Raw genomic sequence first — 141520 nt, forward strand, 5'->3', positions numbered from 1 at the left:
ACAGACTGAACAGAAGCATGAAATTTTCTTTGTCTTCACAAACTGAATGAAAAATAAGCAGATTATCTACAATACGGGATATGGTAACAGCATATGAAGTTAAAGTCTGTCAGCTCAACTCATAAAAAAAAAAAAAAAAAAAAAAAATTAACTGTCAGATGTTAGTAGTGCAGCTTCCAAAACTTGGCCGAGGCTGCATATTATTCAGCTGCAAGTTTGTTTAATAGCTCACTCCTGTCTGCAGACACAAAATAAACTGAAAAAAAAAAAAAAAAAAAAGTCAGCTCTGTTCTACCATTAGACTTGTACATGGCGATTTAAATCATGTGTCAGATACTTTAAACTAGCAGCACATTCACAATGGGAGTGAAAGTAGGCTCATTAGTTTAATATTAACAGGTAGTTGACATGCTCCAGTGAAGTGGACCCGTCCATTATTCAGCTTTGCCATGTGTCTTGTATGTGAGCTGTTCCCAAATATTTCCATGTTCTTTGTGACTGCTCCACTTCTCCTGCAGCGCAGTCGCACACACGTCTATAAACAAACTGAATATTGTCCTTCCCTTGTTAGTTGACACTGTATAATCTAATTGTCAGTATATTTACTTACTAAATGTTGGCATTGGTTGTAAGCCCAGCACTAAATATGACAAGAAATGGGTTTATTGTTATATAAAATTAACAAACCACACTAGGACTATATTTTAATTTATTACTGTGAGGAAAAGTGTAAAGTAAACATTCTGACAGGCTTCTTCTATTGGATTTAAATCTCATATTGTTCGTTTTTTTTAAAAACAGTTTTTAATGTCATATCATGGACTTACTTCTAGTTTCTTGAGATAACATTGTGGCTTTCAATCTGCAAACTTACAAAAACAACATCAATTCCGACTGCCTCATTCAAGAGTGAGAAGATTGAACATGAAAACATATATCAGCTCGCAAATGTCTGTTCTATCTCAAGACTCATTCCTGGTGTGTGATCATACATTCTGTACATGTGTGTGAGCGAGCCGGAGGATTTTGTTTACGTTAGAGGAAAGTGAAATGCCGGAGTCACCAATATTAAAACTGACAGGCCCATTTGGAAACAATCATCAAACTTGTCATGGAAAAACCGCTACGTCATGGTGTGAGGGACGTCAATACTCTGCCAGCATCAATATTTTCCTTCAAGGCTGGCAATGGACTTCGTTTTGACTGGGTTTAGGTACTTGTTCTAGCTCCTCTCAACAAGTCTACAGGTCATTCTTCTGAGAGTTTGAAAAAAGAAGAATAAATGTCTCTCTTTCCGTCCTCTGACACATGCCTACATGATCAGGGGACAAAAGAGAGGAAGAGTTTTATCAGTGTCACCTCCTCCAGATAGGAAGTTCAGGTAATTAGCCACACTCACCACAAGCAAGGGCCAATATCCTCTCTGACGAGAGCACTGTTCTGACTCAGTGATCCTGAGGGTGACACGCACAGGCCCTCTTAACTTTGGGAGACCACCTCGGGTGGTGTGATGGGCAGAGGATCTAATCTTCCTGCCTGAATAGTTTGCATCCTCCCACCTGAAACATTGTCTCACTGATCAATGATTTGAGCTGTAAACATTCCTCGGCATTTCGGTTTTTTCTCAAACTGTGTCTCCCACCGCAGGGACAAATCTAATCAAATACAGATTTGACTCTCCACAGCAGAGCAACTGTGCTGTGACACATTACGCACTCACACACAAATCACTTAATCACATGATCACAAGGGTCAGCTCAGCAGTATGAGACCTGGTATTGTTAGCCAGGTGGAAATGCTACGCTGGTGAGTAGTAGGCTACTAGCCTAAGAAGGGATAATCTGATTTGTTTCACTGACTGCAGCCCTATGGCCTCCCCTCCCTTCAGAGGATCAAACACCTCCCTGGCCATTAAGGATGTGCGAGGACACACAGAGACTGATGATCCATTCACAGCTTCACACGTGCGCTTGCTCGGAGCGCTGCTCCAGGCGTGTTATTATGATGCTGTTGATGTCAAAAGTACCCGTCTAAGTAGTTCCTCCCTGTAGTTCCTCAGTGTCACCGACATACACAGCAGCACTTTGGGAAGAAAAAAAAAATGAAAGCGAGATGACTAGAATAAACATGACATAAATGAGTCACCCACAGCATCACCACAGCAATTAAGCACAGTTTGAACCAATGAAAGTCAAAAACCATGCTCTCAACCGAACCCTCTATAATCCAATTTTTCCTGAACCTCCACATAGCAGCTGGACGCCCTGTGCACTAACCGCATTGAGGTACTTACCACATACACACTCAAACATCAAAATACCATCACCTCACAGAACAGGCGTTAGAATAAATGTTGAAAATAACAAAGCGGCCACCTTTAACGGTGGAAAATAATATTTATCTGAGTGACGGTTGCTGATACCATCTGTAACATGTTCTGTAAAAGCAGCTCCCATAAACACACCATGTAAACACTGTGATACTTTGAAATGGGCCAAACACTGAGCGACAGACAGATCGTCCCTTTCTGCTCTCTAGTTGTTTGAACACTCATCTCCTCCTCACATGTGCTTTTTCATCCCACATGTCTTTAGACTAGATAAACTAACTTTACCGTGTACTGTAGATTCGCAATCTCGCTATATTTCTTCATGCTTACACATCTCTGGCTTTCTGGCTATTTAGCTGTTCCGCTTCATAGCACCACCACAGCACCAGATAGATAGATAGATAGATAGATGAGTTGAACAGTACCTAGTACCTAGGCCATGTGCATTCGCTGTAAACCTGAATTGATCTTCTTTATATTCTTTCAGAGAGAGCCAAATGTGGCGAGTTTTCACTGGAAATGGCTTTACTAGATCACAAAATATACTGTACATCTACTAAGCATTACTGCAGTGGTGGAAGAAGCACTCAGACCCTTTACTACGGTAAATGTACCAATACTGCATTGTAAAAAAAAACAAAAACATATTCCATTACAAGTACAAATTTTGCAATTAAAATCCTTCTTAGGTAAAAGTACAGAAGTATCAAGTTTACTTAAAGTATTAAAAGTAAAAGTACTCATTTAGCAAAACATCTGCCCCTGATATGTTGTAATAAATTACATTACTAATACTGATGCATCAATGCATAAGCAGCATTTTACTGTTGTAACGGGTCGAGGTGGAGCTAGTTTTAACTATTGTATATACAGTTAGGTAGTTTAGTCCAGTGGTTCCGGACCTAGAGGTCTGGTTCCCTCCAATGGGTAACAAGAAATCTGAGGGGTCGTGAGATGATTAGATTAGGAGATGAAAGAGGAAAGAAAGAGGATCTGTTTGTTTTTTTGTTTTTGTTTTTTTTATTTCTCTAGCCTTAGCTTTTTCGTTGAAGAGTTTTACCTTTTGGGCCTCAAATAATTATTTGAATGAAACCATGTAGACTGAATTTAGAAGGGAAATATCTCTTTAGTATAACTGCTAACAACTCAGACAAAAAGCTTGAGAACTACTGGTTTAATTTTTAACAATGCATTGTATTGAGTCACATCAGTAATTATAGCAGTCAGTCCAGTATTTCCCTGTGAAATGTAAATGATCAAGTAAAGTACAAGTACCTCCAAACTGTCCTAAAGTAGTAGTTACATGTCACCACTGCATTAATACAAAAGACAGTAGATCACTAACTACATTTTGAAAATCCCTTCCAAACAAGTTTTCTGACATATATAAACGTGCTGCTTTGAATAATAATTTGTGTCATCTGTTTTTTTTTTCCAATTACCTTGTTAAAAATTCTTCAAATAGCACGTACTCCTTCCCCCTTATTGAAAAATCTAGAATCTACTTAATATATGAATATTTTTCACTTCAAAAGTTTGACTGCTGGACACAAGATGTTTACTTCACCAAAAAGTCCATCCTCAGTGTATGTGCATTTGAGACTCTAAGTTTTCACGTAAGGCACACTTGTCTCGATGTCACAAAATCATCTAATTCGTCCGCATTTTAAACACAGATTTAAGGTGAGCCCTTTGTCCCTTCAGCAGATTGATGTGAAAACAGCCTTCTGGTGTCAAACTCTGCACCCACATCAGTCTGCACAGTGACGGTCAAACATCCAACTGAAGCAACATTAAGCAAACCACATTTCTGAGCGGAGGCGGACTTATAACTGGCTCCACATCGTCCTCACAATCAACAATCTCTACTAGAAGCAGAAAAAAGTAGGATAATACTCAAGTAGCCCCAGCTGACCGATCACAGCTCTTGTGGTGTTCAAGCGGCCCCCGTTGCCCTGACGTGTTGGTAAATCCACCTTTTACTCTGTCACACGGTGCTTTCTTGTCTCTCACTGTTGACTGTCCACAATATAAGTCCTAGTTGAAGCAACACAGCATCGTTTGTCCATACAAGAATTCAGGGGGAAATTATTCTGTTCTCTGTCTTTGGGAACCAGAGCGTAATTTCATTAAAATAAATGGGATAAAATTTAAAATAGATGGCTGGTAGTTCTAAATCTTTTTAGGAGAGAGTGCACCACAGATTTTAGTAAAGGTAGGGGGGAGGGATGCTCACTAAGCACCTAATCCACCACATTCTTGTTAGGGGTCCGAGTCTGAATTCAGGCAGGCTTCAATGCCATGCACTGTGATAGCAGGGGTTGCAAAAGGCTGAGGTAATTGGATTGGAATACGGCATTGGGTGTCAGACAACAAAAGATATCCATCTCTCTCATGGCCGTTCAGCTCTTTTGTTGCCGGCTGGAATTTATTTGGTCATTCACTCCACTCTTCCAAGCCCAGCGAGGACAGAAGAACAGGAGCAGGCCACCAGGACTGGCTCAGTCTGGTGGTCTCGCATGCGGGCCAGTGGAGTCACAGCGCCTGTGCAGCCTGTGTGTGAGAATGTGTGAACCACAGATCCCCCAAAGCCCAGGGGTCATTTGTGTGATCATTACCATAATCACATTAAGGCTGCAGGAGATTAGCACCATGGCCTCAGAGGAGAAACCCTGTCTGTGCTCAATGACGACTATAGACCATGCTTATAGGGAAGAGCTAACACACTGCTTAGATACCTATTAGCTGTACGATAGACAGGGAAAGTGGAATCAAGTTTAAGAGCTGCATAAAACAAGGTGGCTTCCTTCCTTCCTAGATAACGTGTTATCTGCAAATTTAAAATAATGTTTTTCCATAGATATAGACATCAGACATCTTTCATAAAACACATTTTTAATACGTACACACATTTTGGACATCTTGTTTAAATGTATGACATGAACAAGATGAGTAAAACACATTTCGATGTTGTAACTAATGGCCATATCTGACTTTTTCCCTCAGAGAAAAACATGATGTCAAACTTATTTGTTCTCTTAATTACAGTGATCCAGTTGGATCATATATCTCATGGTTTCTCCTCAGTGAACTTCAGTACCAGGACTCCTCTCCCCCACCTCCGTCATCATCCCAACACAAGCATCACCTCTGGGCAGGTCATGGGGGCACAGTAGACAGGATCCTGTAACCCCCCAAATCAATCTACAATCTCTAGACTCAATTTTGACTTTAGCCATCAAGGCAAAAAAAAAAAAAAAAAAGAGGAAAAAAAAAGTTCGCTAGGGTTAAAAACTTCTCCAATTAACCCTAATTACCCAGAGAGGGCATTTCAGTGAGGCCTGTAACCTGAGATGTCTATCAGTTCAGGGACTGAGGCGGACGGGGAGGAAGCCGTACCTTTCATCTTGAAGTTCAACCACAGGAAACGTGACGTCTGAATAGTGAAAGTAGTGATTTAAGACTGTGGAAATAACATTCAGAAGTTTCCTTCTTTGAATATGAATTTATTTTTCCCCAAAACTACACCTACTACTGCAACTACTAAACGAGGTCCTTCAAGACAAATACCTGCAGAAGCTACCGTCCACATCTTTGTGTCCGAGGCACCTAAACTAAAGATAGGACAAGCCTTGCTTCTGCACTTGTGCGGTTTCTAACAAAAATAGTAAGAAAATGCCAGAGCCATGCTTATCAGGTACAAATGCACACAAGTGAGACATGTGACACCCTCATAAACAGCTATAAAGTGTGATGGTGAAACATTATATAGTTACTGATTGATAAACTCCTCTTTCTGCAATGCCGCAGTCCCTGACTGTGTTTCCTTGGTTGTGACCCATTGAATGACCTGTGTAATTGGTCCACACAAATCACTAACCGCAGGGGCAGAGGGGGTTCTCATCCTCTCACATGAATGTGTGTGTAGTCACCGATCCACTTCACAGACTAGCTTCTTGCAGAGATACACCTGGTCGCAATTGCCCTTCGACACCATAAGGATACCGGGGAAATAATATCTTTCAACAATCTGTCAGTGTATTTCTGTGGGCATATCAATGAATTAATCTGGGTCTCACTCACACTAATATCCATCCTGGTATTATGTTTAACCATAAACTAGAGGTTGATTGTTGGAAACAGCATTAGATTGCAAGTAATTTAAAATGCGTGACATTCCTCAAGCAGGCATAAAACCTGCGGGTCTGCCACTCTGGGGCACTGTTGTGTGCACTCCTGATACCATCATGTTGTTAGTTTTCACATTCAGAGTTGATCTAGATTTTAATAACTGAAATATACGTAATTTTTTTTTAAAATCAGAAAAACATGCAAAAAACGTGTAGATATTGAATATTTTCTGCTCTGGAATTTATTGCTCCTTCTCCAAGGCTTGCATTACATGAGGAAAGATGTCTAACATACCATGCATTTAACAAAATGCCCTTGACTCAGCTACTGGCCTTGATGCGAGCTCATTTTGTAATCCAGATGATTTAGTGCGTTATCCAATGGCAGACATGTAGAGGAAAGTAAAACCAGCTAAACTTCCAACCTTGTTAGATGACATAAATCTTTATGAGGTAAAATAATAGTATAAGTTGTGGTGAGAATAGTATGCAACTAACGCATGATGCAGGAAGATAAGGTCTCTTGAAGGAGGGGAGAGACATAAATTGATGCTTGTCTGAAAATATAATTCATTTATGTTTGGGTTTGTGGTTGTGATGACTTATGATTATCAATATGACTGCGGGCCATAGTTTATTTCCACTTTTATTTTCCAACACATCACTGCCAAAGAGTCCTTCGAAGCGATCTTGAGTGTATGATTGTCCTCACATTGTGAAAGGGGCGGGCTCACTGTGCTCGGCTCATGAATATGGAGGCCCCAGGGCTCCGCAGACACTCCCCTCGCGGGTGAACTTGTGGAGCCACCTCCAGCTCGGACCAGCAGTCAGTCAGTCAGTCAGTCAGTCAGCAGTGGGCTCGGCCGCCGCATGGCTACTGTGTAAACTTTCCTCAGCAACAAGTGGAAACTGTCGGATAAGGGAGAAGGGCAGACGCTCGGAGAGGTTGAGGGACACACTAGGAAGAGGTCTTCTATGAATCAGGAACCCGTGCCCCGCTGATCCAAGTGTTGTTTCCCCCACTCGTGCATGTTTAAACCCGAGGAGAGCTCTGGTGCCGTGTGTCGGCCAGACGACTAGTACAAACGAGTGGCAACAGCAGTCCGGAGGCATGATTTTGAGACGGGGCTCAGTCGTTGCTGCCTTTTTACTCTGCTTTCTTGCGAAGGTATGTGGATTTCTTCAGGGGGGGGGGGGGTCGCTCGCTTCAGCTGTTTGGATGCACTTTGATTACACGCGTGTCGCCTTATATCCGCGCGGCTATGCTAACGTTACGCGTAACCGCGCCTCACGCAGAATTGGGTCCACGGTTATCCTGCAAATAATGCAGGGTAACCGACTGCAAAACAGCCCGTTTGGCATTCAAAATTTATTTTTTTTTTTTAAACATAACGAGGCTGCAGTTTTCCATTGCATTCACTGTTCTGTCCTCAACAGGTGTCTGAGGGATCCGGACAGTTCGAGCTGCAAATCTTGTCGACGCACAATGTGAACGGAGAGCTGCTGAGCGGCATGTGTTGCGACGGCACACGGACCACGGCGGATAGAAAATGCACACGGGACGAGTGCGATACGTTTTTTAAAGTTTGCCTGAAGGAATACCAGTCGAGAGTTTCTGCTGCGGGGCCCTGCAGCTTCGGAATGGGATCTACGCCTGTCCTGGGAGGGAATACCTTTTCTTTCAAGAGCTCTGTGAGGAATGACAAATCCAGGATAGTTTTGCCCTTCAGCTTTGCCTGGCCGGTGAGTTGGAGTTAAAAAAAACAAAACAAAATACAAACAAACAAAACAAAATAAAAAAAAACAAAAAAAAAACCCCAGCTCTTCTCCAAGAGAAAGGGGGGGGGGTCTGTTTGCAGGGCAATTCTGTGCAATTACTGTCCGTCAGTCATTCTCACCCCCCAAAACGCTGATAGAAAGCACAACAAAGAATGAGTTTCTCCTTTGGTTGTTAGCGCTCTGTGAATGATCCTTTTGAGGAGGGGACCCCCTGGTCTCCTCATTATCTGCGCCAATTAACCAGCTGCAGGTATTTTTTTTTTTTTTTTTCCCGTCAGGCCTAGAGCCGTCTGCTCTGTCTTCCTGATTTTGGCGAGTGTTACACTATTGCATATTTGAGCATCACAGAACCTCAGTTTTCAGAAATAGCCTTGTGGGCACAACCATGTATTGGGAAATAAAAGTTAACCACAGTTAATTAAATTTAAATCACCAGTAGCCCATCAGTATGATTAGAAAATCAAATCTCTCAAGAGTAAGAGGCATTTAAAGTTAATTCCCCTCCTAAAAACTCCATTATCTGGTGTGAATCGGTTCGATAGTGCTTTCTACAATGCATTCTTGAATTGTCCTCCAAAAATATTCTCCCCTCGTTTGGCCGATTCAGCAGATAAAACGATGGATGAGCTGCATTCTCTCAGATTTCTCCTCCTCTTCCTCCCTGGCAGCTGCTTATGTTGCACAGCACAGTAACTCCAGAGTGAAAACCCACTTTCTGGTTTCCTCGAGTGTCAGCTCTTCTTCATAGAGTAAATAAATTGGCTCGGCAGGCCTGTGGGAGATTTGTAGCTCTGCAAGAGGTATGACTTGTCATGCTGGAGCGCATTTCGAAGTAGTGAAAAAAGTAGGACTGTGCACAGACTGACTGGCCCCACAGCTTGGCCCGCAAACTCCTCCACTGTGCCTGATGGGTGAAAGGCACAGTCCGCTGGTATGTGTGTGTCCAATTACATCAAGGCTATTTTTTGCCACAATCTTGAGGGAAGTTCTTGCGCAGCGATGGCCTCAAACAGCCAGAATAAGGGAAAGAACTGGAAGATCATGCGTGATTTCCTTTCATGTCGTACATTTCTGTGTGTGTTACCTGTGGGGCCGAGCAGATAATGTGGAGTTGTGTTTTCCCCTGTGATCTGATAGCCAGTAAAACAATGTTCTCAGCAGGGTAGCGAGCAATTTGATATGGTCTGTATTTTTTATTTGCTCTCCACTTAGACACTGGCGCCTCACACCTTTTTCAAAAGACAAAGGTTTCTGTTTATGTTCACACTATGGCAACGCTAAGTTGGCGTGAACGGCCAGGGACAGATTAGTTTCATTTTACTGGTAGAAAATCATTCCTACTTGAAAACAATTGGAATGAAAACTGGTGCTATTTCAAGTTTGAGGACTGTGCTAGCTTTACTCGTATTTCTGATCTTACACACTGATAATGTGGCTATTTCTCTCTCATGTCATGTTTTAAAACAGCAAATACTTGGAGATGCCAGAACTAGCCAGTGAAACTTGTAGAAAATGATGTAAGAGTTTTTGCAACATTACATTTTTTTCCTGTTTTTAAGTTCTGTACGGTCGGTGGATTCAAACTAAGATATCTCATCTTTAGATGAACTCATTTTAATACAAGTGTAGGACCCAGGCTGGGATTTGGGAAAGGACAGAGCTGCTCGTTAAATTCCCTCTTCCTTCACTTTAAGTGCTTTACTTCAGTGCACATTAACAATCATCAGGTTAGGTATGATATCACTCTTTGTCCTTTTCACAAGTTGATTGGTTGCTGTGGACAGATGGCAGTGTGGTGCAACTGGGTTGTTGGGTACTCCGAGTTCATGAAGCCCCCCTCCCTCATCCTCTCTTGTGAGCTGTATGAAGTTGGCCTCTTGTCCAGGCCAAGGGCTTTGTTTAAGTCACGCTCGGTTGGACCCCAGGCATTTCATCGCTTTAACCTTGCCACCCACAGTAACTGCTGCACTTAATGAGGATGCACACATGTGCTTAGATCAGGTAGGGCAAGAGCCAGCGCGTCCAGCCGAATGCCGTTGGCTGGGCATCTTTAACATGGGCACATCCGTGTTTTGGAGCCCTGCATGGATTCGACCAGTGTCTGCAACCTGCTTTTATTCCACAGAGAAGTGAGGGCCCAGCTAGCCGGGCCCTCACAGTGTATCAAGCAGGGACAATAGTGTGCCCTCAGTGACTACAGTGAGGATTACAGAGCATAATAGAGGCTGTGCAGCTGTAATGCCAGTGCAGGGCAAGCAACAGGAAGCAGTTGTAGTAGACTCAGCAGTGATGAAATTGGCTCTCAGGCGAACTGTGACCTTGCCTCTGTGGCCACCTCAGCATATTTGCCCGTGTTACACCTATACGAGAAAAGAGAAGGGCTTTTTTTAACTGGATTGGGTCAGTCCTTCAGGGGTGAGATTGAGATGTTACAAGCACTTCTCTGCTCAAATGCCAACTCGCTTCTTTCTTGAGCAACATTTCCCCTCTCTCTCTTCCCAAGCCTTAGTCGATCTGGTACCCTAGTTATTCTCGAATCACGTTTAATTATGCCTACATTTTATAGCATAATTTCCCTCCGTCTTTCACTTAACTCAATGCTGGCGCGTCCTGCCTGACCTGGGATGTGTCGGCATGATTGATTTGTTGACTAGTCAGAGCGGTCTGAGAACTGTGATCAGGTGAGTCGCAGAACAATAGTCAGCCTAGCCTTGATGCTAAGCGCTGCAGGCAGCAGCGGGAGTAATGACATGTTTGTTTTATATAGTATGCTCTGATGTGGCAGTTAAGTGCAAATTGCTCAAGTGAAAGAGGCAAAAGAAATGTGTTCTTTCTTTTTTTTCCCCCTTTCTCTCTCCACTTCATCTTGTCCTCTACTTTAACAAGGTCTTTCTCAGTGTAATCGCATTCATGTGTCGGTGGGATGTTGCATAATGGCTTCTGATGCTTTGCTGCTTATCAGAGATGTATCAGTCTGTACGGAAACGTGACATGCATTGAAAATTCCTTTTAATTGGGATCATCTGGGCCTTGTTTTTGTTTCCCTTAATGGCTAGTGACACTTGCAAAACACAGATGACTGGCTGCTTGTTTAGTTAAATGCTCGATATGATTTTCATCCCTGGTCCTGGGTTCATGTTTTGATCCTGTTTGCCTTGCGAGAAATCCAAAATGTGTTTGCTGTGTCTTTTGGCAAAAGGTGAGATTCTTTTGTGGGGGTGAGGTTTTGTTGTATCGTGGGCTGATGTATGTTTACAGGATATTTAATAAGCTGCTGATTGTACAACAGTCTTTCTCCAACTCTGTTGTGATGAAAATCTCTTGTTACACATTGCGTTCCTTCTTCCCAGTCAAACAGTACGCTCAGTGGCTTTGAAGGTAATTGTGTGAGTTGTCTTTTAGTGACTCAGCCTGGGCTCTATGATAAATAGGGTGTGTTACTTAGCTGTCCCAGTCATTGGATAGATCTCAGTTTGATACCATTGAAGTGATTGACTCAGGAAAACTGATACACAAGGTCAACATCCCTTTGACTAGACTGTTTACATTTCCTCTGTGCTGAGTGGAGGCCTAGACCAGTCTAATCTGTTGTGCCTTGCCTTTATTTAGACCTTTGGCTTTTGCCTGTTGTTCCATGAGCTATCTTTCTTTTTATTTAGTTAGATTTCCTTGTAATGATACATCAGATGGCTCAATTTTCAGCTGAGGTCAAGTTGAGGGGTGTGTGTGTGTGTGTGTGTGTGTGTGTGTGTGTGTGTGTGTGTGTGTGTGTGTGTGTGTGTGTGTGTGTGTGTGTGTTAGGAAAATTCCCCTACTGAGAGGATTCAGTAGTGTTCTTTGGCAAGTCATTGTGATTTGGACTGGAATGATCTTTATCACTTATGTTGCTTGTCTGTTGGACAGTGTCTACTTGGCCAGGAAAGATAAGAAGACATATGGCCACACTTACTGCACTTGGGGGTGTGTGTGTGTGTGTGTGTGTGTGTGTGTTAGAAAGAGAGAGAGAGTGAGTGTGTGCTCTGTAGTTCAAAGAGAAGTTGTGAGTCAGCTGGGAGCCTGGGAAAAGTGAACCTGGCAGTGGCAGACGGTTCCAAGCTGATAACTGCAGAGGAGTTATGGAGTGTTAGTGAATGAGGAGTCAGGCAGTATCTCCCTTTCTGGGAGAAGTTTTTTTGGTCTTGAACTAAATATCCCAATAATGGTGAGGCTACTTGTTAGATCGAGCCATTATGACATTTTACTCGGTGGGCTGTTAGTGATGCAAGAACATTATGAGTGTGCCTAAACTTTGACACTTTTTTGTTTGTTTTTTTTGGTGTGGGCGTTAATCATATTAATGAAGGACAAATGCATGATTAGTCAGTTGTGATGATAACCACAGTGCTTGCAATAGCTTCCATGTCGAGGCAAGTCGAAATCATGCAAGATATGGGTGTGTTGTTGAGTGTTTGTGGATATGCTTTTAAAGGAATTGGCCAATAACCCATTAAACTTTATTCCTCCTGAAAACAGTCCACCACAAAGTGATTTAATGATTGTTTTCTAACCACACAGAAGTTTTGTTGTGTAGCAGGTGGACCAGGTTTGTTGTTGTTTCTCCTTATGTAACCACCTGTTAAAAATGATGGGCCGTTCAAAAGTGTTCAGATTGTAAGACAGGTAAATGATGGGTGACTGAATTTGAGTAAAAATTCTAACGCTAGACAGTTAAAAAAAAAAAAAAAACAAACAAGCTCACCACTGGTACCAGCCTGTGTCGTGTATGTGGGGATTTGTTTTGGATGTCCCTCTCAAATTGACTCTCCCCAAACAAAAATGTTTCAGAAGCCTATACGGACATGCAGTTGGGAGTGCAGACACTGGAATGATTCATTCAAGTTGTACAGGCTGGAAAAAACATCAACGCGTTAACATGATACTGCTTAACGCTGGAAGAGAAGCCAGAGGACTCTTGTTCTTGGTGTATATAATAATATAACTAGCTGTAGGTTGGGTTGCAGCAATAGATGATCAGGTATTGAATTACCACTGACTCACTTACTCAAGTTCTGTGTCAAGTGATTGCAGCCAGTTGTGAGTCAGAATATATTGTGCTGATGAGCACTGCATTTCCGATAATAGCTGCCCTGATTGCAGTGAAATCTGGAGAAATCTGGCACAGGATGAGACAAATAGCTCCTGGAAAGATGGAAAGTCAAACGGCTGACAAAACAAGGTGAAGCCATGAAAAAAGCTTCAGGAGTGAGTCATACCCTTTTCTCTCTTTCTGCAGGAAGTGAACAGGGGTTTTCCTTTGAGCAGGTTTGTTTACCATGAAGTCATCGCAGCAAAGAGGGACATAGCAGCAATGCAGAATTTCTGAAATGCCTCCAGGCTGCGCTGCTAGGGGCGAGCGTGTGTGTGAATGTAACAAGTAGGTGTTTCTGCTGGATGCTCGAACACTGTAAGTGGATTACACTTTCTCACAATCGCATACTTTCTCTCTCTGCGGCTGTTGGGTGTGCTCGCAGACACAAGTGTTCGCTCCCTCATGACTGTTGCACAGGACAGTGAGAGTGTGTAAGCTGATATTGGTGTGAGCGCTACCGACCCCGAATCAGACAAAGCGTTTTCGAGAGTGCTGAAATCAAGACAGGCCCTCCAGAGTGTAGCACTCATTCAGTCTCTCTTTCTCTCCTTTCCTGCAAGGTTACACACCTTTTTTTTTTTTTTTTTAATTTGTCCCTTCAGTTTTCTTGCCATCTTGAGTTTGCCTAAGAAGCATTGTCCTTAAGAACTTCAGCCTGGACTGTTCACAGCATTCATAGCACTCTGTTAGAGAGCTATAAATTAGCATGAAATTGAAAATCCCATATACCTTGCAAAAAAAAAAACCAACTATGTGCTTTCTCAGAACATTGGAAATCATCCACTCACTTCACTCGCCACATTTTCTAAACATGTGGAAAAACTGCATTTGGGAAAATCTGTTTCTAAAGAACACAAGGTTACCATGGCTGAGATGAAGACATATTTTTGGCATTGCAGGGTGAAGTATTTTTTTCTAAGTGCTGTTCTTTATTTTGACTCATTCTAGGCTTTACTCGAGAGTCTATCCTTTTGCAGGCCAGCTCCGTTAGGCTCGTTTTTCCGCGCATCAGACACCCTCCTGCTGGGTGGGTGTCCAGCTAGACCACACCACTGCCCCAGTGTCTGTCATCCTAATCGCTGCGACGCAGAGACCTCTGCCCCACTACAGGCTTATCTTCTCCTAATCAGATCAACAGAACCATTGTTATGAGTTAACAGTTAGCAGCTCCTGTGCTAGGCCTCATTGTAAGCTAACTCAATGAGAGGGACATGAAGCCTCATTGGCAAGGCTGGTGAGGTCATGGGAAACCGGAAAGTCTTGGATCTGGATTCTTTTTTCTGAGGATTAAAGTATTGAAAACAAGGAAAATATGTTCTTCCCTTTGCATATTTAATGTCAAACCTGACTCTTTATAGTGTTGATGGGGTGATTTATGTTTGTTTATGTGTTAAAGGGGAAACATGTGCGGGAACCCCCTACAAGTTAGTTTGCATGGTTGCTAACAAACAAAGGGCTGTCAACCGGTTCACTGCACAGTCAATATGTTTCACAAAACATTTATCACCTGATCATGTAGTGGTAATGTTTACAGTTTTTATTTATGATACACCAAGTGCTCGATGATCCTGATCTTGGCTAACACTTCTTGTATCACTGTCTTGTCTTCCTCAGAGGTCCTACACTTTGATAGTAGAAGCCTTGGACTTCAACAATGAAACCAGTGGTGAGTATTGATTCTGGCATCTCCATCTTACCTTCCCCTTTCTTTTCTGTCTCTCCCCCCTCCCTCACGGCAACATCTGGGAGGATTTGTGTTGAGGGTCAGAAAAGGAAGTTGATTCTTCCTGAACCCCCTGCCCTCTTCCACATGGTCCACTGGGGGCGTGTGTCTGTGTTTAAGAAAGTGTGTTGACAGGTGCCTGTAAAGCGGGCAGGGATGGGAAGGGGAGGAAGAAGCAGAAGTAGGGACAGGGAAGACAGGAGTGGGGGGTGGGTGCGGGGGGGCAGACAGAGAGAAGGAAGTGTGTCAAAGTAGAGTACTATGAAAATGTTTTCATTTGGCCGATGACTGATGGCAGGTGCTGCCAGCCAGGGTCAGGGTCACACTGTCTCACTGTCACTGAGGCGTGAAACACAGAGTTCATCCGGCCGCCCAGCCTGGCGCTGCAACCAGCCTGCAGTCACAATGCGGGGGGGCTGAGGCCTCTCAGCTATGCTGTCCCATAGGTTACAATTACCTCTGGCACAGGTGGGCTGCATTCTGAGCTCGGAGCATTTGCAGTGGAAAACTTTTTGGTTCACTGCTTGAAGCGGTGGCTGTTCTTCCCATGAAGGTGGGAATAAACGTGGTAGTAACATGCTGAATCTAAATTCTGGTTGCCAGGTTTGGTTTCTACCGTTAACTATGCCGGGATTCCTGCTGATTGGCGACAGCAAGATGATTCCAGCTGAGGGAGGGTTTTATCCCATGCTTGTTTATGCGGGTCTGTTCGAGGTCAGCAAGGTTTCGGCCGTTTCTGCTGTATTTGCCGCTCCCCAGAGAGCTATTAGGGCATTGGTGTGAAAAGCCCCCTGAATGTACACAGTCAATGCTGGTTAAGCCCCTTTGAGCTCCACCAGGCTAGCTCACTGCTGTGCTAGCTTCATATGTTGTTGGTATCTAAAATCTTCCACCTGGGAGTCCTTAGTGATATTTGATTTACTTTGATTCCTTATGAAAGAGCTTGGTTTTAGTTTTATACTTAGGTAATTTTGAAAGCACTACTTTTTTCAAAGTTTTTTTTATCAGTGTATGTGAAGTCTTTGAGAAGAGTTGTCCCCCCTTTTTTTTTTTTTTTTTTTTTTTTTTTTAAACAGCTTAAAGGTTTGGATTTTCTCTGTATAAAACCATTTTGAAGATTTTGCATGACATCTCTAAGCTTTATAAAGCTTGTCTGATTTATGTTTAACTCCAAGCCAGGCAGCAGGTAGTAAGGACGTTCTACTCCTGACACTGCAGGCCAGCAGTCGGTAGAGAAATGCCACACAACTAAACTCTGGATTCCAGGCCAATGCGAAATGTTACCCGGCACTGTGATTTCAGTACGACCCGACCCCACCATACACACCACAGCACAGTAAATAAATGACAGCGGGCCCCCCCCCCCACTGCATTGCATTGCATCATACTACACAGAGGAGCGATTCGCCCAGCGTTCAGCTACCTCTGCTCGTGTGAGCGCAGTAAATAACCACTGTGACACATTTTTCATTCTCTCCCAGGTGGATAGATTTTAGATACCAAGTAGCCATGTAGTGCTACATGTGCGGGTGAATGTATGTGTACAGTGTAATGTCTGGAGATTGGGCTGAGTCCGAACTGTTTGCTCAGTTTGAGTGTGTTTGCTCTGTGTGAAGTTCATTACAGCCCTTGGCTCCCAGGTCAGTCCTTGCTCCCTTGATAGAGCTGCGACCTCTTCATGTTTGACATGAAAATAAGTCTGTTTTTGGGTCTAAGTCTGTGTTTGTAAGTCTGCACAATCACAACACAGCAGGGCCTTTGCCCCCCATCTAACAAAGAGATAGATACTTGTAAGAGTGTGAAAAAAGTTGACTTCAGATTTTTTTTTGACTGCTGTTAGTACAAGAATGTATGTGAGAAAAGCAGAGTGGGGAAAAAAGTGCTGATGGCACATTGGCACGCTTCCCAGCAATGACGGTGGCATTGGTGTCCTCACACTGTAATTTATGGTGGCTGCGGTTCTGTCCTTGCCTGAGCAGATGCAAAAGGCAGCATCTGAGACCAGTAATATCCTCAAGCTGTAAACCTGAGAATCAGAAACCATCCAGGGAAAGCTGGAAAGGGAATGTGAGAAAAAAAGCAGTTAAGAGTGCTCATTACAGGCAGTCTTTTCCTTTTCTCTGCATTTCCTCCTTGTACTTTCTTTCCTCTCCAGCACACATAGTTGCTTTTAATTATATATAATGTGCTATATCAGAGATCCTCTGCAATTTGTGTTCGAATTTTGAGGGCATTTTTGGGTTCCCACTGTGTGATCACAGAGAACATTTCATCTCCCAAATGCACAGTGTAGGATGCTACATTCCACTATTATCTCCATGGCTCAAATTTGATGAAGACTAACGTAGCGCAGGGAGAACAAATTAAATTTTTTAACAAGAATTTTACAGTCCATGTTGATGATGTCAAAACCGATGTTTTAGGTGCAGATGGGAAGTTGATAGAGAAAGCCTCTCATTCCGGCATGATCAACCCTAGTCCGCATTGGCAGAAGCTGACTCACAACGGCCCCGTGGCCCAGTTTGAGTACCAGATCCGGGTCAGCTGTGATGAGCATTATTACGGCTTCGGCTGCAACAAGTTTTGTCGCCCCAGGGATGAGTTCTTTGGACATTACACATGCGACTACAATGGAAACAAGACCTGTCTGGAAGGCTGGTCGGGACCTGACTGCAACACAGGTAAGACATGCTGAGATCACAGATCAGCTTGAGACAGTCTGATCTGAGAGTATGAATGTGTCTTTTAGAACTAGCAGCCAGATTGTAATCGGTGATTCATGCTGATGCACTGTCTGTTGTGTGGTTTGCATTGAATGGAAGACTTTGTTTCTGAACTCTCACAGCATTTTCCTCTTTCCTTTTTCCATTCAAATAAAGCTTCTCATTGCCTGTATGACCAGGAAGATACTTGTATCCACCGAAACTGAGCCTGGGCATTTTTTTATTAAAACATTTTACTGTGTTATTTTCTCACAGGTTAAAATGTCATAGAAGGTAGTAATTATAGCATTTACTGCTATAATTAAAATTTGCTAAAAAAAAAATGGAGCTAAGTTTGAATCTAGTTACCAGGCAGTAAAATTCTTCTTCTTCTTCCATTTCTAGCTATATGTCGACAAGGCTGCAGCACTGAACATGGATCGTGTAAGGAGCCAGGTGGATGCAAGTAAGTGACTGAGGTTGCTCTGTATGATATCTTAGTCTGTTATCAATGATTTTACTATGTCTTTATCATGTGAAATGTCAAACACTGTTTGTTCAAGTGCCTTCACTTACTATAGTGGCTGGTGCCAGAAGCCCGTGGATCATTCAGATATGTAGGGATTGTGTCCAAGCCCCAATTCTATCACGGATGATTCCCTGTACGTGCTTGGTTTTCTGGCCAAGAGACTATCAGTACCTGGGCCTTTAGCACAGATGCAGGCTGAGCTGCTCGTAAATCTCTCATGGAAGTTTTGAGCGGAGCTGCCAGTCTGGAGAAAGGAGAGGCTCGACTGCCAAGACTCCAGGTTTGAAATGTAGCCTATATGTTTCCCTCTAATGGGGCAAGTGTTATCAGTCAAATTGCGTGTAACGTTCGGATGAGCCTTAAAGTGTATTGTTTGTGTAGCTAATGGCTTACTAATGCTGTTTATGCACACAGCCAGAGGAAACGCCAGGCACAGATGGATATCGAGCTGGGGCATTGTGTGCAGTCACAGTTGTATCTCATCCTCATCCTGGAGCAGGCCCTGCACTGCCAGACTCTTCCCACAGCTCAGGCATTGGTTGCTTTCTTAGTTGTCTGATTTGGCCATGAATCAGGATGATTGGGTTTGTTCATTTGTGCAACGGCTTTGTTGTCGTTCTCAAGCTCTTGACATCATCGGGTTTCTTGTAAGTGCTTGTGTGGCCACTGGCAGAACAAGAGGTTGAATTGCTTTAGTCCCTGCACAGGTGTGGCTATATTTAAAGCTCTGGGTTTAACTCTGTTTATATGTGGTCTGCCAACAAACTATCCAAGCAGGCTCTACTACTGTTATAGTCGGTGAGTAGTTTCCCATCATTGGGCTGTTGTAGAGTGTTAAACAACAGCAGTACATAGCAACATTGGCTGCAGGCTAGGGCAGCCTCCTTGTCACTGATTTTATGTCAGCAGAACCTCAGCTAATGACACTGAATGGGACTTCCTTTTAGCCGGACTTTTTAATGATATCCACAGCTTTCATTGTTACTAATAGAGTAAGAACAGTGCACCTGTGGACCAAGACTGCCACAGCAGAAAACTGTTTTGAAAAGCATTAACTGCACAGCCACAACATAGATTCTTAAGAGGTCTGTTTTCATGTTGAGGGTTAAAATCTTTATGTGCATCACCAGTGCTGCACAATGTAATGTCACATTCCCCAGTAATTTGGCTAACTGTGTACTAACTGTAAATGATTTGGGATCCTGCTGGGGAATCCTGCTCTGCTTCTCATGGAGAGGATTAGCACACTTTTAAGAATAGCCTCTTTAATCACAGACTGAGGTTTACTTAACCACCGCGTTTATTTTTACAGTCCATCCGTTTCTTGGGGCTAATCAGCACGGTGCTCCCCCAGAGGGACACTTTGTTTCCTGTCTCTAGGCTCCACAGCAGCAACTGTATCGCCACTTCACCACCTTTTAAAGAGCAGACTTATCAGTCAGGCTGGATTGCCATCTTAATTATGGAGCCCAGGAAGAAAAGGGCAGCATTATCAGTGTAATTATGGACCTGGACATTTCAGTGGTCAGCAGGCTGTGTTCCCTTCCTCTGCCTTGGGGCACAATCCTGACTCTTGACTCATGGGAACCAGGATGAGTAGCAGTGTAACAGCCGAGAGGAGGGCTGAGCCTTCCTCTCTACAAAGATGACGCTACTGCCAAGCCACAGGCAGAGTGTTGTTAAAGGGAGCGTCTGGCCGCATGCTAATGTTAGCCGTGCAAAAGGTCCCATTGGAACTGTAATTTAGTGTTTTGTTTTTTTCTGTTTGGAAAAATGCTAAATACTCCTGTTTCCCCGTCCCCAAGTATTGTTTAAAAGCTGTTGCATAAACACCCTGCTACTTAAGATTCATTTGTGGTCTTTTAAGATGCAACCCAGTTGTGAGAGCAAGAATACTGCTTCTTTGTTTGTTTCATTTGTGCAGCACCATGCTGTATAGGCTGATGTGTACTTCATTAAATCCAGATTATCGCTGTACTGCTTGAGAAGGAATTTGGAAAAACAGTAGATTACAATATTAGCATTTTCAGATACCACGGGGATTATCTGACCTCGCTGTGATTGTTGTGAATTAGCCTGAATGTTCTGCATGTGTCATCATGGCATGTATGTATGTATGTATGTGTATATTTTGCCTCATTTTTATTGTGTGACTTGCTTCTCAGGCTGATGGCATGGCTCTCTGTGTGTCTTGCAGGTGTCTATATGGCTGGCAGGGCCAGTATTGTGACAAGTGCATCCCCCACCCAGGCTGTGTACATGGCACCTGTGTCGAGCCCTGGCAGTGTCTATGCGACACCAACTGGGGCGGCCACCTTTGCGATAAAGGTTAATTCCTTTCTCTCATTTCACTTTCAATCGCTGTAGGAGTTGCCCGTATTGTGTCAAAACAAACTAAAGCTGTGTGAAACACTCCTTTCCCAGATCTGAACTACTGTGGCACTCACCAGCCATGCCTGAATGGAGGGACATGTATCAACACAGGACCTGACAAGTACCAGTGTACCTGCGCTGAGGGTTACTCTGGTGCCACCTGTGAGAGAGGTTAGTGTCAGTGATCTTCAGTAAGATAACTTTTGGCTCCTTTGTTTTTTTTTTTTTTTTCCTCGCTAACTGATTGCTAGTGAGTTTTAAAGGACACGTGATTTTACAGATGAAGCTCTGTTGCCTCATCATAAGGAGGACTACTCAGCCTGTGAGAACTGTTGTGTAATGTCCTCTGTACTTCTGTAGGGAGATCATCAGGGTCATTGTCTCAGACTTTAGTTTGAAACACGTTGGCATTAACCAAGTGTGGAGGGACTAAAGTCCTGACTAAAAGTCAGGATATCTTGGCCACTGCTGCTTCGATTTTGACCATTCTTTGTTTAACCTATCAATCGCAAGTCCCCAAATTTGTGTAAGTGCAATACTAAATTGCATGACTATCCCTTTTTAAAGCTACTCAGTGACTGATGAAATTAATGTGGCTCTGGCTAAACTTTATTTTGAAGAATTTTTGTCAAACAAAATTAAGCAAAGCAGCTCCAAGATTCCCAGTGATCTTTTTGGTAAATTTAAGACAATCTGTTTTGCATAAAATATTTGATCTCGAGGGCTTACAAACCTGCTCGCAAACAAACTGCTCGCAGTTATGAGTGAAGGTTGTGGGCTCACTGAGCCTGCCGACCAAAGGTCAGAGGGCACAAACTGAAGGCACTTCAGTTTGTAATCAGAGGAGTTGGTAACTTGGCAATAATCGGTTTCCACTCCAGCATGAGTGGCCCCCAAGTCAGGTAATCCACCAGTTTGATCTTGAGGGGCGGGTCATCCCTTCACTCCTCGGGCACTCCAGAAATATGGGTGTGGTGCTAAGGTTCAGCTGCTGCAAACACTTACGATGGAGATGATGGTTTTTTCCTCATTAAATCTGAGTCTTGCAGGGTGCTGACAGCTTAACTGCAGAGATGTCAGGAAACCTTGCCCTTCGTAACAGGAGGTCTGAAGACCAGGGGATGCATCAGGCTATTGTAACAGAAGCCCCAGGGTGTGTTGCACCCCCCCCCCCCCAACGGCATACCAAGACCTGTCCGCTGATCACCTCCAACCGCCTACTTATTCCCAGAGTGAATCATTCATTTTTGATTCATTTGGGACCCACTCATCCTTAACTCATCCATAAAGGAGAAACTCCAGGGATGAGCTACCCCCACCATCCTCCCCCACCCCTCCCCTCCCGCTCTCCCTCCTGCCACTCTCTCATCTTGTGCCGCCTTTCAGAAGAAGAATGGCGGGGAGTCAAAGGGAAGTCACGGTGCGTTGGTCAGGTCAACTTAGCATGAAAGATGATTTCCTGGTGGTGTGGTCTGCTGGGCGGGTAATGCGAGTGAGATGGGGGGATTTTGAGCGGGCTTTTGGGGCAGAGGAGGGGGGGTGGGGGTGGGGCTAGGTGATGGGTGAGGGAAGGAGTCGACCCCTGGATGTGTTCTGCTGACAGATTGGTCCCGGGCAGAGGAGTGAGAGGTTTTCTAGAGATGAGAGTTGGAAGCTGAAATACATTTTTACGTCTGATTTTTTGCGAAGTATATGGCAAATGTTAGACCACATGATGTCACAGTGAAATATTCTCGTGTCAGCTACAATAGCAAAAGTACATCAATGTTAAAATCAGGTTAACTGCCATAAAGGGGTGAAGTTTGCCCAACACCAGATACATTTGGTGGTTAAGGTTTATTCACAAAATAAGTGTGATAAATGGATCAAAGGATGTTTTTTTTTTTTCCTTAAAATGACCCACAAGGGCGTGTGTGTATATATATGTGTGTGTGTGTGTGTGTGTGTGTCTGACCTGTTTGCAAAACTGTCTTTGTCTTCCTAGCGGAACATGCCTGTCTGTCCAATCCATGCTCAAATGGAGGGAGCTGCTCAGAAACCAGTCAAGGCTACGAATGTCAGTGTGCGCTCGGATGGAGCGGCCCCTCCTGCACTATCAGTAAGATTGCACTCAACCTGCACCCATTAAATGTCAGCGCTCTCAAAGCAAAAATCATGTATAACCAGAATTGAATTCTCTTGCTCAGATGTTGATGACTGCTCTCCAAACCCCTGTAACCACGGAGGTACCTGCCAGGATCTGGTCAACGGTTACAAGTGTCACTGTCCCTCACAGTGGACAGGGAAGACGTGTTTGATAGGTGAGCCTCCTGAGCTCCTTGCACCACTTCACGCCTGTCAGCTGCACATACAAATGTCCCTAACCCTTTCTCTTCCTCTCTAGATGCCAACGAATGCGATAGCAAGCCCTGTGTCAATGCCAACTCGTGCCGCAACCTGATTGGTGGATACTTCTGCGAGTGTGTCCCTGGTTGGATGGGGCAGAACTGCGACATCAGTGAGTTGAAAACTGTCAGCAGCAGCTGTGGAACGGGACACCTGTCTAGCTCCTGCCTCCTTTTATTTATTTCTCTCTGTCCTTTCAGTGCAGCCTAAATTAAAGCTGTAACATGAAGGCGGAAAGCAAACAGTTGGACGAGTACGGCCTTTTCCTGCAGTGTAAATGAATCTGCTGTATCATTATTATCCCTGTGTGTGGCCAAGGCTGTGGTGATTAGAGGTGGCTCAAAACAATCCCAGCACTAGTTTCACTTGGCAGCAGACAGGATTGCTCAATACTCTGTGTTGCACTGATTCTGCAGCTATGTTATCCAACTCTTGCAGAGCGCTCTCTAGCTCCGACAATGTTTTTAAAGGCCCCTAGCATGGGAAACATAAAGCACAGACTTGTTTTCAAAGACAGACTATTTAGTCAAGCTGTTCAGAGTTAATCCTCAGGTTTGTTTTCCTGTGCAGATATAAACGACTGCAAGGACCAGTGCCAGAATGGGGGAACTTGCAAGGTACGTGTTGGGTCAAAAATCATCTAGCTCTACTTGGTATCACTGCTTTGTTTGCCAGCTTGTTTGTTTGTTTTATTGTGTTTTTTTGCTGAAGCTCTAGACATTTACAGCGGTTATATAAATAGCTGCAGTAAACCGTTCTTTCCAAACTGACAGAGGAGTTGTTGTGGAATTCCTCTCTGAAATCAAATCTGAGGGGAGTGGGTTCAGAGGGGCTTCTAAGGGAGGGACACACAAGTTCTTTGACCACACTAGATTGAATTACCATAAACATTATTGTGTTGAGCCCATGCCAGGAAAATGTGTTGAAATAAATGCGGAGCTGTGATAATGCTCCTCCAAACTTGCCCCCCCCCCCCGTCTCTCTCTTCGTTCTGTTCTCCGGTTTGACAGTTATTGTTTGGACCCCATCCTGTCAAAACTGTTAATCAAATTTTTGGTCATATGAGGTTAACCCAGGTTTGTCTCTCTCAGGACTTGGTAAACGGCTATCGTTGCGTGTGCCCCCCGGGCTTTGCCGGTGAGCACTGTGAAAGAGACATAGATGAGTGTGCGAGCTCACCGTGTCTGAACGGCGGCCGCTGTCAGGACGAAGTGAACGGCTTCCAGTGCCTGTGTCTGGCTGGCTTCTCAGGAAATCTCTGCCAGGTGAGACACAACCATCCCACATACAGTTAAGCACACATGTATGCGTACTCCCTGCTATCGTTTAGCATTTAGCAGCCCCCTTTCTGCCAGCATTGCTGTATCTTTGGGTTCGTTGTAAAGTTTTCCTGCCCCACCCTCTTAAATGGCTGTTGTTCCACAGTCCTCCTTCTTAAAAGGGAGTGCTTTGTTGAAGCTTCTCCTGGCTACAGCGGGATACATTCCTCAGTGCTGAAGCCCAGACTCAGAGGACGGCTCCTATGTCTCTGCTTTGTTTTTCCCCTTCCTCCAAGCACTGTGCGTGTGTTATTTCCTGGCACAGCCTGTAGGGAGGATGCTGTGGGTTTCGCTCTGTTTAGTGTAGCAGAAACTATGTTAGCTATCAGGTTCACCATTCTCTATTCAATACCTTTCTGCCCTAGCTGGATATTGATTACTGCTCGCCCAACCCGTGTCAGAATGGAGCGCCTTGCTTCAACCTGGCAACCGACTACTACTGCGCTTGCCCAGAGGACTACGAGGGCAAAAACTGCTCCCACCTCAAAGACCACTGTCGCACCACCACATGTAAAGGTACGTCTTCTCCAGGCAACAACCACAAGCTTTTTCGCTCTTTTACTTTTTCCAGAACATATCTGAAAGGTGATCTGCATAGCGTGCTGTAGTCAAATGCTGAATATGGCCAGGTCGTCACCATTTGCCTTAGCACTTGCCCACATTTTTCCCAGGAGGGCAATACCTATATTTTAGTTTCATGCTCTTAAGTTTCTTGGCCAAGATGAGCTGTGGGGTTTTTTTTTTTTTTTTTTTGGAGTTTAGCTCCGTTGATGAATGCCCCCCTCCATCTCCTCAGCAAAGCTTTTCCAATGATTCTCCCCTCCTCTGAGTTCCCTGAAAATCTGGCAAAATGCTGATAGCACTGTGTGTGTTCTTGGTAATGACTTGGTGGGCTACCTCTTCTTTTTCCCCTTCAATGAATGTGTGTGTGTGTGTGTGTGTGTGTGTGTGTGTGTGTGTGTGTGTGTGTGTGTGTGTAATTGAGTGAGTGGACCAACCACGGAGTCAGATACCAGACGGTGAGATTCTCTCTGCTCTTGGCAAGAATTAAGTGATTATAGGAGAGCAAATTCACCCCGCGCTCCTAACTCGATCAGACAGGGGGAAAGGAAGGGATTTCAGTGCAGAGTGAAAAAGATCACTCTGAATTGCTTATGAAAGCATAACAGCTTATCGCTGTTTGTCTTATCATTCAGTGTGTTTTTCACATTCTTACACTGATACTGTTTTCCACAGGGGATGGGAACTCTTGACCAACTTGTTGGCATTATTATCTGTAAAGGCCGATTACCTTGTAGATCTTTCTTAATCTCGTCCTCTCTCTTTTGCTCGGTTTCTTTCTTTCACTTGTTAGCTATTTGAATACCATCGATAAGCTAAATCCATACTCCTCCTTATCACATGCAAGCAATGAACTGCTTTTTATGATTTGGAACAAGTGTTTGTTCAAACAGGCTTCGCCAGTTGTTTCACTGTCTTAACTGCCTCTCCTCTCCGCAGTGATCGACAGCTGCACAGTCGCCGTGGCGTCCAACAGCACACCAGGAGGAGAGCGCTACATTTCGTCGAATGTGTGTGGACCTCACGGACGCTGCCGAAGCCAGGCTGGAGGCCAGTTCAGCTGCGAATGCCAGGAGGGCTTCAGAGGCACCTACTGTCACGAGAGTAAGATTTCACACACAATACAGACTAGAAGGCAAAACTGATGGAGATATATCCAAAAAACATTCTCAATCTTACATGTTTCTTGTCTTCCCGCCCTCTTTTTAACATTTCAGACATCAACGACTGTGAGAGTAATCCATGCCGCAATGGAGGCACCTGTATCGACAAAGTCAGCGTGTACCAGTGCATCTGCGGCGACGGCTGGGAGGGCGACCACTGCGAGATCAGTGAGTAGGACTGCCTGTCCTGTGACGTCAAAACAAACCCATACCTCCCCTCATGGGACTGTTCAATCCATGTTTCATCATAAAAAGTTGACATGCCATTCTCAACCCCTCTCCCGTCTGATGTGTCCGACAGACATTGATGACTGCAGCACAAACCCCTGTCATAATGGAGGAACATGTCGAGACCTGGTGACTGATTTCTTCTGCGAGTGCAAGAATGGCTGGAAGGGAAAGACGTGCCACTCCCGTAAGAGTTTTTTTTTTTTTTTTTTCCTCCACACCCATGTAGTCTGTCTGTGCAGGCTGATGGTATGTGCTTATGGCTGTATATAATTACCCAATCTTGTAATAGTGTGTGTTTATTCAGACTAATGTGAGTGCACATTTTAAACGACCCTAAGATTTGAAATGCTCCTTTTTAGGTGAAAGTCAGTGCGATGAAGCCACATGCAACAATGGAGGCACCTGCCACGACGAGGGCGACACGTTCCAGTGCAAGTGTTCACCAGGGTGGGAGGGTACGACGTGCAACATAGGTGAGTCACACAGTCACAGGGGTTTGATTTTAATGTTTCTTACTCTCACACACCTACAGAAGATGATTGCTTTATGGGAGAGGTCCGTCAGCTCTTGGATATTAATCAGAGCTGTCAGATCCGCAAGGTCCACAAACAGTTTTTATCCCTTCACTCTGTCAACACTCCTTCCTTGACTATTTCTCCCTCTCCTGTGAGTGCTGACAGATATCCGCTTAAAATCCCTGATTGCACTGACAATACACTTCAAAGTTGTGGAATGCAGATTCCCTCAGAGAAAACGGAAACCCGACCAAAAAAAAGCCAAATCAGCAGCAGTCTCCTGTGACTGTTTTTTAAGGTTTATGATTGCACTGATAATCCTCTGTAATGTTGGGGAAAACTCAGCAACAAAATCTATTCTTTCCTTTCCTCTGTCTCTCAGCCAAAAACTCAAGTTGTCTACCAAACCCGTGTGAGAATGGAGGTACCTGTGTGGTTGCTGGGGAGTCGTTCACCTGCGTCTGCAAGGAAGGCTGGGAGGGTCCCACGTGCACCCAGAGTAAGTGCTCTTTAAGGGGGATTGGCGGAAGGGACAACAGAGGACAGTTATTGCTATTAAATGATGACAAACCTTTTGCTTCCTAGTGCAGATGTGAAATCCTGCATCTGATTAAATCTGACTCTCTCATCCTCTCTTGATCTGATTCATTATTTATTTTTTATCTCTTTCCTCTCTCACCGGCTGCTTCTGGCCATGAGAGGAGAAAAAGGAGGAGGAGGGAGAGCGGGGCTCAGGAAAGTGGAGACAGATGTGTCCCCCCCCCCCCAATCCAACACACTCCCCTCTCTCCCCTCTCCCCGTCATATTCCTGTCCAAACAGTGACATGTCGGCTTGTTCTACAGCCCTCCTCCATTTCCCTGGCTTCCCTGGGATCCTTGCCCTCTACGCATGTACTCCAAAACATAAATTCCGTGACTTTTGTAAGGGAGAAGTAAACCAAGGCGGGAATCTGGGTGTGGAGGAGGTGTGGGGGGGCAGACTCGTATTTTAAGAGTTTCAGAGTTAACTCGTTTGTTTGCTCTGTGTTGTTATAAGGCTGAGTAATCAGTCCAGGCCCAAGCAGCCCAACACACCTCTACACATGCAAGCTCAGACGTGCTCTTTGCTGTCATGTGCACTCAACACTCATACATGGGAGGGAGAGCAAAAAAACAACACACTCACTACTTTCTGTCTCTCTCCTTCCCTTTCTCTCTTTTTTTTCCTTTTCAGATACCAACGACTGCAGTCCCCACCCATGGTAAGTGGAAGCTAAACATTTCCTGTAGATTTAGTTAGACAGATGTAAACAGGCTTCTCCTCCTGTATTGTAGTTTCTCACCTGCAGCCTTTCACTGTCACAGTGACTCTGCTGCGAACCAGGCATACACCCTTCCCTGTCATTCCTGGGATGCAATCAGCTTAACCCTCTTTTGTGAAGTCCCAGGCATGACTCTTATTTAACCACACACCAGTGGAGCTCACTTCAGAACCCATGTATACTTGTCCAATAAAAAGAACAAGTGTGATTGCATTAATTGCCTATGAGAAATTCTATCACATGTTGACTGGTGGGAAAATTTAAGCCTGAAATGGTTTGATATAAAAGAAGCTGGGATAGACATCAGTCAGTAAACCTGGGGGGGGGGGTATCCTGAGATACAAACTGAAATCTCATGCTGCCTTTTTATTTATTTTATTGATAATTTTTTGCAGCTACAACAGCGGAACCTGCGTCGACGGGGATAACTGGTACCGCTGCGAGTGCGCCCCGGGCTTCGCGGGTCCAGACTGTCGGATCAGTGAGTATTAACCCTGCCTCCCACCCTTCCCTGATCCCTGTTTGAGCTGTCAGTTAGAGCAGGCCCAGGCAGTGGGACCATCCCAGCCGCTCCAAATGGAAGGTCTAGTTGGCCAATTATCTGTGCATTGGGCTGCAGGCCAGGCTGAGCCATTTCAGTGTCACCTCAACAGGCCCTGCTGCTGTCCCCAGGGGAAACTGGCTTAGCAGGCCAACAGCTAATCAGCCATGCTCTCTGACACTGATTACACAGATTGTTTTCCCTCTTAAAGGCTTTCAGATGGCCACATTCTTTCCCATTGCAAACCCTTTGTTCTGTTAAGTCTAGCCTTTAGCTCCTGCATACCTGCTAATGATGCTGCTTTTAATAAAGCTGCATGGGGCAAAAATGTCCAGGGCTGATTTAAAGCATGTTTGCTTGTTTTATTGTATTAACTGGTGTGTATGTGTATGTACTCTTCAAATGACACATGACCTCAGTCAATTTAGCCTAGGAATTAGATTTGTGTGCTGACTACTTAACCCAATATTTGTGTGCTGTCTGGCTGTGCTCTTTATTTCATAAAGGAGCCATTTCTTACCTCTTGCTCTCCCCCTGACAGATATTAATGAGTGCCAGTCCTCACCGTGTGCCTTTGGCTCCACCTGTGTGGATGAGATCAATGGATATCGCTGCTTGTGTCCACCCGACCGGACTGGGCCCCACTGTCAAGAAGGTATAAGTCCTCACAAGACGATAATAGACAAATCCACATAACAAACTCATCATTTCTGGTATATTTCTAACACTGTGGTTATATTTAATTCAGTGACAAGAAAACCTTGCTCTGTTAACGGACACATCACCCCTGATGGAGTCAAATGGGACGAAGATTGCAACACTTGCCACTGTTCCAATGGGAAAGTTGTGTGCACAAAGGTAAACAAACCAAATGAAGTATGCAAAAGTGAAGTATTGATGGCTCTGTACAGCTGTGAAGAACATCATGTCGATGTCATTGTTTATTAATAATTTATTATTAAGAGGTACTGTGGAGAATAACTAATAAGCATGTGCGGCTGCGTCTTTGACTGCATTATCTTCAGAGGTCCCAGGTAGGGCCATGTTGGGCCACAACAGCCTTTCGTTTCACAGGGTGGAGTTGGCTTGGGAGTGTCAAATTCTTTACAGAGTGATGCCATTTGTTTTGAAAAGAAACACAATGACACTGTTAGAAATAGGTGTCAGATGCCAGTTCAGAATCTCCCAAAGTCACACTGGGTGAAGTTTGGGTTATATGCGGTAGAGGCCTGAAGTAGGGCTATCATTTATCATGCTCGTTTAAACCAGAAGATGAACAATGGTGCCTCATTGATACGGCTCCCCCCAGGAAGAAAAAGCATCATGGGGTGAAAATGATCCAGGCCTGTAGGTATAGGCTGCCATGTTAAACATAGTTTGATATGGGAACACAATTATTTGTGGGTTTTACCATACTTTTTCTCACAGTAGCTTGTGTGTTTCATGCTGATATTAGAAGCATATCCCTTGACGTGCAATGGAGAAAAATGAATCTTTACAAAGCTGCTAATATCCATGACTGGGAAAAACTGGTGTCACTGATTCCATTCCAGTTTACAGTGCTTTTTAGGGCTAAGTATTGAATCTCTGGCGTTCAGTGCTACAGACACATTTCAGCCCAAATTTGGCTTCAAATGTCTGGACAAATTGGTGTCTTTGAGTGTCAAAGATTTTAAAGTATGCAGATCTTTATGGGTTTATCGACTCAGAAGCTACAGTTTTTATCCCCTAGATGATAGGACAGTTTTGACAATTAGTCATTTACATTAATAAATCAAGACACAACAGCTGCTAAATTAAACTTTTGGGGGAGACTGTTTTTGTAAACTTTTTTATTTTTCAAAATCTTTTATTGATCCATTCTTTGATCAGTTTTATGTAGGCTAAATTTTTGTGTTACAAAATATGAATCATTTAAGAACTTTGGCTTCTTTTTGTTAATAGAAAAAGGGTTTGATAGAAAAAAACCCGTTTTATATTTCTCAAAGCAAGACAAAAACTGCCCACAGCCATGCTAGCAGAACTGTGAGAATGTAATTAGGCACAGTGGTGGTTTGAGCTAACACTGTTTTTCCCCTGTCATGGTTTTCTCTCCAGATGTGGTGTGGTCCTACGTCATGCAAACTGGGTGCCAAAGGTCGAGGCGGGTGTCCTTCAGGTCAGAGCTGCGTCCCCATCAGGGAGGGCCACTGCTTTGTGAAGCCCTGCCCGGACTCTGGAGAGTGCTGGCGCTCCAACCCTCCCCCACCTTCCACCAAATGCCACCCCAGCTCCAGTTACCAGGACAACAGCTGCGCCAACATCACCTTCACCTTCAACAAGGAGATCATGCCTCGAGTGAGTTACCTAGGCACCAGGATGGGAGAGGTTGAATTAAAGAGTTTTGGGGTAATTTTTCATGCCTTTCCTCCTCTACCACTCTTCAGTGAATGGGAGCAGCAAACTGTGCAAGATCAGGTTTTCAAAAGTGCTCAACCATTCCTCCTGGGCAAACAGATGTCTTGTCCAAGTCTCCTAAAAAATTCAGTCATGTATTTAAATGTGCTCCAGGAAGAGAAAAACAGGGGGATATTCCTCTCTTTGCCTTGTTGTCTGCATCCATTCCTGAAAATCAGGCATTCATGACTTTGCAGCTCATGCCAATCCCCTCTTAACCCCACCACACTGCAAGATTAATTTGAGGATCATATGGATTTGAGCTAAACGGGACCACTGGCGACTCTGTCACCACACAGGATCATCACTTGCCAGTTGCCTAACAAGCATGACAGCAGACAGTGACAAGCATATGAGCCTGTGGTCTTTAACGTGAATGAGGTGGATCTAAACCAGATAGCATGTTGAACGTACTGCCAAAATGCAGGCCTAGCTCTTACTCTTCCTTCCTGACTGCCCTCTATTTTTACATGTGCACTAACATTTTCTTTATTTCTAATTCCTGTCTAGGGCTTGACTGTGGAGGAAGTGTGTAAGCAGCTGAGGCACTTGTACGTAGTGAAGAATTTCTCCTTGGAGCACTCTGTGTCCATAACCTGTGACCCCTCATTCTCAGCCAGCAACGAGATCCACGTCTGCATCGTAAGTACCTCCTCCCACCCTCAGTCTGCCATATGTTTGTCTGCCTCTATTAATGTACACTCAAAAAAAAAAAATCCTTGTACTGCCCAGCACTAAGACATGGTCTATTGGGATATGTGGTGGATTTAGGTTTGGTTGTTTTGTGGCAACAGTTTGAGAGCAAGTAAACTCAATCAATGGCAGACAAGATAGAACTTAAACCTAAGCCAACAGATTTCAAACTTCACTTTGTTTCTAGTCTACTGAAGACAATCGCTTGGACCGGAGCCCCATTAAAGAGATCACAGACAGGATCATCGACCTGGTTAGCAAACGCAACGCAAACAATACCATCATCTCCGCCATTGCAGAAGTGCGTGTGCCAAGCCCCAGCAAAACTGGTAAGAACCGCCTCCAATCTCTGTTTGTTGCCTATGAAGATTTCCAGACTTGCACACACCTGCATATGTAGAAATGGATGGGAGGATTTTTTTTTTTTTTTTTTTTTGAAAAGATCAGATGACATACAGCCAAGGCCTGTATAAGATGGCAATGCACCAAAAAATTGTGCATGTATGAAAAATAATTCCTGACCCTCCCACACAACTCGGGCCGTCCAGGTCTTCCATCTCATGGTAGTTGTAATGGAGCTTAAAAAGAACCTAGCCAGGATTTTGATGGAAAAGAGCAGAGCTGCTTGGCAACGTGGCTTCAGATTGGCTCACACTGTGACTGGCTGGACTTGTAGTAAGACTCCCACATGTGTCCACCATTCATCAACATAGTGACAGCAGACTGCGTCCATGGCCAAATAGAAGCAGCTTCCTCCCCTGTTCAGGGCTCAGAGGTCACGTTGCACTGGCAAAAAAATGCTAATGATTTAGAAAACTTAAGGTATTTCTATAATAAAACCTGTTGTGAATTGTTTAACTGGGGCTTAATTCTTATCCATTTGTGGCATCTCTTTGACCTGTGATTGTGGTCTTCTCTTCCGTCAGACTACCTTGTGCCCCTCCTCAGTTCCATCTTTATTGTCATCTGGGTCCTCGTGCTGGTCTCCATTTTGCTATGGTGCATGCGCCGCCGGCGGAAACAGAGCAACCACAACGGGACATCGGCTGCTGGCTCCGAGGACAACACGACCAACAACGTGCGGGAGCAGCTTAACCAGATTAAGAATCCTATAGAGAAGCACGTGGGCCTCACGGTGGCCATCAAAGACTACGAAAACAAGAACTCCATCATTGCCAAAATAAGGACAAATCATCCCGAGGGGGATGAGGATGACAAGGAGAGGCACTTGCAGAAGGGCCGCTTTGCCAAACAGCCAGCATACACACTGGTGGAGAGGGACGAGAAGGCGCCCATCTCCAATCCCAACTCTACATCCAAACATGCTAATTGGACTAATAAACAGGACAACAGAGACTTGGAGACAGCAAACAGCATAAACAGGATGGACTACATTGTATAGCAGACAGCTGTGTTGCTGTGCAACCAAGCCTTATGCCTTCACACCCCGGTGGTGGGTGAAACGGGGGAGCTTTGGCATGTATAGTTAGTAAACTGTCGTGTCAGTCGTGACCCCACAGTATTTTCAGATATTCCCCGTGTTAATTTAAGTTTTGACAAGCTGGCTTACACTGGCAGTGACAGTTGCTTTGGTTGGCTGGAAACACAAGGCACTGGTATGCATTTCACTGTAGAACTAGCTGCAAAGTGTCTTCCTATGCATTTCATTTCCCTTTTTTTTTCTTTTTTTTTTTCTTTTTTTAATTTAGTGGACACATGGAAGGGGCTGCTGGTGTAATTGTTGTACAATGACTAAAACTACTCGACGTGTTCAACACTAGAGCTAATTATTTTTAGTATGTGTTTGAATTCTTTCTAGTTCCGTTTGGAAAAAGTGCCTTTTCAGCTTTAGACTTCAGCAACTGTCAAATGAGAAAAAAAGATCAACTTTATTATTTATTTTTATTTTTTGGGTGGGGAGGGGAGGGGAGGGGAGGGGGAGGGAAGGGTTCAATGTCAGCAGTTGCTGCCAATATGAAGAATTTATGTGTCGATTTAGAACATGTAGATATGTACATTTTTTTTTTTTTTATTAATCATTGTGTATATTTGATTTATTAACTTAATAATCAAGAGCCTTAAGATATCATTCCTTTTTATTTATGTCTAGTTTGAAGGTTTTGATAGCTGTGGAAGCCTACCATTTCTTTCAGTGACTTAATTTTTTTTTTTTTTTTTCAACACATTCTATAAAAGCCAAATTTCAAAGAAGACAAAAGATAGGCACTTCGGGCCTGAAAGAAATACTTTTTTTTTTTTTTTGTCTGTTTTTCTACACATTTGACATTTCATTATTTGTTGCCAGGACCTTGACTGAAGGCAAGTGAGGCTAGGACAACAAAAGATCACGGCTGCTGCGAGGGATTGACATGGTGGCAGACATATTGCTTGCCACTAATGGATATATACTTAAGGGAACAAAAATCCTTCAGCAGCTTCAGTTTAACCCATTGACATATTTCAAAGGCTGTCAAAATCCACCAACTTGCAATGCAAGTCACATCATTAGAGACACGCCAGAATTCCCATCTGCTTTAGTCAGCGTTAATATCATAAGCTAGACCATGAGTACTTGAACAGTAGGGGGGCGATGGGAACACTGTAGAATCAGATAAAATACACTGCCTTGCTCTGCAAGAGTCTGCTTTGTTTCTGTGCACATTTTTCTTTTTAAAAATGAGGCTCTTAAAGACAAACGTTTTATCTCATTTGTTAACCCTTTGAGATCATGGCAACATTTTGTCCTATTTTTGACTTTGTGTTATGAACTTGAGAATTATGTGTTGATCTGGCAATATATTTTTGAAAGTCATATTTATTAAATATTTTGTATGAAAAGAGAATTAAAGTTGTCTTTGTTCTGGAGAGTGAGTGAAGAGTCTGTCTGTGACACATCAAACCAAACATGTCTTAGCATATGAAAGGTTTCTCATCCAGCTGGCATGGGAACTGTTGCTGGAGCGACATCATAGATTTGAACAAGGTCTGTGTCCAAATGTGTTACAGCCAATTATGTTGTAGCAAGCCGTCTTCGTATTAAGTCAATCCTGGAAACAAAAATACCCTCACTTGTCATGATCCTCAGACATTGTTGCCCTCGGTCCGGTTTAAGGAGCAGGCTTAACTAAAACCTTTCAAGCTAAAAGGCCTGAGATGTTTATGTTGTAGAGTTGAACTGATTGAGATGTACTCTTGTGGAGAATCTTTTTAAAAGGATTTGAGGCAAGGCGAGAGATTATCACACCTCTTGAGAATGACCTTAAACATATTGGGACTTAAAACATTAGGGTCAGTTTCACTAATCCACCATATAGTCTATGTCCTGATAAGAACAGAATGGCTTCTGCTAGTGACTCATCTCAGGTCACACCCGCTAATACTGACTGAATGGAAACAGAGAAGCACTAATTTATTGGTAACATCCCTGTTGTTGGACAGACTTTCACTGTCAAACTGCAACGATCATCAGCCAGTCCGGACCGTGTATGAGCAAAACAATGCTCCGAGCTCTAGATGTCATTTCATGCTGGGTGCTTTCAGCCTGTTCCACAAATATTCAGACAGTTTTTTTTCCCTGGGAAAAACACATTTATTTATATGACAAAATGTCTTTCCAGTTAAATAAAAATAAATCAGGACTCATGTATTTGGGCAACATTATGTTATCGTATGTCATCATATGAGTGACTATTGGCCCCTAGCTGCCCCAAGCTCTCTCCAGGCCTGGGCCAGTCGAGTGTTGGGGCGATGACAGCAGCTACATTTTAACCTTTGATACTGCAGACGTCCCAAATAAAACCACTAATACTTCCAAACTGCTCATATACCCACACATATTTGGTTTCAAGTTCAATATAAAAGCTGCATAATACCCTCAAATTTAAAGATACAATTCAGGTGCTTAGAAACTAAGTACTGAGCGAATTGCATATGAATGAAATCTAACTACAAAAAGACATTCTTGAGAACAGAGTGATGAAATTAATCTGGAAACAGCAATCAATCACACCAGAGCTTCAGCGGGGAAACGGGACAGTTTTCAGACACGTAGGAGCCAGTATTTCAGACTGCAAGCCATGACGTACTGCATGGCTCCTGCCTGTCTGAAATCCTCAATCTTTAACACAAAACCAAATCTAAACTCCAATTAAAGCTTTTTGACTTTCATTTGCGAGCCTTTCTTGACCACCACTACTTATGGGTGGAGGCAAAGTCTGTCTCAAGTATTTGAAAAAGTGTAACTCAAACGCTCGTGTATCAATTGCCATAATGTGTTCAGCATTTGATCTGTGTGTGTGTGCGCACTGTCTGTACAGTACACACATGGGAAAAGAACAGATATTGTAGTAATATTTGACACATGTACAAATGCAAGTCATCTGAGAGAGCCTGACACAATATCCTCTCTATCTCTGTGGCATCAGGCATCTTTACTGTAGCTTGTCTCTTCCCCTCGGGACCTCTTCAGTCGTCGTAATCTGGAGGTTCTGGGCACATTTTCACTCCCCTCCTCTCCGAGTGTGGATCTGGAACTAATAGAGGAGCCTGAGGATGCAGGCTTGACAGATAGGCCCCTCAGACTTGTGGCCAGCCTGTTTTGGTTTGTCTGTGCCGTGTTATTGCTTGTGAGGGGGAGCCTCTGGGCACGTTTCCCTGGAGTAAGCAGCTCTACTTCCAGTGTGGTTTTCTTGCACTTGGAGACTGGGAAAGCCTTGGACTCTGCCTTGGCTTCAACAGGAGGATGGGATGGCAGAGCAGGAAGGTCATGCTTGAATCTTTGTGTGGAGCACTCGGTGGAGTGAGTTTGCGTTGTGGCTGGAGGTCTTCCAAGGCACGTCCTCTTGGCCCTATGTGGGTGAGGGTCTTCCCCTGCATTGCTCAGCTCGTACCTCTGGTTCTTACTGCTCTCCTGACTGATTTCTTGTAGGCAGAAATCTACTGAGACCCCAGTTGGGTTGATGTTGTCTGGAGGACTATTCTCAGTCTGTTCCCCCCGGGTCAGGTCCTGCTTTCGAGTAGTCCCAATATGAGCCATGGCTTCAGTTAAGGCACTGGAGCAGGGCACCTTGTCGTCTGCCTCTGGGGTGGCCTTCTGGCCAGAGCTGGACACAGTCTCTTCTGGGCTTGATTCTGACTCTCCACCTCCAAGTTCCCCTCTTTGGTCTTTGGAATAGGCTTTTTTCTCAATTTGCAGCTCCCCCATGCTGGAACCACAAAGGTCTTGTTGGACACTAGTTTGTCTGGCTCTGAAAAAGTTAAAAGGATAAGAGGATATGAACAGATACTTGAGTGTCCACTCTGACTGATGGGGTTGGAAAGTTCTGCATTAGATCATACTTACATCTTTTGAAGCACAATCTTCTTTGTTTTTGTGGGGCTGTTTAAAGGCTCTTGGGTTTCTCCAATTCTGGAAAAATATTCTGATCTGCTCGGTTCGCCCAGCTCAGTCTAGAGAGGACAAACAGAATCGGTGTAAACAAAAAATATTATTCCCTGTTTCCGCTGGAAAGGTTTGGATCCACAGCTAACTGCTGTCATCATTTGGCATTGTTGGACAATGAAAAACAATCACTAGACTGGTGTAAAAATCATAATATAATGAATACAATTAAAATGAAAAATAATCAAATATGATCAACAGATAAAATTTATATCTGTTAAAAATGTATCCTCCTCTGACTATTCTGAATTCCAAATTGTGCTGTTGCCTTACTATTTGAACTATGATACAGTACAAGAAGAATGTTTTCTATAATGCCTTCACAGACACTTAATAACACCCCAACAGGCACGAAGAATTAGTTCCCCACTTAATACTGTCCAAGGCAACCACCTCAAAGTCTTCAGAAAATAATCACCGACTTGTCATAGTGTGTTTTGTGTTTCATAGTCTCCACTGTCTGAGGCTTAGAGTGATGCTTTCAGCCGGAGGCAGAACTACTAAACAGTGAAACCATGTTGACAAGTTACAACAGTCATTAAAGAAGGCTCATTAATAAAATGATGGAGAAAAGGACATGAAAAGAACAGTTGAGGTATGGGAATGGAAAATGCAGAAATAGGGTAAAAAGCACCTCAGAGGACGAAAGATAAGATATAAACAAGTTAGTGGAAGTAGTCTCCTGGTTCGTAGACTGCAGCAGCACTTTGAGTTGCAGGTTCACTGGTTTAAACACAAACAGACTGGAAAGATCTGGACAGGAAGAAACAGTTTCATAGCAATATATCCCATAGTTGTTAAGACATTTCACTCAAAAACAAATATCCACCTCATGGTGCTTCTGGAGGAAAAGTGAGGGGATCAACAAAGTTTGTAGGATTCATACTCTAGGTACTACGAGTTTCTGTACTAAAGTTTTCTCCAATCCATAATGGAGATGTTGAGATATTTCACTGATAACTGAAAACTTTGGCCTGCTGGTGGTGCAAGATGAAAAGTCAGGGGTTCACCAAAGTCATTAGGATTCATCCTCTGGCCACCATGAATGTGTGTACCAAATTCCATGGTAATCCCACGTGAACTTTTTTTCGGCTTCTTAAGAGGGGCATGGTAGAAAAAGTTTGAAAACCACTGCTATAGACTACTGCAGTGGGAAAATACAACCAGACAGAAGTTAAATCTTGGAAAATTCGAGGCTGTGGCCACTATGTTTATTTAATATCAGCCATTTTTCAGATCATTACTATTCTATAAACTGGTTGGTAAAATGATCAATGTGCACTCTAAAATGAGGAAAGCCAATGTGGTAAGCTCTGGCATCCACCAGTTGCTGTGAAACCAGAGAAAAAAATCATTAATGTCCTTTCCCACTTGTCATGATACCAGTGACAATGTATGACCCATTACACACATGGGGGAAGGAGTAATTGTCCCAAGCTGCAAGGGCAAGCTGGGGCATTGTGGCTTTGCACTGGGTGTTGAGACCTGGAAACTGCTCTCTGGTCTGTGGTGTGGTGGACGGAATAAAGAGGCCAGACTGAGGGAGGGGAGTGAATATGGAGGCTGAGAGGCTGGGTAGCAGGGAAGGAGACAGAGAAGACAAGAAACAGGGGACAAGATACTACAGAATGAATAAGAGAAAGTGAGAGGGGAGCACAACAAAGGAAGAGGTACCCCCCAGAGTCATATCGCCTGACCTCATGAGTCTCTCCAGCATGCCCACAAACGCAAGAATCCTCACACAGGAAGTTCTCCACAGGCTGCCCTTTGTGTAGAGATGGAGTCATGCTACAGTGTGGGCAGAGGTTCGGTCTTTACGCTCTGTTTACGCTATGTGTACCCAGAGCTACGGCTAGCCTTGGAGTTGGAGTTGGGACAGTGACACATACAAACTTGCATTTGCCTACGCACTCACACACCCACCCCTACAACAACAACAATTCTGTGAAAGATGTGGGTGCCATCATTTGCATTGTAATGCCTTGATATTTATTCTCATCTGTTTAATATGAATAAATGCTGTTTGAAAATGAACTTGAAAGAAAAATCAACAAGAAGCCAATGGGAGGTTCTCTGGGAAAGTTTAGTTCCTTTCTGTTCCTGTCAGCACGACTTCAAAAGAGTGAAAAAGAGAGAGTGAAAGAACAGAGGGATGGAAAGTTATAAGCATGAAGAGAGTAAGAGGCTGGATATGCACAGATACTAGAAGAAGAAAGATAGATAGAAAGTCAGACAGAGAGAGAGATGGTGCATGAATTATTATCACCAGGGGTCGGACATTCTGTATATAGCAACTATAGAGAAGAAAGTAGACGGATTAAAGATAGAGAGTGGAAGAAAGAGCGAGATGGTGCATGAACAACATCGTAATTATCACAAGCTATGTGGATAAAACAGTAAGTACTGTGTGGGAACCGAGGTGGCCTAATCTTGTTCGGAATGATACAAACACCCAATAGCTGGAGAAAGTCCCATGAAAAAGGAGGGAGGGATGGTGGTAAATAAGAACGTCTACCCACTGCTGCTACCACCTCTCCCTCAGCTACAAAGATTTAACCCCACCACCGCCAGCCAGTCTGCTCGCCCCCATACAAAAGTGCAAAACACTTCTCGTGATGCAACATGTAGAGTAGACTAACAGTGCCCTCCCTGGCTCCGGAGCCTCCAAAACAACATGGCTCAACCACGGGAGCTGCAACAAGACGGCACATCTGGATGTCAGATTATAGAGATAAGCCTGGCAAAAAAGGCAAAGAAAGTAGAGTGAATGAATCATTTGGTTTAAAAGGATAGCAGTACAGAATCTCATAGCTTGCCCCAACTCTGAATGACTCCTGGAAACAACTTCAAAAAGATAACCAACTACAGGCTCCATAAAATACAGGGAATGAACAATTTCTCCTCTGCCATCTAAGATAAGGTAGGAACATAGATACTGGAGGAAGATTATGTTGGTTATCTTTTAATGTAGCTGCAGTTGAAAGTAATGCACTGATGAAGCTAAACAGTCTCTGTGTGCTCTAAAATACTCCACTGCTGCATATGACGACAAAGACTCTATTGGTATTTGAAGACATTGCTTATTGTATTTAGTATCCTAAACTATATTGGCATAATCAGAGTTTTGCCCTATGTAATCTACAAAAATGCCCATGGTCATTTATCTGTCCAAAACAAATTCTGGTAAGTGAAAACATTCAGTTTTTTTTCTTAGGAACCAAGAAAAAAATATTTTTCCAGCTTGATGACCATGCATTTTTCAGTTTATTTGATGGGTTTTGCAAGGATTTTCAAAAGCCCAAGAGATCAGAGACCTTTCTCAACCCATCATGGAGACTGCAAACTTTTAGTTGAAGTTAAGTTAAAACATGAAAATTACGAGAAAGAAAACAAGATGACAAGTCAGAAAACATATCAGCGTGGAAAGCTCCAATCAACGATCAACTCATATTCGCTTCCAGATTGGAAACCAGATTGTTTCTTCTTGGATTAATCCTAATACTAATGACTTTGTATCTCACCTAACACACACAAAACAAGTGATATGCCATCCCATAAAGAAAGTTGTTCACTCATCATGACAAAATAATGATTTAAATGCTTGAATCCCTCAAACTACTCAAGCTTTAAAAAAATGGTATATACATTCAGTATATATATTATTTCCATTGGAAGCCTTTGAACAGCTTTATGATGGCATAACAAGTATAAAACCACTTTAACAGGCACCAAGAAAAAACACTATTTAACTTTCAGGGCAGAAATACCTCCTGCAGAGATGTTCATGAAACAAGTCCAGAAATTCCACCCCTCACCCTCCACCCGCCTTACTCCCACAGAGGAAACATGCCCTGTTTGTCTAAGCTTACCACATCTTCCCTGCAACAAAGTCAACAAACATGCATGGGCACATACTTGTCTAAAATATCCCTTGTTCTTATCCCTGAACAATGACAAATTTTTTGGATCCACCCATGTGTAAGGATTAAGATAAGCAATTAACAATTTTGTTTCAATTCATGCAAATCAATGAAAACACATTCAGACAGGTTTGAATGAAGGGACATGATCATGTACTGTAAGAGATTATAACTATGTATTTGGGCTAGGTGCAGAAGAGATCAGCAGACACTGGACACTTGGGAAAGCGCTGCTGCTAGCTGTTGCGAGCTGTGAAGAACAGAGGCGTGCTGAGGTCATGAGTAAACACACAGGCTTGTCCAGAGCTCAGAAGGGGGGGGGGGGGGGCTGGAAACACATCTGCTCTGCCTTTGATCCAAACTTCTGCAGCCCAGCACGCCACTCACCTCAGCTGCCCACTCTGTGCCTGACTAGAAAACAACAGCCGCAATCCTAAACACTAGCTCTTCCTTCCCATGCTGCCCTCCTCACGGTTGGTGCTGACTCACAGTAGGAGCAGCTTTTTATGAAGGACGTGAATCTTCAAATGTCAAGAAAAAAAATAACATTGCCTAAGAGATGCCTTTTGTGTGCTTCCCACTGTCACATACAAACCCAGTAATTTAAATGACCCTACCTCTGCAGAGGAGAGGTAGGGTCTAGGTTTCTAGTTCATAACAGACCAAGTACATCAGGCTGATATTCGTCTTTTAATAGATCCAATATCAGACAGTTAATAATGCCCCCACAAATGTGGTGGATGTCAGGATTAATTTTTCTCAACAACTCCAGACATTGCAGTCACTACTTTGTTGTGAGCGTCAGTATGGTCAAACAAAAGCAACCAACAGCACCTGAAACCCTCTCCACCAAGTCGTTTCTAGCATTTGAATTGGGGGAACCATGTCCGACAACTGCTGTAACTGTGTGAAACTGACAATCCGACAATCACATCCACTTCATGTAGTGATTAGCCAGGTGTCTGAAGGTGAGAAAGTATGTGGGTTCTGAAATTTTTTTTCTTAAGCTCTCTTTTTTGGCTGGACTACAGCAGCCGGGCTGTACACACCTCTCTATGCATCTCATTCAATTGAGCACATGGCAGCTGCATAGATGTCAACGGGCTTCTAACTTTCTCTCTGAGTGATCATTTTACAAGTAAATATAGCCAAAATCACAGCACAGCTGTGGTCTTTAACTCATGTATACAGTGATTTTTTCAGACGACGTTGCAGTTAAAAAAATGATTTTAGCAGTGTAGAGCAGCAGTTTGGAAATGGCTTAGAAATGGCACAGAAAATAGGAGAGAAGCAAACAGATAAAGGGTGGTCCAGTCATATACTAGGTTTACAAAACAATTTCTATGAGGTTTCTTGAATACAACTCTGTGTAACACTATGAATGCTTTCCAAGATAGACTGTCTGACAGAACGATCATCTCGTCTCGACCCTCTGTTTAAAGATTTTGAGTGTGGATGTTCAACAGCAAAAAAACACTTTTACCTCCCAATGTGGTTGGATGAAAGGCCATATAAACTGGTTCATTTTGAGCATAACCCCACCTTAAATCTGCATTCAGATTTGCTTCAACTTGCATAAAGGCGTAGCTAACAATTAAACTTGCATTAATAAATTTTTTGTTCACATGGGGACAGTAGAAACAACCAGTAAATTCAACATTGACATATTATAATCTTTAAGGTCGTATGGAAATCAGGTTAGTAAGTTAGCAGGAACAATATACCCTCTCCTTTTAGCTCTGTTTTGATTTCCTCAGCATCTGGAGGAATACAGTATGTGGCTTATTAGCTGCTAGATGCTCATCTATTTTCACCTACCAGTCACTAACTTTGTCTGTCTGCTATTTGGTGCTGGGCAGGTAGTGCACAGGGGGTTTATCAGAGCTTTGTGCTGAAAACAGCTACCTGCTGCTGCTGGAAATAGCACTGATGAGAGCTGTGTGACTGAATCAAAACATAGAAAGTTGTGGATGTAAAACCAAAACAATGTGCTGAAAGACACTTTGTAGACAAACATTTTGTAGAGTTGAAGGGAACTGTAGAGTTGTATGATAATTCTCGGTGGGGTCTATGAGCAACACATTACAGGTAGTCATTTGATCCATTCTTTAAATAAAATGATTCATTATCGCAACAAATTTGATTTATTTGCGTTAGCATTGAGAGTTTTATGCTCCTTTGATGGTCCTTAATGCTGTTTCAGATAAGATGTGGTAAATCTGCACAAAACATCTACTGTACAAACTGGTGTCTCAACACGAATATGGAAGGCTTGTGTTATACTTTCCACATCCGCGAGTACGGGAGAGTCCACTAGGTTTGGACGCTCTGTGTGGAGAAGTCTGCGCATCCACTACGCTACAAGGGCACCAACTGCGCATGGTCGACACCAAGCGGACTCCAAGTAGACTACAAAATAGTATAATAAGAACTACGTGTCCGTGGTGTCCGCAGCTGTCCATATAATCATTCGCAAGGGATTATAATTGAGGCTTAAGTTTCAGTATTGACTTTAAGTACGGAATATCAATAATAATGGTCACCCTAGTTTTATTCTACACTACCGGGAATGACTAAATCTTACCATCTCCTCTTCTAACTGAATCACAGCTGAAAATATGACTAATAGGAGCACACAAGAAACATACAGCACACTCAAGTGTGGGAATGAGACACTGGCTTTCACAGGACAAAAGGCCAACCATGATGTCACCTTAGTTCCCTCACAACATAACCCCTCGACCTTATGAGAAGTGCTAATTTGATGAGTCTACATTTCCACTGCGGTTAAGGAGTTTTGTTCAACAAGTCACACAAACTAATTCCTAAAAACAAAACCGATACCTCCCTAAATACAGGGAAACATGGCATTTTTTGGGACTAGTAGACTCATGCTGTCAAGAGTTGTGGAATAAAAGACCCCTTCTTTAACATATGACCAACTCTGACGAAGAACTCCAAAAACCCCATTATTTTTAGACAGCAACATTATTATGCCTTACATCAGCTGTGACTCATTGCATAAAGTTTTTTCATTTAGATTTTTGACTGTCTTGGCAACATTAAAATGGCAAAAACTCCCTATCTGACAAATTAGAACAGAGTGAGAGATGTAAACAAATAATTGTTTTTGTCATGTGAAAAACTTCAGCCTTGCTGTCTGGTATCTTTCCCTTACAAACCACGATCGAGGCTGGGCAATTGAGAGCTCCACCACAAGACTCCCACCCTCCAATTCCCAGTGCTTGTACTGTATGAGCCCAAAGAACCACATCCTGAGGACAGGAACGCAATCGACAGCAATGCCTCCTTGAACTGGAAAATTGGTTACACAATCTGAACTTTTCACTGACGACTGTGTTGCTCCACTAAAAATATTACAATCGCTGCTTTCATTGGAAGCCAATCTGTGGAGAGCGCAGGGACATTTCAAAGGGAAACAATAGCAAAAACCCAATAGAAAAACAGCAGGTCACTGATCATGGGATGTGATGGGAGAGATGTCTGTCCTTGATGTGAGTGCCAAGGTGAGAGGCTCCACCACTATTTCCCAGAATACTCTGGGGATGTTTGGGATCAAATGAGCACTGCCCAAATTATAGTTGCCTATAAAATGAATGGACAAAAAAGAACTACAGTAGTAGGTCTTATGAAATGGGCAAGAGTACAACATGATATACACAGCATGGACACCTACAGGGAAATACCCATTGACCCCAACTTTATCTGAGTCCAATGAATCAAGGCACATGACATCTGACTGCAGATAATCACATTAAAAAGCCAAACAATGTACGTGTAACAGAATGATGAAAAGAGGTTTTGTAGTTCTTTTAAACCATGAATGATATGCTGTATAATGGAAAATATGATATATTAATCATACATTATATTAAGTGTATATCAAGTGTTTAGAATTGATAGCAAGGTGATTAAAGGGTAGACAAAACCATGATTTTTATTTAGGATGAATATTATATTCTGATGGTGTCCACTCTAACTGCAGTGCCACAATGATCTTGGATAAAAGTAGGGGGGAAAAAAAAAAAATCAGCTTTTTGCTGTTCCCTCCCACATTTTTACAAAAAGAGAGTGTGTGAAACTTCTAAAAGTATCTACACTTTCTCAAGAGCTAAAGTTATCTGTCTACCCAATAGCATTGAGGTTTACAACAATCCCATGTTTGAGTTTGACAAAAAAGAACTAAAACTCTACAGTTAGGGTGAAGTGGCAGAATCTGGGAGCAGAGGATGACCTCATTCCACCCAACCCTCTGTCATCCTCTCTTTCCCTCTCACTAGGCAATCCCCCCCACATAAAGAGGATCAGCATATATACAGTGAGAGCACAATTTGGCAACACATCCCTATAATAACACACAGACCCATGCAGGACTTTTTGCCAGGCAACTGGAAGAGGAAATAGAGGAGTATAAACAGCACTCACCGCGGCCAGGCTCAGGTTTCCATGGTGTGCTGAGGCATCCTCTGGACAGCTCACACACACAACATATCTTTCAGGAAACACACGCAAATCTAAAGGCAGGCAAAGAAACAGCAGAGACCATGCTAGTTAATAATGTGGGCCCACCTCTAATTACGAATAGAAGTCCAACAGAGGGAGTTGTGGTGGAGGTGGAGTATTTACTATCCCTTAGACCAAGAAAGAATATGGCAGTTGCTAACCTTTATGAGCCGTGTAAACAGCATGGGATATTAGAAAATTTTATATTAACAATGGCTCCTGGGAGTAATGACTGCCTCGTCAGGTTCAAAAGCAAAAACCATTTACAACAACAAAACTATTACATTATTATAATAAATCTAATTGTCCGTAAACTCTCCAGATGAACTGAGCTCAACAGATCACCTCAACTCAACAGCTGAGTGGCCAATATCTAACCTATGGCCTGTTACATAGCCTCTTGTATGTAAAGAAAATGAATCAAAAAAATCCTAAACCAAAATCAAAATAAGATAAATCAAAATATAAACCTGCATTCTAATTATGATAAAAAGTTTTTAAAATTCCCATTGCGTTTTTTGCCTTGTAGTTTTAAAAAGTCTGAAAAATATAACTAGTCAATTAGAAGAGAGATCTGTTTTATTGCTATTAAAATTTTTCCATGACCTGACCAATATGTACAGCCACTCAGTGGACTTAGGAGGTAGAACGGGTCTTCCACTAATCGGAAGGTCGGTGGTTGGATCCCCAGCTCCTCCAGTCTGCATGTCGAAGTGTCTTGGGCAAGATACTGAACCCCAAATTGCCTCCGATGCATCATCAGTGTGTGAATATGTGTGTGTGTAGAAAGTGTTTTCTTTATAGAAAAGCGCTGTATGAATGTGTGTGTGAATGGGCGAATGTGGCAGTAGTGTAAAGCGCTTTGAGTGGTCAATAAGACTAGAAAAGCGCTATATAAGTGCAGTCCATTTACCATTTTACAACCTTCGACCTCAGGTGACTGGGTCTAATTTGATGTGTAACGGACCTGCTGAGTCTGAGTCATCTTAGTCTGCAGCAGGTCAGCGCTGCTTTAACATCCAGGCCCCTAGGGAGCAAATATTAACTTTACTGACAGGAAGAGAGCCATGTTGGTCCCATGAAAAGGTGGCCAAGGGTCACAGGCACTAGATGGGCCATGGCGATAGAATCTCACTGCCCTCCATAGACAGCCCTGCAATCTTTCTCTCTCCCACTCTCAGTAGCATCTCAAGGGAACCACTTAATGACTGCCTGTTCTCAACAACACCCTGGGCAGGTAGGTACAGGACATAAAAACAAATGAGGGGGAGAAAAATAAACATTTAGACCACAGATGACTAGCTTTTTCTGTGGGAAATTTGGCTGAGTACAAGCCATTGAGATGTCTATTTCTGATTCATTTAACTAGGAATTGATTCATTGAAAACATGTAGGTTACGTACCTCCATAAACCTGCTTGACAACACATCTGAGGTTGAAGTGCCGCTTCAGAAAATTGGCAACCACGTTGAACTTTTTCCCTATAAAAAACAAAACAAAAATACAACTGACAGTAAAAAAAAGAGCAGAAAGACATGTAAGCAAAAGTATAGTACACGTGACACCATTTCTTAAGCTAGAAAAGTGCAACGACAGACACTAGTGATTTAGTTGTTGATGCTGCATGTTGAACTGTTGTCATTCCCTGATAATCAGATAAGAATTTCTTCAATGTACCATCATTACACAAAAAAGCCGCTGTTGGCATTCATTTTTTGGTCATGCAAATGTTTTACAGATAATGAAATAAAGTGGTTCATCAAAGGACACACTATGCAAATATTTTGATCCAATATAAAGCCCTTCATGAGTTCCACTACTGGCACTCCATCACATACTGTAGAAGCAGGATAAACATACTGACTGCTGAATGTTCATTCTAAGGCCCAGCAAACTACAAAACCAGCTAACTGATTTATAGAGTGAGAAAGTGTTAGTTCTTTTTTAATTTGACTGACCTCCCAGTTTGGCACAAGCCGAGAAACCATTGCCCGAGCCTCTCCTCTGTTTGTCATGGAATGTTTGTCATGGTATGTAATATGTGCTGGGCAGAAAAAGTGGCCTGCTGCCTAATCTTGTAGGAATTTGTTGACTAAAAGCAGAGCTCTGGCTAACACGCTATCCAGTTGTTCTTTGTAAACAAGACAACAGTGCTGAGAAGCTGACAGAGCCTGCTCACCCTTTGGTACCTTGTTGGTACCCTTTTCCTCTTCTTGATACAGTGACTGTAAAACTATACTTGACTTTACCTCTACCCTTCCATTATTTCTTATTCGTATTTGGCATTCTCATATTGCTATTGCCGTGTGAAAAATTTATTAACTGCTAACTATGGGATTTTTAGTATTTTGACTTCAAATAAAGGATTACACATCTTCCATAGTTTGAGAACATCCTGACCTCTTGCACTCAAGCCTCTTTCAGAACTCCCTGGATGATGTCAAATATATACTGTCATCAAGCCAAAAACGAAGCTGTCTTGGTTTCTGAAAAACTGACAAATAAAGAAGGGAGGTTTTCACCCATCAACAACTATGCTGACAATTCATTATCAATAAAACTTGGAAAAACTTGTCTCCTCCAAAATCTGGCCTACAACTGGGGCAAATATATGGTGTGTTAGGGTGAACATAAAACACATAGAACAGACATTATGGTAACAGCACTGGCCAACACACAAATGTGAAAGGGCCTGTGTGAACATTTCCTCTTTCTCTTTTAGCTGACGTCATCTCAGGACCAACTCAAAGCACCTAATTATTGTCTTCAAAAAAGAACCCGTTTTGTGATTCCTTGGATAATGACATGCAATTATAGACACAAAACTGCCACAGGTATATGGTTAAGTCCACTGGCCAGGATTAATGGCACTACCTCTGCTTTCTTTTTCTCCCCCTTGCTTTTGACTGAGTTTGCTATCAGGGTCACTACTTCATTGAACAAAATGGCAAAACACTGCAAACATAGATGAATAAAGGAATGAATGAATTTATGAAAAGATCAAATCAGTCTGTCATCCCAGGATACATCCTAAACTCCATTAAAATGAAACTAAAGTGAGAAATATACACAAAGGGCTATTAAGGCTTTCTTAATATGGATACCTGTTTGTTACTATGATACTAAGTAATTACAATCGATATTTTTATGAAGATAATAGGGTATAATTGTTATCCAGGTGACAGGCTGTAACACCTGTCAGTTTAGCACCTATGGGAATGTGTCTGATCCACAAAAGCTATTAAGTAGAAATTTAGCCTACAGCAAAATTTTACATCTTACCAGTTTGTCTTAGGTCGGAGACTGTTAGTCTTGTTCTTCAGGTCCCATTATTTTTCATTCTGGGAGCTAATAACTATAGCTGGGGTACCAACTCAAAGCATTTAACTAGTTGTGAGGGCAGAAAATCAGTCTGGCCCCAGGATTAAGATCCCATACCTTGCAACAGAGGGGCGATGTGACAGTGTTTGATGGATGATAAATGGGGAAATAGGAATCATTTTACTAATCGTTTTTTCAAACAAGGCTCCAAATAACCCTGTAACTCAATGACTAACTCCTAACTTTCAGCTTTAGTTTGAGTTTATTTACATCCACGTTTGATTTATAGTGTAGTAATTGTTGCCTTTTTTTGTCCATAGTGCAACTGAACAAACAAACATAAACTTACAAAGAGTCAACTTATTAGTATTTTGATAGCAAATCCCTTTGAGTCAGTGGTGTCTGAAGGGTATTAGTCACTGACATCAGCTTGGTAACTTCCCTAGTGGTGCTCTTCCGGGCCTTTAATGCATCCTTCATCAATTTTTTGTTTGTTTGGTGGGCTTTGGGGGCTTAAATCTGTTCTTCTGTGAGTGAGACAAACGTTGGAATGAGGTGAGGTGATTGACGTGGCAGCTCAGAAACATTCCTCTGTTGAGCTCTAAAAACCTCAATGGTTGTTATGGCTGTAAGTTTAAGATCAATGTCCTGCTGCAGGATGACCAACACCACCAGATTCAAAATTAATAACTTTTCCTAGCTGTGTGCAAGAATTAACAAAAATGAAAATCTATTTCTCAAGAGACATTTGTGCAGCAAATTACTAAATTAGTCTGACCCTGTAAAACTGGGGGGCACTATGTGTAAAGCCGCTACAGTTACAACAAAGGTCATGTGAGGTGGATGTAAGAACCTTAAATTTAAAGCTACATTTTGGTACTTTAACATCGTGGTCATTCTTTCATTTCAAATAAAGTGTGCTGGAGTACAGAGCTAAAACAACAAAAATGTTTCACTGACTACACTATAATCGACTGTACAGGGTGGACATCTTGTTGAACCAGGAGACACATGTTAATGTTAATGAGTATATATGCGATTGGAGTACCTCCCTCACTGAACTGTCTTTAGAGCTGGGGTCTTTGGAAGTCTGTCCCTTTACTACTTTGTGTACATGTAGTATATAATAATATTGGAAAAGCCAACAAGCTTCAAATAGAATGCTTCATTAATCCCCAAGGGAAACTGAATAAACACACTCTATGGGTATATAGAGCGTGGTTATAGTTAACAATATCAGCATTCCTTTATTGGAAAAAAATTCTGATATTCTGTCATTCTTTTATAGCAAAGCAGTAGTCATCTATCGTCCATTCTGAATGTCTACCCAGAGAGGAATGCAGATCTGTATCTCTGTTTTGTTTTCTCTGCCCATTCTGGGTCCAAGAATCCACCATCTTTCATTGCACACTCATTGCTTTCTATGTTTTTAGAAGCTTTGATTTAGTCCGTTGGACTCTTTAGCCTCATGTCTAGCTCTACAACTATTCTCATTGCTTTCCCTGGTGGGTTGAGCTTGCCATTTCCCAGGACAACTTTGACAGGGATGTCTGGACACAGAGTTGGGAACCATTGCAATACCATGGCCCGAGACATCAGCTGTTGCTCCAACTTTATAACGTCCTACACAGCGCAGAGTTGCTTTTGGCCCTCTGCCTGGGTTCTCTCGTGCTAAGCTTACATTCATGTTTCTCTCTAAAAAACAGTTTGCTGGTGCCTCCTCTGGGAATGAGTGGCCCATTTCTGTGGCAACTGTGGCCCACAGTGGTGCAATACCCAAATCTACAGAATACAGACTTTAGAGGGTTTCATTTGTACTTCCTACAAGAGAACATGGTCTTTCTTAATTGTTTTGAAACCCAATGCACAACAACATTATGACAGGTCAAATCAAATGTAAACAAGCTAGCATGCCATGTTTTCAGAAATGTGGTAGATAATACTGTAACCACTTGTATGGAGAGACTTCTACCATCTTGTAACATACCGCAGGACAACTGCAGAAAAAAGACACAAACTCCACATGGCTGGTGCCAAGGCTAGAATACTGTACTTTTGAGACACACACACACACACACGCACACAAACATCCCTGCAGCTTTCACCACTTCCTGGGAAAACAATGAGAGGAAAGAAAAGTCAACAAACCAAAAGGCATCCAGAGCGACTAGGGCTGTAAAATGGAACAGACAGGGGTGAGAAGCGTTTAGACCAGGGTCAAAGGTAAGTCCCCATGGAAAAGACTTCATTAACTACAGTCATATCCTGAGGAGATCATTAAACAAGCCATAGAAAACATAGCCTCTTTCTTCTCACAACCTGCATTCTTGGCAGCCCATGCTATTGTGACTCATGCAGGAATCCATAAGCATTTCTGCTCAGATATGGAAGATTTACTGGTTTTTCTAGCAGGTCCCGGCCATGAATTAGCCTGAACACACTGGGCCCATGGACTTTAACAAGGAATACTTCAGTGAGTGTGTTCTCTCAGTGACCTAAGCTTTCTGCAGCAACCTGATTTCACTGAAGTCAGGTAAAAGAGAAATCAGATTTCTACAATAGGGACAAGATATTACAAGAAACCTGTTTAACACAGCTATATTTCTGCTGGAGGGAACACATTTCTTAGAAGTCTATATGCTTAACTGGGTTTCTAACAGGATTTTTTATAGGAGCAGATGTGCATGATAATACTTTAGACACAAGGAAAGTATAATAGTGACAATAGTGCCAACGGATTCAGGGAAAGAAGATAACTTGTAGAGATGGATCCTTGTATGCAAAACAGTTAAATCGAAAGTCTGATTAAAATTAAAACTGAAGTAATTAAGTCTAAATATGACAGTTTCCACAGATGAACAGAAGATTATTTTTAAAATTCAGGCTTGCGCACAATAAGGACAAAAGAGTGGCCTTTTAGTCAGTTAGTCCAAATGTTTCCACCAAAATGAAAAAAAAAAAAAAAACTCTTCAGGCTATATATACAGGCTACTATATATTATTACGACACTTAAATTATGACAGCACTTTTTCAAAAACATGGGGAGAAAACTAGGAGAGAAATCTGATTGCCCTCCAGCTGCACGTAAATGCTGACTTGACAGTAACCTGGTTATTGCAGGGCATGTAAAGGCATTCTCCGATTTCTGCAGTAACCTTATTTCTCTCATTAACCCTGTTTCTGGTTTAAATGTAAATTTAGTGAATGTATGTCAGGAGAACTGCAATTCCCACGCAAACCCTTTTATGAACAGGAGTTGGATCAGCAGGACAGTCAGACATCAGTGCCTGAGACTCCTGCTCTTTTGACATCTCTGCTTTGATGTGGACCCCCTCCCTCTGTCCTCAAGTGTGGGTGGAGAGTTGGGGCTTAGAGCAAGAGAGAGGGGTGCAGTGGTGAAGGATGAGAGAGCGTGAGGAAGTTACCCATATGTAAGTGGGGGCTTTCCTGGAAGGACATCACTCTGTGTGTAATTGTAACTACGGCTGTAGCAGAGCACTGTGCCTTATCGTGCTGCACAACGTCCACCTGAAACAATATTTGCACATGAGTGTTCAATTTAACATTTGGGTGACCCCTTCATCGCAGTTAGAAAATACGCCACAGCATGGTAGCTCAGGCCAACCCATAATGCAGCATGTGACTAAAGTGGTGGGGAGCATTTTGGAGCACAGAATAATTATCAAGGGAAAAAATCTATTTCTCAGAAACATAATCTAATGAGAGAAATGCAGTCACAATACAAAATGTCAAATTCAATCATCATTACATCTTAATTAGCCAAGGAGGCCACAAATCTCTCAAAGTGCTGCCTTGGTTTATGTTGAAGAGCATTCAGAATGAGGAAAACGCAAACTGCTTATACTGCATAAGCTCCATTGGATTAACGTTGTGCAGAGCAGTTTGTGGACTTGAGTTATGCACCGTGCTTGCCCTTTAAAAATCAGATCAAGGTCTTATTGGAAGCAGGCTTTCTCTGCTTGCAGGGTCCTCTGTAAATCTGCTAGCCTGTGTTTATAAATCCAAATAGATGCACCATGGAACACATGGCAATTCTAACTAGGGTTTGCTACCAGTGTCTAATGATAACAGGCGGGTAAGAATGAAAAAAAAGAAGAAAATTCTGTGTTGAACTGACTGAAGTTCTGAATTTTATTGTTATTTCTAAAAGATGTTGAAATTATGTAACGCACTAGCCTTGTACAAACAAAAGGCCTGGAAAGCCTTGATGTCTACATTTAAACTGTGCTGATTTTGTTAAGGCCAATTTAGGCTGTCCTTTCCTGACAACACAAGGCAAATTTGGCAGTCTGCACTACACAGGCACCTGCCCACAGGAAAAACCATAGAGCTCACAAGAGCATGTGACAAAGGCCCATTTCTTTTGAAGTGAACGAAAGAGCAGAGAAAAACAACGACATCCTCTGAAACGTTTCAGTAATTCCTGAAACAAGGCATTCTGGTCAGGCTGAACACTTAACATGAGTTCAAGAAAGTGTGTGCCGTCTCCCAGACCAGATTGTGGTAAAGGGGAACAGTCACATGAATGTTATCCGTGCTCAGGCTCAGGCCCTAATTATATGGGAACAGAGTGTGGTGTGACAGCTATGGCAGGGATTGCGGTTTTGTCCTAAGAGACTGCAGCTGACCCTGCGGAGAAGGACAAGGAGAGAAAGTGAGAAAACATGAAGAGACGAAATGAGGAGAGTAGAGAAGAGCAGACATGGTGGGCACAGGAGAGGGGAGGAGAGGAGAGGAGGGGGTGCAGAAAATACCTAAAAATGTAATGGACAAAAAAAGGAAAAAGAACAAAAGTGTACGTATGTATGCAATAATAGGGAGGGGGGTTAACAGTGGAGTCAGACTGTCCTATGTGCTGTTGATGAGTACAGACGGGGGCTTACAGGAAGGATTTAAAGAGCCACAGCAACACCACAAAGCATCAGGGGGAAGGGGGTTGCCCAGCAGGGGCTAGGGGAGGGAGGGCAAGCGGGGAGAGGGCTAGCCTGGCTGGAGCGGCGACTCTGATCAGGATCCATTTCCAGCCTGGGCCTTGGAATTCCTTTGTTCCTGTCACAGGTCTCCATTTCCCCCTCGCCTTAATCCCAGCCTGCCTCACGCCCAGTAACACAGAGCAGGGCAGGTAACTCTGCCACAGGAATGCCTCTCTATTTACAGACCAGTCCCCACATAACAGCCACTCACAGAAATAGTAATAGCTACAGTAGCACTGAGAAGAAACAAGGTGGGTTAATACAGGTTGCCACTACAAAATTGTGAACTGTCACAGCAGGAGGCTGAAAAGTTGGTATGTATTGATTTTCCCTGAAAATGGACATCCAACACACACGTAATCATTTATATGTTTATGCATTTTGTACACTGTAGAAAGTCTCATTTGTATTTTGACTGACCCGTTTTTCCAAATTTGATACGCTATTAGCCTGGGGCTGCAGGACTTCAAAGAGCCAAAGAAGCCAACCAAAGCTAAATCTATGACAGAGACAGAGCAAAAATTAACACTCTCCCTTTTAGTCTCTACACATCCTCCACGTTCTTCATTGGGAGGGAGATGGTCATTCGTAAACACATTCTCCAACAGTAAAGCTATCCAGCAACATTTGTGCATTTCCCGCAATGGCCATGGCCAGGCTGCCTTAAGCCCCCTTCATGGGGCTGCCAAGAGGAGTCAGTGGTACACTGTGCAGCACTCGCAAAGCCCTCTCCCACGGCTATTAGTGACCATTCATCTGGGGAGCCTGGGAAAATGCCTCTCCAGCCTGCCGTGGCCATGGGGAAACAGGCTGGCAGGTGTTCCCTCCCTCTAAGCCCTGGCACCTGTGCAGAAAGAGGAAGAAGGAACCAGTTCTGCCATGGGCTAAAACGGACTATAGGTACCACTTTGCCAGGGCTCCTCTAACTCCTGTAACTCGTAGGAAGACTCTCAAACAGCAGGCTAAGGTGTACCGGAGCTCTGCCTCACATAGAGAGATCAATGTGTTTGAATCAATACTAATAGTAGACATATGACATCTGGTTATGTGCTTTGGCAGTTTGAAATGGCATGTTAACTAAATCCATGTAAAATGGGCCTTCTCAGTTTACACTGCACACATACGCACAAATTCCCGTTATGGCCTACAAAAATAATATCCCCTTGAGTTAAAGCAATACTAGAGCAAATGACAATCATGACTGCACACAATCAGCACTGGAAGTACACAATATCTAATCTAATGCAAAAAAAAGTATACTGGTTATATCTGACTATATACAATAATACACAACAAACAGCAATCTCTTGGGCAGCCTATACAGCATGTTGTGTTGTTCAAGAGGACCACATCTGCAATGAACAGGTTTTCTGAAGAGCAGTGGCATCTTCAACAAGATAACTGTGACAATCTTTTTGCCATAGAGAAAAACCACCAGCTTCCTTATTTGAATATCATATCGAATGACAAAATGTATCCATCAAAGCACAGAGAACCTATTATCTGCTCATTTTCAATCTGTAATTACTCTCAGAAATGTGGGTGGGTTCACAGTCTACCAAGGAGAATGCAAGAGGCCTCTCCCAAGCTCCCCTTCCCTAGGCTTCTAAAGTCTAGCATGTCCATTCTGCTAGTCCTGAGCCAAAATGTTTGGTGGGAAAAGTTCCCTCTGTTCATCTCTCTAAAAACATAAATAAATCACATCACGATGAGCTAATCATGAAGTCTCAAGTAGCCTGGGTAAAAGAAAAAAATTGGGGAGGGGGGTTGGAGGCTGACAGTTGGAAATTGGCCTCTGCAGCTGAGATTAGAAGAAATGGCTTGGATTTATGTTGGCAGAAGACATGGGGTAAGCCCCTCTCTGACATGTTCACTGGGTGCTATACACAAACATATGCATCCAACACAGCATAAGTACATAAATACAATAACCCATAGAGATAACTCAGATACAAACACTTGCACTGAAGGGCCTTGGAATGTTAAAAGGTGTTGACGGCTCATTTGAAGTGCCAACAGCTGAGGCTGTTACACTGTTCTTACTGCTGTCTGTTGGCGGAAGCCCCTGTGATTTCACACTGGCACCAGCTCAAACACCACCTCATACAAGACCCACAGTCCCCCTCCCATACAATCCCACACATAGCACCACACTCCATCTGCCTATTCTTGGCCCAGACACCACTACTACCCCACCCAATACCTTTCTCTATATGCAACAGCATGCATGTGCACGTGTTCTAGCACGTATTTCTCTCACTCCAGGATATCCAGTTTAATTCTGCCCTCAGATAACATAATGCTGCACACAGACACGGACAGATGCAAACAGGTCTTCTGCTAAAACAGATTCATGCAGAAAACTGGCTTCCACTCCCTGCTCTGGACAGTCTGAAAGTCCTGTGAGGATTAGCAGGTTGGCGTTTGACCTGCCTGCAGAACAGACGACCCCAATACTTAATACCCACCCTGAGGTTTGCTGGGCTTCCCTCCTTAAGCCTATAGTCTGTCCTCCCCTTTTTATGGCTCCTGCCTGCCTGCTCACTTCTCACAGTCACAGTCTCCACCTTTACTGCTCTGCTGCCTCCCTCACATGGGACAATGAAAAGACCAAGAATGCCATTACACTCACTTAAAACCTTTAATAGGACTATAGCACATGAACTGTGTAGGCCTGTTTGAAGCCTTATACAGTACCTATTCATGTTCTGAGGGGGGAAAATTCTCCGATATGGTATGGAGTCATGTTCCACTGGTTACATTCTTTTTGGCAGAGCTGCAAGGATCTTAATTATTTTTATGTCCATATCTCACTGCTGAAATACTGATAGTCCCCTTGTTCATATATTGGAGTGAATTTGTGTGCGTAAGTGTGTGTGTGTGGAGCCTCATTCTGTGATCTCCATCATTAGAGATGTCTGTCTCTCCTCAGTCTGTCATGGGGAATATGAGTTAGGCTTTTCGGTAACCTTACACTTGCAGCCTGTTCACACCTAGCACAAGGAGAGGCTATACCTCTCCAACACACTATCGCTCGTCCTGATTCGCACTAGCTCTGATGTGTATGACCACTTGGTTGCCTGCATGTGTACCTGCTTATATTGATTATATGTTTATGAAGAAAATGACAAGGGTTGGGTAACATGTACACATGCATCTGTGTATGAAAACAAATGCAGACACGAATACACCGTTTTAAGTGGATGAGAGGACTTAAGTCCATGGGAGTAGCGTGAGAGGCAGAGCTGCAGCTACAGGAGAAACTTTATGGGGCCGACTGCCCTGTAATCCCACTCTCACAGTCAGGCCTACCCTGCTGAGTGAGCCCAGTTTAACTGCCCTTAACTGCTACCTATGACAAACCTTTCTGCCTTAGAGCACGCAGCTGGGGGTTCCTCTGAAGCTAGGCTTAAAGTGCTTCAAAGGCATGTGTGTGGGTGGCTGAGGGAATGTACTCGCATTGGATAAATAGTGATGAATCAAATGGGCTTATTCACATTGGTGCGTAAATTATTGATATTTCTCTGTGTATATGGTTGTATATGTGTATGCATCAGGGCAGCTATTTTTGGTGTCTTCCAGTTAAGTACAAGTGCAGAAAAACACAGGTGTGCCAACATCAGATTAACCAGATGGATAACAAACATCAGGCATTTTAATGGCCTTAACATCTTGCATGTATAAATGCATCTGAGACGTGCCAAGTCAAACAGTGCAACACAATATAAAAACTTCTATCAGCTCTTGCTTCCACAGGTCACACCCTGGGCGTAGATAGCCACCATGTTCCAACTAGTTCTGTTGCCTTTCCACCCACACTCTCCTCAAAAAGGTAGCCTTGAAATATATTTTAGACTGTTTTGTTACTCCATTCCCATCCTGCTCACCGAGCTCAATGACCCACCTCCATGCACACAGTCATATCTCTGCACTGACGTCCAAGTGAATAAATAATGGTTTTGAGTTCATAGACAAAGTAAACCATTTCACTTATTCAAGAGTTGATGACAGACACACCTCAGACAAGGAAAGGGAAGACAAAGATGTCTACATTCCAGAGGAATGAACAACCGTACCTTCAAAACATAATAAATATAAGTTGTACTCATTACCAAATAACAATTTAAATGTATGCTACAGGTAAACACACAAGGAAGCCAATGTTATGCATAATAATGGCTCTTAAAGCAATAAATTATATCATAATTAATACCCAAAATATTTGGCACCGGTGCAGTGTAATGAGGGTCACGAGATGGTGTGTTACCTTTCACAAAAAATGCTGAATCAGGTGCCAGCTCCTTCTTCTGTTTGAGCTGTTTTCTATTGTGGAGGGACTCTGTGTACTGCTTAACCCTCTGGTCCACAGCATCTTGAACCAGGGCTGTAACCTCCTACAAACAGTGTGGAGATATTTCAGTACAGCAGTGTGTTGTTGGACTGCTGATAGAACAAATGTTTTGATTTGACTTTACAGCACATGATGAGCACAGGAAACAACAGGACAGTACAAGTCCCAAGTGAAAGGCCTGTAAGGCAACTAACTCCACAAGTGGCTAGGTGGAGAGATGGGAACAGTTTTGCAACAATGAAAACCCCTAAGAAGAAAAGACAGAAAGCTCAAAGTCATTTTGGATTCCACGCTACTGCTGTCGTTTGAAAAGGCCCCCAGCAGAGCAGAAGCCATATATTCACTCACACACTTATTCACACGCACGCCCTTCTCCCTGTGTCTGTACCTCGATGTGGTCCGTAGTAAACCAGCTGGCGTCGTCTTGGCCGCCCAGGGGCAGTACGTGGAGATCCACCAGCACAGCAAAGTTCCCACACTGTAACACAAAGAGGAAGGACAGCCACAGGTTGCTGAGGGGCATTGAGCTCACAGACAACAAAGGAAATCAGAGTTTGGGTGATTGACAGCGAGACAAACCACAACGACCCCCTATGTCCTCAAACATCACCCCAGGCCTCTCACAGCAAGTCCCCTCCCTCCTGTTTCTCTGTCTAGCCATCTCTCTACCAATCTCTTTACAAAATAGTAGGGTCCTGTCTGTCTTCTCATATTTCCTCTCTCTCAGCATAAAAAGTATCTTCCTGCTCTATAAGCTTCGCAATGCAGTCACTGCCTCAGGTCACAGTAGGCTGCACAAAAAAGTCTAGAGATGTACCACACAAATGAGAATTGCCCTACTTTGTACCAGAGTAGTGATAAAATTCAGATCTACCCTAAAACACTCCATTTTGCTGCAATTCTGCACTACAACTTTTGAGTGGTGCAGAAAGCTGAGTAGTTGCAGAGTGGATTCCTGAAGCACTATGTCACCGTGTCAACGACAATAAGCTACAAGGGACGGGCAGGCCAGAAATGCCGCGGCTGGTTAAGTTGCTGTTACATCTTTCTCAGGCTAGCCTGATTATGGTTTACACATGAGTGCAAAAGCTGCCCGTTGCAGAGAACAAATGGATGTGGGTCTCGTGTGAACTTCGCCTCTCCCTGGACAAGGAAGTAATGGATGGACTGAGACCACCCACAACATGACACAGAGGAGCAACAAGTACTGCCCTAAAATCCAGAGTGATAATGAAGCAAAAAGCATTGAACTGAATGGGGTAGCAAAAACAAAGTCATATAAAAACAGAACCAGACACTGATTTCAGGCTCACAATGTCGAACTGGAAAAGAGCATGTACAAACAGAAGTAGGTTGTTCATTTAGTAATAGGGAATACTTATGCACACAAAAAGCTTTGTTTTGAGCCAGGCTCGTCCACTGGGCTGAAGTGCTGTAGACAGAATGACTAAATTCTCCATCCAGACTTGAGGGATGTTCCTACAGCCTTGCTCTCAGGACGACCCGAGAGAATGAATGAAAAGGTTGTGCAAGGGAAGGCCCCCTTCAACTTGGATCCTAATTTTTCACAAGTCTACACTTCCCAACACCAAACTCTGTCCAATTGTCTCCTCCTCTTCTTTGGAACGAGTTGAGGTTAGCTCCTTCCTTAAAGGAGGGGATTGAGAAAGTTATATTAACTATTCACTGGAATTAAAAGGATACATACTGGCTCAGAGCAAATCAAGCTGCCTAAGATTTTACATTTTTCTTCCCCCATAAGGCCATTTTCCTTTCTCACTGTCTTTCTATAAATAATAATTGAAGTGACGCTACTTCCTTACTTCTACTTGCAGGTCAACCAGAGGGGGAGCACCACCATATGACTGATCAGTGAATGTTTCAGTTAATTTCAGTCATAGCTTGCACTTTTCTTCTGCAGAATATGTCAAGTCCTAACCCCCTAATGTGTGCCAACTTGTACTAAAGTATCGTTTTGCATCAGTGTCACCAAGACTAATGGGAAATTAATGTTATACTAAGTCTGTTATAAAAGCAATGCATTAATCTGTGATCCTCTGACTTATCCCTACATATCTTGAAAAATGTGAGAACAATAAAGAGTACAAAAGTCATAAAATCAAATCAAATCTAAATAGTAAATATTCTCTGTACAAATTGTATTGTAAAGAAAAGAATTGCAAAAGCCGTTGTGCAAAAACATACTTTCACAAAGGACTAAAATGCCATGGACCAGAAAAGAGCCCAACCTCATGTGCCAGCTCCTTGTGTATAAAATGTGTGCATGTTGCCTGTCAGTATCAGCTTGTCCCTGTAGATCAGTACTCTCTCCATCCTGTGCCCTTTGTTTCACATCGGTCCACACCATCGGATGACTGGTGGTCTCAGCTGACTGCCTCCAACAATTACCAGTGTGTGGGGAAGCCTAGCAACGGAGGGTCAAGACCTTGTCAATCGAAACAGGGACTGACTAGTGAACGAGCCCCACAGTGGTTTCTTGGGTTTGGACTTGACACACGCTGGATGTATTTTGGTATCCTGACTTGAATTTTGACTTTTGAGACCTAAGAATGGATTTACAGTCGAGTATAGGAACTCTACCACTATGCATGAGTTATCACTTTATAAGGTATAATGGTCCATGCAATGAATCCTTCACTTGTAAAGTTCAGTTTTTGTTGACAGAGTGTCAGGGAAATGTTAATTCATGTCCATGGTGATTGTTGTGGTCATAGGTATCGACGGTGGTGTGGCATTGGACTGCTTTACAGTGAGGGATGTTTCTAATATTCTGCTCTCTACATTCGTGAAAATCCTGACAGGGACCACAAGATCAATCTTCTAGGGTACTGTACATGGCTCAAAATTACACAAGCTAATGTGAGCTCTAAAGATGGGTAATTTGATCAATATCTTGGAACGAAGGGGGCAGTATAAGGTTTATAGAGCGGTCCTTATGGAGAGGCACAGCAGGGTGAATCCCCTAAAGTCGTTTCTGAGCTACTGATTGAGTGTGTTTTGGACTGAGCGCCAGACATCTAGCAAGCCTTAGACTAACTTCCTTTTATCACATTAGAGCAGCAGACAAGAATCGACTGGGAACTGCACATTAATGATAAACACTGGTCTGCCCCTTATACAAAAACAGCATGTGATACCCTGAGCCTCTCAGGAATGGGGGATTTTGTCAGGAATGCAAACTAATGCAATCACACTAATGAGAAAACAATTAATTTGCCAAGCAAAACTGGTGGTTTGCTGGAGGCAAATTTCCCTCTAAAGTGTCAATCTTTGAGTCCAGGTTGTGCTGTTTAGTTTTAGGGGCAGCTACCAGAGCTGATACAAAGGACATTTGTGTTGACTGTGGCAGATAAGACAAAAAAGCAGCAGAATCTAATTTTACACAAAGGGTCTGACTACAATCACATCATGTGATCTAAATTTGTCAACTCCCAGCACAAAGAGTGACCCGTGGATCTCTAAGCTGAACTCTGCCATGAACTATGACCTCCATATATCCCCCCTTAAAGCCCGGCTATGGTCCCTCTTTAGGGAGAGCTCTGCAAGCAGCGGAGACGTAGTAATACAGACCACAAAAACCTTGTCTTTCTTGGGCAAAGTAATCTAAAAGTACCTAAAAAATCCAGTATGCTCATTGAAGCTATCCTACTTTTTTGTTTACTTTGCTTTGACACATTTAAGGCGATACTCTGAGCAACTGTCGTTGTTGGCAAGAAAGGTTTGATAAAGGGCCAAGTTCTAGAGGAAGTTACCCTTTTCATACATACTAAAGTGGGCCAGCACTGCTTTGTTCTCTGTCTTGCACAGGCCTTTTAGAGTTATGAACTGAACTGAAGGCTGAATGAGAGCCGGCAAGGAGCGCTACTTAATACCAAATCCTTTATTGTGCCATCTTTTGTGTGCTGTCACACACTGAATGAATAGGACCGAGTCTTCCTGCAGACTAAGCTCAACTTCTCTATCCTAATTCTCCCCACTGCCAATCTGATAACTATGGCCTGTAGTAGAACACATAAAAAAAAGGTTAACAAAGACAAAAACATTACAATATTTGAGGCAGACGTTGCCCACAGTCCACAGCACAACATAAGAAAAATCCTCTATATATACTTTATATTGCCTGTCTGTAAATAAACAACTCTTGACTCAGACTCACAGATGGCTCCTTTCCCTTTTCTGGTCTTCAGAGCTCTGGTCTATATCACTCTCAGTTCCAAAAACACTCTCTACCTTCCCTTATCTCTCTCCCAGACCCGGCTCTCCATCCTCCCTCCTGTACTACTCCAAGTTGGGCACAAGGCCCAAACTCTATGAGCAGCTTCACCCGCCTCCCCACCTCGCTGCCCTTTGCCACTGCTATCGCTCTGTATAAGAACCAGACCTTCTCGGACTGCACTTAGCTCGGAGGCTAACACTAACCAGCCACAGATGTTTACATTGGGAGAGAAGGGGCAGCAGATGCGGTCTCACTCAATAAACTTGCATCTCTCCCACTCTCCCTTTGTCTCTCTCTTTTTCTGAATTTCTCTGTCTTTTCTGCAAGTCTGCAAAGAACCCAGGGGAGCTCTTTAGATCTGTGGGTGTGACAACCTCGCTCTCAGGCTTTATTTGCTTCATTCCCAGCTCTCTCTGTGCTGTGAGTCACCTGGGTTTCCCCTTTTAAAAAAAAGAAAAAAAAATTCTCTTTTCCAATTTTTCAAACTGCCAGATACTGAGCAGTGAAGCTTGAGACTTGATTATTACTGGGGAGAATGTTATGTAAACATAGTGAGCACAAATTTTTTGTGTGCACAGCTCCCTTCATTCAGGTGAATGTTAGCACACCTGAGTCCTCTTTATTTGATGATAAAAAAAAAAGAGACACAACCCAGGAGTGGAATTCCAGCAGCAAGAACAGACAGGAATATCTCCAGGTAACACATTGCAAACAAAACTCTGGTAGACAGACAGAAATCGCAGGCTAGGAAGTGTTTGACCTCATTCGGAAATGTGAATTCTGTACAGCAATGTAGGGCAGTGCTGAGATTCTTTTTTTTTTTTTTTTTTTACCTCTGTCACCTTTTCTTGTGAAAGATTCCCACAGGTTTGAAAGTGTCAAAATGTTTCTAATCAGACTGCAATGACTTTGTACAGAAGCATGATGTGTGGTCTGATATGAGCTCATCTACAGAGTGACAACAACACTGAACAGCACATAAACCTCTGACATTAAACTGTTCTGCGATACCTCAAACGTTTTATTCTTAAAAAACATTTTGGTCTATGTCTCAACCCACTTTATTAGATTGTTAGAAAGTCAGCAGTGCAGTTGCTAATAGAAGGCAGATTGCAGGGTTCTACAGCGGTAATGTCCTGGCAGAAAGCAAGCGCTTCAGTGGATCAGTGTCTTAGCCTGCAGGCCCTTTTCGGGAGGTCTGAGAAGTGGCAGGTCACTATATAGCCTAAGCCTATTTAGGAAGGAGCATACCAGCACCTCCTGCAGTTCCACAGAGCAGGGAGAGAGGTGCTTTTAAAAGATTTTAGAAGAAAGTATCATAAAACACACTGCTGAACAGCCTACTAAACATAGCATTATGAATCCAAGAACATAACTCATAATTGCTTCAATAATCCTCGCTCTCTGTGCAAGATTTCAGTTCTTCAATATTCTGAGAAGTTAATTCATTCATTAAAAAACATGGGGGATAGTGGTGGTTGTTTTGCAAAAGAGGAGCCCAGGGTAACGCCTTGAGTGCTATTGTGCAGACCGATCCCTTCTAACATACTTGTTTGTGGTTAGTTGGTTAAGCATGGTAGAGGCTGTGTGTATTTTCTCAGGCAGCGTAACACAACAGTATCATTATGTGCCCAGTGGGAAGGAACCTTCCGTGAACTTCCAGGGTTTTACTCTCCCACAACTAATTAAGGGGGGTGATGGGGTAGCCTGTATGCAGGCATTCATATGAAACAAATAAAGGGAGTGAATGCAATATCTGGTCAACTAGGCACACATGGCATTATGGAGGATGTGAGAGATCAGCGCAAATGTCCACAGTCCTCGTCCAAAACTCTCAATAAATGAAACATCAACAAAAGTGAGAGCAGCGGCTTTCCCTGCACTTAACAAAAACATCTGATGTGCATTATTCCTGACACAGCATCAGACTCAGGATGAACAGCTTGGCTTTGTATTAGAATGAGTTTCCTCTGCTCTGTGTCTGCATCCATTGACAAAAGGCTCTCAGGGAGGCAGTCAGTTGAGTTTTGCAAAAGGTGACCAGAAACTCTGAATAACGCCCTCTAGCGGACGAATAACAGCATCAGAATGTGGAGATAAGAGAGTTGACACATGTATATATACCTCCCCCTTGTGGCCAAATTATTTGTTACTGAGGAGGACAAAACAATGAATGTAGGCCACATAGTAGAAGTTGCAATAGAATATTAATACTGTAAATGTTAGAGAAGCAAGCATATATTCCAGTTTTGCAACAGTGTTTCAGTGATTTAAGATAGACCATAACAACTTAAGCTACTTGCAGGAAGTAGTATGTGTAGCAGTTCTACTGTTTGGCAGTAGCACAAACATAGTTGTTTATCATGAATCCTGGCAATTTTCAGCTTCCTTAATCAAAAACAGATTAATCTCATTCTTGTATTCTTGCCTCTTGTCTACATTCTATGTTGGAAAGAATTTTGTTTAAAGTAATTATGAGGTTTTGTGGTCAGTGAAAAGCACCCAAAAGCTCCTTTGCTTAGAAACAAGATATTTTCTAACATATGACATACAAATGTACATGTTCACAAGATACTAAAGAATATGATTAATATGTGTTTAGATGGTAACCTTTTACTTTTGGTCACTAGGTTTTTTGTGATCATACCATCTTCCTTTGTTAAATGTGTCCATGCCAACCTGGACACACAAAATTGCAAAAAATTGGTTATAAACTCACACTTAGCACCAGATTTTAAGTGGTAATAAGTGTACAGCTTTGAATTACTTTTGCCTGTCTGATGCAGGTTCTGGGTAAATATAACTCAAAAGTTTAAACTTAAAAGTCATACAGAACTTGTCCAAAATACTTCAAACAGACAAATACATTAACTAGAAAATGCACTCAGTAGATAGCTGCGCTCCACAAAGGCCAGTGTCAAAGGACATACACCAGACTTCAGAGGGAAAAAATCTAATTCATAGTAAATGATCTGGCTCTGTCCCAAAATTTAATGTGTTATTCCCTGGCCAATGCCCCATCCCTCCAGCAAGTTTGGTGCTATTCAGTTCATTCCTTTTTGTATAACACTGCTGACAAACAAACAAACCAACAAAAAAACAGACATAGGAGATTACATAACCTCCTTTTTGGAGGTTACTATAACAACACAACACTTTGTGTTATGTGTAATTCTTGAATTTGTTTGTGAGACTTTGAATGCAGTTTCCTCCATGTATGTTCATTCTCAGCTTATTTCAAATGATAGACTCACAAAGGGTTTACTAACTTTGCACATACATATTGAACATTTTAATATAACACAATACTATTTAGCATAATATAATACACGGTACATTAATTTAATACAACACTGCACTACACAGGTCTGTATACTGTATATTTCGTTTTCACTTGCCTTAATGACAAATTTGCGAAGAGCCATTGCAGTGAACACAGCAGTCAGTCAGTCTCACCTGAAACAAATGTATAGTCATGGATTACACATGGTAGCCTAAAAACGGCACTCTCCAACGATCATACATCGTAGACAACATATAATGACTGCAGGCTTAGTTTACCACCTTCCTGAGAAAATAACACCAGCTGATTTGTCATAGACACTTATGCAGTGTCTGCGGTGCTTCACAGTTAACCTGGTTTATAGCGACTGACCTTTACAGCAACACATCTGTTCCTGCGACAGCTTAGTGGGACACAGCATTCATTTTCTCACAGATAGTTACTAGGGTTCTTCTAAACGCAATATACTGTAATGTTAGTCCTTTTGATTCTGAAAGTTTTAAGCTAACATTACTGAGTTAATGTTAACGTTATAAACTATGCTTCGACCTTACTTCACTCTATTATGGTCAGGTTGTGCAGATAACGGACCACATTAACGTGGCCTCTTCACGTGTAGTTACATTAAAGCTAAAGCACTTTAGCCGCAAAATATTTACAGTTGGCCTGGTTGTTGCAACGTGAGGGCTTAATAGTATGGAGCAGTTTATCGTCTCAATTCATTTAAACAGCTGTGCTCACAAGAAGAAAGTTTACCGCTAAGAAACACCAGGGTGGCTCTAACGTTAAGCCGTCATTAGCAAGAGACACGTTAACTAAACTACAAAGGCGTAAAAATCAAATATGTTCGGTATAACATTGTGTAAGTACATAAATATTAACAACAGATTCATACCGCCAATCGTTTTGAATATTTGTCAAGCGAGGGGGCTGCAGGAGATGACGTCACACTCCGTTTGTAGTCCTACAACTGCTAACCCAGTCTGAGTCGGAGCAAAAACAAAACCAAAAAAAAAAAAAAAAAAAACCTCAGAAAGACTGTGTAAGGAAGCTAAGCCAATGTCCACCTCTGTTATAAAGCGGGGTGGCGATTTTCTGTCTTGACAGTAACAATTTCTAAAGACTAGCGAGAGACTGCGACTGTGAATCGAATAGGCCTACACTAGGACCCAACGCTCTGACTGCTACCATGGAAACGTTGTTGCGTGTCGAAACAGCCTTTATTAATCTCGAAACTATACTTTTCCAAATTGTGTCTAAATTGTACATTTATCAAAAATAGCTGCAATAATGTGAATTCAACAGTGTTTGGTTTGTTTTAGCACAATAAATATCGGGCGTATGTAAAAATTTGTGTCATTTTACTCAGGCACTGCTGTAAGTGTCACTGTCAGAGTATGGGCAAGCAAAGGCGCTTAACATGGAAACACCAATGGTGTCGTTTTCTGTTAAACTTCGCTGAACAGTCTAAAATGACACTAGGTCGCTTATAACTCGTCTCAACTAACGCTCAACGTTGAGTTTAGCGTTGTTTCGAGCGACTTAAAATGGTCCAACCGTCAACCTGCTTTGCCATTGCTTCGAGAAACTGCTGCTTAAGTGATGTCTCGACTCGTCAAGAAATCTCCCTCTCTTTGTACGGATCTACCGCTGGACAACACGGATATTCGTAACAAGCTTAATTTGCTGAGGCAGGTTCTGACATCTTGTTTTGGTCCGACAGGTAGACTAAAACAAGTTCATAACAACATTGGAGGGCACGTTATTACCACCTCGACTTCCTCAGTTCTCCTTCCAGCCATTTCCTCTTCACAGCCTTTTGTCAATCTGCTAAAAACCTCGATTCTCAACCACGTTTCTCGTTTCAGTGACTGTGGTTTGTTTGCTGCCATTCTTTGTCTGACTCTTATTGAGCGAGCAAAGCAATCTGGCCTCGGAGGAAATGTGGCCATCAGACTGAACAAGCATTTGCTGGGTCTGTGCGCCAGTTACCTACAACGAGAAGACTGCGGTTGCAAAGTGAAGCTCGACTTCTGCAGCAGCCAGAACCTGATCACATTAGCTCGCAGTGTAATCTCCAGCAAGCCAGCGTGTGTGCTAACAGAGCAAGAGACACTTCACATCAGCAAGTTGGCTGTGCAAGCTTTTTTGCTGACTGTTCCCTGTGACAACCCAGGTACAGTCACACTGGGCAAGACAGTGACTGTCTCTGTTGAGGGCCATTCTGTGCTAAACTCTGCAGTGTTTCCAGGTTTACTGGTGGACATTACTGATATCTTTTGCCTCAAAAAGGCAGAGAACCTGAATTCAAATCCACTATGTATGGTGTTGTTCAGTGCATCCCTTGCTGGAGACCTTTCTGAACTAGGAGATGGGATAATTGAGGTGCACCCAGGTGTAGACACGGACTCACAGATCCTGGATCAACTCCTGGAGCTCGGCAAACAGGTAGTTAAAGATGAGGTAAAGCTCTTCGTGTGCCAGAAGGTCATCCACCCAGTCCTACAGCAATACCTGAGGAGTCACGGCATCATTGTGATAGAGAGACTGGGAATCGCTCTCATGGAGCCACTCATTCAGCTGACAGGTAGGCCTTTGCATTGACATGGGCCTGTTGGCAGATCATTGCAGATTCATACAGTACAAATTGAGACCAGTTAAACCCACAAAACTTTATTTTTAATGCATGTAAAAGTCATTACACCAGAAGTATAATGATCTTGAAGTAATTAATTTTATGTAATGTTGCAGTGATAAAAATAATTATTTTATTCAATATATATGCGATGTACAGTAGCTTAAGTCAAGAAAACACTGGAATAAGCACATATATAATGTTATAGCAATGTAAAAAAATGTTTCTACCTTTGAAGCTACTTGAGGGGGAATCATAGGGGTAAGAACACTGTAATGTGTATAACGTAAACATAGTTTATTGTCAATGCAGAATATAGCTTGTACTCTTATCGATCTGCTCTGTATCTGAGATCCTGTTTCATATCTGTCTATTTTAACACATAGGTGCTCAACCTGTGGCCACATTACATACCACAATCCCAGCCAAGGCCTATGGGAAAGTGAGGGCTTTCAGTATGAGACCGTTTGGATCCAAGACAATGTTGCATTTACACCCTCCAGGGGACTCGGCAATCTGCACGATGGTCCTCTGCCACAGGAACGAGACAATGTTAAGTGAGCTGAAGGTAAGATAAAGGGAGGAGTGTTCAATTCATAACATCAGATGGATCTCCTACTAAGATTTTCAATCTCCACTATATTCTAATTCAGCAAAGCAGAAATATAATTAATAATAAATGGCTCGAGAAAGCACAATTGATAAGCATTTCACTAACAAAGCCAGGGGGAGTGATTCAATTCTTCTACAGCACTAGTGATAAAAGTGTCCATCAGCTGGCATCAGATATTCTTTAAACTTATTTTAAAATTCATGTCAATTAATGGGGGGCAAATGGGACAGATGAACTGGTGTCTTAATGTCCATCTGTGCATCCGTTAAAGGTGGTGTGCCAGAAGACAGAACATGTGTTGAGGCTCACCCTGAGGGAACCATCTGCCTTACTTGGAGGTGGGTGTACTGAGACCCACATAGCTGCTTACATCAGACATAAGGTGAGATCCAATATTTAGGACTAAATCAGTCCAAATGTATTGGTCTTTCACATATTTCTACAGCAATCTCAATAAAATGTCTTGATTATCTTATATTTTCATCTTAGAGTATGAATGAAGCAACAGAGACGGCATCAGTATTAGGTTGCTCACAGACAGAGTATCTTCTTGGTGTGGAGGGATTCTGCCACTCTCTGGAGTCTGTGGCGGCAGCTCTGGAGCACAATGGTGGGAATTCTTTGATCGACCTGAATCATGCTCACCACTGGACCCTCCCGGCAGATGTGATAGAAGAATGCGCGGAGCATAGCTTGGCCTTCTGTGGCTGTGGACTGGTGGAAAGTAGCCCATGTAAGAAGTGGACTTATCTAAACACTAAATACACAGAGTTCTCACCTGCATCCCTGTCTAGAGACACTACTGTGCAGCCATGTGTGCTGGACTCCTTCACGGCTAAACTCAATGCACTGCAAGTGGCTGTAGAAACTGCTAATCTTGCATTAGATGTGAGATATATAATTCAAGATGTGAACTAGAAGAATAGGTATTTTTTCTAGTGTTGGATCTGGTTTGTGATGATCAAAGCGAGGAATTAATGCTGTTTCTACTTTTCAAATGCATAATTCAGGTTAGACAGTAATCACTGAGAATGTCTTACCTCTAACCTATTGCTGTGGTATTATACTTAACCTCTATGTCCAGTCATTGACTTAGTTGTCAGTAATATTAGTAAAAAATACTGATGACTATTAATAATCTGTCACCCCTTTGTGAATTTCGTTGTCTATACGGGCTATCCGAAATAGCCATCTCACCTATACTTCCAGCCGATTACACTTTAACAATTTAAAAAGACCTTTAATGATATCTGAGATAAATACAAATTTAATTAATCAAAATAATTCAGCTTCCATGGAACAATTTGGAACAAAATGGAACAATCAAACCTTCACTAGTACAAATCAGCATGTTTCTGCTGCAGCTGCCTTTGGTCAGCACTAGGAGGTGCTACAACAGATGCCGCCACATATTTTGTAGCCAACATGGCACCAAAAAAATATCAGCATTTTTCTGTGGTAATTTTCCACCCTTTTTTTTCATTATGTTTTGCTACATCCAAAATATTGCCAGTCTAAATCCGCTGACAGCTATGAAAATACAAAGACTAACCTCAGCCCATGAAGTATTCCACCATAACACCTCCCTGTCCGCAATGTTTTATGACAAGTTGTAGACAGTCTGACAGCCCATATCTGGTGAAATCTGAACCAAGTTACAATCAGTGTAGTGAGATGTGTCATTTGTCATATATGTTGATAAAAAATAAACTTATATTTCTGGTCACAGAATCTCTTCGTAATAGCACCAAGTTATTTTATCATTGTCTTTTTGCAAGTTTCTTCTGTAGCAGTTTTCTATAGAAAGAGTTGAACAATCAATCTGTTCTAATGGTATTCTGCAATTCAAAACAGTAATGACTGTACTCGACTGAAAGCAAAATCAAGATAGCTTCTTATGAAGTAAAATGAGTGTCATTTTTGCTTAAAAATACTACAGCAGGATCGCAGATTCCTGTGCTTGTCTTCTGCTGTTGGTTCAATTATTGTCTGCTCTCACAAGATGACCGTCAGGTGCTTTTCATTTAGAAGATGAATGGAATCAAAGCCTTTCGTGACTTGGGATAGTCTTTGAATTTCTCTCGGTAAAACCCGTTACAGAGGGGGAGAAGATAACTATCACTCTGACGTAGCATATGTTAATATAGGTAGTTTGATAGGCAGGTGTTAATGTACTGTGTGAGGATTGCTTAGCTTTTTGGGAATGTCTTAGGCACCTGTGATGGTAATAGGCTCTTGGTCCAATGAAACTCGTGCTTAACATAGCGAAGGAGAGGGCTGGAAGGGACCAGGTGGCCAAAGCAAAGCCAAACCACCCCACAATCTCTCCTAAGTAGTTGGCACCAGAATCATATTCAAACAGACCTCCTGCAGGAGATTAAGAACACCAGGTCAGTCACTTTGAGCACAGAACAAATATAAGATAATTGATGTGTAATCTCTGTTTCTTACCTTTAGGAATCTTGTAAATTACTTCTCCTGGTTTTCTTAGATTACGTAGAATATAGTCACTGTGTATATTGATGGCCATTCCAACGTAAAACGTTACTAAACCTAGAAGAAATACAGATGTATACATGGCTGGCTTTTAAAAAGTGTAATGGTTCAGAGTTTCATAATGTATGAAACACATAAAGAGGTTGAAACAATTCCTTAGGCCTTTATGGTTTAAAAAAGAAAGTCTTCAAATGTGAGCAAAGAATAAACAGAATAAATACTTCTCCTACCAGTTTTGTAGCGATAGTCAGCTAACCATTCGTCATCAAACTGAGCACAGTGCAGCAGGTAGTGTCCTTGCAGGAAACCATTCAGAGAGCAGAAGAAACCTCCTGCCATCATTACACCCAGTGGGAAAGGCTGTCCTCTGGTCAGCAGGGAATAGACAAATGTCCTATGATTGGCGAGGAAAGAGTAGATGCAGTAGGTGGAAAAAGGCGAGGATAATGTTGCTCCCTATCCATGCTGGTACACTACATGCAGAGAACATGTTTTACAACCAGATATTCTGTAAAAATGGTTTTGCAGACAAAAATTACGCCATTAAGCCCCACTCCTCATGGGAGGTTACCAGTGCATTCCTCACAGTGTTTTAGCCTTCAGATTATACCCGCATGAGATCTTATTTCCACAGCTTTTTTCAGTGTCTCCGTCTGAAAAAGTGTTTGTAATTTGGCTCGCTTGCTTTCACTGACAAAGTGGCTGAATACATACTGTACATGTAGTAGCTATAGGTACACCAACAAAACGATGAGAAAGGATGGTAAGAAGACATTTTGTTGTTTTCTGTCAAGAAATACAAAATGATGGGCTGCAAACCTTATTACCATACATCAAGAACAGCAGTTTTAAAAAACGTATTCAGTCTGTTTCATGTCTCACTGGAGGATCAGCGCTATAATAAACCAATATGGAGAGAAAATCATCTTGAAATGAATGCTGCACAAAGAATACATCAATTCATAGACCACTCATACAATACAATACCCTGTACACAAACAGGCTCAAAAAAAACAAATCTACTACTACTAAGAAAAACTATGATCCTCATTAAACCATTGTGACAAGTAACAGATATTCAACTGAAATAGCAAAAGAACTTGTAATTCAAATGTGAAAAACATGTCCAACTGACAGTTTAATCTTTCTTTGTATTTTGAATGAACAGGGTTATGCTCCTTCATGCACGCAAATCCAATTAAACTGATCACTCATATATCTTTGAGTACATCTTCACACTTCTTTTCACAAACACTTTAAATAGCCCCAACCCAGGCTTATGTGTCTGCTTTTACCTTTGAAGGTAGAGTATGCAAAAGGACCTGAGGAGCAGGTACTTCCCCACAATGGAGGGATTCTGCGAGGTGAACATTAAAAGCAGGGGAATCGAGAAAGCTGGTATCTCCTGGAGGAACCAGGCTAGTCTGGCCGGGACTGTCCTAGCTGGAGGAGAGAATACCATGTGGCGCCCGTAGGAGCTTTGCATCCTCTTATGATGGACCAAGTGCCCGAGTCCTATCAGGATGATCCCACAGCTGAGACAGTTGACCAAGTCTCCGTAACAGTGCATCTCGCAGGTCTGTGCCCTCAGGGTCAGCCAGTGTTGAAGTAATATTTTCTGCTTGGAAAACTAATCATAAGTGTCCGTATCAAGTTAAGTGGATATAAAAAGCCTCTCTGACTCCTCCCCAAGCAAGGATAAAACTGTGTCAGCAGGCTGCAACTTGTGACTACTCTCTTTTCACAGCATGAGTACAAACATTACCGGAGGTGAGGTTATGATTATCCTTTCCACCTTGGAATGCAAGCGCTGATGTTAAATTGCTGAATTTCACAAAGCTACAATAGGACTGAGCAGAAGTTCATGGATTATTATAATCACAATGAAGTCAGGCGGTAGAAATCTGTTTGGGTCTGCAGTCAACCAAAGTACCTTGCTGCATACCTACTCAGCCTTTCCATTTTGTTTACAGACACACACAGCAACATCTGTATTCAGTCTGCATGACTCAGTTTGTGGGCAAATTTGCAAAGTGGTCTACTGACTTTAAATGAAGCTTTTCCAGTCCTACTCATTACCAAAGAGTGGGTCAAAAGCACTTGGACAGGACTGACTAAACTCCTCATAACTTCACAATAAAGTCAGCAAAATCCAGATGCAGCACAAAATTCTGATTTCCTTATACCATAAATATGTTTTCAGTTTCAGGAACTAACTCTTCCAGAGCTGGGCTTCTGGAAAAGCTGACGCTAAACTGCGTTGCTGGATGCTAAGAGAAGGCTGAAGGTGAGCTTCAATGCTGGAAAGGGGAAACTAATTTGCATTGTTGGCATGAATTTGTATGAAGCAGTAGACAAAAAACGTGCAACACACAAAGAAGTCAGAAACTTCCTGGTCACAGAAATCGGTCAGATTAAATATCCAAATAAAATTTTTATGATTTATGATTTTTGTACCAGCTGTTATTTGTTTATTTTGTGTTGGATTCGTAGATGAATAACGAAATGACGAATTGTTTATATTTATCCAACCAGTCCCCGACATATTCTGTCAGCTGGGGTATTTCTTGTCAACTTCAACTTGTACTATATAGCCTCCTGCCTCCATCTGATGCTGCTAGTCTGGAAACAAAGTAATTTGAGAGGCAGCAGCGTTTGGGTGGCCTTATTGTATGGCCTCATGTTGTCCCACATCTAAAGCCATTAATTAAGTGTCAGTTACAGTACACGGATTGCCATAAGAAAGTCGATCATCCCGTTTGGAATTTGATTGTCAGTGGGGTTTTTTTTTTTTTTAAATGATCGATATGTAGAAATGCTGGAAATAAAGTAAGCTAACTCTTTAGAGAGATGTTGATTCAGTCTGTTTCTGATATTTAGCCAACCCTCACTGATACAGAAGGGGCGGACGAAATAACAAACACCTCTCAGTATAACACGATGCAATTCAACAGCACCACAACCTACATCCTCCAAAATAACACCTCTCTAAAACAGTTTCAACAAAAACTGAACATTATACTCTTCATGAAAGGAGGACTTAGTGCAGGTCGAATGTATTAGACTACACTAATGTTAGCTAGATGTACCTAATAAACTGGCATCTATATACACACTGTCTGGACTGTTTTTAGTTCCTGAAATGAGGGAAAGGTTTGTTCATTTTCTTCCAACCACCCAGCTCCCTCTGCTGGTGACATTTCTAAATGTCTCTGCTGTAAAATTGACACTGGATAAAAACAGTAGATATTTATTCTGACCGGGATGTCTACACCACTAGTATACAGTAGGCAGCACCGCGCCTTAAATGTGTTTCACACTTGATACGCTGGGTTTGAGAAGTACAAAGTTTACAACCAAAGTAACACTCCACGTGACAACTGTTGCAGTGCTGAAACAAAAGAAATTTATCTATAATAACGTTGGAGGACTAAATAACAAATTCATTGAAGCCAGTGATTAAAAAATTAAATCTATAGACCAAGTCAATATTTTGTGTGATGGTAAACACTTGAAGAACAAGACACCAAGAACAGACATGCTTTTCAGTACATTTTACTAGTTTTGTAACATGATTCCTCGGCCTCATCTGAAGAGCCTCTTGGGATGCTTTGTCAGTGGAACCTGAGATCAAAACAACTCCATTTAAGGAGTAGTTAAGTAGTATATTTTAGGTTTGTGACGTGTAAGTTCCCATTCTCTAAGCAAGAAAAAAAAAATAATAATACAAAAATCATTTCTAAAAGACAAACAAAAGATCCATAAACAGAAAATGAACAGTGTTGAGGTTCAGCCTTTGCCTCTCTCTACAGGAATGAGGTGAGGTGGAGAAAATAGAACACCACTCCCTGCTGGAGAAAGGAGATAACAGTTGGTGCCATTTTAGACCAACAGATGAGAGGGACAGGTCACACACTCCCGGAGTGCTGGGCGAGCTGGAGACATTGTTGGGCACTAGGCAAGGGGGAGGGTACATGTGGAAAAACCAAAACTGAAAGTACACATTCTACAATAAGACTAAAAGTGAGAATACGCTTTATATGTATATATGTGCAACAGTGATAAAAAGGCACAATAGCACAGTGTGTCATGCTTAACTAGTTTCCCTTAAATTAACATCAGAGGTCAAGTGAGTCTTGGGATTCATCTTTCAATCTGTGCTCACTCGGTTCAACCAGATATTGTAGCTTAATGCTTATTCAACTGAGAGAGGGGGACCAATGTCAGAGGACTGCATCATTTCAATGGGAATACTTGACTTCAGTAGCAAGTCAGTCAGTGATAAGGGATTTTAAAATCCTAAATGACAGGACAGCAGACAACATGTGCTGCTTATATCCATACTGTCATTGAAAGCCTACACTGCCACTATGAATCATCAGTTAATCTATGAAAATATTACAGAATTATTTCAGGCAGCAGGACTACACAGCAAATAACTCTAAAGAAACATTTTCTTTTCATTTGTTAAAAACTGATCATTTTGCTTGATATTTCACAACAGAGACATTCATTTCTTAACAGATTCACATCCAATAAATCCAAAATAGAGCAGGGAGCAACATCTGTCACTTTTCTGGATAGACTCTTAAACCTTAAATCATTATGACTTTGTGCTGATTGTAGAACTCTATTACTTGCATAACTGATACTCCTACTGCCTAAAGAGTAATTTTGAAGTGCATTTTCATTCATTAAGAAGTAACAAACCTGGAAAACTAACCTTTAAATAAGGATGAAGACTAAAACCTTCCCAATAACATTTGGCATTCTTAAATCAAAACACATTAACAAAAGAGCTCTAAATTACTACCTAGTGAACAGATTTAGTGACAGTTCCTACAATTTAAGCAGACCATCTAGGCCTTTACCACCTCACTACTTTGCTGCTGCTGTTACAGAACTGTATGTGTAACAAAATACATTTTCTACACGCGTAGCAAAAAAGAAATCTTTGCTCAAGTCTCCTATACTGACTATTCAATAACTACAGAGATTCAGGGTGGCAGTGTAAACAAAGACTAGAGGTGTCAATGTTGGTGTCATTTACACAATATCCAGCTTTGATTACATTTCTGTGGCACCCACAGCTCCAGTCTGGCTGTAGCAAAACATATCTATTATGCTACAAGAGTATGATTGGAATTTGGGAGCAGTGTTGCACACACTTATTTAACGGGCAAACCAAAAGTGTTGGCTTTAGAGCTCTACTGACAACACTGCTTTTTGTTCAAATCTACACACTACTTGAGTAAATACTATTACGTCAAATATTACTAAAAAAGGGAGAAATAAAAAGAATAGAATATGAATTAAAGAAAATATTTAACAAACTAATATGAGAGTAATATTGTTTTTGGTTTTGTACAGGGGGTTGGTGAACTTTGTTGGTTGTAGCCCTTTGTTAGCAACTACAATATATGTTATGCAACATAGTAATGGAAATTCCCTATGACACTGTTTTCAAAATTTAAGTTGCACGTAGCTTAAAGCAGTCAGTCAAAACACTCACTTCATTTTCATCTGGCAGCATTTCAGTATTCTCCTTTAAGATCTGCAGTTTTATTTTCAATCCTTTTCTGAGGCAAATTACATGAGCACAGATTGCCAAGAGTCCAAACGTAAAGATTGCATTACATCTCAAATCCATCATTTGTCAGGTAAACAAAAAAGGGACTAAGAGGACATGTACAGTCCTTGTAAAAACCCAAATAAGATTTCCCCCTCCCAACGCTTATTCCGAGCCAAATTAATACGCACTCTTCCTATCTCCTCAAACCATTTGCTCCAACATAATCTCAAAACTGCACTTCAGAATGCATCTACCAAAAGCTCTGAGACACACTTCAAACTGAGAGGAGGGTGGAGAAAGGCGGAGGAGAGCTGAGGGAGAGACAGAGAAAGAAGACTGTATTGGCTTCGAGTGTCTAGGTCCTTCCTGCAAAAAGTGGGCAGAACTGGGAGTGGGTTGAGGGGGTGGGTGTCTGGGTCAGGTTATGGCGATAGATAGTAAGGACAGGGCAGCGGCGCTGCAGTGGCCCCTGCGAAAGTCGACCTCAATGAACGATGAGTGCCCCGGCAGCATAACTCACGGAGCTGTCCTGCCAGTTCCTGCACTCACTTGACTGGGCGTAGTTCAGGAAAGTGAAGTTCATTTCTAAACCAGACTTCCTCAGCTCAGCCACAGCCTGCAAAACAGAAACATCCCCTTGGTCACTGATTCGCATCATGCGGCATGCCAAGTGTGTGGGGGGGCAGGGCTTAGCATACAGTCACCTGAGCCACCACCAGCAATTAAATACTGACACACCGGGTGAGTCTCTTCTTCTGTGGAACTTACATTTAGCAGCACTCCAATCGGGTGACGCCCACAGATGGTGTTGCGGTACTTCTTCAAGTAGTTGGTGAAAGACATGGGATCCAGCTGCTCTATAATGCCCATCCCCTTCACAAGCAGAAAAGAAAGTGGAACAAAAGTCATAAAACTTTAATGTGCCCTCACATCTTTACATTTTTCAAACAATCCTAAAAATATAGACTATTTATTTTTAAAGGCAGGTTATCTTTTTTAAAGAAATTACATCAAAACTAATTCTTTTTTACATTTTCGACCTGCTTGTCTATGTAATATATACATGAGGACAAGTACTTTTAATGTTTCAAATTGTTTTGTTATGTCACATTTCTCAAGGTAATTATGTTTACTTTACACTCACGTATTTTGTCATCTCTAGAAAAGGTTTCTTTTCTTATGATCTTCTAAAAGCAGTACTTCCCGTAGGCTGTGTTCAAGAAATCAAGCTTTCTTATCACAAGAAAAAGGAAAATTCTATGACTCTCTGTTTCCTTCTGTTTTTTAAACTTCCTGAAACATAATGTATTCACAGCAGGTACATTGTCATAAGTACACATCAAGTCACATCAAGAGCACACGAGGTATTCAAAATGCCAATGCTATCATTCATTGTAACATTAATGTCTATGAACATATTCTTCATTACCATAACAGCTATGCAAGCGGCTGAAGATAATCAAAAACTGTTCTTCACATATTTTATTTGACAAGTGTTCTCATATTTGAGTCATATTTCTCTGGGGTTACCATTTTATCAAGGTGCTCAATAGACCTGTAGATCTCCCCTTGAGATTCGTCGTAGTATGTGTAGCGGAAGCGTTGACCTTCAAAGGAGAAAAGGATATATACAAAGCCGCACACAGACACGTCACATTTATGACACTTGGGGCAGAATTTTCCAAGATCACAAACCATACTTTTACTGGCAGGATAAACGCAGGGAATGGGTGTTATTTTCATTGGTTTTATTTGTCAGTACCTACCCCAGTGGCAGAAGTCAGATGAGATGATGAAAAGGTTGGAAGGGTCTGCCAGATACTTGCTGAGCAGCTTCCCATATTCCTGTTCCTTAGATTCACTCAGGGCACCCACAAGCACAGGGACGATGCTAAACTCGTCTTTGTGGCTGCAACATCAGAATATTGAGTTAACAACTTGAGTACAATAACTCCACCTCAATGTCAAAATTCTGTGCAATGGGCATGGATGGAAATAAAATCTGCATTAATACAGTTAGAACATCCATCAGTGAAAAGTAATAGGAACAGTCCAGCCTGCTGCGTGATAGGCTGACACAAGTTGCACCTTTATACCCTACAAGCAACACCCACATTACTAATGTTTCTCCACAGGTTTTAGTTAAACTCGTCTGGACAATATGCGTTGAGCTACTGCGCTTGGTTCACTTCATGCAAACTAATCTCTGCTCTACTGAACCAAGAAAATTGCTTTGATTCCTCCTAACCTAACAGAAGGCTGTATCTATTATGCATATCACACTTGCTATGTGTCCCTGCACCCTTGTGATTCTGGTTGATAGTATGTTTAGAAAGAAAATAAAAAAAGAACAGAACTAAAAGAGCTAGTATACTGAGTTCTTGTTTCTTTAGTTCAGTGAATGCGACTCCTATGTGATTTACCTCTCCATGGCTTTAGCAGTGTAAGGCAAGTGCATTTCAATACTGTGCTCATCTTCATCTGTCTGCAGACTCATCCGCTCAAACAACCCAGTTTTCCAGAGGTCAGCATAAACTGTAAAACAGAGGTGAGTTTCACTTTAATTTGCGCATCTTATCATGGCCATGTCTACTGATTAAGTCATTTTTGGAGATCGTTTAAACTGGGAATCCTGTCAAGTGCCTCGCTGAGTGAAAGCTCATAATTGAGAAAGCCTTTATCCTAAGAGTCCAGGAACTGTCTGGTCCCTGGAAGATGATTAAAAGTGTTTCACCTCCCAAGACTGCTTGAGGTCTGCATGTTGGAGCTCTGTTCAGTCTAAACTTGAATAGTAATAATACAAGGGTCAAACACAGCTATATGGTTGTATTTTTCACCTTTTTCAAGAGCAAAATGACTGAAAAAAACTTAACAAACCTAAACAGCAATCCAAACTGTGGACTGCCTTACATCACCCTTGAAATACCTTCCTAAATAATTGTGTTGACATGTGAGACTGAGCAACAAACACACACACAAAAATAGAAAAATCACAATGCAATGAGTGGAAAACAGTACAAGTACCCTTCTGGTCGATTCTCAGGTCATAGAGAGGTGTTCTATAGATGTCTGCAGGTGACAGGGCACAGCGGGAGAGGGGCACATGGTGTGAAGGTCCCAGGATGAACACCCTACGACTGAAGGGCAACAGGACTTTATCTCACTCACTCAAATCAGAAGAGGCACACCACCGGCACTATATTCCACTATCTAAACTAACATCTGTTCATTCTGTGGGGGGTAATGTAAGATAAGAAACAGTCATACAAAGCATTTTCTTAAATAACAAAAAGAGACAGACAATTGAATGACTTACGTAATAGAGGGATCAACCTGCTTGTAGGCATGTGCTGCACAAGCACCGCAGTAGGTATACCCAGCATGGCTGCAAACAAAAACATGTCAATTTAGAATGAGATGGTATCACAGATACCATTTGACATGTTCAGATAATATTTTCTTCCAACTGCAAACGTGTGCTTACGGCGCTATGATGGCTCTAGCAGGTCTGATCGTGGACTGTGCCTGGGACAGCCAGCCCTCAAGCTGTGCGTTCAGCTGGGATCCTTAGTAGGTAGAATTTAAAAAACAAATAATAATATGTTTATTTCATATGACCGGCTTATTGAAGAGGACCTACCAACTCATACTGCTCTCTCTATGGATTCTTACAAGACTAAGAATGACATAAGGGGACAGCACTAACAAATATCAGTAAAAACAGACCTGTCTGATTAATGGGAAACAAGAAAGCCACAAGCATAGATCACTAAGATCAAGGTATTTATGTTATCAGTTGTTATCGCTGTAATAATTCCCTTACTTTTGACTATACTGGAACACACTGCCCTGGTTTACTTTTGAACTGAACTTTAAATTACCAGTGTTACTCTTTACCAGTGTGCAGAGCTGCTAACGTCATGTCAACATCAATCAAAGGCAGCTAAATTATATAAATCCATTAATCTGCAGGAAAAACAAACAACCGATATAATTAGTTTTGTAAAAATGAACAAGGACATCGGGATCAGGGGAGATTAACAATAGCTCAGCATTCAGATGGGCTTATCGACATATTATTGTTCCTCTAAACTTCATCTACATCTTCTGTAGTGTTTAACTACCGTATTTATTCAGTCGAAGACGGTTATTACTAACAATGCAGTAAAGTAAGCTTAAAAAGGACAAACAGGCAGGCTTGCAGGGTGAACAGAGAGAAACTAGCGGCTAGCTATTGAAATGGGGGAAGGGGTGCAACATGAACCTTCAGTTTTTCTGCTCAGCCCTGCCCTACCCAGTCCTTTGTTACATGGCAGAGAGTATTTCTACACTTAAGCGAGCCAGGATCAGAGACCAACAGGACCACTGGCAGCTTCAGTTAAAACAGTTGCTGGCAGGGTTTTTCGGAAAATATCTAATCTAGCCAGGTAGGCCAGGAAGTTCTGCAATATTAGCCAAGTTAGCTATTGTTGATCTTATAGGTTTGATCGCTTGTCAAAAAATGCTGAGGAGCATATGTTCGTTTGTTTGGAAACATTTCAATGTACCACCCGCGGAGGAAGTGCTGAATAAGCTCAAACCAACCATACACCAAACGGGACACCAGAGATGAGGCAGTCAATACCAGCTAAATGTTAGCTAGCCGACTTTTCATCAACCAGATTAGCGTTACAACTCTAACGTTAGCTATCACCGTCTGCTGTGGCAATCTATGAATTCGACAGTTTTTCAAAATAACGAGGGTTGTAAAAAATAAAAAGCCAACAAAACCAATTCTACACACTGTCATGAAAAGGAAAACATCAGCCAGCTAGCATTTAGCGTGCTAACGCGGACGGTGTTCTGTTGACAGTTACCCGAAGCAGAGTACCAGCTCCCGGCGTGACTTGCTTCCCTGCACACCACTCGGTTCGACATCTTGGTTCCCAAGCCGCCTATCTTGGTTTGCTTAAATCTTGTCAGGCGAAAAAAATAAAACTGCAAAAGCCGGTGTTAGATAACCCAGAGAAGAAACAACGCCTTATAGCTCACTTGCTTGTAAAGACAAAGGGCAGCCCGACTGTAGAGACAGCTGGGTTAGCAGTCTAGCAAGCTCAGTGCTCAGTCAGCTGGCCGCTGTGTTGTTACCGGTTAATAAATTAGCCAGATAGAGCAGCAAACAGTCAGTTTGTTAGCCAGCCTGGCGAAATTATCATGCAAATTTGGAAAGGCACAAACTACAAAATCTTTGTAATGTGCTAATACTAAACAGCCAGAAGAACAACACCAAAAACTGTCACAGTCGGGATCTGAGGATTATTGGTTTGTCTGTCTAGCCAGGTAAGGGGCGTCTCTGACAACGGTAATCACAGCAAAGCAAGAGCATTCTGATTGGTTGCTGGATTAGCAAGCACAACGTGATTTGTGTAAAAATCCAGGAGGCGCGGCCGTTACTAAAATGATGGTTTGGTTATGAAATTGCTTTGCCCGTCAGGTGAGCGGGTACAGGGTGACAACTGAAACAGGACTGTCAGCAGGATGTCGAGCAGAAGTCCGCTGCGTGCCCCTCTCACAAGAGAAAAGTGGTGTTTGCTATTTCATTCAAATTATAAGAAAAGTGATTTGGTATTGAATAACCGGAAACTGCCTATATTATTTATTCACAAATTTAAATGAAAGAAAACTAAACCGGTTTTTTTGCATTTATACAAGACAATCATCTCAGTGCTTAAAGACTTTTGAAAAGGAAGAATTTCTACTCAGTGCTTATTCTTTCTCATCTAAAAACACATGTACCATTTATCCTGTGCTTTGATGTTTGTGAATGTAGATCTTTTTGCAGAAAAAAAAAAGTTCAACTTACTAAGATGGGGAAAGTGAGATAGGAAAATATAACATGTCAAGTCAAAGGCCCATTGTATGATGTGTCATTTAATTTATACAGAAGCAATTCTCAATATAGTCATAAAAACTTTGAAAAATATGTCATCACTGATAAATTTAGTAGACGGGGCTTAATTATTCAATAAAAATCATTTCCAGAAAATTTAAACGTATCAAGGGTTATTCCAGTACACTTTATTGTGGACATGGCAGAGTCAGACAACTCCCCAACTTCCAACTGATAAGCAAAACTTCATTGACTAAAAGCCTTAAAACAAACTAATAAGTTCCCATTTCATACAATCAGTGACATATTGTATCACTCAAATGTATCCTGAAACTGAATATATATATAAAAAATGGACTATCTCAAAAACCAGATCCATGAAATAAATACCATTTTCAATCATTTGTGTCCATCAAATTACTAATATTGTTTTTGTTATGTCACCAAGGCTATACATAGCCTATCTAGTAGCTGTTTCAGTAAAACAAAAAAACACATTTTCACTCCAGTAATTTAAGAAGAATGACGAGAAACTTTTGACCTATGTTAAGAATTTAGCCATTTAAATGGGACCATTTTCCCTGTTCACTTTCCCATACTTTTTATTTGCTTATATTGCACTTGTTTTGTTTACTGTTTCTGTTTAGTTTTGATTTTATTACTTGAATTTTGTACAATTCTCAGTGACGTATGGATGTACTTATTCTTTAGCCCTTTCCCAGCAATTTGATTGGCTGAGAAATATCCAAGAGATGTAATGATCAAAGACTTTTAAAATTAGCTATTAATCAATTTAAATATGTTTTCTAAATCTGGGCCTGTTGCAGGAGGGAAGTTGTGTAAAACATAAGATAAAATAACCCCCTGTCCGTTATAATTTCAAACAATGTGAATAGCAGCACCTCAGATGGTAGTGTAAGATAAAAGAAATAGAAATACTGCTTGGTTATTAATATCAACTGGAATTACTGAATCAGTGATATTGTACAGTACGTCTACACCAGTACAGCATACAGTATCTAGCCAGTTTACACAATAATATACATTAATTTACATTTGCTGTCTTTATATTAAAGCCTCTCCTACTGTAGGTGACTTTCTTTGTAAGTCAGAAGCTCATTATTACCTTTTAGTCCACATTAGGTGTACAGCAGCAGCTCAGGTGGTGGAGTATGATAACAGGAGCGAAATATAAATAATGGTTAGTTAGATGATGAATTTCTGAATTACAAAATAAATTATATTATTTGAAAAAAGATTAATTCGATTTTTTTAATTTTGAGTCAGAAGTCCATACTCACCTTTTTTTTGGCCATATTAAGTCATTGGCAGGAGCTCAAGTAGTAGCAGTTGTCCTCTGTTAAATCAGCCATAGGGTTCTCCTGGTTGCATGAACTCCACTACACTCCAAACTGCTCCTGTAGGGAAAGCCAGCAAGCTGTATGGATTTTCAGCCCATCCACTGTAGAGTCAGTCTGAATCACTGTCATCAGACCGTCTCGGCCTCTTAGCAGAAGCCCCCCTTCCAGCCGTTGTCCTCCCTGCGCCTCCTTGTGCTTAGAACAGAAGTTGAGGGAGATCCAGGGGCCTCTGCCAAGGAGCTATCGTAGCTACCAGAACGGAAGTCCTCAAACGAATAGCCTGGGGAGAGTCGGCCACTGATCTCAATTTCTATAACACCACAACAGACTCCTTGTCCTCCTCAGATCAATCCTCCCAGTACTTGTCAATCAGCTCCACAAGAGCAATGTAAGGATCGGTGTGAGGAACAGGGTAAGGGTCAGCGTGAGCATCAGCGGGAAAAAACAGCAGCAGTATGAGGAGCAGCATGAAGGAAAAGCAGGAGCATCCTGAGAATTATCTCATTTTTTGACCTTATATAATTTGATCATATTGTGAGACTTAGTAATAGTTGCTGTTATCAGTCTAGGCTATCTCCATGCTGTCCTCATTAATCTAATCCTCACTAATCAAATCAGAACCTTTTAAGTATTTTATATTGTGAGTCCATCCTTCAAAAGTGAAGTATGTATTTATTAAAATACAGCAGTGTCTTAAAGATTGAGGTTGCTTACAGAGCTCTGGAACAGACTATGCATCCCTGACGAGCATACAGCATTCACATCAGTTCACCAAGTCTGAGTGACTATTCTCTCAAACATTGTAAATAACATTGTGTCATCTTCTTATTGGCTGAGACCTCTCGTACAGACATTTCACTCTGGACATGATTGACTCTACCTATTTAACGACTTATCTGTAGAAAAAAGACGTAGAAAAGGACAAGACACTACACAGCACCCAAGGACAGTTTCTCAAACTGTCATGCCGCCTCCATATAAGGGGTTGTTTGTCACATATAGACAACCATATATCTTTGGGTGCATTCCTTGCAGAATAACACCTCTGTTTAGTACCAGCGCCTGAGTGTAATAAGCACCACAGGCCACTTTCTTTTAGTCTCCTAACAAGATAATATATAAAAACACATGAAAATAACCCTTCAATGGACACACACAGTAGCCTATTTGAAGACTGCGCAGGCTATGTGGAACTTGAGCTGTTAAGGTAGGCATGTTATATATATTTAATTCCCATGGAGAAGCTGAGCAGGCTACAACTCTTGATTTTATAGTTTACTATCATAGCCCCTAGTTTACTGAACAGTTATGCTTTTGTTTTCAATGTTGGGACACTTTTTTCAGCGACTCTCAAAAGACCACCCACTTCCGCATCATACGCGTCCGGATTTGTTTTTTAAAACAATGTGACTAGATTCGTAGGCGGTGTCAAAAAGTCTTTCGTCTCAATGAGTACGTGTTTTCTGAAATGACACATGTACGCCTATTTGTTCTCTTGGTTATGACTTGCAAAAGATACTTTTCCTCACTACACGACAACTTTAAGCCTCTGGTACGACACGTTAACGTTTCCCATCTGGCAACGCTGTTGTCAGCGGAGGGAGAGACGTTGGGGACTGTTATCAAGCGTACACACGGGAAAGCGGAAGCTAGCGGTGGAAATGTTTGTGACAGTGATGAGGAGCCATTATTACTGTCACATATGCTACTAAAATACTATTTTATAAACAACCAACTGCGGATTGAGGCGTTTATAAATGCGCTTTAAAGGGTAAATTTGACCGTATCCTCTTTTATAAGTGGCTGTCAACAAGGAGAACGAGGAGGCAGCAACGCGAGAGTAATGTCGGCCAAAATAAACGTATGTAAAAGCAAAGACAACGGTGACGTTATTAAAAACTACCACAAGCAGGCGTTTGATTGTATATCGAAGGCATTAAGGATCGACGAAGATGACACAGGTTTGTTTGTTGCGTTTATGAGCTATTAGCCGATGCGATGCGATGTGGTGTGTGACAGCTCGTAATAAACACCCCCCCCTCTCTGTGATGGCAGGTGAAAAGAAGGAGGCTGTGAAGTGGTACAAGAAAGGTATTGCCGAGCTTGAGAAGGGTATTGCCATAGAGATCACGGGACAAGGTAACATGCAAACAAACATCCGGGTGTATATATGGTGTGCGGTGTTGACATACTTTAGCCTAATACCCCCTGTTTGTTTAGCAGGAGATCAGTATGACCGCGCAAAGAGACTTCAAGATAAAATGGTTAACAATCTCACCATGGCAAAAGACAGGCTTGCCCTTTTAGGTAAGTGGCCTCTGGGTTGTCTGACCCACGAAAGTCTAGACTCTGTTCACTAGCTTTACCAAAATAAAATTGTTCTTGTTATACAAGCCAAAGAAGGACGCCGGAGATCAATACTGTTCTTGTTTCACAGAGGCAACACTGGCATCTAAATGCAGTAGTGATCCCAAGAAGACGTCAGATCAAGTCCTTCCACAACCAAAGCCTGGTCCTAAAAGCCAGCCTGCAGTGCCTGGTGCCTCCTCTAACATCAGGACCTCCACTGCTGTCAGACCCCCAACTAGACCCACTGATCTAAGGGTGATTTTTTTTTTTTTTTAAACTCAGATTTTGTTGTCCATTTTTATGTTATTTGAAGATGTCTACTTCTGATGAAGTGTGTAATGCTTTCGGGATACTGTTGTTCCTGCTAAGGTGACCCCACGGGCGGGAAAGGTTCAAAACGGGAAACCTGCAGCGGTGAAACAGCCACCAAAGAGGGATATGAAAAACTTCAAGAATGTGGATAGCAAACTGGCCAACTTGATTCTGAATGAAATTGTTGATAGGTATTTAGAAGCAATGCTATTTCAACTCTTACAAATTTTGCCTTCATTGACATGCAAATAGAAAGAAACATGCTGCGGTTAAAGTAGTTTGCTCTGCCCATTGTAGTGGAGCGTCTGTATCCTTTGAAGACATTGCAGGACAGGATCTGGCCAAGCAAACACTACAAGAGATCGTGATTCTACCTGCCTTAAGACCAGAGGTGATCACTTATAAACATTTTGTCCCTGCTTACCATATTTATGGCTTTCCAGATTTTCATGTAATACTTTTTTAAATGCCATTTGCTACTTAGCTTTTTACTGGCCTCCGAGCTCCGGCCCGTGGTTTGCTTTTATTTGGCCCACCTGGAAATGGGAAAACCATGCTGGTAAGTTAAGTGTTCTTTCCTACACAACAAACCGATTCATTCAGACTTCAAACTCTGTTTTATCATTTGCTTATATCTGTTAATAGTCTTGCCTCAGTGACATCAATTGAATCACAGCCTTTACTTCCTCTTACAAGGCCAAAGCAGTTGCAGCCGAGTCAAATGCCACATTCTTCAACATCAGCGCAGCCAGTTTGACCTCTAAATATGTAAGAAAACACTTTGTTGGTTTTTTTTGGTTTTTTTTGTTTTTTTTCTGGATAGGTCTTGACGTTCCACTAAATTTAGTGTTGCTGTTTTTTAACCATTCCTGTCATCTCCATCACAGGTGGGAGAAGGTGAGAAGCTTGTACGAGCACTTTTTGCAGTTGCCAGAGAATTACAGCCCTCGGTCATCTTTATCGGTTTGTATTACTCTAAAATAGAGTAGATGTGCCCCAAATAGCAATTTGTATTCCCTATATGTAAGATCATAAATAAACCTCTAAGTGTGTTATGTTTTTTTTTGTTTTTTTATGCTCAGATGAAGTGGACAGCTTGCTTTGTGAAAGGAGGGAGGGAGAACATGATGCTTCTCGTCGATTAAAAACAGAGTTCCTCATTGAGTTTGATGGGGTAAGAGCAGCCTCTGAAGTTTGATCATGGACCATCTTCGTGGTGCATAGGCCCTTGTTATCTCAGAGAGCACTGGAGCTATTTTCACAACAGTACTCTTGGTTTTAGGTGCAGTCAGGAGGGGATGATAGGGTGCTTGTAATGGGAGCGACTAACAGGCCTCAGGAGCTCGATGAAGCAGTACTGAGGTATATTATGCAATCCTACATGAATAGTAATAATAATACAGTCATTATTGTTTTGTTTTTTCGTATGTTTGTTTTGTTTTCACCACCATTTTTCTCTTGATTATCTACAGGCGCTTTGCAAAGAGGGTTTATGTCGCATTGCCAGATGAGCAGGTATTTACTGTGGAAAATTTCTCCCAGTTCATACACTGATGAGTGTCTTCCGTTAGCTTCGAAAGGTGATCTTTTCAGTTTTTCCCGTCATTAAGTTATATTATGAAACTGTCGTTTCTCCAGACAAGATTCACACTGCTGAAGAATCTTTTGGGAAAGCACGGGAATCCACTGAGCAAATGTGAGCTGTCCAATCTTGCAAAGTGAGTTTCGTGTTTACATGCCACACAGCCTTTACAAAGTCATTTTTATGCTACTTTGCATTGATTCCTGGATATGTAACTTGACAGAGTGACTGCAGGATATTCAGGAAGTGATCTGACATCACTAGCCAAAGATGCTGCACTCGGGCCAATTAGAGGTATGACCCCTTGTCACATTATTGTCTTGACCAAGTAATCATGCTTTTACCTCCATGATCGGCTTGATCTGCTTGATTTTAATAGGAAATCTCTCTTACACAGAGCTAGGACCAGACCAAGTCCGGTGTATGGCTGCTAATGAGGTGAGATAACGCTATCAAAGTACTCGCAATAATACATATAGCGCTTTTAATTCTCATTTACCTTTACGTAATTGTACTTATCTGTATAGTTATGCTCTTGTGTGCATTCACAGATGCGTAACATCAAGATGAAAGACTTTGAGGATTCCCTGAAGCGCATCAAACCCAGTGTTAGCAAAGCTACTCTTAATATGTATGTCAAATGGAACAAAGATTTTGGTGACACAACAGCTTTTTGAACTTAATGGTTAATTGTCTCTTGTTTAAAAAAAAAAAAAAAAAAAAAAAATGCTACTGAAAATAAAATAACAATTGATTCCTCTGTTTAATCTACAGTTACAAAACGTCATTAATATTATTGAACCTGAAAACCTGAAAAAAACCCTTTTTAGGTTGGTAAAGCCTTATTGGTATAATGTATAAATATTACATTTGGAAGCATTATGGGTAAATTTCCTGTTTTATGGAAAAGCTTTGCTAATAAGATTCTTATGAGTTTCATTACTGTGCTATTACACTCCGAAAACACTGTCTTGCTACTTGAAATTGCATTCATTATTCTCAAGGAATGGTTGTCCTGCAGAAATACAGACGATCTCTCTGTTGCCTCAAGAGGGCAGCAAGTTTCTGTAAATCCTGACATAACCTCACCAATTTAGATTATTTTACACATCCATTAGTTACCCGATGTAATGACATGTTGATGGTATTGATCACCAAGTGCTCTCTGTACTTGTACACGTGCAAGAATGATAATGATTGGGAGAAGATTTACCATATGGTGCTTTTGTATTATAAGAAGATTTTTCCATTTGCACTTTTGTTTGTAGATACAAATTTACTTGTATTTGAAAGTAGGAATTAACTAGTGTTGCTCAACATTTTTTTTTTGGAGGTACGACCTTTAGTTGAAAAGTAAATAATTGAGTAGAATTGTAATGCCCCCCCCCCCCTTTCCTCATGCATCAATAAATACATTCATTAACATGTCTCCAGCTTTATTTTTTCTTTGACAACAGATGTCTTTTCTTTTAAAATGTATACTAACTGCAGAATCACACACAGATGAGTGCTTACCTCTTTTTGTTGCCCCCTAAAAGCAAACATGTCATATTACTCCCTCTTTGGTAATTCATATAATAAAAGAACAAAACTCAAATTTGGTGTTTTCAATGTAATTTTATAGGTGACCCCAATCTACTTTTTCATGTGAAACTCAGAATACCAACTAGTTAAACTACACTGACACAGTGCAGGGATTTCTGTCCTTCCAACATCTTTTCATGTGTTGTACATGTAATGGCTGGCTTTATCTCTAAAAAAAATGTTATTGGTAAGGGTTGTTAGGTTTGAAGTATCCCGTAAAGGAAAGAAGAAAAGCTCTGTAAGTATATTCTCATTTGTTTTTGATGCAGAGAAATATACAAGAAAAGCGTTTTTTCATAAAGGGGGGGAAAAAAAGCTCCAAAACATACCACTTCTAATTTACTTCTGGGACAGACCTGGGGATACTTAAGGTTCATGAAGTCTCTATATGCTTCACTCTTGTAGGTAGATGGTGCTACAGTTTGGTTTTTGCATTCCATGGGTACTTTCCGTGGCTTCGAGTTGAAAATATTTTGCCTGCAACCATAGATGTGTGGAATGCGTTAAATTGCTATTAATGAAAATAAAAGCCATGTTCTGCTGTGTTGACTGTCAGGTTGAATGATAGAATGGATTAGGATTGCAGTTGTGGGTATGTCATGATAGTTAGGGTTAGGGTTAGTTACAGCCTCGGTGTGTACATGTGCATACATGTACGCGCTGCGGAGAAACGGTCATAGTGTTGATAAATGGAGTTACATTATGCAGCACTGTGGTCAAGGCCCCGTAACAAGAATGGAGACTTGGACAGGGGTCACCAGCTGTCAAAGCATGGCCGATTCAAGCCCATTAAATGCTTGCGGTCAGTCATAGATCTTTATTTCAGTGCACTAAAAAATTTCACTAAATCCGACCTCGCTCCCAAAGGCCCTTCCTCTGGTCAGCTGGTGGTGTTGCCTGTGGTTTCTGTGGCCCAGCAGCTGCATCATCTGTTCCTGCAGATGTTTACAGACTCTGCAGCTGAAAACTTGCTTCAAGCTTGTCCTCTGCTTGAGGTTATAATGAGGAGCAATTAATAAAAAAAGTTTTCAACATACAAAACACTTTCTCCCAGAGCTGCAACCACACCTAGGACTACTCTCTTTCCCTCAAGGGAGAGATGTTGGCTGGAGTGTGTTTTTTAACTTGTCATGACTGAAGAGCTTCTTTCATGACGCCAGACAGGAGTGGAGAGTGTTAGGGTTAGGGTTAGTTACAGCCTCGGTGTGTACATGTGCATACATGTACGCGCTGCGGAGAAACGGTCATAGTGTTGATAAATGGAGTTACATTATGCAGCACTGTGGTCAAGGCCCCGTAACAAGAATGGAGACTTGGACAGGGGTCACCAGCTGTCAAAGCATGGCCGATTCAAGCCCATTAAATGCTTGCGGTCAGTCATAGATCTTTATTTCAGTGCACTAAAAAATTTCACTAAATCCGACCTCGCTCCCAAAGGCCCTTCCTCTGGTCAGCTGGTGGTGTTGCCTGTGGTTTCTGTGGCCCAGCAGCTGCATCATCTGTTCCTGCAGATGTTTACAGACTCTGCAGCTGAAAACTTGCTTCAAGCTTGTCCTCTGCTTGAGGTTATAATGAGGAGCAATTTAAAAAAAAAAGTTTTCAACATACAAAACACTTTCTCCCAGAGCTGCAACCACACCTAGGACTACTCTCTTTCCCTCAAGGGAGAGATGTTGGCTGGAGTGTGTTTTTTAACTTGTCATGACTGAAGAGCTTCTTTCATGACGCCAGACAGGAGTGGAGAGTGTTAGGGGTTAGGGTTTAGTCATCACCTTTTTCTCTGTTTACTCTTCACTGAGAGGGTCCTGCACAGTAAACAAATGGTCATTATGACAGACTAGCGACATGTAGTAAAATCAGCTAATCACCTTATATCAGCATTCTTACAAGTAATTTCTTTTCATACAATCTGTAAGTACAGTAGAAATAGATGATCATATATACATGATGTGCTTTAAATTTGGGAACTGACAGAAGACAGAGTATTATTGAGGTGGTTTAAACCATGTAGATGACTGACAGCTTCCCTTTTTGGTTGCGTGTCAGAGTCCTGCACCTCCACAGTGGCTCATTGATGCTTTGACCACTACATCCACTCAAGGGAAAACAGAATAGGTGATCATTTGATACCTCCAGTGAAATAGCCCACCCTGTAGAGAGTAGAATAATAGTCAACACAGTGAGGACCTCTCACTGACTGAGCTAACAGTCTGTGAGTGTTTCTTCAAGTGGTCCATTATGAAAACAGTATGTGGATGTGAGGGTTTTGTTATACTGTGTGCTTGTGTCTCACTTTTAAGGCCGCTAGAACTGCAGGGATTATTCTTTGAGTTTGTGGAGGTATCAATTATAAACCAGACATGTCAGTTGTCAGTTGTTCTGTTTTACAGTAGAACATTAGAGGCTAAAAGACCAAAAGACAGTGCACTGACTGTGTGTAGCTCCACTCTGGAGGGTGGCTCTGAGCTAAAGTATTTCTAAGAAAAGCCTGATTGTAAATTGTTGAGCTGGTGGAAAGGGATTTCCTTCAAAATTTGGGATTTGGCCCTTTTATCACCCTTGGTTTAAAGGTGTGATTCAGGGCTCAAACAGTGGTAAGCCTTCAGGACTGAGCTGTGACCACTTCCCAGCACTGGCTGCTACTGTTCCACTGGTCTGCACACCCAGTACATAAGTTCATTTACCATGGGAGTGTTATCGTTCTATCTCATGGGAGGCGAGAAGCCGAGTCTAATCTTGTATCCAATGGCAACATCTGTCTTTTATGAGCAAATTTATTTTTCTTGCTCACTGTTTATATATAGTGTGTGTATTGGTAGGTGTGTGAGAGTGGAAAAAAATGGGGTGTTGGTATTCAGATATGTACATGTGTACGTATTTGAATTTGGTCAGAATTATTGGCACCCCTGAATTTCCATTATGTTATTCAGAATATCTTCAGAAATAAATGCAAATGAAACATTTGTACAGCCAGAATATTTTAATAAAATGTACAAAGGTTACTGAAAAAAAACCCTTTCATGATAGTGAAATAATAAACTCAGACACAATTATTAGCACCCCTTTAATGAATTTAATTTAGTTCCTCAAACAAAATTAAAATCAAATAAAACTCCACTTTGCTTAATTTTCCGTGTTCAAATGACCTGATTTAACCAATGAATGATGATTTTACAGCTTGAAAAAGGGCTGATTGTTTACAGTTTCTTTTTCACAATGGTGAATACAAGAGAGCTGTCTGAGAGCATCAGAAATGCTATTATCAAAAAAAGTAACATCCTAAAGGCTACAAGGCATTTGCCCTTAGATTTTGAAATTCCTGTTTCAACACTTGTAATGTTATAAAGAAGTTTAAGTCATAAAACAAACTTTCATAGATAAGCCACAGTCTTTCTGGGATAATGTTCTATGGACAGATGAAACCAAAGTAGAGCTCTTTGGGAATACAGCACCTCAGTTTGTTTATAGGTGACCAAATGAAGCCCATAAGCAAAAGATCACCAACCTATAGTAAAACATGGTGGAGGTTCTATCAAGCTGTGAGCTGCTTTGCTGCCTCTGGTACTGGAGGCATTGAATAAATTGAAGGAATGATGAAATCGGAAGATTACCAAGGCATTTTAGAGGGAAATGTGTTACGGAGTGTCAGAAAATTAGGTCTGAGGCGAAGGACTTGGGTCTTTCAGCAGGACAACGACCCACATCAGACATCCAGCAGCACAAAAGAATGGTTGAAAAGGAAAAGATGGACCGGTTTACATAGGCAAGGAATGAGTCCTGACCTAAATCCCATTGAAATCCTTTGGAGAGAGCTTAAATATGCCATAGCAAAAAAGACTCCTGCAAACTTAAAAGAGCTTAAACACATAGCAGTGGAAGAGCGGCAGAAACTACCAGCAGACCATTGCAAGAATCTTCTACTTGGCTACAAGAAACATTTATGTCATTGTTGCCAAAGGTTCTGCAACCAAATATTAGTGAAGGATGCCAATGATTGTGTCTATCATTCTTGTGCTATCATTCTTCTCAGTTAACTCTCTTTCCTAAAATATCGAACAGTTCCTTTAAATGTTGTTTGTCTTAATCTAACACTATAAATCATCATATTTCTGAGGACGTCAGCAGAATTTCATTCCTTTTTAAGATTGTAACTCTTCAAATAAAAATTTATCATTAAACATTTGTTTTTACCTGGTACTTTCAGGTAACGCTACACAATTTTAAATCAAAATTATTGTCAGATATGACACATATAAGCAGTGGGAATTGTTTAAAACAATGTAACAAAAATAACAACTGTGAAAGTATGCCATCCACAGTTCAAGATGTAATGTAGTAGAGCTAAAATGAGAGTAGTGTATATGCTTTTGGCACATCAGGAGCCCCAAGGCGATGTTTGTTTTTGCTGTTTTTGCTTTTGCATTCGTGGAAAGAGTTTACAGTAACCACCTAACTGTCTGTTAAAATTTCACTCTAGCAAAGAAATAAGTCTGTGGTAAGACAAGTAATAGCTGGTCTTACTATCTAATTCTGGAGACCAGCAACTTTTTCAAAAGATGTAGAAAGGAAACAGCTTGTTTGTTTGCAACATTTTTAAAAATGTTGTGGCATGTTTGTAAAGGATTGATCAACAGATGTTAAGGATTTTTTGAGCCCATGGGGGATTTTGGATAAGTGTTTTGTTTAAAAAATACTCTTAGAGTGGATTTATCTTATGTCTGCTTGCCTTGAAATAAACCAAGTTAAGCTCATGTATTTTCTCTCCCACTGCAGCCCGCAGCCACAAAGCTGTAAAAGACAAAGGTGGACAGAGGGGAGCGAACTCTCTGTCATGCCCGCACATGACCTGCAAAGCCATTAATCTCAGTAACCTCTGTGAGGAGATCAGGAACCAAACCCTTGCCTTTGACTTCTTGCAGATGTATTAGACTTGACATCAGTCGATTCAGCTTGTCAGCACATCTCTAAAAAGGTCTGTTTTCAGTCTCACATCTGGATGGCCCTCTAGACAAAACATCAGAAATGGGTTAGTGTAAAAGCTAAATAAGGCAACATCCATGTATTTAATGGAGGAAAACAGTGATGTCTTTCCTTTGATTGGGCAAATATCCTCCCCAGATAATGCTTAGGATACATATTGAATTTGGACTGAGACGGACATGTTGGGACGTGGGTTTGACACAGGGAGGGGTGAGGAGACGCTGCTGAGGGGAACAGTGCACTGTCAGGGTGAGCTGTAGGCTGCCCCGCGGTGCATTCCTTCAACTCATGTGCAGCCAAAACACTTGATGAAAAGTGAAAGTGCAGTGAGGACTGAGCATTTTTGCAAGAATAATGCTCTGTCTGTCTGTCATTTTGCTTTCCCTCTCCCCTTGTCCTCCCCTTTTTATCGCTTTGTTGCCCTTCCCTCGGGTCATTCATGTGAGGACAGGAGAGGTGTTCGGCTCCACCTCTGACCCCGGTCAGGTTCACTGTGCAGACAACTACCCCATTCCCATCTCACACCACTTGGATAGTGTGAACCCTGCCCTTAGAGCCCAGGATTAAATCTAATACTTAAAAAAATGTAATCTGATTATTATCATATTCTATATTATGTTATAGCTGATGGTAGTCATATATTATACTCACTTTGCAAATGTCTTCACCTGACCGTGATGATGACCTTGAGCGGCTGCACTTTTGGTGAACTCACACAGGACAGTGCATAAAGTCCTAAATTATCACCTTTTTATGCTACGTGCACTTAAAGCACTAAAGGCCAGATCAGGTGACTAAATGTATCTGAGTCATAAACTACACTTAAACTAGACTAAGAATCTACATCCATGCTAGCAGCTCTTTTAGGCTACACCACTTGTTTTAAGCTCAGTGATAATATCAGCATGATGACATGCTCACAATAACAGTGCTAACATGGTAATGCTTACCATGTTCACCATCCGAGTTAGCTTGTTAGCCTACTAACATTCGCTAATGAACTCTAAACACAAAGTAAAGCTGAGGTTAACAGATATGTCGTTATTGCAGGTATTTGTTCATAAATCAAAATATTGGACAAATTCAAAGTTGGACCAGATGATGGCGCTAAATAAAAAGTCAGAGGATCACCAAAGTCATTAGAATTTATCTTGTAGGAATCTTGAACACCTCTACAAAATTTCATGGCAATCCATCTATTAGATGTCAAGGTATTTCACTGAAAACCAAGAATGTAATGATGGTAAAATCGGGGCATTACCAAAAGTCAGTAAGACTCATGCTCTGGGGACCATGAATGCGTTAATAAAACCTCATGTCAATCAATAGTCAATAGTTGTTGAGTCAGTAGTTGTCAGTCAGGACCGCAGTATCAGACAAACCAACTGATGTTGCCGTCCCTAGAGCCACGCACCTAGCATGGTTAAAAACTGAACCTGATCACAGCAAATTGACTGAGTTGACAGAGAGAATACTATAAATCAGCAAATTAGTTCTTCTTCTTGATAGCATCTTGCTAATGATTTTCCAAGTCTATAAATTCAGGATCACAAAACATGCGTATGTAGTGGAATAGGTATGCATAGGTATGCACAAAGATGAAAGCAATTAAATGTAGGCCTTTTGAATATGATTTGCTTTGGCAGGTATTGAGAGAGTTAAGCACACAGTTAAAATGCACATTCCTGCCTTGGTATTAGCAATCGACCAGAAAGGACTGAAGCAGTTTGCAGAGTCACAGGTTTGCAGATCTAAACATGTTGACAAGGACTCTGTAAGCCTCTTTCAGCGATTTGGATGAAACATACTGTACTTAGGTAACATATTTATAGATGTGAAATGTGACATGTAATACAACTTTGGTGAAAATTAATATCAACAAAACCCTAGACTAAAAAACGTCTGCGTAGAAGCTCAGACTTTTAACATTGTGCATTCCCTCTGATAGAAGCTAGATTTTCTGGAACGCTGGTAGATGTCTGTTTATCTTGTTCTCAAGCATTTGATCGCAAATGACAGTCCATTTTTGTAAGACATCAAAATCTATCAAAGATGTCCTGGTGAAATGAGCCTATGGAGAGGTTTAGTTTAATCAGGATGTTTCAAAGCAGACTTTCTTGGCCACACGCCCAGGACCAGGCCTGGAGCTCTTTCATCTCTGTGTCCTACAGCATCTCACAGGCTCTCACAGCACTACTCACAACATAACACACACACATCACACATTGTGGTATTTTGTAGATCTTTACTTTGTGGTATCTTGTTTCCCTTTTTTGCTCTGTAGAGTACCCTGAAGTGATTAAGAAGATTCCCTTACGGTCAAAATCCATGACTTTTACATGCAAACATATTTATATTTCTGGCAACAATGATTTGAAAAACTTCAATTAACAGGAATGGCTGTCATAATAGAAAATCTTACTGCTGGATCAGGCTGAGATGTGGCCTGGGCCTTGAAACTGTACTTGTTGTCTAGGAGCACTCAGTCAAGGAGAATGATTGAGAATGACCCTGACCTCTGTCACATGACCTGTAAAACAGAGGTCTCTTTATCCACAGGACCATGAAGTGTCTGCTGGGTGGGGTGGGAAGGGGAAGTGGGTCACTCTGAGGATGGTGTTTTGGAAATCTATCACATCAGCTTACACGGTGATTTTCTGAGACCTGAAACTTGAACCGAACCTGAACTTTGCTGCACTGCATATGTCAAGAAGAAAACTGAACTTACACATACTGTAGATGTCACTGAGGAGAAATGTATGAGCGCTGAGTCACAAGAAAAGCTGCATCTGGAAATTACTTTCAAAGTGTTGCCATTTGAGAAATGGCCACATATTGAACGAGAAGAAAACCTGAGCAAGTAAATGACTGCAGTGATTATTAGATGACTTAGATGGTGATTTTGAGATATCGTAGGGTAGCAAAGCACCAAGGGTTATAAAGTTTAATGTGAACCACTGCAGCATCCTGTGTAAATCACTGTTTAATTAGAGTAAAGTGTGAAGTAACCTGGGGTATTACTGATATTGGCGTCATGTTGCATAGCCATGATGAACACTTGTGTCACATGTGGCTGTTTTCCGTGATTATGAGGATATTCAGAACACTGACAACAATGTGAAAGTGTCAATTGGGTCTCTCTTAGTCATGAACATACAGAGAATTCTCACCTGAATCTGCAGCTGGCTAAACAATGAGTCTTGCAGCTCATTGTTTAGCTGTCTGACCCCCAACTTTACCATGTTGGTTCACTTTCACTGCTCTCATAGCTTCGTTTTTGGCCGTAAGCAGGCAGCGAAAAAGTTTAAAAACCCACTCTACACTACCTGCTCAGCACAATACAGCAGACACAGTTTGCATGTAACTGGTGAACATAGTGGAGCATTTAGCAGCTAAAGAGCCAGATATTTCCCTCAGGAGATGGTTGAGTCCAAAAAAAAAAGAGACTGAATATTCACCAGATTTCCAGAAACACAACTCCAGACGGAGTCGATCGTGTTTCTCAGTAAGTGGCCAAAATGCAGTTATTGCAGGTTACAGAAGCTGCTGCAGCTACTTTGCCTCTATTTGCGCTCAAGCTGTTAGCATGCTGCTAGTACTCTTTAATGTTTGCAATGCTGGGAGAAAGGAAGAGATTAAGTAACTGACTGTGATTAGATTAATAACTGGTGTGATGTGACATCAGGAAGCATTATTTATGGGACACACGCCACAAGGATCCTCAAAGGATGATCAAATTTATTGTATCTTTCCTGACTCTCCTTTCATCACATCATATCTCAGATATATGACTGGTCAGATTTTTACTGTTTCTTTCCTAATTAATGAGGGGGGTAAATTTTAACTATTACAAAACAGACTGCAAAGAGAAATGGTTAGACAGATTTTAATTGAGTTAAGGGAGATCAGAACAGTATCTGTTTGTTCAATTGGCTCAGCTGTTCCATCAAACACACACACACACACACACACACACACACACACACACACACACACACACACACACACACTGTTAACATACAATACCATGTGGCTGGTATTTTAAGTGAAAGCCCAGATTTTGCCAGGTGTTTTACAGCTGGGTGTTGAACGCTTGAGTGAGTCACTATACAGACCGTCTGGTATGTTGTCCAGGTGGTCAGGAAAGTACTTCTTTTTAGCAAGACCAGTTCATAGAAGGTTGAAACTTCACAAATAGAATTGAGTTGGAGAATGTAGCTGAAAAGACTTGTTTCCATACATCCACCATGTACCTCTAGGCATCTGTAAATCTCTGTACATCATGTGCATTTATTACCTATCTTTATGCACCTGACCTGTGCATATTTCTGGACATACCGTATCACCATGAGCAAGTACATACTCTATTAAGGAATGAAAAGTAATCTGATAACAACAAGAAAAATACACCTTTGTATACCAACTTACAAAGTGTGTCTGCATGTTTAAACACATTTTTCATGTCTAATACTGTACTAGATCTCCTAAGTACTGTACATTCTACATGATTTGCAATCCATAATTACAATTTCAGTGTGAACAGCTTGTGCTGTAAACTTGTTGCATGAATCCACATGTTCTGCACTGGTTTGTATTCCTCTACTATTTATCTGTGTCACTGCATTGACCTATTTTCTCCACAGGGATCAGTGGAGCTTTGTGAAATCAATAAACAGAAGGCAAAATGTATTGGGTTTTCCATCATGTAACACAATGGCTTCCTGATTTGGATGTCCTGATTTACATTTGCTTCTAGATGTGTAAAACATGCAAGGTAAGATGAACACTTCTAAAGAATAGTCTGACATTTTGGGAAAAATGCTTATTCGCTTCCGTGCCGCCACTTTGATGAGAAGACTAATACTATTCTCATGTCTGTATGGTAAATATGAAGCCTAGTTAGCTTAGCTTAGCATAAAGACTGGAAACAGGGGGGGAAAAGCTAGCCTGAGTTTCTCAGAAGATCAAAAAACCAGCACCTCTTAAATTCACAAATTAACATGTTATAAGTCATTAAGCTAGCTGTTTTACTCTTTTTCCAGTCTTTATGTTAAGCTAAGCTAACCGGCTGCTGGCCGTAGCTTCACATTTACCATACAGACAAATCAGTGTTGTCAATCTTCTCAACTAACTCTCAGAAAGAAAGTGAATAAGCGATTTTCCCAAAATGTTGAACTATTCCCTTAAATTACCTGTAGTTTTGCCTTTGAGTAGTAACAAAACTGTATTAACGAGTAGCTGCCTTCCATCTAAAGCATGCAGAGATATACTCCAGTACTCTGTGACCCCAAATGTGAATAAGCACAATGTATAAATTAATGGCCTTTCCAGCAACATAAGTGGGGTGATTCAGTTGGTGTAGTGCATTCACATTTCTATAATGTTCTACATCCTCTAAACATTTGGAGCTACATCTCAAATTCCGTAATTGATAACCAAAGGCTTTAAATGGGGCCTTGATGGGGCCACATTCACCCAGCAGGCAGCAGGTCAGTTTGAAAGTTGTCTTCTTTCCTCTTAATTAGGCCGTAACAGGCATGTGTGATGGGTCATCAGTTGTAGCGAGGGTGTCATTTTTAAGGATAACAAGTTTTTGCTGAGAGAGAGGATAATGGCGTGGCCCACTAACCTCCTGTCACACACGGGTCACCTCCCCAACCCCGAAAGGCCATCAGGACAGCAGAGAACATCTATGTCGTTAACGGGGTCACGCTTTTTTAAGGAGATTTGAAATGCTTGTTTGATGTGACTTTTATCCTGACTGACAGTTTCAAGCTTTTTTACTCCTTTCCATCATCGACAGAAACGCCCATGTGTTACAACACATCAGGTTGGGGGACAGGTGGACTTCCCTTGAGATTAGTGACCTAGCTCTTCTGAGGAGAAGAGCTAGGTCACTAATCTCCTCATTCCCTGAGAGCCCTGAGGATAGTAGCCATGGTCCAGTGTCAGAGCACAAACCTTTCACTCAGACCAAGGAGGCTGGAGCAAAAGAGCTATCCGTACTCTCGCCACTGTGCCAGTGCTTCAAGGCTGCCAGCTACTCCAGGTAAGCTTCAGTGGAAGCAAAAGCCACAGGCTGTCAGACATCAAGCAGTTGGCCAGGCAGCAAGGGTATCAATTTAAAGACCCTTGGAAATCTCTGAAGGTCTGAGTGTGTGCTTTAGTTTGCCTTTGGAAAAGATTCATGTTCTCTGCATCCGATTGTGTCCAAATCCCAACAGGATGTAGAGTTTATTTGCGGATTTTACATTTCCGCATCCATATTTTGGGAAAACATCACCCCATGTCAAGCCTGATGTTCAGACCCCTTCGGGAAAGGCATGTATTCAACCCTAAATGAGTAGTACTTACATAAGTTACCTGCTTAAACGAACAGACTCTGGAGGAGACATTTGTAAATTGGACCCAGTGCCCAAATAAATGTTTGCATGTGGTTCAGAGCCAAAGATCTTGGGCCACAAAACCAATCCACATTGCTCGACACAGACCCTGTGTTCACTTGCTTTTAAGTGCATACTGAACCATTCATCTTCTTCTCCTATGGGGTCTATTATAAGGTATTTTTTTGGTATCCAAAAAATGTTTCAAACAACAGTAGACCCCCTTTCTCCTGAATATAATAGTTGCAGATAAGACCAGTAATACAAAGTGTTCTTTTCCTGTGAGCAATTTCATAAAGCTCTACTGGACAGAAAAACCAAAGCTCTGTAACACCTTGCACTTGTTTTTAAATAATTATATTTTAAGCAACAATCTGTGGGGCTGCAGGCTTGCCTTGTCGAACTGTTTTGGTGCGAGACGGAACAGGAAAAACAGTTAAGTCTTTGTACCTGTGGTAAGGTCACTTCATGAACTGTGGGCTTCACTGAAGGATTTCAGAAGCCAAGCAGCATTTCACAAATCTAAGCGCTGCACTATAAATCCATGGAGTGGGGTTATCACACTGTCCGGGTCTTACCTGACACATCATTTTTAATATCCATCTCATATCTCATCCAAATTATATCAGCAGACTCATCAGTTCACAGGAATGTAGACTTTTCCTGTATAGTTCTTATGTGCAACAATGTATCATCAAGCTCACACAGTAACATGAAAAGTTGTCCTCACTTCTGTGAACTGAGCCCTAAGAGATTCAAACCCTTTGAGAAGGAGGTGTAAACATGTTGTAGGCAGGCAGAGGTTGTTTATAGGGATTTGTTACTAAACCTATGCCATGTTCACCTGTGGGCCAGCTGGATGTTCCTTGAAATCAGCTGTCCTGCTTCTGAAAATGAGCAATTAGTTGATGGGCATGTTGCTAAAGTCAACCAGCCATTTTAGAGACAACATATAAAAGGCCAGATTCTGAAAAACCTCCTTGGCCAAAGACTCAGATTTCCTATAGACAACTGTAGACTATGTTGGCCAAGATTTTGTGTCTTTAAATAGCTGTGAACTACAAGGAAGTATAGAAAAATGTATAGCTGTGAAAGACGTACTTAACTAAAATCATGCACGGATTGACCCAAAAAATGACAGGCAAGCCATTTACCTCCATACTGTGTGGAGCCTTCATACAATTGGTCCCTGTGCCTCTCGTTTAGTGACAGGGAGAGAGAAAGTGTGTAGACCTTTTTTAAGCAGATCCTGTATTGGTCTCTTGACCTGGTGTATATCCTCTGTGAAGAGAGGCTTTGTTGCCCTCAGACAGCTTCTAGCCTTTAACACACACCTCCATAATAGTATCTGTGTCTGTGATTTTCCATTTGGAAAATTGTGAGCTTTTAACCTCACATCCCGGGCTTCGCTCGACAGAGAGAGAGAGAGAGAGAGAGAGAGAGAGAGAGAGAGAGAGAGTAATCATCATAAGCCTAATGATACAGTGGCCTACTGTGGCTGCACTGTGATCGCCCAGCTTCACACACACATGTGCCAAAGCATACAGGCGAGAGTTTAGCTAATCTTGATGTCTTCCTGTAGCGTGCTGACACCTGAGCGTTGTAGAGTGTGCAGTACATGCCACTGCTTTGTGCTTGGCTTAGCAAACCTCACAATGTAAAAATGTGCGAGGCTGCATTTTCACCAAAATGTAGCGTTAATGTCTGGATGACTAGAGACTGATTGCAAGTCTGCTGTTAACAGTCACAGATTTTTTTTTTGTTGTCTTTAGCGCCTGCTGAATGAGGGTTCTTCCTTGGCCTTTGACCACTTAGATTCAGCCCCCTCGTAATCTCAGCTCAACACTGACGGCACGACAGGCACTGCTTTCTTACTGCCAGACAGTCTAATCTCCTAACTCTCTCTTTGAGAGAATGACATGCCTAACTAATGTAAGTGTAAGACCATTCATGAAAATTACATTGACAATAATGCCATGACTTTGCATCAGACACAATAAAACTTGTCATGCAGTGAAGACTGACACCTTAACATCTGGCTTCGTTGTACGGTGAGGTTACTGCATGATGCTTCCCACAACTGTTATCACATTATCCACTTTAACCAGAAGACTCATACCGCAGATGCATCAGAAAACCTCGGTGTCACCTTGGCCTGCACACACAGGGCTCACTGCAGAGCTGAACCTGTGTTGTGTGGCGTCTCCGGGTGAAGGTGGGGGTGAGCGATGACTGGGTTCAGTGTTTGCTGCTGGACGGGTGACAGTTGAGGTCAGGGGTTCACTTTTCCCTCAGCTTCGTCTCTCTCTCTACAGACTGGCTTTCGGAGGCTGAAAGAAAGGGCTTGATGAGGAGGACTCGGAAGCACCAAGGCATCTGGCAGCAGGAGCAACCCTTCCCTCCACATCCTGAGGGCCAGCAGAGCCGCTCTGTGGCGGCCAGAAGAGGCAAACAAGGTGCACACTGTGATCTAAACACAGACTGAGGGGGGTGGTTCAGGTTACCTCTTTGGTACGTGTGTTGCCACAGAGAAGCTCACTGTGAAGAGGAGAAGGGTGGAGGAGGGAGGTTTGTGCAAGTGCAAATTTACATAGAACAAAAGGATTTTAATCAATAATAAAATTGCACCAATATGTGTTCCCATAATACTCACAACTCTCCTCTGGCTTAGTTTGCCTTCTTTGTTTCTGAGTGCTCTACTGTCAATCTGAGACGCTCTAAAAGTGCCAGATGCTCTCGCACTGACATAGAGTCATAGAGAATTTGTCAGTACATACATTAGCTCACAGTAACTTAATTATACTTTATATGATACTTCTGGCCTCAGTGTACATTTAGATGAATGAGCTCCACATTTTAGCTAGGTGCAGTCACGCTGGCAGGACTAAAGTCATCACCTGCATGACCTTTTCTAAATGGAAGTGATTATTGAAAAGTAGAACATGCCCCTGGAGAGGAGGTGCAGGAGACAAGTTCAAAGTAAAAAGGGGTTTTTTTTGGCTAGGATGACGTAAATTGTTGCCAGACCATTTAATGTACAGGTTGCTCAGCCACACTGTGACACACAACTTCCATAATCAGACAATATAAAGTGACAAGATGTTTCCTTATGTTGGTGTGTAGGGTGTGTATTTGAATACACAGTATTAGTCATGTTTGGAATAGATATTTTGGGAAATACACTTATTTGCTTTCTTGCAGAGAGTTAGACGAGAAGATTGATGCCACTCTCATGTCTATATGGTATAAATGAATCTACAGCCAGCAGCCAATTAGCTTAGCTAGGCTGGAAGACTCGAAACAGGGGGAAACCGCTAGCCTGGCTCTCTCTCTGGATTTATGTGCCAGACTATTTTTGACCGAGTACAATAACTCTGTGGAGTCTTAACAAATTTGGACATTTCATATGCCACAAATGACTGTGCACTTAGGAGTGAATGGCTTAATTGCAAAGAGTGTTTTAATCAATGTTTTTTTCAGCTTTAAGATCCTCATAATGTTACGAAATGGATTTGGCTTAAAGTGGGACATACTGCATAACTTTAATCCTTCTGCTGTGTTGATGTCTTGGTGGAATAGTTCAACATCCAACTTCCGAGTTGGCAGCTAAACAGGATTGCATTCTCATAAAATACTCTTAGAAACGTGCAGCAGGAAAATGAGTCATTAACATAGAGTATATCAGCAATTGTAGAATGGGCAGCTTGTAATTGGATAAACTTTTCAGCATCGGTGTAGTTTTGGACTCCACTGAGGGCCTTATGGTGTCTTAATGTTAGAGGAGTCGTAGGACTCTAATTAATTTAAGCTAAATGAAACCCCACCAAAAATGATTTCCATTAGCTCCCTAGATATTTCCATGTTGGCTAGGACTTCCACCCAAATTCTCTATCTGCTTAGTAGGTAAGAAATAGATAGGATTACAGCTGCAATCATTTTGACAGTGAGTGGTTAGGTATTAGTGACTGTGTCTAAGCTGGATTTAAAATGAACTGACTGGTCATCCCTACTGGTGTAACACAGTACTGTCTACTGAGAGCAGAAAAGAGCAGAGCTACTGTTGAGGACAGCAAGGATTCATGCCTTGGTCTTGAAACTGAGGCCATGGAAATAATGTTGAAGAATTTTCCTCCGAAGGTAGTGAATATTCCATGGAGGAATAATAACCTCAGTACTCTGCATACAGACCCTCCTCTGTCCGAACAAGGAGAGACCATCATTGGAGTCTACCTGTTAGTGTTGGGTAAGTCAACCATCACATACTGGAGTATAATTAAACTTGAAATGTAAGGTTGCAGTGTCTCATTTTTTATACTTTGTGTATGCTTTGTAGTGGAAATATTGTAGTACAGCATGGTGATTTCAGGAGCAATGGCTGAATTCCCACTGAGAATGCCCATGTCACAACCATATCCATTGTACTAGTGAAAAGCACCCTGGATTAATGTCTATGAAACGGCATACTGTATGGGTACTACTGACAAAATTCCTCTTATTTTCACACTTGGTCTGACTTCCATAACTCTGTAGTGCAGAAAATATACACCCTCAGAAATGGTTTTGTCATTTAAATCCCTTTGGCCAAATTCAAGCAAGAAAGAGTCACACATTATTTAAGTGTCAACAACAAAAACAACTGTTGTTCCTCCTGTTTCCAAAGGCCAGTCCACCGCTCACACAGCCAGTTTGGTTTGTGTTGGTGCCACTGCTTCTCTGTCGGTCCACCTCAACTAATGCAGTCGAGGGAATTTGGGTAACACAGAGACTGAGTTATAGAAGGACAAGGGATTCTCTTGGCTTTTCGCTGATACTATCTAACCCCAGAGAAAAATGATTTAACTCTGAACTCCCTCTACTCTGTCCACTATTTCAGTCTCTGTTCTATTATTATTACTTTTTTTTCTAGTAGTTTAGCAGCTAACACAATGACAGAGGTCAGGAACCAGGAACAGTGCAATCCAATGCCTTATAACACTCTTTTCTACTCTACTTTACTATGCTCTTCTCTTCTCTTCTCTATGCTACTCTACTTCACTCTACTCACCTCTGCTCTGCTATACTCTATTCTAATCTTCTCTACTCTAACATACTTTTTCATTCTATTGCTATATAAAAATATGTGTCTCACTGAATATTCACTGAATATACTGTATATTTGTCTCTCTGTAGGATGGCTATCCTGGTTTGGAAACAGTTTAGTGATGTTTGTCCTGTACAGACAACGGGCCTCACTTCAGCCAACAGATTTCCTCACTTTAAATCTTGCCATCTCTGATGCCAGTATCTCAGTATTCGGCTACTCCAGAGGGATCCTAGAAATTTTCAATATCTTCAAGGATGACGGATATTTGATCACCTGGATCTGGACCTGCCAGGTAAAAGCCATACCAAGACATTACTTGATTTAAAAGAATTTCATTTAAAAGAGCTATTTGTTTACTTTTTAAAATTTTTCTATATATCCTATCAAATTTCCAAATCTTAAAATTGTGGTGTAATTCGCAGAATCAATAATTAGTCAAATCCCAGTAATGTTGGTTTGAAATGACTTGAAAGTGATGACTGTGCTGAGGGGCAAAAATGTGTGTATACATCTGCTCTCTTTGGCCAATGCCGACTGCTGAAGTACATTAAAAGAATCTGTGGAAGTCTTACAGTAAATTGAGTATGCGTGTGAATGTGTGCGCGTATGGGCAAAGGATTATGCTGGTAGCCATGTGGGCTGGAGGTTAAATCTGTAATAAGATTACCACTGTGGAGGCCTTTAAATGGGAGAAACTAGCACCGTGGCACCTGTCAACAACCAAACAGGGAAAGAGCTGCGGGGTGGATATTTGTTGCATAAATGAATCACTTGCTCTTATGTTGCTGAATTACGATAAGTAATCTGAATTGAATTAGAAGATGAGCTGTTGTGTGTAGTTTCTAAAAATTTACCGCTCATTTCTATCTTTTTGTCCTCTCACAGCTTCAGCTAGAAATGAAATAGTTGTCATACTTTAGCTAGGAATTCTTTCGGGGTATTTTCCTTGCTCAAGGCTAGCTGTGGTGGAAACCGAGTTATCCGTGCTGCAGTGAGTGAACTCTCTGAGGAATCATACGAAAACAAGCTGGTGTAACTAAAACACTTTCCGTCTCAGAAGTGTAAACCCCAAACTCTGAGTGGGCAAGATGCTGTAAATGGAGCTCTGCTGCCCTTAGGCTTCCGTACAGCCCCCGAGATGATCTCATCTCTCAGACATCCAATCTCAGGTTTTCATCTGAGGGAGAAATATTGGGATAGCAGTACATCCCTCTCATTTCACCTTCCTCTGAGAGAAGTGGGCTGAGAGAGGGAGCGTCTGAAATATATGAGGGAAAAGTGAGAACTGACAGAAACAGAGGAGGGAAAGAACAGGATTTTGAAGGAGACAGGCATGTGAGAAGCATTAGCAGATTACTCCATGGAGCATGATGGGACATGAACAGTTGCAAGCTGGGCCAGATCCCAGTGTTATGCACCCTATGGGACAGGATGCTATTGAATATGATAGAGCCTTACGAGACCCTTTGATGTTGCAAAGGGGAAGAGAGAGAAAGAACTGTCAAACCAGTGTACAAGTTCTATAAAAATACTATGATTTGAAGCCAGTACTTTTCTGATACTCGGATCTAAAATTCACATCTTATCTTGTGAGCCGGAGGCAGAGGTTAAACACTATTCTGCAAGGCGAGCTGGGGGGATCAAATCACATACTTTCAAGAGGCAATCGTCTTTTTGCACCTGGTCCTCAATTCTTATGAAAGCAGAAAATGTACAGTAGACTAGTGCTGAATTAAAATCCTAATGGTCTAGACGTTGGCAGTCCAGTAATCTGCCAAATGTGAGGCTGAAAAAAATGTGATGACAGACAGTAATAGGATTAGGACTAAGGAAGATCAGGAAAGTAATCAGTGAGAGACCTTAACTGATCCGTGTCACCTGGAAATGGCACAGCAGGGAGCCAGGTGTCACACAGTTGGAGCCAGACTGAAACACAGTAGCATAATTCCCTTTAAGAAGAGCTCTGATTAAAAGATTGTCTTCCCACACAATGAACTGAATGCTAAAAAGCTTCATGGTTTAATGTATTAGGCAGCCAATCAACTTCTGCTCCCCCAGATTTTTTCTGGAAATCAAGGCCAAATCTATTAACGGCTTTAGTGAAAGTTTCCATTTTAATTTCCCAATGCTGATCCTGGAAGTTTAAAAGCCTGCAGCACACATCAAAAGGAAATGCTCTGGGTCTGGAAAATATTGGCCAAAAGGCAGGAAGAGCTCTCCAGCTGTAGCGTCTCTATCTGATAAAGTCCAAAGCAAAACAAACTCAACAGACAAAGGTCTGGAACAATTAGGCAGGCAAGGGATACGCACCCTGAGGCTTCAATGAAAACTCAAAGACATTTAAAGGATGTCATGTCATGATTCACCAACCCCTTTCTCTGTCTGCCTCCAGGTAGATGGCTTCTTCACACTGCTCTTCGGCCTTGCAAGCATCAACACCTTGACCGTTATCAGTGTCACCAGATACATAAAGGGGTGCCACCCAAACAAAGGTCGGAAAACTTCAGATTGGTGTTTCTGCCTTCCTCACATTCCAGCAGTTCTTATCTGACTGAAAAGTGTGTTTCTCAGTTCTAATGAAACCTTATTACCGACTTCTGATGTGGAAATAACTACCACTTGTCTCCAGCAATTTCATTTACATTTCTCCAACAAGTCATTAAGTTAATTTGAGGTGACATTTTCTATTTTGGAGTCCAACTGATGCTTAAGAATGTCTTAATTATATGGAAATTAGGTTGAGCAACTGCCTCTCTTGTCAGTGTGGGATAAGAGTTTTTGCCATATTTGTGGTTTTTCACAAAACACAGGCTACATAAACCTGTGTGTGGGTTTTCTTGTTACATTGGTGGTTAAACTATGAACATCGGTGGTACATGTGGGATATCATCAACGGTGCTATGTGCTTGAACAGGGCTGCAACTACTGCAGGTGGTAACAGATATTGATCTGGATAAAGAAATCCAAAAATGCAGTGTGGTTTTAGGTCCAAATTAAATAAATTAAGGCCAGTAAAACTTGCAGGTAAACCTGTGCAGGTAAGCCGCAATATAAAGAAATGCATCTAGTAACCCGTAGAAACAAATGCATTGTATATTGTCATTCTTCCTTTGGAAATTGCACTGCACTTACTGTATGGTTTATTGACACAAGATGTGCAAGCACTTGGAAATAGAGCATACTGACTGATTTTTTTTTCATCCCCTGAATACAAAGCTATGTGTGCTTTGTCAATAGAGGTTCTTTTCAGTCACAGATGTTTGCAAAGGCTGTTAATATAAGAAAAGACCTCATTGTTCAATAAATGTCACAATCTTGACATTCGTAAGAAGTCAAGAATGCTGGATCTTTAAGTGGCTCTCACTTTTTCTGTCCCGTGTTTGCAAAAGTCATAACATTTAACCTTTTCAAGCTGCACACAATCGAGCAACTGTTTCACGAATATGGGAATCTTATATTGTATTCAAGATACATGTTGTATGTTTTCGCAGCTTACTGCATCTGCATGAACACCATCGTTGTATCACTGATCTGCATTTGGACTGGAGCGCTGTTTTGGTCTGTTGCGCCACTGCTGGGCTGGGGCAGCTACACAGGTCTATTCTCACACACCAACCTAATAGAAAAAAAAGGAGGATACGACTTTATTTTTTAATTTAAAGCCTTGATCTGACCTCTGTGTCTTATGTTCTTTAGATCGAGGTTATGGCACCTGTGAGGTGGACTGGTCCAAAGCCAATTACTCCACCATCTACAAGTCCTACATCATCTCCATCCTGATCTTCTGCTTTTTCATCCCTGTGATGATCATGCTCTTCTCCTACGTCTCCATTATCAACACAGTGAAAAGCACTAATGCCATGTCAGCTGATGGTTTCCTCACTTCCCGCCAAAGGAAGGTGGAGAGAGATGTCACAAGGGTAGGCGACTAGGAGAAAAAAGTTTATTTCAGAGATTTTTATTGGAATGCTTTAATTACAAATGTAAAATGAGACTCTTTAAAGCTCTACTTTAAAGTGCCCTCCTAGTAAAACCTCGTCCCACATAATGCCACTTCTAACAATTGTTCCCTCATGTACCTCCTTAGATTTCCATTGTTATCTGCACAGCTTTCATCGTGGCCTGGTCGCCATACGCAGTGGTGTCTATGTGGTCAGCCTGGGGCTTCCACGTGCCAAGCACAACCAGCATCGTCACCCGTCTCTTTGCCAAGTCTGCCAGCTTCTACAACCCGCTCATCTACTTCGGCATGAGCTCCAAATTCCGCAATGACGTCTCTGTGCTGCTGCCGTGCACACGAGAGCGCAGGGAGGTGGTGCATCTGCAACACTTTAAAAACATCAAACTCAAGGCAGAGGCCCCACCCCCACCTGCATCACTTCCTGTCCAGAAGCTGGAGGAGAAATGTGCAGCGGGAGAGCTGAAACCATCCAGTCCTGACACCGACTCAGGCGTCAACAGCCCTCCACAGACTCCTCCATCTGACACACAGGAGATCTTCCACATTAATGTGCCCTCACACATAGAAACTTCCGAGTACTGGTGTGACAGGCTCTGAAGACTGGTCCCATTTGACTTGAGCCAATACTTGAATTACAAGGGGAGATTGAAAGTATTTTTGTATTTTTTGGTCTTACCCACGTTAATGAACTATATGTGTAACCTGTGTTAATAAATTATTTTCTGTTTGACAGCTGTTGACAAGAGTTTTCATTTCCAACGTTTTTGCGATCAATCATTCCAAATTAGTAATGGCAACATATAGTTACATATAGTAGTATAGTAGAGCAATGTGAAGCATGAATCCTGAAATGTCCTCAACTCAGCTGAGGCATGTGATGGCACAGTATTCTGCCATCCCCCCTGCTGCCCCTGAGGCCACTCATGCCATCAGATCCCCCATACATCCCACATCGCTCAAACCCCATCAGCCTATAGAAAAGTGTCATTTTACATCTCCGTCTGTCAGACCTGCATCATCATGTCAGTCAGCCAAAAGCAGTATGGAGCAAAGGTTTTCAATAACTGTAGCAGGGTGGCTCTATTTTTTACTGAAAACCGTGAAATCTCCTCCGTTGGTCCGAGGGTTTAGTAAAGTAGGACAACGTTTCTCTGCAGCGTCAATGGGCAAATTTCTACTTGAGCCATGAAGGTTTAATCTTTAAAAAAGTTCCTGAGGTTTTTTTTGTTTTGTTTTGTATTGCGTTTCTGCAAAGTCCATAATCACACACACAATGAGCTCTTTTACAGCAGCCCTTAAGACCCTTAAATCAAAATGGCAGGCAGCTTCAGCATAACCATCCATATGGTGGATAATAGCAGTAGCTTGGGTGCCAATCTGCATAAACCAACAGGCTCTCACTGTTAGAGTAGTAGAGGTTGACATGGGACTATGTTTGTGTGTATGTGTGTATCAGGGGAGGATGTGGAGGTGCACATGCACCATAGACCACTGCAGACATAAGCCACAAACCCCAAAGTGACAGTGGATGTGACTTACAGTGGCTGTTTCTCAAACAGGTGTTGATTGGTTTATTTGGTGGAGGAGGAGTGATTGCTGTGGTGAGAGTTGACAGACTTCTCCTGGTTGTTTTGTTTCTCAGTCTGAGGATGGGAAGAGTGAGCTGCAGAACAGATAAACTGAATCATAGCTCGGTTTTCCTCCCTCACATAACAGAAAAAGACGCATCTTGAAGGGCCAGTGTGAAGCAAATCTTCCTCTTGGTCATTCTAAATCCATGAAAATGTGTGTTGGCTTTTTCTGTCCTAAAAAACAGCACAAAAAATAACACAAAAAACATGTCAAGCACACAAAAAGATGCGTGCACTGCTATGCTGCAGGGTGCCAGCTCCTCGCATCCTCTCCTGATGGCCCCGGGTTACTGATCTTCTTCTGCCTGGGTGAAGAGCTGAGAGCCTGAAGTGGGACGGGCAAAGAGGGGAAGTCTGGCCCCGTCCCGTTCTCCACTTTTAATGAGCGCTCCGATCATGCAGGAGTAAAAGTCCAGGTGGAACAGCTCAGCGCTCACACACACGCCCGCTGCTCCGTACTGCTCTCAATGAAAGAGTAAGGATCCGGGCGAAAACTGCGCAGGGAATTACCTTTTTTTTTTTAACGCCTGGAGGATTATTTTACCTTTTCAGGTAAGTTCACCTTCACTGCCTTACGGAGATGATGGTTTGTGAGCAGAGAACAACCAAGCAGCTCCATGTGTGAACTGGGGATTTTGAGTGTGCTGCTGCGTGGCGTGAATGAATTATTCACTTTTTAAATGATGCGTAATTGCGCGTAATGGATGTCCATTGTGTATAAGTGCATTTTAGTTTTAATTGTCAGGCATGTGGGGAGTTTTAATCAACACTGCAGGAGGTTTTTGCGTTTGTAATTTTATTTATTTATTTATTTGAAGAAACAAAAAAAAAACTTTTTCCTTTGCAATGTATGGCTCTGGTTCATTCCAGCTGAGCGTGTGAGATTTGACAGGCTGCCCAAATATGCGCGCTGTTGTTCAAACTCAATGTTTGACGTTCTGTTTAATTTCCTTTATTTTTTTTTAAATTTTTTTTATTGAACACCTCGTTTAAGCAAAGGGGAAGAGCCCCTTTCCTTAAACGAGGCTTTTAGCTGAATGAATTTACCCCCTTTCATAATCATTCATACTGTAGGCTACTTCTCTACTTCTCATGGCCGATTTTTAAATAAGATTTGTAGAAACTTATCCAGCTTTTCCATCAGGTTGCCTAAGCCTTTATTTTGAAACGACACCTTTTGCCAGTGTAATAAGCAGCAAGCCTTGGAGCAGAATTCCTCAACTATGGTTTTTAATTTCTTGTACAGTATGCTTGACATTTCTTTGTGTATTCTCTCTGACATTTCTGTATGGTTGGAAAGAGCCTGATGAAGCGCAGGTGGTCTCTATACAATATGTCCAGGCTCAGGCTTGCACTGAGGCTGGTGCCAAGAATTAAAGTAATTCAACCTGTTCCGTGCTCGATAAACAAATAGTGTTCCAGCAGCAGCAGCAACAGCCCAAAAGGCTACAGAATTGACCTTGTAGAGACATGTTGGCTTTCCTGTGTCTGATCTCTCCAGTGCTTCTTTAGTTGGCTTGTTGCAACACTTGGCTCAACATGCTTACAGTCAATTCTGACACCTGTGAATGCTGGGATTTGACACTCCCTGGCAGAGGGTGTGTGTAAATTTCAGGCACACCATCACTCAGGACCGGGGTGAAACAAACTTCTCAGCTGGTTGTGATACTCAAATAAGCCTCAGTACCCATTGCTGCTTTGCCTCATTGCATTTACACTGGCCATCCTGGACAAGGAATGTGGCTGCTGCTGGAATGGAGAAAGCTTGAAATACAGTCCTTGTGTTTTGCATGTGGCTGTGTGTCCCTAAAGTTCACCATACGTGATGGAAACAGACCATTTTAGTGGTAAAAATGTGAAATAATGACACTTTCTCTGTGTTATCAGTGCTTCTGTCTAACTGCTTTCAAGCACCTCTGAGACGATGGTGCACCAGTCACAGGGTGGTCTTTGAGAACCCACTGTGTGCTGGTTTTTTGGAAATAGGCACAGACAGCTACTGTACATACTGTTTGCATTACAGCCACTGTACACATGTGACACTCCTGCCAGGTGTGATTTTCACCCTGGATTATCAGATGTCTGGTGATCATGCATTTAAAAAAAATAGCAATTTGCCTGCAGGGGGCTGAAAATGTTAATTTCACTGCAACAACAGACCAGAAGGCTTCTTTGTGCAAAACAGCTTGGCCTGGCGTAATCGTTGTTAAGGTTGCTATGTGCGTGTAATCCACATTGTGGTGAGAATGTAATACCGAATTGAGTTGCGTTTTAATTCCTAAAACTATGTGACCTGTCTGAGCTGCTGGGTTCTCTACCAAGTGACTTAGGCCCCTGCACAGAGCCTTTCATCTTCTCCATTGGCCTATGAAATCACTTTGCTAATTTTGTGTGCAGTTCCTCATAGTTCACTGTCAGCATGGTGACGGTTGGTTTGATTTGTGTCCCCACCCTGCCGAAATGAGATGTTTGAGATGCTGACTGTGGTAGAAAAATATATTTTATATCACCACAGAAGCAAGCGGAAGCTGTGCTATAGGTGCAGCCCATGACTTAAGTTTAACACAGGTGTATGCAAAATATACAACACCTACCCAGTAAGTAACCCACCCTGTTTGTGATCTATGATGGTGGTAAGTGGTGAGTCAGAAAGCCCTCACATACCGTGGCAATCTCCAAAGCTATCTGAGCATGTGATAAGTTATCCCAGATCTCTGTTTATCTTTGGTTCCTTTAGTTGTGTGTGTGTCTGTGTGTGTGTGTGTGTGTGTGTGTGTGTGTGTGTGTGTGTGTGTGTGTGTGTGTGTGTGTGTGTATGTGTGTGTGTATGTGGGAGAGAGCGAGGTTGTGTTTCTGCAAGTCCCCTCAGGATCTATTATCTACTGTACAGGAAACTCCCCACAGTGTTTGTCAAAGGATATCATTTGCCCTGCGTTTCATTTCTTGGAGAAGGAGGCATTTAGAGGCTCACGCTGAGAACACACATTGAGAGGTCTTAAATTATTGTCATTTTTTGTAATTGCAATTTCAGTAATTCCTACAATGATGTCATGCACCTCTTAAAGGACTTCAGAGGAACAGCATGCTGGAAGTAGCTCTGCATTGGGGAACAGTGTGTTCGCTGTTAACATTTCCTCGCAGGTGAATGACAGATCGGTTTTGAAGTTTGCTTTATCCAGTGAAGCGCGCTGACTCACCTCTCCTATGCTGCAGGTCTGTCTCCTGTACTGCAGATGTGCATATCTGTCCCGGCTTGTTCCCAACCTCAGCTTTCTTCCCCCGCAAGGACAAATTGTGGTCCTGACTGTGCAGCAGTGATCTACCTGCCTGTCAAAGCACAACACAGTGGAAAAATCATGTCAGTGTTCATGAACGTCAGATAACAATGTCGAGCTGCATTAGGAAAAGTCTTATCGCCGCCAAGGGCAGCTATTTATATTTTTACCTTAACGTGATACGGTGTGTTTGCGCTGTGTATTCATAAAATTACCATAATTACATGAGAAATCATCCTCTTCAGTACACAACAAGCACCTCGTGCACATTTAAGTTTGAAGCTACAATAGATAACTGTGCATGGAAATGGCTGATAGGGGTAACACCCAAAAATGCTCTTAAATTACATCATCACACCACACACTTATTATCACCAGCCTGGCATGACTGCGGTGCTTTATACCAATGTGACGAAGATGCAGCACAGGATGCTGCTGTTTAGGAGACTGTTGGTGATTGTCACTGGGTTTTTTTTAGGAAAAGTTTGACACTTTTCGAGAAAGCTTTTGCTCTCTTGCTGAGAGTTAGATAAGAACATTGATTCCACTCTCATGTATGAAGCTTAGCGTAGCATCAAGACTGGAAACAGTGGGTAAACAGCTAACTTGGCTTTGTCCAAAGGTAAAAAATGGTCGCCAGCACCTCCTAAGCTGGTAGGGAAAAGGGTCGTTTGTTTGTGACTTTCAGGCAATGAGTCTAGCACACTGAAACAAAACAAACAAGATATAACATGTCAATTATTGAACTTTAGAGGTGCTGGTAGGCAGATTTTGTCACCTTTGAACATAGCCAGGGTAGCTGGTTTTCCATCTTCCTGCTTAGCTAAGCTAAATGGCTGCTGGCTGTAGATTCATGTTTACTGTACTTGACCAAGGCCACTAACTTCTAACTGCTCCAATGAGCTGCTCAGTGCTCAACAGATCAGGTTGTGGTTGTACTGGGCCGCTTTCGGGTGTTAATGTGTGAATAGGGTGTTCCTGAAAAAGAGAACATTGCTCTCAGCTGAACTTCCATGGAAAAATAAAGGTTTAAAAAAGAAATGTGAATAAGTCATAGGCTTTATTGCATTTTTATTCTCAATGATTGTAACTGCTGGAAGGCAGAGTTACTCAAAATTGAATTTTGCTGTCTGGCACAAACATTTGTATGACCACAGAAACAGACCGGGAAATAGAGTACACTGATCACTTTGTTGCTGGAAGTTAGATGAGAAGCTCAATATCACCTCAGCGATCCTCTAGTCACAAACCCACTGTTCTGATAAGACAGATGCATATTTACATTTTGTTTTCAATAGTGCTACTTCATATTGCCAACATGCTGTAAATGTCAGTCAGGACTGCATCACATCTGACCCTGCTTCAGAGGTCGCTGTATGATCACATGTTGCCACTTGATCAGATTGAACCTGCCGGTGTGTGGCAGCAGTGACAGACATGACGCCGCCCTGGTGGGAGGTACAGCATTCCTCCGTTAATAGGGAGGACTCAGTCATCACCTCCCCAGTGAGGAGCTCCATCCCACCACGCTGGCACACAGCAGGGACTGGGGTGGCTCTCACGAGTAGCTCATCCTCCAGCCTGTATAAGCCTGTATAGTAAGACTTTCTCTGACCGTGTGTCTTGAGTCAGACTGTGCTGTTCTAGTTATCTACAGCACTATCATTACTACAATAGACCTGCAGCGTCTGGAATGACATCTTGTCGACCCGCTTGTGATCTTGTTAAAACTGGCTTCGACTCTGATTTACGTCTTTACACGAGTATAACTTGAATCTGATGATAGGGAAAGAAATACATTTTCTTTGTCTAGTTCAAACAGACTGTATTTCAGACTGGGATCCAGCTTGATGTGGTTGTTAGTGTCAAACAAAGAAGCCATCTGACACAGTTCCCTATTCCTGACACATTAATTATGTCTGTGTGTGCTCTCTAACTGAGTCTGACTCCACAGATATTAGTAGGAGGACTTTGACATACAGCTTTGTCTCGGAGCCCAGATGTTTCGCTGTTGAGCTTCTGGCAAATATTTTAAGCCTTTTGTAACCCAACTGGCACAAGAAACATTGACCCAAACTGACATACAATCCTTATTTGATCTGACTGATCTTAGAAGTAGGTGCGACAACATGAGTTACGGAAAACGTTTTCAAAATATTTAATTGACCACATTCAGTAGATGAGCCATTCAGCTCTTTGTGTAGTTCCTGTCCATAGTCAGCCTGATATTTATCCAAAAGTCTCTGGAAAGTGTATCTCAGTGGCACGAGTTTACTCTGTCTTGTTTCCAGCTGACTCTCCGTCACTTGTCACACTCAGAAAATGCTGACCAAAATGTCCAGTGTTGCTTTCAGCGAGCAAGCAGGAAGCAGGAAATGGGTTTCAGAAGATGACAATGAAATTGTGCTGTTTCTTCTCTCTCTCTCTAGGGCTGGGAGACTGCACAAGGACGTCTGATTAGCTGAACCAGCTCACCACCCATCATGATCAGAGCATCACTCACTGCCGTCTGCCTCGGTGAGCAACCCGTCTGTCTCTTTGCAGGAGTACGCTGGTTTTAAATATATCACCCATGACTATAATGTATTATATTTCCAAAATACTCTATCTGCTATCTCCTTTTCTGTGCATTCACACCATCAAACAGAAGTATCCTCCGACACTGAAGTCTTGTGTGTACAGTAAACACACTGACAATTATGTTACTTTGTCTGCTATTATGTGAAACTCCCTCTGCCTCACCTGCAGTGCTCCTCCTGTCCTGTGCTTGCTGGGCCAAGCCCAACGGATCAAAGAACAAGAAACCAAAGCAAGGTAAACACTGTCAACAAGCAAGCCTGTAATCTCCATCAGTCTCAGTATTATTGTCTCCACTGGCTCTCTCCACTGCAATCAACTCTGATGAAAAGGAAAAAATCACTTCATTATGCAGAAGCGTGCAATATTTATTTATCGGCTGGAAGCAAAAATAATCTTATGATAGAAATGTATGTTTTATAACTGTTGAGGAAAATCCACTTTCTGCATTAATGCCGAACTACATGCTGAAATAATTAATTATCGATGAATCTGCTGATTATTTGGTAGATTAATTGATAAAATGCCAGTAAACAGTGAAATATTGCTCTACTTCTTCTTCCCTCCACAGCTGTTCCAGAAATAGAGTGCGATGTCAGAGCGGGAAAGATCAGCCTCCCAGAGTTCATAGTCAAATGTCCTGCACACTGTAAGGAGACGAAGCAGCAAGTCTACGGGACAGGAGTCTTCGCCTCCATCTCCAGCATCTGCAATGCAGCCATCCACAGGTAAACAGTGGAGTAATGAAGGTGAAATAAAGCTCGTGTGGGACGTCTTTGTGGCAGGCTGAATTGTCTTTTAAGGGTGACATCCGATAAAAAAAAGAATTCTGTGTCCACAGCGGCATCATCACCAACTCAGGAGGAAAGGTGATTGTGAGGAAGATGGCCGGACAGAATATCTACAAAGGCAGCAACTCCAACGGGGTGCGCTCTCTGTCTCTACCGAAGTGGAGGGAGTCATTTGTAGTCTCAGGTATTAATGATGAAGTAAAGAACGTTAAAGACAGCTCTTTAGGATTAGCCCTCCAACCAACAGATGGCTCTTGTGTTTCAGTGGGGAAGCCCAAGAGAGGAGTCATCTACCCATCTACCCTGGACTACGTCCCTTCAAGACCAACCTATGTGAAGACAAGTGAGGGGAGGGTTATTTTTACACTCTGACATACATCTTTTATGTGAATATGAATTCTGGTGCATTACCTTTACTTTGTCATCGGGTGGGTTGACAGATGCCCAATGTTTCACAATGATAGGACCCAGTAAGCACTGATTTGATGATTTCCAAGTCAAAAGGTGTCATCTTGATGACATCTTGGTTCAAACTGAGCAAAATTTTGTTAAAAAGTGAAGGGCTTTTGGATATCCAGACAATATACGAATGTTATTTCTACAGAATTTAATTTATCAAATTTTAGCACATATTTAGGAATTGTTTCACACTGAAATATAGTCAGTGAAATGCTACTCAGACCTAGACAGTCAGACAGCACTAGATCAGTGCTTTCTGGGGACAAAAGGTTACTAGATAGACGTCTCTGCGCTTGACTCTGACATGTTGAGCTTCGCTCAGTTGAATGAAGAGTCAGAGCACTGCAGTCTGGTGAACAATTTCAAGAATGCATGACAACACAGCTGTTACTGTAGACGCTCTTCCTCCCCCTCTATCCGTCCTGTACACGGCCGCCTTCATCTCTCGTCTCCTTACAGGTCAAAAAGAGGCCAAATCCCCTGCGTACACCACAGCGCTGCCTACGACAACCACACCTGAGCCCACTACAACTACAACACCTGAACCCACCACCACACTGGCTCCCACCACCACTGCCACCACTACACCTCCACCAGCACCCACCACTGCCAAAGCTCGAGCTGCTGTGCACAAAGTCCGAGATGCAGGTGATTTAAACAAACACACACTTGAAAATCACACACTGTTTTTACATACTTACATGTACAGAAAGCTAACACTTTCTCCTAAACCAATGGATCCATGTACGTTATGTGGAGGATTGTGAATTTACTTGGATGCAGGATTCTGTTAACGATCCAGTAAAACCAATCCACATGGATGATCCACTGTAGCCAGTGTGCCGCCTAGCTGATGTCGAACTAACAACGCTAGCAGCCTCAACTAGAATCCACCTTTTGTTCACTTGTGTGAAAATGAGTGATGAAGACGAATGATTGTGGCTGGAAATTACATGTCACAGCTACAGTCATAAGAAATGACTGCTGGTCTTTGATTAAGTTAGTGTGCTGCTGTTCTGTTGCTTGACTGTTTGACTTAACTGTACACTTGATCACCAGTCCTTTCATCACTCTTATTAAATGAAAACGTTATCAGACGGCAATCACTGTGAGTCATCTGCCCATTTTGGATAGAAATGCAGCTACAGAGAGTAGACAATGCTGCAGTATCTTAAGGTATGTGTGTAAATGAGATGGGCTGTGTGCCAGACAACGTCCCAACCATTACTGTCTCCTTCATTTTCTGTAACATTATCTCTCTCCACTCCATATTGGCACCCCATTTGTCTTTCTTCTATCTAGGCAGCAGTCACCCGTACCTTGCCTCTGTGGCAGCCGCAAGTTCAAGTAAGTGAAGCAAAGCAAACAGGGGTCAACACTGTTTTTTTTTTTTTTTTTTGTGGCATGAAGGGATGCTGCGGTGTTGCTTAACACTGGGGTGTGCAGGAATATGTGTTTACATTAAGCATTGGGTGTTTGCTTCACATCAGTCCTTCAGGGAATAGTGTGCAACAGGATTCACCATGTAATCTGTATTAAAGGTGTCGTTGGCCCTGCTTTCAAAGCAAGTTTGTCATTATCAATGGCACAACTTGTGTATTTTAGTAAGTGAAATTAGTCCAGTTTACTTGTTTTAAGCTAAAAACTTAAAACAGCAAGGGCAAGACCTGGGCTTTTGCTTTAGGCTAAAACCAAAACTATGTTCAATTTGCTATTTTTTTTTAGATAATTTACATGTAAAAGAAGACTTTTGTCTAAATTTGCCCAAATTGTGTTATTGGTATAGGACAGTCACAAAATGGTCAAGGAAAGAGTCCCAGCCAAGGTATGTCAATACTCTCACTGATTCTGCAGCTCTTGGAAAGTCCTTTACACCAAATATAACAATTCAAGTTGAACTAAACCACAGCATTTCTTCAAAGTACTCAGAGGAAGTGCCTATCCAAATAGATTCCCACAGCGTACCAGTGCAGGTAAAACCAAGATTTATTCTTGATGTGTCCTTTCTCATTCTACCTTTTGATAGCCTGAAATTGTCTCCATATTTGCTCTTTCTTCCTTACCTTTCTTTTTTTCCTTACCTTTTCTCTGTACTGATGTACATAAACTCTGCATGGCATCTCTGTTCTGTATGTGCACAGCTGCTTTAAACGTCATTTACTAGTCTGCTAACATAGGGCCAGTCCAGAATGTTCTGGAGAAGCCCAGCTTCTGTTTTGTACTTTCCAGTAAATCAGCACTGAAATACAGGATACAACTTTATTCACTCTGCATTAGCAAGCATTTATGACCTGTTGGGATCAGTCCAAAGAGGTGGACTAGCGGATCAACATTGCCACCCCTAGAGTCATGCTGCTATCGTGGCCAAAAAAAGTGGAATATTTTCTGTCTCAGAAGTGCTAGTCCTCCTATTAAACAATTATTATTTTGCCTGTCTGGTCACTAAATCTATCTACAATCATTGTCAAAGAAGAAGCCTGTTAATCTTATCAATACACAAGTGAATCGTCTTGGCTATATGCCATTACAAAAAGAACACTTTATATCACTGTGAAATTTGTTAAGGTCATACAATAGATAATATATTAGTCTTTCATCTGCTATTGAAGATAAACCAAGGAATGTTATTTCATGTTATCTCATGATAACGTTGTTTCCCAAATTTGGGTCCCAGGTCTGCGCAGACCGGAGGCAGGGTCGGCTATCAGGAGACAGCTATCCTCTCCAGTCGGCCCAGGTCAGCCTCATCATTAACACACACACACACACACATACTCACACACACACACACACACACACAAACTGAGAAACAAACAGGCAGATGAGGTGGGACTGTTGGGGAATGCGGGTCAAGGGCACAAGGGGGGACAGATGTCTTTGTTGGAACAAGAATCCAGGAGACGTAGACCGCTGTAAGACTGACCCTCATGTCCGCGCCCGTAAGCCCCTGTGATCTTCACCCCTGGGTCACCACTAATCCACTCCATCAAGCATCTAAGCTAACATTCCTTACAGGATGACCGCTGTTCTCTGTCATCAGGCACATCCTCTTATTCTTGTTTTCATTTTCCAAGATGAAAAGAGACAACTGAAGCCAAGTCAGGGCATGTAAATATGCCCAGCATATATCCCTTTGTTTTTGATATCATGCTGCGGAGAAAATGCCTCCAGCTTCGCTAAAAGCAAAACAGCTGGGCTGCATTTGTGGATGGAGCCCCAGACCTGAAGCTCTCTCTTGCCCCCCTTCTCCCTCCATTCTCTCTCTATCCCTATCTGCCTGTTTCTCATTGCTACAAACAGCTTTTAACAGGGTTCAGCCAGCCCCACCCGAGCGGACCCCGACCATGAGCCAGTCCAACCCTGGTAAGTATCTCCAGATCCTGAGCAGGAGTCCTTAAACTGCACAAGCAGACACACACACTGATGTAGAGAAGTAGACAGGTGTGATCAAACGGGACTAACTAGGGTAATAAAACCCTAGTTGAAATGTTTTATAAAGCTGCACTAATGTTTACCTTCTGTGGGATGCTATGGTTCAATGTATAGCCAGTCCTCTATAAACGACGGGCGGAAATACAAGCAGGTACTCAACTTTCACTGTACCCTACATGAAAAAATGAGCAGTAAGTATGTTGATATGTCTCAAAGATGAGCGATGATTTGATATTATTGTCCTGAATTCATCTTGTGCCTTATCTCCACTATGTCAGAGACAGCAAAGAGCTCTCAACCCTCTCTTTTAGATAAGACCACGATGAGAAAAGCGCTCTGTCAGTACTGTAATAACATCTTATGACAGATCCCATCTGGTCTGGCCTCTTCCCCTCCCTTGTAAATGCTTGCAGAGAGGGAGAATGAGATGAAAGCAGCAGCAGCAAGTGGTCCTGTGTTGCTCCCACAGAGACGTATGATCCAATCCACAGTGCTGCAGGATCTGGGTCCACTCTCTAGCCTGACAAGAATAGAAAACTCTCGCCACTCAAACCAGACGAGGTTTCGCTCACTAAGGAATGTGCTTCTGTTTTTGCTTCTGTGGAATGCAAAACCATGGATCCCTAAAATAAGACAGTACAATGTCCATCTAAATGATGGTTGATTGTATGATATGGTTTCTAACGTGCAGCGCGAGCTGTTTCAAGTCGGTGCATCATTTATCTGACTAACCTGTTACTGTAGAGACATCAGGTATGGAAATGTCTGATCAGTGCAGAGAACAGCTATTCAGATCTGTGGCTTTTGGATAATTGTGTGATGCTTTATGGATCCCCTTAGGGAAATTCTTTATGCTCAAGGTCAGAGGTCAGAGGTCAGGATCAGCTACACAGCAGCGCCGCTGGAGCCGGCAGCCATTCAATGTCTTTCTCAAGGACACACCAGTGGATGCTTGGAGACGTTAGAGTTCTTAACTCTGATTTAATAGCTGAAGGGTTTCCCAGCGGCTTTGCCACCCTGCTGCTCCAAACAGATGTTCAAAGTTATTGCTTGGCTTTCTGGAAATGTTACAATCCATGTAGCCTTGCATTTGTTATGAGATATGCCTGCTTGTCAACCACAAAGATTCATGAGATTGCCTCTGTAAAAGGTGTCAAGATTCTGTTCATTGGGTCTCTGTGTTGGTGTGAAAATGCAAATTTTGGCCCTATAATTGTAGGCTGAGCTACAACCCAAGGTAATGATCAGTATCCCTGATCCCGCTCTGACCTTCTGGCCACAGTGATCGCTGAAGTGGCTATGATCAGGAGAGTTAAACTGAATCCTTTTAAAGCACCTGTTTCATCAGAAAAAGACAACACTGCTGTCTGCTCTATAACGCTGGGCCTTTGACCAGCAGCAGATTAGACTAATCTCTGTGTCCTACTATCTACACTGTCCCTGGTTTGACACCAACTTTAGAATAATACTCCCACGCTTCACCGGGCGGCTGGCTGGGCTCTCCCAGCCCGTCCCGGTCAACAAAGGCCCTGCTCACTAGCTGCCACTCGATGGGAACCTCAGAGCCCAGGCTGTGTGTTTGTGTAAGATACCCATCCACTGCAGGGAGGGGTTAACTGAAGTGTGTTGTCATGGCTCAGTCAGTTTAGATAGATATGATGCACTGTTATGGTTTTGCTCAGCTGTTTGGGATTCTAGAGTTCAACCACATTTCAATTAACCTGTAGCCATGCAAGAGTCTGGTCGATTAGCCTGCCTGACGTTTTTGCCACGTTATAAGTTGAAACTTTAAGTCTGTGCGAAGTGTCTGACTCAAGGCTGAACATCTTGTGCATACCCCACTAATAATGTGGCAGATTTAGTGGAGGTCACAAGTATGATTCTCCTTGATGCTTCTCCTGAACGCGGCTTTCTAATCTTCTCCTGCACAGCTTTTCCCAGAAGGGATTGGGCGCCCCCCTCCTTTCCTCGTCCTGATTGGTTCCCTGGAGCTCGACGACCAGCAGGTATCAAAGAATTGCTAATCATTCTTCAGCAAATCATAAACATAGGGGCTTTGATTAATGTTGAAACGAACTATGGTAAAAGTGATATGGCTGCAATATTTGTGATAAAAGGTTTTCTTTTCTAAAAGTTTTCCATGTTTCACTCAATCTAAGCCTTTAATTTATTAATCCAATGCCAACAATGTGGCCTTATAAATACAGTAAAGTTTTAGAATGCTCACTTACAGCCAGAAACGATTTGGGAAGAGTTTGTTTTGCCTGTGGTGATCTGTGAAAGTGAACTGGAGAAGAGCCACTTTGAAAGTTTACAATGAAGCTTTTCATCACCCTAAATGTAACGCTTGTAGCTGCTGATGCCTCCACCTTCTCTGCCGTACATTCAGATATTAGTTATGCAGTTCCAGACTCAGGATACACATGGAGCGAGACGGACACACCTGAGATTGCAGGTGAGTCAACCTCCCTGTAGGACAGCACATGACAGTTTGGCGTGTGCTGCTCCCATTCACCGTGGAAGGTTACTACACTTTGTATCCATTTAAATTGCATGCGCATGTTTTTGTGACTGGTACAATTTGGTATCTGCTGACCATGTACTGTATGTGTTGAACTGACTCCATGTCTAAGTACACGCAGTGTCTCTCAGGACATTGTGTTAACCTGGCATCTTCCCGCCATATGAGAAATGCCTGTGAAGTGTGGAAGAAAAGAGCATAATGTAGGTGGCATGTGAGCGAGAGACTCTGTGAGGTGATAATTCTGCACAAAGCTGTTGTTTTCACTGGTGTGGGATTGGTTGGGGAGAACGTGTGACCAATCCCAACCATGGAAATGTGTGCTTTTCTCTTTAAAGGACATTGTGGGAATACTAACAGGTTTCAAAAAATCCTCCTCTAGCTCGGGATCACAGGCCTGATATCTCAGAGTTTGAGCGCTGGTTTTATAACTTTGGACCATACCGTAAGTGTTTTTCTATTTTCTTTACTGGGAACTAACAAGTCCTGGGGTTCAGGCTTCATATTGTCATATGTATGGATTGTGTTCAGATGTAAAACCTGTTGACCGTTTTGTTTCAGTGATGCAACACTTTCCTAGCATGACCACACTCTTATGTTCCAGTTTTATTTTCTGACACAGGACTAGTGTAATTCTTTCCCTGTTTCATTTAGTTTTTAAACAAAAGAGGTTGTGTCATTGTAAATTCTGACTTTTGATTTGAGATATCCCTTGGCGTTTCCTTATCTAAACTGCACATTGTCTTATGCAGTTATTTATATGGAGAATAGGCCACATTGATACACATAATAATAAGAAGAGAAGGAATTTATCCATACATGCTAGTTGAGAATTGGGACATGACACTTAAAGGAATAGTTTGACAGTATGGTAAATATGCATATCTGATTATCTGAGTTAAATGAGAAGCGTGATACCACTCTAATGTATGTCTGTTAAATATGAAGCCACAAACGGCAGCCAGTTGGCTTAGCTTAGCATAACAACTGGAAACAGGGGGAAACCGCTAGCATGACTCTGTCGGAAGGTTACAAATTCTGCCTACTTATTGTTTTTACACCATGGTTTTTGTACAGATTCAACAAAAAAATTCCAACAAGGTTATCAGCGTGCCTTACACAATGTCTACACAAGCTAGGTGGTGAAAGCAGCAGGTCAGCAGAGCAGCAGCAGCTTTAGCTTATTCCTCCGTTTGTTTCTACACAGGATGCATTCAGGCACAGTACTGAGCGTAGGTCCTCCTTTTTTGGCAGCGCTTAGAGGCCCATATCCCATCACTGTAGTTACGGATGTAAAACAGTTGAAGTGTAAAAATGTGCTTTGGGTCAGGGCTACAGGCGTCAAACGCGGGTCATTATGTGGTCTGTGGAGACTGAGTAGAGGTGCTGGAAAGTGGATTTTGTGACCTTTGGACAAAGCCACAGTAGCTCTTTGCCACTGCTTCGAGTCTATATGCTAAGCTAGGCTAATCTAGGTTGGTTAGGCTGGTTCTAGCTCCTTACTTAATACACAGACATGAGATTGGTATCCATCTTCTCATCTAACTCTCAGCAAGAAAGCAAACAAATGTATTTCCCAAAGCTATTCATGTAAGTGCTTTGAAAGGAAAACACGTTTGATTTGTTTTTAGACACAGCCTTCAACCTGAAAATGCATACCACTACAATGTGGCCCACTGACAAGACACAAAAGGGCATTCAAAAAAAAACCCTCACTTCCAGATTACAGGCCATGGTGCCATGTGTTTGATGACACAGCCTAGACTCCAGATCTAAGTAAAAGGGACATGCATTGGAAAACCGAGGGGCTGAGCCGTTTCCAGCGTGAGCCACAAAAATGCCACCACACATCCAACCAAATGAAACTGGGAGTCAAAGGGAGCAAGCTGTGATCCCATGGTGTGTTTACATGTTTCGTTTGTCATAGTCTGTCATCACTGATAATATCTTTACTTTTAGTCCCCCGATCCACTGACTCAGATGTCAACCGTAGGACGCCACTGGATACAACCCATACTAGAGGTGAGCAGTGGTTACCATAGCTACAAACATCTGTTTGTATCCAGGGAGGCATCAGCTTGGACACGTCATACGGCATCTATAAAGCAATCCTATTTTTTGCCTAAGCAAAAATAGCTGCCTCATCTTTCTAATTATGTGTAGCGCTTACAAAAAAGGTGCAATATTTTCAATTTATGATAAAGAAATCAACCTTTTTGTGTAGCTACCATGGTTAGTGATGTTAGTTACTTGCTGCTTTTTTGGAGAAATGTGCTTATGCCGAGCTTGTATGATATTATCTATGCAGTGGAACCAGTGGATGCCTGGAAGCCAGAAGCACACTTATATGAATCAGGTAAGACAGCTTGCGCTGCAGTATGCTCCTTTTTCTAGCCTCCATAAGAGTCGCTTTGCTAACTCCTCATTTCCGACTGCAAGTACAAACCAAACCAAGGCTATCTGAGGAAAGGCATCTGGGTTTCTGCTCACCCTGTAATTGAAGGGGATTAGGATTCAGAGTCAAATGGCATGGTTGCTTGAGGAGAAAAATCAGTTCCTGTTTGGCAGAATATTTGCAACACCAAATACTGGTTGACATTTGGGATCCTTGTGAAGTTTGGGAAGTGGGCAGCTGCAAATACGCTGTGTTCAGTGGAAATTTTACAAGACAAACTCTCAGGTTGTTTCTGCCAAGGTTGACCTTTTCTACTGGTTTGTAGCAAGAGTGTGGAAAATTTAGGATGATACATTTCCAGGACAACACTTGGCTGTCAATTGAATTTTTTTTCCACCATCCCATGTAAAAGCTGTTGTTGAGATTGCGTTTTCTATCATTTTAAGAATATACATGTCAATGATTATTAAGGGACACAAAAAGTCCAGTGAAATTTATAAAAATGTCCCCTCTACAGTAAAAAACCTAAGGAGTAAATTTGAGCTGAAATCTGCTTTAAAGATTTATGTGTTTCTTAATTTTCAGGTTTCAGCGTGAGGGAGCAAGAACCCGTCCCTAGAACACCTGAACCTGTGTCACAGGGAGACCCAAGTACGTCCCACTTACATCTTTAAAGCTACTCTGTGTAGAATTTATATTTGATTAATTGCATCTTGTAAATTATGAATTATTTGATAAGATTTTGACAGTCCTGGTGAAAGTTGGGGTATTCATTTCAGTGTCTCCACAGCAAGATCTTGCCGTGATTCTTTTTCGGTAAACAAACTTAGTTTTGTTTACATTCAGTGTTTCTCACTAAAACACACTGTGTGTATCCTTGGGGCCCGACAAATGGGGCTGAATGGATTTTATTCCTCATAAACATTTGCGATGACAATTTTTTGAATTGCATCAAACTGAACTGTTTACATAAATTTTACATAAGTCAATAAGTGGAAGATCGTGACGCCATTGGCAGAAATGTATAAAACATCACCTGTGTTCTTGTGTGCGTGCACAACATAAACAAAATGGGGGCCCACTGGTAAAAACATTGCTTTAAACCGCTACCAGCGGCCAAAATCTGCAGGATACCTTTAATCTCTACCGCATTGACTTTTTTGCTACCACTGCTGCAGAGTGTCAAAGTTGAAAATTTTCAAATTTGATATATTATGGCTTCAAGTGATAACCGATGCATTACCAAGCACATTATTGAAACTGCTGTAACCTTGTGGTGCGTCCTGTTTCTGCAGATTGTAAGGTAGACTTGGCCTTCCTGATGGATGGGAGCTGGAGCATCGGGAAGCGGCGTTTTAAGATCCAGAAGGACTTCCTGGCTGAGGTGGCTCAGACCATTAACGTGGGTGTGGCTGGACCCATGATGGGCATCATCCAATACGGGTAACCTCACTTTTCCTGTTGTGTTATTATGCGCCATTTTTAGATGGGAAAACATAATGTGACTGCCTTTTCTTTTGTCTCAAGGGATGACCCTGTGACAGAGGCCAGTCTGAAGACTCACCCCAACTCCAGAGAGCTGAAGTCAGCCATAGATAAGATTGTGCAGAAGGGAGGCCTTTCAAATGTGGGTGAGTGACCCGCTGTTAGCTGCCAGCTACAGTAAATTTCTACAAACACAAGTGTGAAAGCGAGAGGGGTGCAATTGTCGCAAGGTTTACTACACCCAGGCACATTTTCACATGCAAGTATAGAATTAAATCTAAATTTGCTGCGAGACACTGCTGGCTAAATTACAGTCCTGCTTCTGTAAACCGTGTTTTTCCTCTGCACTGACAAAAAAGCCTTTGGTTTTACCAGCCCATGGGGGTCAGCTTTCAGAGGGCAAGTGCTGATTTTCTGCTTTGGTTAGTGCGTCAGCATGCACCCACTGCCACATGTGTCTTTATAAATTTTGCATGCTGATACAAATATGTGTTATTTTTGTTTGCCCAGAAGCACTCTGTAATCATACAACATTGTGAGTGGTTATAAAAGCTTCCATAGTCCCCAACAGAGCCTTTCCTGTTCTGCCATTGTGTAGACAACCAGTGACACTATGACAGGCTAAATGGTAGGATATCACTATTATGTGATATTATACAAGTTTAGCAATGCACCTTATAGAGAGACGTTTGTATTTTTGTGTACAAAATACACAGGCTACTATGTAAAGTTTTCATATGGCCTACAGTGGTTTGTTTTTTTCAAAAGACACTTCTGTACATATTGGTCAGGAAAAGAAAAAAAAATCTCAGTCCACTGAATGTACATAATGATCAAGTGTCTTTTTTTTTCATTTGGTATTCTGCAGTCCGTGTGAATTTTTATTCATGATGTTGAGTAACACCTTTGTGAAAAACAGATGGGTTCTTCTCCCTCAACTCGTCTTTTCCCGCCTTCATGCCTGCATTTCAACCACTGACTTGTTTATGTACTTCAACTGTCTCCCTGCTGCCCTCTGGTGTCCTGACAGGAAAGGCCCTCTCCTACATCAATAAGCAGTACTTCAGTGATGCCAACGGAAACCGAGGAGGAGCTCCTAATGTGGCGGTGGTGCTGGTGGACGGCTGGCCTACTGACAAGGTGGAGGAGGCGTCACGGCTCGCTCGGGAGTCTGGCATCAACATATTCTTTGTCACCATCGAGGGCCCCGATGACAATGAGAAACAAAACCTGGTTGAGGCCAACTTCGTTGACAAGGTGGAGTATTGTCACAGAGGTGTGTCAGTGCTTTCTTAAAACACGGCAGTTTGAGACACAGTGTGCCCTTCATCCCACAGGCTGTGTGTCGGACAAACGGCTTCTTCTCCCTGCCTGTGAACAGCTGGTTTGCCCTGAGGAAGACCGTGCAGCCCCTGGTGAAGAGAGTGTGTGACACAGACCGCCTGGTGTGCAGCAAAACCTGCCTGAACGCCAACGACATCGCCTTCGTCATCGACGGCTCCAGCAGCGTGGGAACTGGCAACTTCCGCACGGTGCTGCAGTTTGTGGCCAACATCACGCGGGAGTTTGAGATCTCTGACACGGACACGCGGGTGGGAGCTGTGCAGTACACCTACGAGCAGAGGCTGGAGTTTGCCTTTGGCCAGTACGACAACAAGGCCGAGCTGCTGAACGCCATCAAACGCATCAACTATTGGAGCGGTGGGACCAGCACTGGCGCCGCCATCACCTACGCCGCAGAGCAGCTCTTCAGCAAATCCAAACCCAACAAACGCAAGATCATGATTGTCATTACAGATGGCCGCTCCTATGATGACGTCCGGGCACCGGCACTGGCTGTCCATCGCCAAGGTGAGAGGTCAAGCACAACAGAATTTGAGAAATAAGGAGCTTTTTGGCAGATATGGTCAAGTCAAGAAGTGACTAAGTCCTTGCATCAATAAATCCTTTTCAGACCTCACTGAACAAACTAATGTAAAACATTGGAGGACTAAGGCTTTGACCCACAATCAACAATATAATTAGATAAAAAGTAATGTCTGCTGTGATTCAGTCCACAGTGAGGTGTCATGCAGTGTGTGTTTGATGTGACAAACACATGCGAGGCCTGTGTGTGTGTGTAATCTACTGTTCCTCCCTGTGATCCAGGTGTGATCGCCTACTCGATTGGCATCGCCTGGGCAGCCCAGGACGAGCTGGAGTACATCGCCACAGACCCCGACAAGGAGCACTCCTTCTTCGTGGACGAGTTCGACAACCTCTACAAATTTGTACCCAAGATCATCCACAACATCTGCCAGGAGTTCAATTCCCAGCCCAGAAACTGAAGCCGGACAGGTGGAGGGGAGGTGTAAAGAGGGACATCCTGATAGTGGGCTGTCTTAACAGAGCGCTGATTGTAAATTTACTCACTCTGTTGCCCAGATGGTGGTGCTGGATTGGCTGCAGCTCCCCGTATTTGAACAGGAAGGGGTTTTGAATTTAGGTGAGGATAGTGGGTTTGGACAAAACAAATCTTAAGGTGAATCAGCATTTGGTCCCCAAAATATACAGACGGTGCTAATAGTAAAGTGTTTGCATACACAGTGACATACTGACATCCCGTGCGGTGCCAGTTGTTCTCTGTTGGTGCCATAAAGAGAACCAAGTATTCCTAATCATTTAATTAGAAATGTTGGCACCACTTTCTAATTCACCTTTTATAATAGGTTTATAAGTTGTAAATCAGAGTTTTGATTTTTTTTATTTATTTTTTTTTATTTCATCATGCAAACCTCTAGTGGACTGTTTGCTGCAGAAAATCTGGACCAAAATTCATCTAACAACTTGTCAGTGTTTATTAACTGCAGATTTCATTGGCTGAATTTGTAACTGGAGGCTGGTAAAAGCAAGTGACATGCTGGAGGAGCCAAGGGGATTTTTCACAATTTGGCAAATCAGAACTTCAACAAAGTAAATGATTTATTTACATTAATAAAGCCCTTATGTACAACTTATAGAAATTTATAAAGGGTGCAATAGTAGGAAGGGGTACCAGACTGATTAACAAACACAAAGCTGCCTTACTGGGATATGGTGCTTGCAGAGAAAAGTAGATTTAAAGCATGCCTAGCACTTCCTCTTATGGCTTAACATACTTCGTAAACTTAATAATACGGGGCTTTATATACAATTCTCTGTAAAGAGGATATACTTTCTTAGAAATGGTGCATTTTGATCTTCCTAATAGGAGAGATTTGTTAGTAGGGACATTGTTTAAGTTCCCCTCTATGACAGTGGTGCTGATATTGCTGGTATATAAGTGGAAGGTGAAAATGAGGCTCATGTGCAACCAACAAGTGGACGTGATGCGTCAAGTCATCAACACGGAACAAGGAAGTGGACTTGTGTGAGAAGTGAGGACAGACGAGCTGGTATGTCTTTGTACAGAGTGATAGCAGATGTTAAATATGCTTCTCAGGAATGAAAGCAATTCATCTCATCACCCTTGTTTTCTAACAGTGTGGTTGCTTCTAACATTGCAGGCATTTCTGTTTTGTTTAAAGAGTATTTATGATTTTCTCCATTATGTCCTTTTTGTACATATGCATATTAAAAGCCTTTCGCTAATAATGTTCAGATAATTGATCAATATTTTTTTTTGCAATTTTTAATAAAATAAAGAAAATGAAGAGAACCTAAAGTGGCTGTTTTCTCTTGAATATTTTGATGATCCCACTGCCGCAATTAGCGTCAAAATCACTCTCTTTCTGGGTTTCATAACTCAGTTGAATCTGAACACACAGACATTATACGCATATTTTTTTTGTCCATGTCCATCGTGACGAATTGTCAATAAATCCATGAATAATAAAGAAATCAATGGGAAAGAGATGCATCTTAATACTCCAGAACTCCTGAGAACCAACACATTTTTTGGTTATCTTTGGTATCAAAGTAATGCAATGAAAGTGGTCCGTATATGTTTGGGTACATTGCAAACAGGAACTGCTAAATGCTAATTTGGTATACATTCAATGCCAATGTGCCAAAATGTAAAAAAAATTGGGCTTATAAAACAAAATGGGGTTCAACATGTAGCCCACAGCACAAGTCACTGAATCCATGACAGTTGTCTCAATTTTGGCTGTCAGACTTTGAAAACCCCCGATCTGCACTGATGATCACATTTACTTTCCGCAAGTTGCAAACAGCTTTCATGATTGTCAAATCACCAACATCAGAGCCCAGGCAACATTTTACAGCAGGTTTTATTTTGAACATAGTTTCATATACAAACCAGTGACTGAGAAAATGGCTCATTTGAAGCTGTACTCTACATGTACAACATCTTGATTTGTTTGTTTGTTTGTTTGTTTCTTTTTTTTTACCCAGGATCGTTTCCTCCTCACACAGTTTACAATAAACTGGAATTTGCAGGACATTTTTTCTTCCCTCAGTGTTGGATGGTTAACTCATTATTTCAAACAGTCCTACAGTACTGCACTAATTTCCTGCTAAACACTGGACTACTGTAAATATCTGGACATGATACGTCACACTGTAGTCAAGCATGTCCACACAATTGGGGAAAACTACATACAGTACAAGCCATTCGATTCAAACAAGAGTAAACTGGCCAAAATCAATTAGTTATTCCTAAAATGGACATCTAGAAACAAGTCTGAATTGCAATTATATAACCAAGATGGTTTACTTTGGACAAATATGTTTGTAATCTTACTTCTGAAGTGTACAGTTACTTGAATCTAACAAACAGGCATTATATTTAACGGTCTGTATCTACCAGCTTTGCCGTGAAATGCACAAAATTGATTCCCCAACCATACTTATCAAAAAGGAGCACTCAAACTCACGCTGCACAGTAAATTTTAAGACTGAATATATATTTTGTTTATTATAAGCATTTGTAATTTTACATCCAATGTTAAAATCGACAACATTGTGACAACCAGCTCCATTTCGCCGCCATCCCTTCCCTCCCTGTTCCCCAAAACAAACTTGTTAAAATAACAATTTCAAGACCTTTTTAAATCAAAGGCACATTTGTCAATACGTGTTTTAAAAAGGAAAATAAAGGCAGGCCAGCAAGCAGAGTCAGTCTGGGAAGCAAAGAAGAAGAAGTGAGAGGCTTCCACAACAGCTGCAGGAAGCCTTCAGTACCCCACGTTTCTGCAACAACACAACACAAAACCTGACTTGGAGTAAAGGACACGGACCTTGGTCCGTCTGAGCGGGAAGGTCGAGGGCCCGAGGGGTTTGGGGTGAGCGTGAAGTCACAGGGGCAGAAGAGCGGCTTGAAATCTCATTTCTCCACTCCACACTCTAACACTTGTCCTGAGCCTCCTAGCTATGGAGGTTAAGATTCAGTCTCTCTGCAGGGGCGCTGTAGCCGGTCACACCCAGGCCTGCCTGGATGGTAGAGGGGACACTTGAGAGCAGTTCTCCTCTTGACTGGCCTCCCTGCTGACCCTTTCTATGGAGAGTCATGGCCCATTTGAGGCTAGCGGCTACATAGTCTGCCAGTCCGTCAGGAAACCAGTGGGCTGTGTGAGGTGGGACTGGAGCCATGCCTGAAGGTCCTTCCCCTGCTGTGTCTCTATTGGTCCCTGATCACGGGAGGCTGAGTCAGAGAGCGGGGCTGCAGGGAGAGACGCAGCTCCGCGTCATACAAACACCTTTGCGAGAGCGTCTGCGCCGGCGCTGGCGATGTAGCATTTAGACGGGTGAAACGCTACATCATGGATCGACTCCTCAGACTTCTTTCTGTGAGCCGTGAACTCCTGGATGCAGGTTTTACTCTCCAGGTTCCACAGACGGATAGAGCAGTCATGACCTGTGGAGGAGATGAGTAGTAACAAGTCGTAGTTAACTTATTGTGATATCCACAGGAAGAGCAATAAGTAACTGTGAGCATGAACCAAATTTCCCCTAAATCTTGGAAAAAAGGCATTTGAGGTACATATGGTGGCAATATCATGTCTGGGAAAAACCTTACCGGCACTTGAGACTTAAAAGTCGGATATCATTGCCTTTACGTATAAAAAAGTGGCAGTTTGTAGTATTCGGGGGAATAATGCCCAAGTGGACATCTATTAATAAACTAATGTACAAAGGGAAAGCAGTTATGTTGGAAATAGCACAAGGAGCCACTGGTTGGGAGGAACTTACTGCCTGACATGAGATAAAGACCGTTAGGATCTACAGCTAAGCTGGTGACAGCATCCAGGTGAGCCACCATGGAGTGAATCAGCTTCCCGCTGTTGTTGTCAAAGAACTTGATGTGTCTGTCCTCCTGCGCTGTGATGGTGATGGGAAGAGTCGGGTGGCTGAGGACCTTATTGATCTGACAGGGAGTGCCTGGTTAAAAACAGACGAGCCCATCAGACTTCACTCAGCAGGAAGGTAAGACTTACTGCTCATACAGTCAACTGGAAGGAATCATTATCGACAAAAAATGTATCTGGGGAACTATCTTCTATGTATGGATTTCAGGCATGTTAACATTGGCTTAATGGTGACTTGAACTTTTTTTTTTTTTTTAAACAGTGTGGCAGCACCTCACCTGAGTCAGTTTACACTGATGAAGACATGAGTACTTTCTGGTAAATGGCGTAGTAACAATGAACAGATAAACTAAACACTGCTATGACATGCATCATCTTAAAACTGAAATACTGCTTCAGTGACCTAACTTAGAATTTGTAAATCAAAACCAAATAAAAACAGAAAACAGAAAAACATTGGTATTTGTGGATGAGAAATGTGTCAGCTGATGATTTACTTTCATTCCTACGGCTGCCACTAGCAACTAACTGACCCTTCGTCAACATTATGACTGAATTCAACAAGTGCTATACCTCTTTTATCATTATTAGTCTGGAAATCAAAGGAGAATTTTACTGGTCTGAGGTCTAAATACTGCTTTTGGATGTTTCTCAGTTCAAGCAGCCCTTCAACTGGCCTGTAAAAACTCAGACCTGTCAAACACTAAAAGCCTCCCATCACCAAAAGCATTGGGTTTAACCAGGTTTAACCACTGTTGGTGATCTCACAGTTCTAAACCCACCTGGCTCCAAACTGGATTCCAGACTGAGGACCAGCTGGCGGGTCTCCATGTTAAAGAGGCCGATCTGCCCGTTTGTGAAGGATGTGACCAGGTGGGCTGGTTCACTGCAGACCAGGTCTACAGAGGAGGGAACTCCGAGTTCTAATGCATAGAAAAACAGAGGAATTTATATTTCGCTAGTCAATTAAAAACAAACACTTAGAAAAAATGTAAAATCATGATACATGAATCAAGTCAATACTTTTGTTTTCATTGAATACTGCAAGGGCAGGTGAGATGTTGTTGGCGTCCCACAGCCTCACAGTCCCGTCTGCAGAGCAGGAGAGGAGGCGCTGGTGTGCGCTACTGTACACCAAACCCCAAACTGAGTCAGTGTGTCCACTCAACGCTCCACGCAGCACCGATGGGTCTGTCACAGAAAACACGAGACAACCCAAGTCAGTCGGCACGTTTTGATATGAAAATCCTCAGATCTAGACAAAGCACGTGACATTGAAGTGTTACCGTAGGAGTCGTAGGGGTCGATGTTGGGATTGGGGGTGTTCCAGCACTGAATCGTTCCATCAACCCCTCCACTGAAACACTGCTCCCCTGTACTGCTCATCACCACGCTCAGTACAGCCCCCCTGTGGTTTAAATAATGAAGAGTCATCAAAACGTCTTGCCTATTAAACCAATAGTAAAACAGAAAAAATGTTTTTATTCATGGACAGTGTTTTTCTTACCTGTGGGCCCTGAAAGTGTAGATTGGTTCCACATCTAAAGATGTACTCCTGTGGGCAAAGAGCGTGTTCATTGATCATTAATCATCTTAAAACTGTTATTTTTGCTGTTTTTGAAGAAGAAAAATGAAACTGACAGGAGAAATCAATAAGAAATCAGTCTGCGTCATACTGGAACAGTGTCTTTTGAAAACCTTTCCTGGAGGTGTTCTCATTGTGAGTGAAGATCTTCTTACTTTTTGGCAGGAGCGGTCTTTTGGAGGTTCCACATCTTGAGTGTGTGGTCCTCTGAAGCGGTGACCAGGACGGGCTCCACAGGGTGGAAGACCAGAGCACGAATCCCATCGAAATGGCTCCGCAGAGTGAATTTGGGGTTCCACGTTTTTCTCATAGCATCCTTGTTGTTGCCAATCTGGGGAGAGGGCACCTCATCAGAACTCGACATCCAGTTACATCAGCTTCATTGCATATAATCAGTGGTTCTGAACTGAGCAACAGTTGAAGCAGATTTGCAGAATTTTCAGCTAAATTCTGATTTGAACACGATGCTTAATACTTGATGATTTAGTGTTTATTCTCACGAGTAACCAAACAGCTAAACATAATACATTTATGGACAAAAACAAACGGGGAAAGGTGAGATCTAAAAAACCCAAAGGTAGTTTATTTTTTCTGTAATTTTTCTGGGTGAACTCAGCTCCTCCATTTGTGATTAAAAAGAAGGATGTTTCTAATGACTTTTCTTTAATTCTATTTCTTTGTTTGTTTTGATCCTTTAACCGCTTTTTCTGTAAAAGCCTGCGATCGCACTAAAATAAGCTTAGTTTAAAAAAGCATACTACAACCTACTCAGGTGTATTTTTGTAGCCACTAGACTGTGACATTACTGTTGTTAATATGATGTTGAAAAATAACTGATATCTTGCTGTACTACACATTCAAAGCAGCTTCCTCTGACACGGTCTATAAAAATAGCTGTTTGAGACACAAATTGCAGGTTTTCAGCAAACGACGTGACTCTGGTAAATTTATTGCGGATTAGAGGAGGAAAGTGGGATGGTTGTTTCACATGAGGCTCCAGTGAGGACATGAACAGAAATAGTTTTCCCCAGAGAAATGTTCCTATGGCTTTTCGAACCGATTCTGCCTTTTCCTACTCACGTCGTATGCCAGACTGTCGGCCTCATTGGCCACGGTGAGTCCAGCCAGCTCCCCCAGGCCCAGCTCGCTCTCCATGGCCTCGTCTGTGCCCATTATGAACGACTTCCCTGAGGTGGGCGGGAAGGTCAGCGCCTCAACTGTAGGAAAAAAAAAAACCAAATAAACAAATAACTAAATATACAACCACTGTCGAGAGGGGTGATGGGAATTTAAGCCAGTCTAACAAAGAGTTAACATGTGATTGCTACAATCTGCTGGTATTTTTGCTCGAGCACCTTCATCTGTTCGGTTCCCATCGTGCTCGTTGAAGCGGACCACGTTGGGCCGGGACTGGGGGGTGGATGGAGGTTGCATGTGGGACAAGTCCTCTGCATCTCTCAGGTTAGCCAGCATGTCCTGCAGCTTGGACCGGTTAGGCCCTATTTAACAAGTCAGGTCAACAGTGTTACCAAACACACAGAGTGATGGAGAACAGAGGGGGGAAAAAAAAAAAAAAAAGGAGGCAAAAAGTATGAAAAGATTAAAATATTAAAAAACTGTGAGTACAAGCTGAAAAAGAGAACACAGAATGAATATGGAAGGAAAGCAGCACTGAAAAGGAAGAAAGTAAATTAATAAATTATAGTAAAAGAAGAGAAAGTGATGAGAAGTCAGCAGAAGAGTCCTTGTTAGATGAATTGGAGAGGTAGAAAAGGCACTGAGGCATATTTATCTCTTAGTGTGGGCTGTGTGGATTTAGGAACTACAGCTGGATTTTGTGAAGTCTCAGCCCAGGCAGAATCATTTACTTAACCAATTCTGGATATTTATTTATTCCAAGCATTTTCACATGTGGGCCCTTAGAATAAAACATTAACCCTGGTGCAAAGAAATACAGTATATGAAAGGCACAACTGTCTGGAAAAAAAAAATCTCGAACAGATCTCCTGATGATCTCCTCCACACACCCACAAAAGTGATAAAGCACCTACCCAGTGTGACGAACAAAAATAGATAAAACCAGGGGAGGAGGAAGCGAGGTGTAAAAAGGAGGAAAATGAGATAAACTGAGTTGTTGATATGACTCAATCACAGTAAAAATAAATAAATAAATAAAAACAGCAGGAATGCAGAGCTTGGGCCTCAAATGTAAAATTTAAGAGCTCTCAGCCATTGAATGAGTCTCAAGTGGGCTGCTATCCTGAGAGCAGTAGTATTCAGCTGAGGCACTTCACTGAGTCGCTGAAAAAGCTTTTAATTGCTGTTAATTTACAACTGCAACAAAATACTTATTACTGTAGAGTCAACATGGCTGACAGACGAGGACAATGATGGTGATAATTATGTTATTATGGCTGGAGAAGATACTGATGTAGGAAACAGATGACTGTGGAGACTAGTGCTAGCCCAGATGGGACACAGATGGACGAGTCATCACGACTGACTTTCTTTTGATATCCAACAGTGCAGACAAGATGAAGTGAATGTAAATTAAAACATTTAACCGGGACAGAAAGACATGCAACAAGAATCATAATTTGTTCGGGCAAGACAGTAATGGTGACAGATTTTGTCTGTGCAGCACACTGCAGTAGAAAACAGGAAACACTGAGTATGAAATGACAGACCAGAGGACAGAGGCATAATAAAGAGCAGCTAGAGAAGGAGATGAGAAAAAACAGTGAAGATGTTTTGTTTTTGATTTGAGGCCTTTTGGCTGAAAGTCAGGCTCTACAGAGAGAGGAGTAGGAGGGAGGGAGGGAGACGGCAATGCCTGACAGGACTTACTCTTCACCCCCTTTTTCCCCTTGCGCTCCTTTCTGTACTGCTCCTTGAGTTTGGTTATCAGGCCCGGGTCCACATCCCAGGCCTCAGAAATGGAACCTTCCTCGTCCTTCTCTACACAGGGAGAACAAAACCAGACCAAGAGGCTGTTGAGGAACTGCCCTGGTCGAGGCCCGAGTGGCCTGGCAGGGTGGAGACCTCTCTCAGACTCCTACTCTCCTGGAGGTTTCTCAAGCCTCAAGGAGAGTTGTAGGCTTTAGGATCTGAGATGAGCATCTTCTCTTCAAGCGACCATTATTACCAACTCAGTGATATTAGACTCATTATAATTGGGAGCAGCATTCAAAGCCATCTCGTTTAATCTTTGGAAGAAGTGAGAGTGGTGGGAGGGAAGTTAATACCATGTGAGGAATTCCTTCATTTGCACATCTGGATTTTGAGCCATGAAAAATCTAATAAAATCCTCACCATGACATCTTCGTGATCATCAGATTCTTGTATACACATGACTCATCAAATGCTCAAACCCACGTTCAAATACCAAGACACACCTCAGCATGACATTAAATCCATTTTTTTCTGGCTTTAGTCTAAAAGACTCAAAGGGAATCAGGTTGATTTGATGACACACAGGAGTGGAAGAGACATTGCGGTCACAGGCTGGCTATGGGAACACACAGCGGAAGAGATCACAAACTATGGGTTAAACAGAGAAACTCCAAACATCATGATTTATGACCACAGCATGATATATGAATGACAAGTACTCCATGAACAGTCATCAAACTATGAGAAGTCAAAAATTTTGAGAAACAGGGAAATTATAGGATTACATCATCAAATAATTTGCAATCTGAATTTATATATTGTATTTGTAGATAAAAAAACAAGCTAATCATTGTGCAGGAGAAAATAAATAAACCTTTTGATGTTGTAGGTGCTATAACTGTAACTGTAGTGTCTAGATAGTACTTTTCATCCAATTCCAACTCTGCACTTCATACTCTGTTCTTGACTGATCTGTTACTCACCCCAGTCTGTGCCGTCCCCAGTGCCTCTGGACTCCGGTGAGGTGTCCATGTCGTCAGGGCTGGACAGGAAGTCAAAGCCCTTCAGTGCCTCCTCTGTGTCAGGATCCTCAGTGGTGTCCATACTGGCCGGTGACGATGACGATGACGATGGCGGCTTCTTTCTCAAGATCTGGAGGAAAACATCGAGGGCTGTTATTAACGGTATAGGGACAACTTCTACTTAACTTTGTGTGAGTGCAGAAGGTGAAGGTGACGGCAGACGGTTTTTCTTACTGTCCTGGACTCCACATGAGTCCTGTCCTTCCCCTCGCTATCCTCTTCCTCATCTTCATCACTGAACTCAGCAGCTGCATTCTCAATGAACTTGAAGGCCTCCAGTACAGCACTTGTTTCAGAGAGCTCAGCTTTCCTGTTGTGGAACAATGATGCATGCATTGGCATGCAGTTGCACTAGCAATGTGTAAATGCTATTACAATGCTTACATTTTTAAAGTTAACAAATGCAAGCATTTAGTTT

At 42.1% G+C, this 141520-nt stretch overlaps 9 protein-coding genes across 16 annotated transcripts in view; 5 read left to right on the forward strand and 4 right to left on the reverse strand.

The window, feature by feature from the left end:
* The first annotated feature begins 7248 nt into the window (after positions 1 to 7248).
* On the forward strand, positions 7249 to 33722 carry jag1b (jagged canonical Notch ligand 1b). The gene is made up of 26 exons (XM_040139646.1): positions 7249 to 7627; positions 7897 to 8202; positions 14981 to 15032; positions 17513 to 17770; positions 18197 to 18257; positions 20518 to 20648; positions 20745 to 20864; positions 22678 to 22791; positions 22880 to 22993; positions 23077 to 23190; positions 23649 to 23695; positions 24170 to 24343; positions 24763 to 24913; positions 25898 to 26062; positions 26176 to 26289; positions 26423 to 26536; positions 26712 to 26825; positions 27250 to 27366; positions 28082 to 28109; positions 28565 to 28650; positions 29252 to 29365; positions 29459 to 29568; positions 30808 to 31047; positions 31657 to 31788; positions 32027 to 32168; positions 32766 to 33722. The coding sequence occupies exons 1-26, from the start codon at positions 7571 to 7573 to the stop codon at positions 33239 to 33241; spliced, it is 3651 nt and encodes a 1216-aa protein (XP_039995580.1). The 5' UTR covers positions 7249 to 7570; the 3' UTR covers positions 33242 to 33722.
* A 1739-nt stretch (positions 33723 to 35461) lies between these two features.
* Positions 35462 to 66881, reverse strand: LOC120796305 (SLX4 interacting protein). Of its 2 annotated transcripts, none has more exons than XM_040138975.1 (8): positions 66806 to 66881; positions 66026 to 66083; positions 58779 to 58868; positions 58307 to 58433; positions 47127 to 47204; positions 45646 to 45734; positions 37181 to 37287; positions 35462 to 37085 (listed from the first exon to the last, which is right to left on the reverse strand). In XM_040138975.1, exons 2-8 carry the CDS (start codon positions 66050 to 66052, stop codon positions 36260 to 36262), a joined length of 1344 nt encoding a protein of 447 aa, XP_039994909.1. In that variant the 5' UTR covers positions 66053 to 66083; positions 66806 to 66881; the 3' UTR covers positions 35462 to 36259. The 2 variants fall into 2 exon arrangements, with proteins under 2 accessions (XP_039994909.1, XP_039994910.1); XM_040138976.1 differs by lacking the exon at positions 66806 to 66881 and adding an exon at positions 66192 to 66229.
* A 203-nt stretch (positions 66882 to 67084) lies between these two features.
* On the forward strand, positions 67085 to 70874 carry mkks (McKusick-Kaufman syndrome). The gene is made up of 4 exons (XM_040138974.1): positions 67085 to 68497; positions 68932 to 69113; positions 69430 to 69540; positions 69648 to 70874. The coding sequence occupies exons 1-4, from the start codon at positions 67513 to 67515 to the stop codon at positions 70074 to 70076; spliced, it is 1707 nt and encodes a 568-aa protein (XP_039994908.1). The 5' UTR covers positions 67085 to 67512; the 3' UTR covers positions 70077 to 70874.
* Positions 70698 to 73482, reverse strand: srd5a2b (steroid-5-alpha-reductase, alpha polypeptide 2b). The gene is made up of 5 exons (XM_040138977.1): positions 72950 to 73482; positions 71885 to 72048; positions 71610 to 71711; positions 71376 to 71525; positions 70698 to 71250 (listed from the first exon to the last, which is right to left on the reverse strand). The coding sequence occupies exons 1-5, from the start codon at positions 73222 to 73224 to the stop codon at positions 71183 to 71185; spliced, it is 759 nt and encodes a 252-aa protein (XP_039994911.1). The 5' UTR covers positions 73225 to 73482; the 3' UTR covers positions 70698 to 71182.
* A 3684-nt stretch (positions 73483 to 77166) lies between these two features.
* On the reverse strand, positions 77167 to 82555 carry memo1 (mediator of cell motility 1). Its single transcript, XM_040138978.1, has 9 exons — positions 82083 to 82555; positions 80711 to 80792; positions 80543 to 80611; positions 80251 to 80363; positions 79650 to 79761; positions 78993 to 79135; positions 78757 to 78833; positions 77995 to 78099; positions 77167 to 77842 (listed from the first exon to the last, which is right to left on the reverse strand). The coding sequence occupies exons 1-9, from the start codon at positions 82141 to 82143 to the stop codon at positions 77711 to 77713; spliced, it is 894 nt and encodes a 297-aa protein (XP_039994912.1). The 5' UTR covers positions 82144 to 82555; the 3' UTR covers positions 77167 to 77710.
* A 3295-nt stretch (positions 82556 to 85850) lies between these two features.
* LOC120796951 (spastin-like) lies at positions 85851 to 90095 on the forward strand. 4 transcript variants are annotated; one of them, XM_040140165.1, is made up of 16 exons: positions 85851 to 86417; positions 86512 to 86595; positions 86677 to 86763; positions 86894 to 87060; positions 87175 to 87308; positions 87415 to 87508; positions 87602 to 87676; positions 87814 to 87885; positions 88005 to 88080; positions 88200 to 88291; positions 88400 to 88479; positions 88590 to 88632; positions 88756 to 88835; positions 88923 to 88993; positions 89079 to 89137; positions 89251 to 90095. In XM_040140165.1, exons 1-16 carry the CDS (start codon positions 86300 to 86302, stop codon positions 89374 to 89376), a joined length of 1458 nt encoding a protein of 485 aa, XP_039996099.1. In that variant the 5' UTR covers positions 85851 to 86299; the 3' UTR covers positions 89377 to 90095. The 4 variants fall into 4 exon arrangements, with proteins under 4 accessions (XP_039996099.1, XP_039996102.1, XP_039996101.1 ...); XM_040140168.1 differs by having other exon boundaries at positions 85852 to 86417; positions 89097 to 89137; XM_040140167.1 differs by having other exon boundaries at positions 85852 to 86417; positions 86680 to 86763.
* Positions 90096 to 105750: 15655 nt separating this feature from the next.
* On the forward strand, positions 105751 to 111287 carry LOC120796796 (opsin-5-like). The gene is made up of 6 exons (XM_040139868.1): positions 105751 to 105889; positions 106816 to 107021; positions 109122 to 109221; positions 110221 to 110325; positions 110426 to 110649; positions 110817 to 111287. Exons 1-6 carry the CDS (start codon positions 105751 to 105753, stop codon positions 111285 to 111287), a joined length of 1245 nt encoding a protein of 414 aa, XP_039995802.1.
* A 1443-nt stretch (positions 111288 to 112730) lies between these two features.
* On the forward strand, positions 112731 to 132913 carry vit (vitrin). 2 transcript variants are annotated; one of them, XM_040138574.1, is made up of 23 exons: positions 112731 to 112873; positions 118026 to 118113; positions 118345 to 118410; positions 118745 to 118901; positions 119015 to 119148; positions 119230 to 119307; positions 119883 to 120071; positions 120726 to 120770; positions 121210 to 121248; positions 121346 to 121396; positions 122098 to 122160; positions 122724 to 122786; positions 124787 to 124861; positions 125245 to 125310; positions 125759 to 125821; positions 127336 to 127398; positions 127685 to 127732; positions 128357 to 128422; positions 129067 to 129214; positions 129299 to 129402; positions 130287 to 130513; positions 130594 to 131107; positions 131405 to 132913. In XM_040138574.1, exons 2-23 carry the CDS (start codon positions 118080 to 118082, stop codon positions 131581 to 131583), a joined length of 2472 nt encoding a protein of 823 aa, XP_039994508.1. In that variant the 5' UTR covers positions 112731 to 112873; positions 118026 to 118079; the 3' UTR covers positions 131584 to 132913. The 2 variants fall into 2 exon arrangements, with proteins under 2 accessions (XP_039994508.1, XP_039994509.1); XM_040138575.1 differs by lacking the exon at positions 112731 to 112873 and adding an exon at positions 115631 to 115679.
* A 442-nt stretch (positions 132914 to 133355) lies between these two features.
* LOC120796360 (striatin-like) overlaps positions 133356 to 141520 on the reverse strand; it is a 29208-nt gene continuing 21043 nt past the window's right edge. The window contains exons 6-17 of one of the 3 annotated variants that reach the window (XM_040139110.1): positions 141277 to 141412; positions 141004 to 141172; positions 139976 to 140086; positions 138484 to 138627; positions 138209 to 138345; positions 137284 to 137459; positions 137057 to 137098; positions 136830 to 136957; positions 136567 to 136734; positions 136326 to 136466; positions 135428 to 135616; positions 133356 to 135092 (exon numbers count right to left, since the gene is read on the reverse strand). In XM_040139110.1, the coding sequence (XP_039995044.1) occupies positions 134923 to 135092; positions 135428 to 135616; positions 136326 to 136466; positions 136567 to 136734; positions 136830 to 136957; positions 137057 to 137098; positions 137284 to 137459; positions 138209 to 138345; positions 138484 to 138627; positions 139976 to 140086; positions 141004 to 141172; positions 141277 to 141412 (1711 nt within the window). In that variant the 3' untranslated portion in view covers positions 133356 to 134922. Of the gene's footprint in view, positions 135093 to 135427; positions 135617 to 136325; positions 136467 to 136566; positions 136735 to 136829; positions 136958 to 137050; positions 137099 to 137283; positions 137460 to 138208; positions 138346 to 138483; positions 138628 to 139975; positions 140087 to 141003; positions 141173 to 141276; positions 141413 to 141520 lie in introns of all 3 variants that reach the window. The other 2 variants (XM_040139109.1, XM_040139111.1) reach the window with 2 other exon arrangements.

Source organism: Xiphias gladius, chromosome 11 (genome assembly GCF_016859285.1).
Source record: "Xiphias gladius isolate SHS-SW01 ecotype Sanya breed wild chromosome 11, ASM1685928v1, whole genome shotgun sequence".
NCBI lineage: Eukaryota > Metazoa > Chordata > Actinopteri > Istiophoriformes > Xiphiidae > Xiphias > Xiphias gladius.

Excerpts from the sequence above, each read along its gene's own strand:
- srd5a2b (XM_040138977.1), bottom strand. The coding sequence starts at position 73,224 with ATGCACTGTTACGGAGACTTGGTCAACTGTCTCAGCTGTGGGATCATC. Across the intron at positions 71,526-71,609 it reads AATTTACAAGATTCCTAAAG|GAGGTCTGTTTGAATATGAT; the intron begins GTAAGAAACAGA and ends AATCTCCTGCAG. Across the intron at positions 71,251-71,375 it reads AAGAGCCTATTACCATCACA|GGTTTTACCGAGAGAAATTC; the intron begins GGTGCCTAAGAC and ends CCCTCTGTAACG.
- vit (XM_040138574.1), top strand. The coding sequence starts at position 118,080 with ATGATCAGAGCATCACTCACTGCCGTCTGCCTCG. Across the intron at positions 121,249-121,345 it reads AGGAAAGAGTCCCAGCCAAG|TACTCAGAGGAAGTGCCTAT; the intron begins GTATGTCAATAC and ends ATTTCTTCAAAG. Across the intron at positions 127,733-128,356 it reads AGCACACTTATATGAATCAG|GTTTCAGCGTGAGGGAGCAA; the intron begins GTAAGACAGCTT and ends CTTAATTTTCAG.
- LOC120796796 (XM_040139868.1), top strand. The coding sequence starts at position 105,751 with ATGGAAATAATGTTGAAGAATTTTCCTCCGAAGGTAGTGAATATTCCA. Across the intron at positions 110,326-110,425 it reads GGGCTGGGGCAGCTACACAG|ATCGAGGTTATGGCACCTGT; the intron begins GTCTATTCTCAC and ends TATGTTCTTTAG. Across the intron at positions 110,650-110,816 it reads TGGAGAGAGATGTCACAAGG|ATTTCCATTGTTATCTGCAC; the intron begins GTAGGCGACTAG and ends GTACCTCCTTAG.
- memo1 (XM_040138978.1), bottom strand. The coding sequence starts at position 82,143 with ATGTCGAACCGAGTGGTGTGCAGGGAAGCAAGTCACGCCGGGAGCTGG. Across the intron at positions 79,762-80,250 it reads CCTGAGAATCGACCAGAAGG|TTTATGCTGACCTCTGGAAA; the intron begins GTACTTGTACTG and ends TCTGTTTTACAG. Across the intron at positions 78,100-78,756 it reads TTGAGCACCTTGATAAAATG|GGGATGGGCATTATAGAGCA; the intron begins GTAACCCCAGAG and ends CTGCTTGTGAAG.
- LOC120796305 (XM_040138975.1), bottom strand. The coding sequence starts at position 66,052 with ATGGCTCTTCGCAAATTTGTCATTAAG. Across the intron at positions 58,434-58,778 it reads TTACTACGGACCACATCGAG|GAGGTTACAGCCCTGGTTCA; the intron begins GTACAGACACAG and ends CACTGTTTGTAG. Across the intron at positions 45,735-47,126 it reads TGTCAAGCAGGTTTATGGAG|ATTTGCGTGTGTTTCCTGAA; the intron begins GTACGTAACCTA and ends GCCTGCCTTTAG.
- mkks (XM_040138974.1), top strand. The coding sequence starts at position 67,513 with ATGTCTCGACTCGTCAAGAAATCTCCCTCTCTTTGTACGGATCTACCG. Across the intron at positions 68,498-68,931 it reads GCCACTCATTCAGCTGACAG|GTGCTCAACCTGTGGCCACA; the intron begins GTAGGCCTTTGC and ends TTTAACACATAG. Across the intron at positions 69,541-69,647 it reads CTGCTTACATCAGACATAAG|AGTATGAATGAAGCAACAGA; the intron begins GTGAGATCCAAT and ends TTTTCATCTTAG.
- LOC120796951 (XM_040140165.1), top strand. The coding sequence starts at position 86,300 with ATGTCGGCCAAAATAAACGTATGTAAAAGCAAAGACAACGGTGACGTT. Across the intron at positions 88,994-89,078 it reads TGCACTCGGGCCAATTAGAG|GAAATCTCTCTTACACAGAG; the intron begins GTATGACCCCTT and ends TGATTTTAATAG. Across the intron at positions 89,138-89,250 it reads GGTGTATGGCTGCTAATGAG|ATGCGTAACATCAAGATGAA; the intron begins GTGAGATAACGC and ends GTGCATTCACAG.
- jag1b (XM_040139646.1), top strand. The coding sequence starts at position 7,571 with ATGATTTTGAGACGGGGCTCAGTCGTTGCTGCCTTTTTACTCTGCTTT. Across the intron at positions 20,865-22,677 it reads TGGTGCCACCTGTGAGAGAG|CGGAACATGCCTGTCTGTCC; the intron begins GTTAGTGTCAGT and ends TTGTCTTCCTAG. Across the intron at positions 26,826-27,249 it reads GGGTACGACGTGCAACATAG|CCAAAAACTCAAGTTGTCTA; the intron begins GTGAGTCACACA and ends TCTGTCTCTCAG.